This window comes from Prunus avium, chromosome 2 (assembly GCF_965620075.1).
Source record: "Prunus avium chromosome 2, drPruAviu1.hap1.1, whole genome shotgun sequence".
Classification (NCBI taxonomy): domain Eukaryota; kingdom Viridiplantae; phylum Streptophyta; class Magnoliopsida; order Rosales; family Rosaceae; genus Prunus; species Prunus avium.
The window spans coordinates 24,469,119-24,597,296 of record NC_142285.1 but is presented as its reverse complement, the minus strand read 5'-3'; the positions used below and the strand labels follow the sequence as shown (position 1 = coordinate 24,597,296).

The 128,178-nt window shown below is 35.6% G+C and overlaps 6 protein-coding genes, 1 long non-coding RNA gene, 2 other non-coding genes and 4 pseudogenes across 23 annotated transcripts; 7 read left to right on the top strand and 6 right to left on the bottom strand.

The window, feature by feature from the left end:
• Nucleotides 1-8,327: 8,327 nt before the first annotated feature.
• LOC110764977 (uncharacterized) lies at nt 8,328-26,117 on the bottom strand (annotated as a pseudogene). The gene is made up of 5 exons (XR_015833535.1): nt 23,231-26,117; nt 13,600-13,806; nt 13,393-13,485; nt 13,178-13,285; nt 8,328-8,664 (listed from the first exon to the last, which is right to left on the bottom strand). The product of XR_015833535.1 is annotated as an uncharacterized LOC110764977 (transcript).
• Nucleotides 24,861-46,408, bottom strand: LOC148296699 (uncharacterized; annotated as a pseudogene).
• A 3,359-nt stretch (nt 46,409-49,767) lies between these two features.
• LOC148296698 (uncharacterized) lies at nt 49,768-54,130 on the bottom strand. Its single transcript, XM_088248608.1, has 4 exons — nt 53,077-54,130; nt 51,402-51,537; nt 50,647-50,789; nt 49,768-49,787 (listed from the first exon to the last, which is right to left on the bottom strand). The coding sequence occupies exons 1-4, from the start codon at nt 54,128-54,130 to the stop codon at nt 49,768-49,770; spliced, it is 1,353 nt and encodes a 450-aa protein (XP_088104734.1).
• A 919-nt stretch (nt 54,131-55,049) lies between these two features.
• LOC148296697 (small nucleolar RNA R71) lies at nt 55,050-55,156 on the top strand. Its single transcript, XR_015834219.1, has one exon. It is a non-coding gene; the product is annotated as a small nucleolar RNA R71 (small nucleolar RNA).
• Nucleotides 55,157-58,448: 3,292 nt separating this feature from the next.
• Nucleotides 58,449-62,811, bottom strand: LOC148296696 (uncharacterized). The gene is made up of 4 exons (XM_088248607.1): nt 61,758-62,811; nt 60,083-60,218; nt 59,328-59,470; nt 58,449-58,468 (listed from the first exon to the last, which is right to left on the bottom strand). The coding sequence occupies exons 1-4, from the start codon at nt 62,809-62,811 to the stop codon at nt 58,449-58,451; spliced, it is 1,353 nt and encodes a 450-aa protein (XP_088104733.1).
• Nucleotides 62,812-63,730: 919 nt separating this feature from the next.
• Nucleotides 63,731-63,837, top strand: LOC148296695 (small nucleolar RNA R71). Its single transcript, XR_015834218.1, has one exon. It is a non-coding gene; the product is annotated as a small nucleolar RNA R71 (small nucleolar RNA).
• Nucleotides 63,838-66,532: 2,695 nt separating this feature from the next.
• Nucleotides 66,533-70,485, top strand: LOC110764973 (uncharacterized). 8 transcript variants are annotated; one of them, XR_015834110.1, is made up of 5 exons: nt 66,533-66,833; nt 66,946-67,002; nt 67,091-67,192; nt 67,285-69,070; nt 70,248-70,485. It is a non-coding gene; the product is annotated as an uncharacterized LOC110764973 (long non-coding RNA). The 8 variants fall into 8 exon arrangements; XR_015834111.1 differs by having other exon boundaries at nt 66,946-67,192; nt 67,285-67,339; nt 67,458-69,070; XR_015834107.1 differs by having other exon boundaries at nt 67,091-69,070.
• A 2,200-nt stretch (nt 70,486-72,685) lies between these two features.
• LOC110764988 (uncharacterized) lies at nt 72,686-88,048 on the top strand. 7 transcript variants are annotated; one of them, XR_015833680.1, is made up of 10 exons: nt 72,704-73,026; nt 73,962-74,018; nt 75,339-75,395; nt 76,527-76,575; nt 85,856-85,967; nt 86,104-86,377; nt 86,487-86,586; nt 86,676-86,799; nt 86,954-87,115; nt 87,805-88,048. XR_015833680.1 is itself a non-coding variant. In XM_088248415.1 (9 exons), exons 5-9 carry the CDS (start codon nt 85,929-85,931, stop codon nt 87,838-87,840), a joined length of 573 nt encoding a protein of 190 aa, XP_088104541.1. In that variant the 5' UTR covers nt 72,704-73,026; nt 73,962-74,018; nt 75,339-75,395; nt 76,512-76,575; nt 85,856-85,928; the 3' UTR covers nt 87,841-88,048. The 7 variants fall into 7 exon arrangements, 4 of the variants coding, with proteins under 4 accessions (XP_088104540.1, XP_088104539.1, XP_088104538.1 ...); XR_015833679.1 differs by having other exon boundaries at nt 76,512-76,575; XR_015833681.1 differs by lacking the exon at nt 75,339-75,395 and having other exon boundaries at nt 76,512-76,575.
• LOC148296694 (uncharacterized) lies at nt 83,374-83,896 on the top strand (annotated as a pseudogene).
• Nucleotides 84,132-85,849, top strand: LOC148296693 (uncharacterized; annotated as a pseudogene).
• Nucleotides 88,049-100,950: 12,902 nt separating the features above from the next.
• LOC110764993 (Galactose oxidase/kelch repeat superfamily protein) lies at nt 100,951-109,961 on the top strand. Its single transcript, XM_021968053.2, has 16 exons — nt 100,951-101,252; nt 101,348-101,445; nt 101,631-101,766; nt 101,850-101,878; nt 102,145-102,241; nt 102,329-102,384; nt 102,501-102,608; nt 103,579-103,635; nt 104,333-104,424; nt 105,490-105,574; nt 106,246-106,398; nt 106,996-107,096; nt 107,328-107,507; nt 107,610-107,713; nt 109,293-109,383; nt 109,548-109,961. The coding sequence occupies exons 1-16, from the start codon at nt 101,191-101,193 to the stop codon at nt 109,605-109,607; spliced, it is 1,509 nt and encodes a 502-aa protein (XP_021823745.2). The 5' UTR covers nt 100,951-101,190; the 3' UTR covers nt 109,608-109,961.
• Nucleotides 109,962-110,250: 289 nt separating this feature from the next.
• Nucleotides 110,251-111,867, bottom strand: LOC110764981 (uncharacterized). The gene is made up of 4 exons (XM_021968039.2): nt 111,400-111,867; nt 110,784-110,894; nt 110,611-110,691; nt 110,251-110,520 (listed from the first exon to the last, which is right to left on the bottom strand). The coding sequence occupies exons 1-4, from the start codon at nt 111,610-111,612 to the stop codon at nt 110,446-110,448; spliced, it is 480 nt and encodes a 159-aa protein (XP_021823731.1). The 5' UTR covers nt 111,613-111,867; the 3' UTR covers nt 110,251-110,445.
• Nucleotides 111,868-112,743: 876 nt separating this feature from the next.
• Nucleotides 112,744-117,135, bottom strand: CDC2 (cell division control 2). Its single transcript, XM_088247739.1, has 9 exons — nt 116,979-117,135; nt 116,775-116,817; nt 116,495-116,679; nt 115,692-115,812; nt 114,631-114,804; nt 114,103-114,266; nt 113,865-113,952; nt 113,713-113,766; nt 112,744-113,189 (listed from the first exon to the last, which is right to left on the bottom strand). Exons 2-9 carry the CDS (start codon nt 116,781-116,783, stop codon nt 113,100-113,102), a joined length of 885 nt encoding a protein of 294 aa, XP_088103865.1. The 5' UTR covers nt 116,784-116,817; nt 116,979-117,135; the 3' UTR covers nt 112,744-113,099.
• Nucleotides 117,136-128,178: the final 11,043 nt, after the last annotated feature.

Below are 128,178 nucleotides of genomic sequence, written 5' to 3'. Positions count from 1 at the left end.
CCTCTCATCTTCTATTAAATGGATATGTTAGGGGGTCGGTTGACAAAACCTTGTTTGTCAAAAGATTTAAAAAGGATGTCTTGATTGCTCAAGTGTATGTTGATGATATTGTGGTTGGTTCTACCTCTGATTTGCATGTTCAAAAGTTTATTCATGTCATGACTAGTGAATTTGAAATGAGTCTTGTGGGTGAGCTTAACTACTTCTTAGGTCTTCAAATCAAACAAAGCCATGATGGGATCTTTGTTTCTCAATCTAAATATGCAAAAAATCTTGTGAAAAAATTTGGTTTGGAGGGTGCAAAATCTACAAGAACTCCAATGAACACTAGTGCTAAAATTCATAGGGACTTGCTTGGTAAAAATGTGGATCAAACTCTCTATAGAAGCATGATAGGGAGTCTTCTCTACTTGACTGCTAGTAGACCAGACATTTCTTATAGTGTTGGTGTGTGTGCTAGATTTCAGAGTGATCCAAAAGAGTCTCACTTGTTTGCTGTTAAGTGAATCATAAAATATGTGAGTGGGACTATTGAGTTTGGGTTGTGGTATACCTATGACACTTGTGTCAATCTTGTTGGGTATAGTGATGCCGATTGGGCAGGTTGTAGTGATGATAGGAAGAGCACTTCTGGAGGGATCTTTTATGTAGGCAACAACCTTGTTGCTTGGCATAGCAAAAAACAGAACTCTGTCTCCCTATCCACTGCTGAAGCAGAGTATGTTGCAGCTGGGAGTTGCTGCACTCAACTTCTTTGGATGAGACAAATATTGGATGACTATGGTCTTGCTCAATCATGCTTTCTAATCTATTGTGACAACATGAGTGCCATAGATATCTCTAAAAATCCTGTTCAACACTCTAGAACAAAGCATATAGACATCAGGCATCATTTTATTAGAGAGCTTGTGGAAGACAAAATTTTAACATTAGAGCTTGTTCCTTCTGAGAAACAACTTGCAGATATACTCACCAAGGCCTTGGACTTTCAGAAACATGTCACACTCAGACAGTCCATTGGCCTTTGCTCAATTGATTGATTAGCATGTCTGGTTCCTTGTCTTCAGCACAATTCAATTTACCAAACAACATGTGTTTTAATGAATATGTCATGGTTTTATATCTCTCCTCTCTGTTAGTGTGAAGTTTGACTGCTTCTTGTGCTTTCCAGATTTATGCACAACCCCTTTTTCTTGTTTAGAGCTTTTAGTTGAGACTTACCTTGTGCTATCTTATCCTCTTGGTGAGCCAAGTGTCTTTGATTATCTTTTGGCCTATCATTGTTAGTGTCTCTTAGCTTGTCTCACTCTCTTAGCCAATCTATTCAGAAATTTCACATAAAAATAAATTTAAAAAAAAAAAAAAAAGTAAGTGTGACCAATGTAATCACGGCTCTAGGAAGGTATAAGGTGTTATGTTTGAAGCATCTAGAGCAAAGAGCCGTAAAATTGGGCCATTCAAGCACTTATGTCTGGGATGTGCAAGTGAATCAAAATAAATCTTACAATATTTTGTCATTAGAGAGTGATGTTACTTGCCTTTTGAGCCTACTCTGATCATGTCTTAACTTTTCATTGTATACTTGTCTCTCCAAGAGAGATATGATATCATCTTGTGTGTCCCTTAGCTCTAAACCCCCTATTCCAAAATGTGCCCTGTCTCTAAGCATTAGCTGCATTTCATACTCTCTCTCTCAGAGCAGTTTGCTTATGTTCCTTGCATATGATTTTTATGTTTCTTCTATTTGTTCTCACTCATGTGCTTGAAGACTTGGTCTAGGATATTTTGCTGATGCATCTTTGTTCACTTGAGTTATTTGCTAGTTCATACTTGTGTTTTTCGCCCAAAAACATGTCTTTCACAGGGTCAATTCTAAATATGGTGCTTGTCATGATATGCTTTCGTTGACTAGTCATCTGTGCTTCTGGTTGCCTAGTCATCCGGATGTGTTGGGTTGGACGCTTTTCCTGATATTGCATTGGTTGACTAGTCATCCTCCTTGTGGTTGACCAGTCATCAGTTTTTAATTTTCTTCCTACCCGGTACGACCCTTTCGTTTTTAGCGGTTAATTTTTTGTTTTCAGCGGTTTCTTCTTTGTTCCTTGTTTTTTGTTTTTGAGCGGTTCTTTTTTCATTTGGGTCAGTTTTTTTGTCTTTTCCTTTTTAGGTCTTTTTCCCTCTCGTTTCTTGCACTCCCTTTTCAGTTTCTCTTTCAGCCGCTAAAATCAGAAACGACACCCTGTTGAGTCCTCACGTCTTCTTCTTCTTCTTCTTTTTTCTGTCAGTTAGTCTTTTTCAGCCCCTATTCTCAGAATCCAACCTTTTAGGGTTCACGCCTCTTTCATCTGTCACCTTCTTCCCTGTCGCTTTCCTCTCTACCCTTTCTCCTTTGGTTTTTCATTTTTTTTTTGTTTTTTCAATCTCTGTTTTCGTCTTCTTTTCCAGCGCGCCATATCTTCTTCGAAACCCCTCCTCTCTTACAAGCGTCGCTCCAAATCGAAATCCACTGACAGAGTGGATTTCATTCCTTCTGTTCCTAGGGTTCCTAGGACCCGTTCTTCTTCCTCTACTCCTGTTGAGGAATCCTCTCTATTTGTGTCCCTTGAGGCTGCCTCCTTCTATGAAGATGTTGTCTCTAAGAGGAAATTTGTGCCTGAGAGGTCTTACCAGTTTGAAGCTCTCCCCTTGGTTGCTCAAGAATCTGCCACTCAGATTTTTGAGCATTATCATCTTCACTCACTCAATGCTCTCTCTGGTAAGTTTAACTCCTCTGTAGTTAGGGAATTTTACTCTAATTTTCCTGCTGATCCCAAGGGGTCCAACTTTCAGGTTGTTGTTAGGTCTGTGCCTATTATTCTGAAACCGTCTGTAATCAATTGGTTTTTAGGTTTTCGGTCTTTTCCTGATTTTAGTTCTGAAAAATTTGCTGTTGTTTCTTCTTAGTATACTATTGAATTGTTTAAAACCATGGCTTATCCTGATCAGTCTATGCCTCTGACCTCTAAGGGCCTTCCTATTAAGTCGTATATGTCCCCTTTCTACAAGTTCCTTTGGGATTTTATTAGGCATAATGTTCTTCCTAAGGGAAACAATTCGAATCCCACCCTAGCTGCCTGTCAACTCATGATATCTATGGTGAATCATGATAAAATTCCCCTTGGGGATATTCTTTATCATGCTATTCTTGGCAAGACTAGAGATCATGGTACGAAACACAAGGGAACTCTTGTCTTCCCATGTCTGATCCAGCTTATCTGTGAGCGTCATAAGGTGCCATTTCTTGATTCTGATCAGTGGACTCCTCCCATTGCTCCGTTTGGCAAGGCCTCCCTTGCCCTTAGCCAGAAGGTTTTGAAGCTCTTTTCTCACCTCTGTGTCATCCGCTTCCGCAAATGCCTCTCTCAGAGCTGAGCTTGCTGCCAAGGAGAAGCACATCCAGCATCTTATGAACCTCATTCTGTCTTCCTCGACTGCTGTTGCTGCTGCTGCTAAAGTGGATCCTCAAACGGCTCCTGCCTCTAAGGACTCTGATGCTTCTGATGCATCTGATGAGTCTGTTGATTCTCTGGTTTTTTAGCTAGAGGTTTGATTAGGTTGTGTCCTAGATAGGGGGAGTCTTTTTGGACTGTTTGGCTGGTATATTTTGTAATCACATTGTGGGGATCATGTTTTGTTTTGGGTAGTCTGTGATCTTGGATAGGGGGAGTCTATTTTGGGCAGATTGGAAGTCTATGGTTGTAATTCCATTGTGGTTTTTTCTTTGTTTCTGTTTGAACAATCTGTGCATCTTGTTAGGGGGAGTTGTTGTTGTATTGTTTTGAACAGTTGTAATGTGATTTGTAATCAATCTTTGCTTTGTGTTTAAATCAGATTTTCTGCCCTCTGTTTATTTCCTCTACTTGCTGTTTTATTTCCTTGCCTTTTTGCTCTTTCCTTATCAAGGGGGAGAACACTCTCAACCCCCTTATTGCACATATTGCATATTGTTTAAACTTTAAAATTCTGAGATATAATATGCTTGTCTTGTGCTGGAAGTTTGGTTACTGTTTTTGCAGGTACTTCATTTAATCATCTTCTTAGGTTTGGTTTTGGGTTGAGTGTTCATGAGAGAGTGTGTTGTCAAGGAAAGCCAAAAAGGGGGAGATTGTTAATGTATGAATTTTGATTAATTCTTTTGGCTTCCCTTGACAATTTTGTAATAGGACTTTTATATGTATTTATCAAGCTCAAGGTTAGATTAAGAATAACATCTCTAAGTGTTCTTAACTCTCATCCATCCTATGGAGGTTCAAGCAATTTGACAAAGGTAAATCATGCATTGCATATCATGCATTAAAACTGTTTTCATAAATGATGACTAGTCATCCTTGCTCTGTAGGATTTCCAACTGGTTAACCATCTGTTTTGTCCTATTCTTTTTTCTCTCTCTGCTGCCATGTGTCAGTCTGACCTAAGGGATTCTATTGTCTATAAAAGCAAGTGAATTCCTCATTTGGAAGCCGTCTCTTTTGTGTGGAAGTTTTGGAAAGATTGGCTTGCCATCTTTCTCTTCTTCTTCCTCAAGAGTAAACCATATATTTCATCTATGATTTTTTCTAATTGATTTCTTTTTGAAAAACTGCTTTTGAAATATGAATATGCATCTAGCTATTTAAATCATTCTCTCATTTAGATCTAGATCGGATTCACGACTGATTTCTTCAAGAGTATGGTTTCTTGAAGAAATTTGGTCATTCTCCCTTGAATCCAAAGTTTGGTTTCGGTCTGAGTTTGAGCTTGCAAGCTAGTGCCATGGGATGATCAAGCTGGAGAAGGAGCTGCCATTGCCATGAAGAACTAAGCTTCAAGCTTTGCTAAGTTGGAGAAGAAGATTGCACAAAGGAGGTAAAGCTCATCTTCCTAAATAGATCTAGGTTTTGCTTGAGCTTGCTTGTATTCCTTTGTAAGAATCTTTTTCTACTTAGTGGATTGCCTAGTTGGTTGATGACTTCCAGTTTTTCCCAATGGTGGGTTTCTGGGTAAACAAAATCTGTTTTGCATATCTATAAATTTTTCTGGGTTTGTGTTCTTGGTGGTTGACTAGTCATCTATATCTGTTGTTTGCTGTTTACTTGATAATGATGACTTCACACACACTTTCACCATAGTTGTTGCTAGCACAGGGGATGCCTAGATTGATGGGTCCTTCTGAGTGCCTAGGTTGTCACTAGTAATCTTCTAGGGCTACAGGTACTTTGTGGCATGCTCTGTGTGCTCTCTTGATTGTTGAGTTATTGTGTCTTGTTTGTTTAGTTAAATTTACCCCTCGTCACCTAAGTATCAATTTCAATTGCTATCTCATTGCCACATTAATAGTCAGTGACGAAGTCAGGATTTTATCTGCGTAGAGGCATCTCGCAAAATATAAATAATAAAAAATTCGAACTCAAGACATACCAAAATATCAAAAATAATATTGTCTATTCATTACAATCCTAATTTTGACCCCAAAAAAAAAAATTCATTACAATTCATAGTTGTCCTTAACAAGTTTTCATATTTTGAAATCAACCACGTCATCTATACTATTAAAAATGTTTTTTCTCAATTTATGCAACCAAGCAATCATTCATCTATGAATTAACCTAATTTTAAAACTTGTTAATATAATATTGAGTTTGAGAGAAAAACTCACAAACAATGAGAAAGTTTGCTCTTGCCAAGAAAATAGAAAAATGGATTAAAATCTCTTTGCTTTTTAGCTAATTTGTGTACAAAGGTAATATAATAATAATAATAGTTTTATTAAAACTTTTGGGAATGGGTTTGCAAAAGAAGGCATAGTCTTGGAGGAAACGTAGGTTTGGCTGGGTAGGGCCCCACATGGTAAAATAAATATGTTAATTAATATGGGTTATCCAATAACAGCATACTCCTTTTTTTATTTTTTATAATAAAAACTCAGTGGGGGCCTAAGACTACACTGGTCCCAACGTAGCTCCGCCCCTACTAATTACCTCCCACTCCATCTCCTGCCCACCCTCAAATAAACCTTCAACATGGCTAGCCCAAAGTTCTCTAACATCCTCCAAACCCTAAACCCAGAATTACTCGTACATGATTCTTTCGCGCCATGGGCACCGGCTCTAGCTTCGCTGCAAAATATTCCAGCCATCAACTTCGTTTGCAAGAGTGCTGCAGCAGCTTCATTTTACGTACATTCACAATCTCATGAACCCTAGTGTTAATTTTTCCCCCTCCCCCTTCCTAATTTTGACCCAAAAAAAATATTATAGACTAATTACATGCACCAGTGTAAAATAAGGATATTTGCTTAACTTCTCTTCTCACCATACCACCTCATTTAAATATTATCTAATGATTTTTTATTTATCAAAATTATCTAATGATTAAGAAAAAATGACAATGCATATTCGTTACATAACGAAGAAAAAAGAATTAAACATTTTCTCTTTTTTCATGTTTCCCTCTCTCAAATTAAAATTCTTTACTTTAAAATATAAGACCAGTCTTCACTTCTTTCATTTCTTTATATTAGTTTTTTTTTCCTAGTGTCGGGCGTTAAAAACTTTTGCTTCAAGGGTTTGGATCTCATGACTCATGCTCATTCTGCCTCTTAAAAGTGCTTCAAACTTTCTACTTCAATGGCCATCGCAGGAAGATCAGACCAAGGCCAAAGTCTAGAATCTCGTTAGTTTTGTGGGCATTTTGCATAGTTGAGACATCCGACAAAGGCCCTCAAGCAAACTATAAACCCAAAATGAAATTTGGGGAACATTTTAAACTACAATGACTTGTATGAAATCAGGCCAACAAACTCTAAGAATATATTCTCATATGGCTTGAAATTACCTGTGGGATAGCTTAAAACACTATAAGGGAGGTGAATAGTAGGTTTACAGATTTTAAGCGTAACAAAGGAATAAAAACACGCCCAGGGGATTGATAAGTGGTATCAATCCTTAAATGTACATAACATAAAAATAAAGAACACGCAAGAATTATTTTACGTGGTAAAACCCCGCCTCTGTGGAAAATCCACAGGACTCCTTAGTCCAAAACAAATCCACTATAGAATGAAGATTACAAGAAGCACTCACACACTTATCCTAGACACATTCTAGATAATGTTTACTGACTACTTCGTAATTCAACTTCTTGCGGGATTACTTCTTTCTCTCCTTATGTTGAATGAGATACTGGACACGATCAATTCAAACTTGCTGGAGGTATGAGGCACTTGTAACTTATGCAAATGAATGCAAATGTATGAAATGATAAATCACCAAGATAATCTTACTCTTGATGATCTACCTTTAAGAAAACAATGCACATCAACTTTCTTTAATTATTTGGAAATCAGAAAATTCACGTTGAAAGTTGTGTAGAGAATGAAGCATACACTAAAAGAAAAACAGGTATTAGTGGCCACACACTTGGTCACAGAAACTACCCTTTTTGGTCACTGAATGCAATCAATGTCCAAATATTGATGGTCACTGGGTGGTCACTAGAAGCTCGTCACAAATTCTATTTAGTGGCTAATGTCAACTATTGGTCACTACAACACAAAGAATTAGTGGCTATCCCTGTCTGGTCACTAATAAAAACACTATTAGGGACCACAACTTTAGTCACTAAAGGGCTTACAATTTGGTCACCAAAACATGCATTTTGGTCACTGAAACTGGGTCACATGCCCACATTAGTGACCTACTTGCTTGGTCACTAATGTATTTCAAAAAATTGGTAACTAATAGGTTTATCTCTCCATGTTCTTTATTTATTGAATTACAATATGAAATCACAATTAATTTCTTTTAAACAGTGTTGTAGATAAAATTTCTAGCATCAAATAATTCATTGCATTCAAAAGCAATCCATATATCTAACATTCTTCCAACAAATTCACGTCTCAAAAACAAAATGCTACATATTTAAGTTCAACCTAAATGTTAAGTGATTCCCAAAAACAAATAACATAAGATTCATCACTAGTAGATTGTCTTCTGCCCTTTATCCATCAAACCTTCATCAAACAAAGATTAATGTCAGTTCTTACTTGGGATGCACTAAACCGGGAATTAACTAAATGCAAGAATAATTAAACTCAGGAGCTAGCTAGTGCATCTCTAATTAATTAGTTGCTTAAAGTTTATCTGTCACTTGTCTGAAGTAACTGGAAATTAGGAACTCATTGATGATGAAGTCGAGGATAACTGGAAATTACGAAATTAGTATATTGTGCAATTTGCAAAAATTGTATTGTAGTAAGATGAGAGTTATAAGCTAACCTCATTGATGATGAAGTCGAGGATAACTGCTCTAGCAATCTTTTTACTAGTGCATCTATCTCATGTTTCCTTGTCAATAAACCTTCTAACTGATACTTTTGTGCATAAGAAGCATACATTGTTTCTCTGCATCATCAGCCCTTTTAGTTGCCTCATCTGCCCTCCTTTTAGCCTCCTCAACTGTTGCATGACTGCATTGTCCGGCTTTAAATGTTTTGGGTTTCGGACCTACTCCTAAGCCACGTATATAACCCGACCTAGGTGGACCAACAACTTTAGAAAGAATTGAGTCATGTATTTCATCATCAGACATCAATTCAGCAGATTCCTTATCTGTTTGTGGCAACTTCTTCAGCTTCTTCATCTCATCCTACATAGAACATATACATCATGTTTACATGCAATAAGCTCAAAGGATCTGAAAATGATAGAACCCGCCCCGAATTCCTCAGAATCCATGACGGATCCTGTGTTATTTCCGACATCAAACTGATGATGGGCCCACTTACTAACATTATAGCATCTTTTCCAAATTAAGGAAAAGAGGAACGAGACTTTCTGCCAAAATTTCGGCAGAGTCTCCCTTGAAAAATGGACATTTTCTAAATTTTCAACCTATTAAAACACAATTACATAATAAGCCTCACTAGTTTCTCCAAATTGCACTTAACTTAGCTTTAAACTCAAGAATCCATTCAATTCCATGAATACAACTTTAGAACAGATTTTTCCAACAATTGAACCAACTTAAACTTTACCTCAATCCTTTGAATCTTTCTACAATGCACAAAGAAGGCCCTCAATGAGTAAAACCACCAAACAACACTTGATAACAAGAGATGAGCTTGTTTCAGTTATACTACGTCTGAGTGGCCTAAACTTGTTGTAGGGCCACCATCTTTGGATATGTTGTACAGAATAGAAAACTGAGAAACATTGAAGAAGCAACCTTGGTTATCTGATCAAGGTAAATCGACATGCAAGAGTGAGTAAGGTGCTGTAGAGTTAAAACAGCATAACAGAGGACTTACTGACCTTGAACAAGGTTTCAGGTGGTTAGAGAACTCCAATTGATGTGAAATTTGGATATGTAATAGTTCTCTAATGAAGGAACAGCTCGTATGAAGAAATTATTGTCAAATGATCAATAGAAATTGACATACAAGAAAGCATTCGAGCCTACCTCGATACAGCAGACAGGAATAAGCAGGCGACACTTCAACACGCTTTGAGATGACTACACTTGTTGGATTAAGCTCCACTTTTGACTAATTATAGCCAAGACATATATGAACAACGTTGATGAAGGAAACGAAGCCATTAGATTCGAGGAAGGCCACATTCAAGAGTGAATAAGGTCACACTAGAGTGAAACCACCAAACAGAACGGAAGTGAAGACTAGTCTCACCTTGAACACGATTTGAGGTAGATAGACATCTCAAATGTCCTTGAATTTTGGATATATCATAGCTCTGGAACAGAGGAACAAGTTTGATGAAGACTACTTCACCAAAAGAACAGTGGAAAATAGACATGCAAGGCCACCGAGCCTTACGCAGAGAATCAAGCTGTGACGAACAGCTTGTATTCCAACTGCGTTTGAGGTAACGAAACTTCTTCGATTGGGGCTCAATTATTGATATGTTCTAGTAGACAAGCAGATAAACAAGTCTGAAGAAGGAAATATTTCATTTTGAGCTGAGGAGATATGGGTTTCGAAGCAGTCAATAAGACTGACGTGAAGAAGGAGAGCTGGAGCTCTCAGCTTTGAAGAGAATGATGGTGAAACTTGAGTTGTGTGAGAGTTATCAATGGTCAGACTTGGGAAGAGGAGGGAATAAGTGTGGGAGTTTAATAGAATAGCTATTTGACCCCCAAAAGAAAGAAGTTTCCTCTTCCATTTCTTAGGAGGGCTTTAGCCCACCTATGTTAACAGGACATTTCATGCAAGAACTGAGTTTGAGTTAGTGCATATCCAAGTCCATAACTTATTTTGTAACTGAGAGGTGCGTTGTATTTCTCAGTATTTTACCAAAAGTGAAAATTTTGACAATTAAGGTATTTACTCTGATTGTAACAACCTAACCCTAATTTTATTGCCTATTTAATTATTTAATTTATTTAAAATTGAAATTATAATTTTGCCCCAGGGATAGGGTTATTTTTGCGTTCTAGCTGATGGTTGGGTTGTTTATGATCAATTTTTGCGTTTTGGATGTCAATTTATCGCTTAAAGTTTTGGCCGATTTCGGCTCGTAATTCCGGCTATCTCCGACCACTTTTTGGCCATGGTCCAAGAACAAAAGTTTCTCTACTCAATGTCCTGATCATGTAGGTATAGGTCTTAACCGGCAATTTGAAGATTTTTCCGATCGCCGGAAATGCTTTGGGCACCCACGCGTTGCCGGCGCATGGGCCACCTTGTGGCTGGCCATTGAGTCCTAAAATGATCCCCATGTTGTCCTGAACACGATGGTATGCTCATATTTGAATTTGGTTATCGTTTGACTGTCGTTCGGATATCGCATATTAGGTGTTAACTGGGTTCGACATGTTTGGACCGTTGGATCAACTCCAATTTCATGTATTTTGATCTAGGCATCTCGAGGATCGTGTAGGAATTCACGGATCGTGAATAGGAGTCCTGAATGCTCCGATTCAATGACTTAAAGTTTGCGTTAAATGGTAACCGTCCGATCGTGTGATCGCGAGTTATCTGACCGTTCGATTCAGACCAAACTTTTAGGACATGCATAATAAATCTTGTTGAACCCATAGGAACTTTCGAAATCGAAAATCGGAGTTCGTGGACCCAGCGGGTCTCGTTGACCAAATTCGGGAAGTTTGACCACTCGGTTGATCGAGCTTCTTCCAAGGCTAACCCATCATTCGAAACACGTAATTGGACCTTCGGACGCCTCGTTCGTCGTATATACACTTTAATCCCGGGAAACTAGGATTTTAATTAAAGCTCTCGTTCGAAATACTTTACATTAATCATGCCTTCGTATTTTTAAATAGGTACTACAGCTATGCGTACGCATCAGGCGGGACCCTCTCAGGGTCAGGCAGTGTGGGACTACTTGTGAGTGGACATTGTTTTCAATTAATAAGCATTATTTTTAAGACGGAAAGCTATGCATGAAGATTTAACTGTTTATTGAGTTTATTATATAATTAATTGTTGAAACATGATAGTTCTATAAATATTTGAAATATATTTGGATTTTGGCATATTGCAAGTATCTTGAGTTGATATATGTTATTTTCAAGAATTTATGTCTATGCTTGGTTATGTGTGGGGTACGTGGGGTGTTGGTAATGGGATTATGGAAAGAGAGTGGATTATAGATTATGTTAGTTTGAAGTGCTATAAGCACTACCTTATGTACCTCCCCAGATTTGGAAAGTATGAATTGGAAATTGGGAACTATGGATATTTGGATATGTCGGAACCCAGGCACCCTTGACGAGGTGTTTCGTAGACCCTTAGCGGGGTTAGTCTGCCCTCGTAGGACTAAACACAAGTGTACGAGTATTGATAATTCTATTGTACGTGCTGGTGAGATTAGTCCCAGTTGGACGGCTCGTTCCCTAGCCACATGGTCAATTGAGGATTCTTCCATGTGGACTAGTCAAACAATCCCCCGGTTGGATTGTTTCCTCGGTACAAACTTTGTAGTGGTATATATATATATATATATATATATATATATATATATATATATATATATATACATATTCATTCATTCTTGTTTATCAATGAGGATACTTCCTCACTTGTCGGGCCAACTAGCATGCGTTTCGAGAGAATAGTTTGGGAAAGGTTTGTATGGGATGAGTAATAAAGCATCATGACGAGATATCGGATTTCACTATGGTTTTGACTCAACTATATATATACATATAGCTATGGCGGTTTGGAATGCATATTGTTTTCTAAACGGTGGGGGTTATATTATGTTGGTTTCAAATGTGAACTAAATATTATTTTTATCCACTCACAATTTTCTGTTTTGTGCCCCCCATACAGTAGTTGACCAAGCTGAGCAGCAGAACTGAGCCTTGAACTTCCGAATCCCGAGCTTCAGTAGGATAAGCTATGTTCGTTTCTTTCTAGTTAAACTTTATTATCGTTTGTAAACTAAATTCTATTAGACTGCTCTGATGTCGCCCCGTTAGGGTTTGATTGTGAGGCCGGAGGCCATTCATGTAAACTACATGAATTTATCTTCTGCTTCTTGCCAGTTGGTGTTATTAAATGTGTTTTTAACATGTTGAAAAATTTGGGAAATGTCCATTGTTCAGGGGAGATTCAGCCGAAATTTCAGCAGAAAGTCTCATTTCTTTAGTAAGTGGCCCCGACATCAGTATGATGTCGGTTAATTTACGGGATTCGTCCCGGATTCCGAGGAATTCGGGTCGGGTCTTGTCACTGATTGCATATTTTACTGCAAGTTTACATAAACATAGAAACTAGAAACAATAAACTGAATCAGAAGCCTTATAAAAACAAAGTGGGAAGCATCCAGAATGTAGCGAAATTCTTGGGTCATCTCAATGGGTTCAGAAACCACACGTTTCTTTGGTTGATTGGACTTATTGACTAACCAACGAGAATGCTTTGGAAAAAAAGAATCCATGATCCATCTCATAACCCCAGTGATGTTCATGTTGGGTTGGCATATTCCATTGGTTTGTATTTATTTGGGCCTTAAATAATCAGTACACCCCGCCAAAACTAATTTCAAACAAAAAGTGACTAAAGTATCCCCTACCCCTAAGGGCAAAATTGTAATTTCACAAATAGAAATAAATTGATTAAAACAATTAAATTAGGTGGGGATGTTACAGAAGAAGCTCAAAAGCAATAAAGACTTACAAAAGCATTCTTGGCATCTTCGCCAACCCATGTTGTTTTCTTTGTGCTAAATCGAGTGAGTTGAAACAAGTCAATGCTGCTAGGTTCTTCTCCAGTTTTAGAATTTCTCTATTTCATGTAGTCATAGACCACCATCATGTTATTTACAAGTTTCATAAATTATAACTTTAAAAAGTTTCAATGCAAGAAGATTGTAAGGGTCAAATGAAGCTTACATTTTCATATCTAATACGACTAAAGGCCTTTGAACTAGCACAATGTGTGATCTTCAATTTCTTTCTATTTTCCTTATTTTTTGCACTACTTTTCTGCAAAAAAATGAATCCAATTTCTTTCTAAGTTCCAAAAAAGTAGTAGAATGCAAAAAATGAACTCATGTTGTACACAGTATCGAAATGAAGAGGAACTAGATAGTGTCTCACCTTTCACTCATCTTTTTGCCATAATTGAACTAGATAGTTCCAATCATCCTCTCCCACTGTTTGAGGTCGATGCTCAAGTGCCTCCTCCTCAGATCCGTACTCTAGAAATTTCTTATGCAAACTGTAACGCCAAGAGTAGTATCTTCTCTTCATGTGATCCTCAATAGCCATATTTACATAAGTTTCATTGCTCAAATTGAATTTCTCCTAAAATTTTAAAGTATATTACTCATTACCATATCAAAGAAAGAAAAGTATGAACACTTTACTTTGTGCAAAGACAATATCTAAAATATCTAAAATAAATATAACAAGTGTTTGCAACACAGAGAGAGAGAGAGAGAGAGAGAAAGGAATGCTAAAAAGAAAGGGTAATGATTTCCCCACTCCAATTTTATCCACATACACTCCTTTTTTAGTTATAAAATGGAGTGTAAATTGATAAAATTGGAGTGGGGAAATTGATCGGTTCATAATTGTATATCATTTTGTACCCTTCTAGCTTATGATTTGGTTATGTTTTTGAGTTAAACTTGTGCTTTTAATCCTTTTTGTGTTTATCTTTCAGTTCATTGAGCTTTAGGTAATAATGAGGGCTTTGGATAGTAAATGATGCAATCCATGCATGTTATGGCCTAATTTGGATGAATGGATGAAGAGCTTAAAGACAAACTCAATTTTGGCTACAGTCCCCTGCCAGCCCAGTTTCGTAGGTCATATTGCAAGCTTTGTTTCAGCAACCTACATAGCTCGGATAAGGCCACATTCTTCATGAAAGTTGTTCCAATGGGTGTATACTATAACATATCCGAAATTCAGCCCCATTGGATAATTGTGGAGTCTGTTACCTAGCAAACACAGAGCCATGCTCAGGATGGATTTTATCAGCGCGCAAAATGAGTTAGCAATTTGTTTTGGCCTTAACTTCCTCCTCCGACCTTGGATTGGCCCAAATGATATATGGCTGGAAAGAAGACATTCTGAACTTCAAGTTTGAGTGCTTAAAGTCTTAATTTGCTTAAGGGAAGCCCAATTCGTAAGCCCTTGAAGTTGCTGGTCATGCTGACCTCAGGATGAGCTATTATTTCTGGTTGGAAGCTTGGTCATGGTGACATGAAGATGAGCTAGGGCTGCTGGTGGGATTTATTAGTGAAGTGCATCAACCATTTCAGATTTTATAATGGAAGTGTTGTATGCATTAGTGAAGTGCATCAACCATTTCAGATTTTATAAAACAAGTGTTGTATGCATTAGCCATACTTAATTCAGATTTTCAGCTTCCTTAGGCCTATATATAGTGAGGTTTCCCAAGCTTGTAAACACACCCCAAGGGGGGGGAGCTCTCAAACACTTCTCTAGAGCTCCCTTCCCTTCTCTCCCTCAAATTCTCTTAGTTTCTCTTTCTAGTTTTCAATTGTTATAATGAGATCTTTGTGCTGAAATTCTCCTTAAGTTTTTCCAAGTTCTACTTAATTTTCATTGTTATGTAAATTCTTTTCTTTAGTTTCAAGTTTGATTAGTTTCCAAGTTTCAATTATGATTTTTGTTCTTATTCATTATGCTTATAAGTTAATATGCTAGTTTGAATGATTGATCACCATTTAGGCTTGCATGTTAGCTATCTTGGTTTGAATTAAGAGTAGACACCATGCTTTAATTCGAATTGAACTATGAATAGGAAGAGTATGTATGGACATTCGACAACAGGGATTAGATACATGCTTGGTTGTTTAAATTGTTCTTCTATGCTTAATGGGTTCCTAATGCTTAATTTTAGGTTAGACAACAAATGATCAAATTAGGGAATTAGGAACACAAGATTATGACCAAACACCATGGCTTAATCATACTTTAGCTAGAATCAATCCGTTAATCTAATTGAACTTGGGAATTTATCTGCTTGAGTTAGTTATTTCTTTCTTCCTTGTTTTATTTATTTCCTTTCTTTTTCATTTCTGTTTTGTGTTGGGAAAATGAATTGAATCATTCAATCACCAATCCTCGTGGGATCGACCTCGCACTTACATACGCTATACTACCGAACGGCTCGTGCACTTGCGAGTATCACAAGTTGAGGATGCAACTGAATCCATTTTGGTGCAGCTGTATTTACGCAACAAGTTTTTGGCGCCGTTGCCGGGGATTGGCAACATAGTTTGGTTCTATTTCTTTTCCCTACTTGTTTTATTTTTATTTTTCATTTTCATGTTTTTCTAGACAATTTCAAGTTTTAAAGTTAATAACGTTAATGGACCAGTTGTGTTTGTAGTCCAACAGAAAAGGACAATTGCCCAACAAGCAAGAGAACTGGGTTTAAGTCCCAGCTTACACAACCCATTGGTGCTTGTTGCTTTGAAGCATGGAATTGGATGTGTGTTGATTTTCCTTTTCATTTTAGTTTTTATTTCCTAATCCTTTTAATTCCATTTCAAGTTTTCTATGTTTGTTTTAGCAATTTATTATAGCTCAATAATAAATGGAGAGAGATGGCAACCTCAATCATAAGAATGGGAAGTGTGGAGCAATGGGAGAAGTCGCAACCTCCAAGTGCATCCATGCTCGACCTAATCGCTTCAAGGGGGAGCATTTCAATCCTTTCTCTTCTTTGAATTATGTTTATTTCCGTCATTGTTTTTACCTTTTGGTCCGCGTTGAGTTCTTTGTTTTTCTATGCTGAATCCAACCATATAAAGAACGTAAAATTTGGACTTACGGTTGGAAAGTTATAGCCTAAAAACTGAACAGAGGTCGAAGCTGAAAAACATAGAAACGAATCTGTCCAAATGGTGATAAACGGGTGATAGAAAGTGCTGTTTGTTTGTTTTTTTTTTTTTTTTTTTTTTTTTTTTTTCTTTGGTTTCTTGGTTTCTTGGTTTGTTTCTTTTAGTACAACATTTTATGTTGTTTGTTTGAATTTGTTTACACTACTTAGTTCATTTTTGTTTATGGTTTGTTGTTTCATTTTATCTTAATTTGTTTTTATTTCTTATCTTAAAAATTTTAAAAATATATATATAAAAAAAAAAAAAAGATTTTTCATATGAGCCGACTTATGGTAACCCCAGTGAGCACTTCCGTTAATACAGTGTCTAGGAGTTCTTTAGGCGACACCTTCGGTGTCTAAGAAGTTTGGGTTTTAAGCGGGACCATTGTGACCCCTCCAACCTTCCCGGATCCCCTGGCTGTGTTTTCTGAGGCCCTTAACTGGTCATCCGTGAGTTGCTTGTATATTCGTGTGTTTTTAAATTAAGTTTTATTTATTTATTTATTTTCTTTGTTTTCTTTTCTGTATAGTCTTTGTTTTTGTTTTGTTAAGTTAGTTTATTTATTTATTTACGTGGTATGGTTAGTTAGTTTATTTCTGAGTGTTAAAACACATTTTTGTTTCAAACGCTGCATTAAAACAAAAACAAAAACAAACAAAAAACAAAAAAATAAAAAAACAAAACAAAAAACAAAAAAACTTCTTCTTCTTCTTCTTCTTCTTCATCTTCATCATCATCATGGCTTGCCTCTATTTTCTCTTACCTGCAGAATCTGCAGCAGCTCGACATGGTCCTCATTTTTCCTCTGCAGTGCTTCCACGTGCTGATTGGCACAGTAGAGCCGCTTCTGCAAGTCCGCCACCATAGCCTTCAAGGAAGCTATTTCCTCGCTCATCGCGGCACACTCCCTTGTCCTCGCCAGTAATCGCATGCCCAAATTGGTAGCGGAGACCGCGTGGAGCACAGTTAAATTGTGGGACTCCTCCACCGCTGCTTTGTCAGACCTCTGTGCCACATGCAGATGATCTGTCGGTGTGAGCTTGCTGCCGATCATGCCTCCCAGCAGCACTGCTCTGTTCGGCATTGCCTCAGAAAAGTTCGGTATTGCCTCAGCAAAGTTTGAGGCCGTGCCGTGATGATATGTGGAGTTTGGGAAGACAAGGTTTGGAGGAGCCCTTATCTGGGCATTCGGAGGTGCAAGGGACAGCTCAAGGTCGAGATCATCAAGGTGAGTGCATGAGGATGCCATTTTTTTGTTTCTGGATTTTTTGATGTTTTTCCTTGAGTTTGCAGGAAGAAATGCTGGGTATCATCCGCTTGTAGAGGCGTGCTTTAAATAGACATATGCTAATGAAGGTGCCAACACCATTTCGGATTTCCCGGGCATGCTCGACCTAATCGCTTCAAGGGGGAGCACCTTTACTTTCACTTTACTTTTCTTTTTTCCGTGTTTTCTGGTGTTTTATTGTTTTGCCCGTTACTTTCATTTTCTAGAGCTTTGTGTTTTTGCCTTTCCCTTTCGGCTATCATCTTTATTTTATTTTAGTTAGGGAACTGTGCTTCCATTTCCGTTTGTCGTCTTCGTTTGATTTAAGTTTGGAAAGTGTGCTTTCTTTTCCGTTTTCTTTTTCCTTCTGCAAATTTACTCTTTTATTTCCGAAACAAAATAACGAAAATACAAAAACAACAAAATAAAATAAAAACAACAATAATGCAGTAGGAAATCATTTCTTCTCGGTGCTTGGTGTCTCGACCATTGGAGCTTTGAGTTTGGCCCTCTGGCTGTCCTCTTCCGGGGCTTCACGCACAGCTTCTTGGGGCTCACCACTTGAGCTCCCAAAGATCGCAATCTTAGCTTGAGCGTAACTACTCTCGCGATCTGCTTGCTTGCGTTTACCCGGTCGGTCTAGGTCCTCCAACTGTTTTCGCATGTCGCGAGAGTACAACTCTACCATTTTTGATAGGTTTTTATTCTCGTCCCGCAATACTTCTAGCTGGTGTCGATTCACCTCCACTATCCTTGACCTCTCCCTTTTCAAGCTTTTTATAGCAGTCTGACACTCTTCAACCATACTTCGCTCCGCCGCCAACTGACCCTTTAGCACCTCTACCTCATGGGACTTCGCAAGTAGGCGATGACCCAAACTTGCGACTGTTGCCGTACTCTGCACGCTCAGTGCCAGGGCATCGCTCACGACCCGGTTGTCATCCCTTGTCCCCAGAACACGTATATCTTTAGGAGTCACTAAATTTCTAGCCACTCCAATGGCAACATCGTTGTCCAGGAGTATTGAGTCAGTTACTGTCACAGGCCCCCGTGCGGAAGCAAAGTAAGGCATCCATACTGGTGCCGCTGCTTGGCCTCGTGTCTGAGTCGGTGGAGCTAGGTTGAGATCCAACGAAAATGGGTAGTTAGAGGCCATTTGATTTCTCACTTCTTATCTTCTTTCTTTCTTTTCTCTTTTGTGTGTTTCTGAGTTTGTGTTTTTTTACCTTTTATAGACTTAGTTTTTGCTAACCCTAGCCATTGCGGTTCTGAGTTCTGTGCGACCCTTACCGCTTATCTCTATATGTCGCCGCACCCGTTTCCCAACCCCCTTAATTGCATTTTCACCTTTCACCACCTTCAAGTGAAAAAGTCGTCGCGCCTTCCTACGAGTCTAATAATTCTAGCTTGGGGGATGTGAAAGCGGCCTCTGCACGCCGACACGTCCCTCACCTATTTTCCCCGTGACTTCCCAGGAACCAAGGCATCAAGGACCACACTTTTTCTGTTTCGTAAATACCCGCCTTCGCACTCCCAATTCACGTTTCATTAAATTAAAATAAATAAATAAAAATAAATAAATTAATAATAACATGTGGGCTTCGGACTTCATTGTGGGCTTCGGGTTTTCACCGTTGTTAGGTTTCAAAGTGTGTTAACTTCTTTTGGGTTGGGCTTTCAATCGTTTGGGTTTTGGTTTGTGTAAGACTGTTTGTTTTCTGTTTCGAGTGTTTTACTGTTTCGTTTTTTTATTTTTTTTATTTTTATTTTTTGTTTGTAATTATTTTATTTCAATTCTTGTGTGTTTTGTGATTTTATATTTACTTTAGTACCTTTCATTTCTTGTTATGACATTGCTTGTTCCTAATTTTTAAACATTGAGGACAATGTTCATATCTAGGTTTGGGGGTATTGGAGTTTACCAAGTAAATTAAGTTTCTCTTATTAAAAAAAATATATATATATTTCTTGCTTGTTTTTTTTCTTTTTCTATATTTTGAGTCTTGTTTTGTTTTGAGTCACTTTCCGAACACATTTGATGAGATTGTGATAAATGTTTGCATGACTTAAATGAAAATTGAATTTTATTTATTTATTTATTTATTTATTTTGTTCCTTGTAAATTCTTCTTGTAACATAAATAAAATAAAATAATTCATTAATTAATTAATTTGGCATCGTTCTAGCATGATATGTTCGAAACCTTCTTTGCACTTGCCATTTGTTTCATAATTTTCCAATTAAAGGATTTGCATGACCCAAAGAATTGTATCAAGCATAAATTAGACTTATATAACCATATAAAGTGAGCTTTTGAGCCTTGTACTTCAATTCATGAGTGTTATATACATACTCTTATTTTCTTGTCATCAAAGTTGTTGTTTGATCTCATTATTCATTGATTTGGTTAAACACTTAAACGTCAGTCATTCTTATGCAATTTGATTTCATGACATTTAAGAAGTGATATTAAGGCCCTCTTTGGATCGTTTGTGCCTTTCAAGCTAACCTTATGCATGCTTAAGCATGATTTTCCATTGTTAACCATTTTGAGCCTACATGTAAACATTTTCTTTCATTTTACCAATTATATTTCCTCGCCTTAGCCCGAAAAACAAGAATTTACCTTTCTAAGGAACTCATGAGCTCTAATTCGGATGTGTTTTTCATGCTAAGTTTGGGAAGGGATATTACATAAAGAAAAAAAAAATTCACTCAATTGGTGAAAGAAAAGAAAAGAAAAGAGAAAAATTGTGATTAAGTGGTGGTTGAATGAAATTTCATTTTTGGGTTTCATTTTTTGGGCCTTCTAAATAAATTGGTGTTTGTTCAATTCAAGGAAAGGAGTATGAATAATTGTAAATGAAGGTATAAGGAGTTTTGATCGTTTAAAAGAAAAAATCTAATCGTGATGATTCGAAGTCTTGTAAACAATTGTTTTATGCTCTTATATTTTGAGTTTCTTGGACTTTGTTTTATCCATACCCTTCATTTCTTACTCACCTTACACCCTTGGCCCCATTACAACCTATGCTAAAGACCTAAATTGATCTTAAATGTCATGTGGTTGAATTGCATTTATTTTTCTACTTTTAAGTGTTTGGCCTCCTTCTTGAGATCATATTAATGCAAGTTCTTCATCTTCCTATTTTTGAGTTAAGTACCTTATGATTTAACTCTAATCCCATGTCTATAACTGAGTGTTGCATTGTAGCCCTCTTCTGAGTGATTCATTTGTGAGAGGACAACTTTGGTGAGATTTGAAGTTGCATTTGTGCTTGGTATGATTTTTGAAATTGTGTGGAAACTAAGATTGGGGAATTTGTTGCATTTGGCTATCACACTACTACACTTTGAACATGTTATGTTTTGAACTTTGCCGCCTTGTAAATAATGTCTAAAATTGAGCTTTTAAACGTTTAAGTCATGTGCATGAGTCATTTCTCTTCAGAAAATGTTCGGAAAGATTGTTTTGAGTTCTTTTTATTTTTTTAATTGTTTTTCCTTTTGTTTTATTTTTTTGTTTTTGTTAATGTATTTATGTTTGTTTTTGTTTTTGGTTTTGCTTAAGGACTAACAAATCTAATAAGTTTTCTAACCATTTTGTTTTGTAGAGTTAGAAAAACGTTTGTGGGTATCGTATCTGTTAAACCCTCAGGAGACACAACTCCTCCTACTAGGGATGCCTAGAGGTTTAAAGGCTTGTTGCATTCGCTCAATGCAATCGAGTTACCTACGAAAGTGGTCTAATTAACTTCTTGTTTTGTTTTTAACTTTGTTTTGTGTTGTTTTGCTCGAGGACTAGCAAAATCTAGGTTTGGGGGTATTTGATCGGTTCATAATTGTATACCATTTTGTACCCTTCTAGCTTATGATTTGGTTATGTTTTTGAGTTAAACTTGTGCTTTTAATCCTTTTTGTGTTTATCTTTCAGTTCATTGAGCTTTAGGTAATAATGAGGGCTTTGGATAGTAAATGATGCAATCCATGCATGTTATGGCCTAATTTGGATGAATGGATGAAGAGCTTAAAGACAAACTCAATTTTGGCTACAGTCCCCTGCCAGCCCAGTTTCGTAGGTCATATTGCAAGCTTTGTTTCAGCAACCTACATAGCTCGGATAAGGCCACATTCTTCATGAAAGTTGTTCCAATGGGTGTATACTATAACATATCCGAAATTCAGCCCCATTGGATAATTGTGGAGTCTGTTACCTAGCAAACACAGAGCCATGCTCAGGATGGATTTTATCAGCGCGCAAAATGAGTTAGCAATTTGTTTTGGCCTTAACTTCCTCCTCCGACCTTGGATTGGCCCAAATGATATATGGCTGGAAAGAAGACATTCTGAACTTCAAGTTTGAGTGCTTAAAGTCTTAATTTGCTTAAGGGAAGCCCAATTCGTAAGCCCTTGAAGTTGCTGGTCATGCTGACCTCAGGATGAGCTATTATTTCTGGTTGGAAGCTTGGTCATGGTGACATGAAGATGAGCTAGGGCTGCTGGTGGGATTTATTAGTGAAGTGCATCAACCATTTCAGATTTTATAATGGAAGTGTTGTATGCATTAGTGAAGTGCATCAACCATTTCAGATTTTATAAAACAAGTGTTGTATGCATTAGCCATACTTAATTCAGATTTTCAGCTTCCTTAGGCCTATATATAGTGAGGTTTCCCAAGCTTGTAAACACACCCCAAGGGGGGGAGCTCTCAAACACTTCTCTAGAGCTCCCTTCCCTTCTCTCCCTCAAATTCTCTTAGTTTCTCTTTCTAGTTTTCAATTGTTATAATGAGATCTTTGTGCTGAAATTCTCCTTAAGTTTTTCCAAGTTCTACTTAATTTTCATTGTTATGTAAATTCTTTTCTTTAGTTTCAAGTTTGATTAGTTTCCAAGTTTCAATTATGATTTTTGTTCTTATTCATTATGCTTATAAGTTAATATGCTAGTTTGAATGATTGATCACCATTTAGGCTTGCATGTTAGCTATCTTGGTTTGAATTAAGAGTAGACACCATGCTTTAATTCGAATTGAACTATGAATAGGAAGAGTATGTATGGACATTCGACAACAGGGATTAGATACATGCTTGGTTGTTTAAATTGTTCTTCTATGCTTAATGGGTTCCTAATGCTTAATTTTAGGTTAGACAACAAATGATCAAATTAGGGAATTAGGAACACAAGATTATGACCAAACACCATGGCTTAATCATACTTTAGGTAGAATCAATCCGTTAATCTAATTGAACTTGGGAATTTATCTGCTTGAGTTAGTTATTTCTTTCTTCCTTGTTTTATTTATTTCCTTTCTTTTTCATTTCTGTTTTGTGTAGGGAAAATGAATTGAATCATTCAATCACCAATCCTCGTGGGATCGACCTCGCACTTACATACGCTATACTACCGAACGGCTCGTGCACTTGCGAGTATCACAAGTTGAGGATGCAACTGAATCCATTTTGGTGCAGCTGTATTTACGCAACAGAAATCACCACTCTTAAGAAATTATTTGAATTCTGTTGCTTCAAGCTTCAAATAGTTGCAAAAATTTGCAAGTAAAGAATGATTTGAATTCTGAAAATGGTTTGAATGTACTTACACGGACCCAACGCAACATCAATGTAACATCTTTCCTTTCAATTTTTTTCCAACTATCAACTTGTAACGGAGCATTCCTTCGAACTATGCACCCTAAATTCGTGATGTAGCTTCGACAATTGTTTCCTACAACTCTCTTAATGTGCTCAGGAATGTCAATTTCAACTAAATCACCAGAACATCTCTTCTTTGATAGCTTAATACTTAGTGTATGTCCACGCCTTTTCTTGCTGCTTCTTGAACCTACATCAAACTCTACATACAATCACAAACAACCTTTTACTGCAGTTAATTAAAAAATAGAGAATCTATGACGTAGCAATTGCAAACTTGTAGTGTTGATGTCCTCTTCCAAAGTAGGAGAGTGAGCTACTTGAGAAGACTCTGATAGTTCAATATCTCAAGGAATCACTAATTTATCACGGTGGGAGGAAGATGATCCATACTGACTAGAAGATGGAGACATTGATCGACATTGTATTTTGGTTAGGATTGATGTTTTCAAGTCAGGGAGACTTTCGCAATTGATGCAATACCTTCGTAGCTCGTCCTCTACCAGCCATAGCAATTTAAAACTTGTATAAAAAATACCTTAGAAACTGAAAATGAAAAACTGAGAATAGGTAGCAGAATTTTCTACTTCTTCCATGTTAAAATTGCCCCTTAGCTAACTTGTGAATCCTTCAAGTAAAGTAACCCCATTTTTGTTGTTACAACTAAGTAACCTTATCCCCCCTCCTTCCTAGAACCAACTAAGTAATAACATCCACCATTCTTCCTGTTACAAAAATTCATAAATCTGATTCACAGAAGGAAATGGAAAACAAATGTAGTACAACAATTCCCTATTAATAACTAAAACCAGGTAGTAGAAAATTCTACTTTGGCATAAAGGCACAAATCATATTCTCTTTCGCAATTGAAATAGAAACTTAAACATAAACATAAACAGACATACTGTTAAACCATTTTAACAAATAGCAGAAGAAAGCACATATTGAGCAACTAGCAGCTAAATATTGAGCATCATTTTCACTATCACTAGCATAGCTTAAATCTTCCTCAATGTCCTCATTGCTATGTGCACCATCTTCTGCATCGCTTTCAACATGTTCCACAGGAATCATGTCCATGTCATCTCTACGTACAACACCTCATCATCATTACCTTCCACAAAACTAACAAACTCATGCGACTCTTGTTGATATGGATCCTCGCCCTCTTCTACAACATAATTCACTTCTTTCTCTTCTACAAAATCATAAATTCCTCTCGAGGTTGTGACCTCTCTACAACTCGCCAACTATTACCAAGCTTTGTATCCTTTAAATAAAATACTTGTTGTACTTGGCATGTGAGAACAAATGGATCGTTTGTTAGATGGGTATACTAGTGATTTGGCCCCTAAATTTGTACCTAATTTTCAATTAGCCCCCTATCCTTTTTTTTTAGAAAATTAAAGATATGAACTTCTTTTTTTCGCCAATTTCCCCCCTGCCGTTTAAATCATCAACATTTCATCCAATTTTCTGTTAAATCATTAAAAATAATTTCTTTTTGGAAAAAATTAAAAAAAAGAGAAGAAAAAAATATATGTCCCAGCTCTTCTCTCTCTCTCACTCCATCCTCTATCAAACCCCAAGCTCACCAGATCTGGAAATACAAACTCTTAAAAAGTATGAAAATTAAAAATAAAAATGGAAGAAAAACCAAAGTAGGTACCCAAAGTCCCAACCCACCCAGTGTCGATAGCAACTCTCTCTCCCAAATGAAAATTCTCATTCTGATTTCCACCAAAACCAAGTCCAGCCCCAGCCCCAGAAAACCATGCCTGACCCACAGAAAACCATGCCCAGCCCCAGCCCCAGCCCCAGAAAAGCACGCCATTGACCAGATTGAGCTTCTGCAATGCAGCTGTATATTAACAAAATCACTGGGATAGGGCAGATTGCCTTAGTGATGAAATAAGAAACTCAGCCTCACATTACTAAAGCAAATGATAGCTAGTAATACATGCGGTCAAATTAAAATGTACACATATTATCGAACACTAATTGACAATTCACATTGGGTATGTACCACGCTTACTCACTCTTTTTCATTTTCGGGTGTATCTTCCCATTCTTTTTCTGTCATATTTACCTACATGTGCTTAATCCTAATTTTTTAGGCCCGTTTTGTTCAAAGATTAGGAGTTTGAAAATTCTCTCTCCCATCCCAAAACTTATCAAGACACCCATGGAAGTTTGGGGGAAGAAGGGGAAGAAAATTGATTGATAAAGAGGACAACCTAGATAGAAATCAAGACATTATAACCTAGAAATTGACAAAATTTGGAGTGATATAGCAAGAAAAGAACCAAAGAACAGACCTCGTTGGACTTGGTGCCTGCAAACCCTAGATTCTCAATTCATGCTTTTGAGAATGAAAGGGTGTTGTATTTGTGAGAGGGATTAGGGAAGATGATGGTAGGGCTGGGTGTGGCTGCCAACCATTCCAATGCCATCACAGCAGCCAGTGACCCAACCTCTTCCCTGAACGCAACCCACCCCCACATCCAAAAAACAAAACTAAAAACCTTATCCCCACCCACAGACCCAAACCCATTCGCGTCGTCCTCCTCCTCCAACTGTTGCTTATTCGCGCGCTCAGAGGTCAAGTCCCACGTGTTGTCGGGTTGGGGCCAGAGCTGCGCTTCGCCGTGGGCGTATTGGCACCCACTCCCGTGGCTGCAGGAAGCGGACTCGAACCTGAAGTAGGAGCAGGGGCTATGTTTGTGGCTGTGGTTTTCGGTATTTTGGTTTAGGGTTTTGCGGTGTCTGTGTTTGTGGCTATGGTTGATAGAAGGGATTGCAGAGAGAGGTAGAAAGACACAGAGAGAGAGATGGCTGGGGAGGTTTTTTTTTAATTTTTTTAATTTTAATTTTTTTTTTATAACTTTATTTATATTATTATTATTTCACATTTTAAATTATTTTATTTTATTTTCACATTGAAATGACCGATTTACCCTCATATTTAACGGTAAATTGGATGAAATGTATTCGGTTTAGACGGTAGGGGGGAAATTGGCGAAAAAAAAAGTTCGTATCCTTAATTTTCTAAAAAAAAGGATAGGGGGCTAATTGAAAGCAAGCTACAAGTTCATGGGGTATTTCAGTAGTAAACCCTTTGTTAGATGTATGCCCTAGAAGCCAATATAAAATGGATAATTCTAAGGAAATAATATATAATAATCAAAGGGGCAAGAGATACATAACGTACACAAAGTAACAAGTCCATGGATTAAGATATAAATGGAAAGTGGTCTAAAGAAGTTAGATGCACGAGACCTTTCCATATATATAAATATCGTATCTTAAAATGTTCCTGGTCATAGGATCACCAATTGGACAATGGTGACCCGCAAAGACTGGTACACATTATGTATGCTCAATTGGGAGGATGACTAGTCTCAAGTCATTTTGTGTAGAGACACTGAGACATATGTGTAAGTACTCTATAGAAGATGGAGTCCACTGAACGAGATCAACTCTAAAATTCTTGTATGGAAGTCTTACTCACAAGTCTCAAACAAAGAATTCTAAGCTGTGATAATGCAAATTAATCCTTAGACCTGAGACATCACAATTGTCTTGTGTATATGTTGTTTCTCTTTGAGAGCACTATACGGTCGTATCAAAATGATGTGGCTTAAAGGTGTTTCTCAGGTTATCAGCGTGTACGTAGAGACAGGTGAATGTACAACAAGTAATCTTTGCTCTTAGTAAGAAGAGAGAATACTCTAAAGATATGATTCATGAATCTTTGGCCAAAGTATTGGATGGAAATTGAAACAAGAACGTTTGCAATTTCATCAAATTGAATCATATAATCTAGAGATGTCATCTTAGGGATTTTGACACAAGTTTACCATATCCCGAGAATATGACATAGAGTATTGAATTAGAGAATGATCGAATTGCATTGTAATCACAAACTGACTAGGTTCTCTAAATGAATTCTTTTTAGCTTGGGTAGCCATGACATACTGCTAGGTGTCACTCATGGCTTGTGAAAGCCCTGTCAGGACTAATTATAAGCCAATTGGGAGAATTGTATGGAGGGATACAATGCACACTTGATTAGAGTGAATCATTCATACCCACTGCCTCACTAACTAGAACCTATAAGATCGCACACCGAAAATGAATCAATTGGAAAATTATGAAGAGAATGAATGATTTTGTGACTTGGTCAAAGTCAATGTGAAAGTCAAAGGTCAAAGGTCAAATGGTTGACCCGACACTTGACACAATCAAATAAGGATGACCGGGACCAACACTCGTTAGACAAGTGAGTGATTGAATTAGTCAAGTCACTTCAATTAAAGTTATGAAACTTTAATTAAAGGTCCCATATGACTTGGAAATTCAAAAGGGATTTGACCATATGGACTTAGGCACATATGTGACACATTATAGGATTAATGTGTTGGAACAAGATAGCAAAAGATGACACACAAAAAACGGGTGTGGCTACACTAGGGTTTGGGGGTATTTTTGTCACTCTTGTGACATTTTTGATCCTATAAGTGTGTAGCTATAGAATTCTATCATACTAGGGTTTTCAAGTTGGTGAAATTGGAAGAGAGAAAACATCAAGCTCTCTCTCCCTAACCCCTTCAATCTATCACTTCAAGTGAGGGCGCTAGCACCACTCTTCACTTGTCGTCTACTCATTCTCTCATCCCATTCAATCCTTGGTGAAGAGCTTTGGGGAGGTGCATATCTTTGTACCTATTTGGAGAGCTACAAGGTGGAGAATCAACATCAAAGGGAGAGTCAACAGCAAAGGGACCACTTCCTCTACTTGTACACCATTCTTGGTTTCAAGATTCGCTCCAAGGGTATGAACATCTTATCTTTCTTTCAAATAGGATTTGGAGAGTCTTTGGTGCACACTTTCATAGACTTATAAAGATTGGGACCAAATGAGACTTGCATGAATACCTAGTTTATTTAATGCTTCCGCTCTTACTTTCATTTCATATTAGATATGGCTTGCTAGGTGATTTATACTCTCAAAGTTTGGTTGTAGAGTTTTTAGAAATCTCTACACAACACCATTCCCACAATATTGTTAGAAATGTGCCCTAAGAGCCAATACATTTGATGTAATCTCCTTAGAATACATTTCGTATATGATATATAAAGGGCAAACTTATTTTGTTATCTTTTACATCGTGTAAAGAAACAAATGTCCAGGGTATGCTAAATAAGAGATAAAGTAATCTAAAGAAGATTAGATTCATGAGACCTTTAATCTCTAACGGTAGTATCCCAAAATGTTCCTAATCATAGGTTATCAAATGGACATTGATAAACCGTCAAGATTAGCACATATTATGTATGCTCAATTGGGAGGATGGTTAGTCTCAAACCATTTGTGTAGTTGACACTAATACAAGTATGTGGGTGCTCATTAGTGAATGAGTACACTGAACGCGATCAACCGTAGTTCTCGTATGGAGTATTTATCTATATGTCAAACGAGAACTCATAGTTGCAATAATGCAAATTAGTCCTTAGACCTGAGGCATCATGGTTGTCTTGTGATGCGTTATTGATCTTTGATAGCTCTTAAAGGCAAGCCGTAAAAGATTTGTCTTAAGTGTTGTTGGGATCTCTTAATTCATCATAGGGGCATGTGAATGTACAATAAGGAATCTCTACTTTCGATAAAGAAGGAGAATGTTTCAAGATGTGATTCAGTAAATCTTTGGCCAAAGTATTTTGAGCTTGATTTAGAAAGTTGTTCTTAATCACGTTCTTTTGAATCACATGAGGTTATAAATCATATTAGGGGTTTGACATAATCAATCCGTACCCTAATAATATGATTTGAAACATTGTATAAGAGAAGGACCGTATTGCATTGCAATTCCAACTGAATAGGTTCTTCATCTATTCTGGTTAGCTTGGGTAGCCTTGATATATTGCTAGATGTCACTCTTGGCTTGTGGAAGTCCTAGGATTGATTGTGATCGATCCAAATAAAGGAAGAATTAAAAAGGGGTTTTAATTCCAGTTGGTTAGAAAGAGTTCTAATATTTTCCCACTGCCTTGCTAATTAGAACCTAATGGATCGCACACCTTAAATGGTTAACTTTGAGTAATACAAATGAGAATGAGGAAATCAATTTGATTGATTTGATGTGGATGATTTACTACGTGTAAAAACGTATTTGGGCTAAGTAATAGTTAACGGAAAGCCCAAATGGTTGGGTATCAAGCCCAAGGGCTTAAGACACCTAAATTATGGTTTAAGTGTCATAAGGCCCAATTTTGGAAGCCCAATGGGGTTTGGCCGAAAATGCTTAAGTGAATGTGTATGGGAATTGTTTCCATAAGCTCATTAACACAAAAAACACAATCCAACATCAACCAAATGGGTTTGGGAGATCAAAGAGAGATAAAAGAGAGTTTTCAAGAGTGAAACACTTTCATCTTTCAAAGTGGTTTAGATTGAAACCAATCTTGAGAATCTTGCACTAGCATCCAAGTATTCTCAAGATACTTATTCTCATCTCAAGGTTCCATTGGTGTGGAGACTTAGAGGCCATATACTTTTGTGGCTCACATGGAGGAGAAAGATCAAGGAGCAAAGATCAAAGATCAAAGAGGAGATCAACAAAGAGAAGATCATCAAGAGAAGACCAAACACAAATTGGTTCATATAATTGCTTCAAGGGTAATTAGATCTTATCCTTTCTCTTGAATTTTCATTTATGAAAAACATATCAATGTTCATGGCTTAAGATACTTGGAAGAAAGTTTTGTTTTTGAATTTAAACAACCACCTTTGACTTCCGCTGCGATTAATTTGATTAAATGCATGTTTAATATTCAAATGAACTTTGGAAAAATATTTTGAAATTCCTACAATTGGTATCAGAGCCATAGGTCATGAACTTGATATGTTTTTGGGTTTAGAGATGCATATATGGGTTGTGAATTCATTTAAAAGTATAATAGTTATACTTGATTTATTTTGATATGATTGAATAAAAATCAAATGGAGTGAAAGGGGTTGTTTGGGATTTTGAATTTCCGGATTTGTGTTTTGATGATTGATGCTCTCTTTGTGTTCATATATGTATATGAATATTAGAGCATAGTTGCATTAAAACTCACATGATTTTAACTTCATGAAATATATGATATTAAGAGCATGAGATAGTTAAAATGGAATATGATTTTTTCCGGAAATAGCATGAACATTCATATTAGTTCATATGCATGTTCTTGGTGTTCTTGATGTTCTTGTTATGGGATCCTTTTGATCCATAAGTTAGGTGGCTAATTTTGATGATTGTGTTTAGTGGAATTTTCCACCAAAATAGGTCAAAAGATGATGATGGTGTTTTATTATTAAATTAAAAGTTTTTCAAAATGTTTCCACTCAATAAACATTTACCCACCACACTAAAATTAATAAGATTACTTTGGTGAGTGTGTGGGGACTATCTAGATGTAAATGTTGGTGATTTGATATAAAATGCAAAAGTTGATCAAATTATTCCTATCACTAATTATTTATCTACCACACTAAAATTAATTTTGATTACTTTGGTGAGTGTGGTTGGCCTACCTAGTCACATTCATGATTATTCACTTGTTGGAAAAATCATGATCACCACTTTGTATTTTACAAATGCATGCTTTAACCCCACACCCTAGTGGATCAACTTTGGATCCATTATTAATTGTTGAATAGTTTTAGACCTAGTTGCAATATATGATAAATGTAACTATGCCTAAAAGGTTTCCACAATTACATTTACTATTGTAGTAAAATGTTTTCACTCCATGGTAAATTTATTTTATTTGAATATGGTTACCACTTGAATTAAACCCATATATATGTATGCAACCCAAGAGCATGTTTTTACATTGCTAGTTTAATTGTTTAAAGCGTTTAAATAATTAAAGGATGGTTATGGACTTAGACCAAACAATTGAGCTATGTGATTGGCCGCTTATTGGATATGTATTCGATTTTGATTGGCTATGTAATAATGAAATGGCTTTCATGCCTAATTTATTTTTATGCGCGCGTAATTAAAATGAATCACCATCCAAGACCATGATCCAACATGGTGGCTCGTGTTGGATCAACAAGAAAGTCCATAATCATCCTACAAGCCCAATGCAATTGGAATGTTCGGTAATGATGATAATTAATCAATTAGTAGTATCATGTATTTCCACTATTTCAAGCAAATGGTTTCTAAAACATTTAGTGGGAGTATTATGTGCTACTAATATATTGCACTGGGAACCATTTAATGAGATTAGATAGGTAATTTTAACAGGATTAAAATTGGATTAAAATGAGACCAATTTAACTACCCTCAAAGCAATATTAAGTTGATAAGCGAAATGGCACTTTGAATGCTATTTTGTGGCCTTCCACCGTGGTAGTCTCTTATTGGGTGGCACATTTACACCTTGTTGTACCTCAGTGAGGCAACATCCAGTACTTGTAACCATCCAAGGGAAGCCTATTACACATACTTGATGTAGTGCGGATAGATAACGAGTGTGGCCAACAAACTGTTAGGTTGAGGTCATACTTGAAACCCTATACCCACAAGCATGGTGGGAATAACTTAACTAAGACGAACGAAACCAACAAACTGTTAGGTTGAGGTCTAGTTCTCTAGAGGCCATAGTGATGGGTATTCACATTAATGATGTGATTGGATAAGAGTATCCTCTCATTAGTATCATAGCAATCCAACAAACTGTTAGGTTGAGGAAAACTATGTGAAAGTGAGACTCCCATCCCCACTAAGAGTTTCAACGGAAACTCTCGGATTTCAGGAGGGATATGAAATTTGCCAAAAATAGTGGGAGCTACCATCATGACTTAAAGACCCTAAGTCCTTGGTAGAAGATTAATCTAAATTAAAATCTATTTACGTTTTTGCAGAATTTCAAATTAACCATCACAAACCCAATCTCGAAGATACTTGACTCAAACGTCCAAGATGACACGAACTATCCGGTTTGATGCACAAACACCAACTTGTCCTATAATTGGATGAGATTAGTTGTGTATAAGAAAAACCCCACCACATACCCCTCTTGGTCCATATGCCATTGAGGAGGAGACAAAGGCTTATAAGAAGCATGTGTCAGATGACAACCGAGGTAAAAGTTGCATGTTGGCATCCATGAAAAGGTGAAGCTACTCCTAGCTTATATTACCATATGTGAACTTGTTATGACAAGAATGGTAAGTGGGTTCCCGGTTAATCAACATGATCTCAATGTAATATCGTTACATAAGATATTGGAAAATATGGATTTTTCTTTGATGTTGAAGTTCAACAAGATTCTTTCTTTCATCTCTATCATTAGTTAATCCCAATATGTTATGAACTATAATATGGGAAAGATGAATGATACCCTATATGAGCTACTCAATATAGCTATAGTAGCTTAAATGAATATCTCGAAAGATAAAGGGTTAAAGAGGATAGTTGCAAATTTTAGAAGGGTTCTTCTTTTTCCAAATCCAAACAAAAGGTAAGGATAAAGGAAATAAGAAGAAAGATTTTCTAAAAACCCAAGGAAGAAAGAATACAAAAAAAAAAAGACAAGTAACTGAAAGGTGCTTGTTTTCACTGTGGCAAGGATGGACATTGGAAGAGGAATTGCAAGAGATGTCTTGCAAGCCTCAAGAGAAAAACCTTCAGAAGGTCATTCTCTTGTTCTAAAATTAGTAATTACAGTTAAAGCTTCTAAACTGAATAGTTGATTCAGGAGCTAGTCAACATATATGCAATTGTGTGCATGGACTAGTGGGAGTAGAAGACTTGGAAAATGAGAAATGGTGCTAACCGTGGGAAATAGCACTAATGTAGTTGCCAATGCAATAGGCACCTAACATCTCAAACTACCATCCGAAGAGGACCTGAATTTGAAATAATTGGTATTTCATTTCTGGATGTGTAAAGAACTTAATATCCGTCTCTATATTTTAAGAGATGGATTTGATGTTTTGTTTGACAAAATGCTTTGTTCTATTTCACATATCAATCAAATCGTTGCTTATGCAATTTTGATTGATGGTCTCTTTTCATTTTAGAAATGAATGGTAGCATTAACTGTATATGGATAAAGATGCAACTAGACCTGAGAGGCCTAGAGATGTGGATACCGCAACTAAATTGTGACACCTTAAACTTGGAGGCATTAGCCAAGATCGAATTCACCGGATGGCAAAAGATGGAACCTTTTGGATCATTTGATCATGTTCCTATGCCTACTTGTGAATCTTGTCTACATGGCAAAATGACCAAGTCTCCTTTCACTGGTAAAGGAGAAAGAGTTACAAAATTGTTGGAATTTATCTACTTAGATGTTTGTGGACCTTTGTCTACAAACACAGAGGGCGGTTATTCGTACTTCATTACCTTTATCGATGATTATTCACGGTTCGGGTATTTATACTTAATGAAGCATAAATCTGAATTTTGAAAAAGTTTCAGGAATTCAGAAATGAAGTTGAAAACCAAATAGGCAAGAGTATTAAAATCCTTAGATTCGATCGAGGATGTGAATACTTAAGCATAGAGTTTCTTGATTACCTTAAGGAACGTGGCATCTTATCACGATGGACTCCACCAGGAATTCCAAAACATAATGGAGTTTCTAAAATGAGTTCTATGAGCTGTACTAATTTACCTATATCCTTTTAGGGATATGCACTTGAAACTGCAATTCATTTGCTAAATAGAGTGCCTTCCAAATCCATTCCACAAACTCCATTTGAAATGTGATTTGGGAAGAAACCAAGTCTTGATTAGATCAAGATTTGGGGTTGTCCAGCATATGTAAAGGCAAGATGTGGATAAACTAAATGCAAGGTTAGTGAAGTGTAGATTTATAGGGTATCTCAAGGAAACTATGGGATATTACTTCTATCACATCAACAAGCAAAAGTTGTTTGTCGCAAGGTCAGCTACCTTCCTAAAAGGAGAATACACTCTTGATGGGAAAAGGGGGACATGAGATAGAACTCAAGGAATTGTCCAATGAGCTAGAAATCAACACTGAACTAAGTGCAATCCCAGATCCACAAACCTGTTGTAACACAGACTCCACGTAGTTCAAGAAGGGTTAACTGAATGCCTAAAAGGTATTGTGGTTTCCTTCACGACAACTAAGGAGAGTTAAATCTCCTAAGTGATTGTAAGGATATCGAAGGACCTTACGAACTACAATGAGGCAATGTCAGACATTGACTCATAGAAATGGCTTGGAGCCATGAAATCCGAAATGGATTCTACGTATACCAACAAAGTCTGGACTTTAGTGATCCTCCTCCTGGTATTGTACCAATAGGGAATAAATGGATCTTTAAGAGGAAGATAGGCTCAGATGGGATAGTAGAAACCTACAAAGCAAGGCTAGTAGCAAAGTGCTACAAGCAAAGAGAAGGGATTGACTATGAAGAAACCTTCTCTCCTGTCACTACTGATCGGTGCATATTTACATATCATTTTGTACCCTTCTAGCTTATGATTTGGTTATGTTTTTGAGTTAAACTTGTGCTTTTAATCCTTTTTGTGTTTATCTTTCAGTTCATTGAGCTTTAGGTAATAATGAGGGCTTTGGATAGTAAATGATGCAATCCATGCATGTTAGGGCCTAATTTGGATGAATGGATGAAGAGCTTAAAGACAAACTCAATTTTGGCTACAGTCCCCTGCCAGCTCAGTTTCGTAGGTCATATTGAAAGCTTTGTTTCAGCAACCTACATAGCTCGGATGAGGCCACATTCTTCATGAAAGTTGTTCCAATGGGTGTGTAATATAACATATCCAAAATTCAGCCCCATTGGATAAATATGGAGTCTGTTACCTAGCAAACACAGAGCCATGCTCAGGATGGATTTTATCAGCGCGCAAAATGAGTTAGCAATTTGTTTTGGCCTTAACTTCCTCCTCCGACCTTGGATTGGCCCAAATGATATATGGCTGGAAAGAAGACATTCTTAACTTCAAGTTTGAGTGCTTAAAGTCTTAATTTGCTTAAGGGAAGCCCAATTCGTAAGCCCTTGAAGTTGCTGGTCATGCTGACCTCAGGATGAGCTATTATTTCTGGTTGGAAGCTTGGTCATGGTGACATGAAGATGAGCTAGGGCTGCTGGTGGGATTTATTAGTGAAGTGCATCAACCATTTCAGATTTTATAATGGAAGTGTTGTATGCATTAGTGAAGTGCATCAACCATTTCAGATTTTATAAAACAAGTGTTGTATGCATTAGCCATACTTAATTCAGATTTTCAGCTTCCTTAGGCCTATATATAGTGAGGTTTCCCAAGCTTGTAAACACACCCCAAGGGGGGGAGCTCTCAAACACTTCTCTAGAGCTCCCTTCCCTTCTCTCCCTCAAATTCTCTTAGTTTCTCTTTCTAGTTTTCAATTGTTGTAATGAAATCTTTTGTGCTGAAATTTTCTTTAAGTCTTTCCAAGTTCTACTTTACTTTTCATTATGTAAATTCTTTTCATTAGTTTCAAGTTTGATTAGTTTCCAAGTTTCAATTATGATTTTTGTTCTTATTCATTATGCTTATAAGTTAATATGCTAGTTTGAATGATTGATCACCATTTAGGCTTGCATGTTAGCTATCTTAGTTTGAATTAAGAGTATACACCATGCTTTAATTCGAATTGAACTATGAATAGGAAGAGTATGTATGGACATTCGACAACAGGGATTAGATACATGCTTGGTTGTTTAAATTGTTCTTCTATGCTTAATGGGTTCCTAATGCTTAATTTTAGGTTAGACAACAAATGATCAAATTAGGGAATTAGGAACACAAGGTTATGACCACACACCATGGCTTAATCATACATTAGCTAGAATCAATCCGTTAATCTAATTGAACTTGGGAACTTATCTGCTTGAGTTAGTTATTTTCTTTCTTCCTTGTTTTATTTATTTCCCTTCTTTTTCATTTCTGTTTTGTGTAGGGAAAATGAATTGAATCATTCAATCACCAATCCTCGTGGGATCGACCTCGCACTTACATATGCTATACTACCAAACGGCTCGTGCACTTGCGAGTATCACAAGTTGAGGATGCAACTGAATCCATTTTGATGCAGTTGAATCTACGCAACAAGTTTTTGGCGCCGTTGCCGGGGACCGGTAACATTGTTTGATTCTATTTGGCTTTCCTACTTTATTTTTTTTTCTTAACTAGACAATTTCAAGTTTTAAAGTTAATGACGTTAATGGACAAGTTGTGTTTGTAGTCCAACAGAAAAGGACAATTGCCCAACAAGCAAGAGAACTGGGTTTAAGTCCCAGCTTACACAACCCATTGGTGCTTGTTGCTTTGAAGCATGGAATTGGACTTGTGTTGATTTTCCCTTTCATTTTTAGTTTTTTTTTATATATATTTCGTAATCCTTTAATTCCGTTTCAAGTTTTTGTATGTGTTTGTTTTAGCAATGTAAATAGCTCAATAAAAATGGAGAGAGATGGCAACTTCAAAGATAGGAAGTGTGGAGTAGTGGGAGAAGTCGCGACCTCCAAATGCATCACGCTCGACCTAATCGCTTCAAGGGGGAGCATTTCAATCCTTTCTCTTCTTTGAATTCTGTTTATTTCCATAGTTGTTTTTGCCTTTTGGTCCGCGTTGAGTTCTTTGTTTTTCTATGCTGAATCCAACCATATAAAGAACGTAATATTTGGACTTACGGTTGGAAAGTTATAGCCTAAAAACTGAACAGAGGTCGAAGCTGAAAAACATAGAAACGAATCTGTCCAAATGGTGATAAACGGGTGATAGAAAGTGCTGTTTGTTTGTTTGTTTTTTTTTTTTCTTTGGTTTCTTGGTTTGTTTCTTTTAGTACAACAATTTATGTTGTTTGTTTGAATTTGTTTACAGTACTTAGTTCATTTACGTTTATGGTTTGTTGTTTCATTTTATCTTAATTTATTTTTGTTTCTTATCTTAAAATTTTAAAAATAAAATAAAATAAAATTTTCATATGAGCCGACTTATGGTAACCCCAGTGAGCACTTCCGTTAATACAGTGTCTAGGAGTTCTTTAGGCGACACCTTCGGTGTCTAAGAAGTTTGGGTTTTAAGCGGGACCATTGTGACCCCTCCAACCTTCCCGGATCCCCTGGCTGTGTTTTCTGAGGCCCTTAACTGGTCATCCGTGAGTTGCTTGTATATTGTGTGTTTTTAAATTAAGTTTTTATTTTATTTTATTTTATTTTCTTTGTTTTCTTTTCTGTTGAGTCTTTGTTTTTGTTTTGTTTCTGTTTGTAATTTTTATTTTGTAATTATTTTATTTCAATTCTTGTGTGTTTTGTGATTTTATATTTACTTTAGTACCTTTCATTTCTTGTTATGACATTGCTTGTTCCTAATTTTTAAACATTGAGGACAATGTTCATATCTAGGTTTGGGGGTATTGGAGTTTACCAAGTAAATTTAGTTTCTCTTATTAAAAATATATATATATATTTCTTGCTTGTTTTTTTTTTTTTTTTTTTTTTTTTTTTTTTTTTTTTTTCTGTATTTTGAGTCTTGTTTTGTTTTGAGTCACTTTCCGAACACATTTGATGAGATTGTGATAAATGTTTGCATGACTTAAATGAAAATTGAATTTTATTTATTTATTTATTTATTTATTTATTTATTTATTTGTTCCTTGTAAATTCTTCTTGTAAAATAAAAAATAATAATAATAATTCATTAATTAATTAATTTGGCATCGTTCTAGCATGGTATGTTTGAAACCTTCTTTGCACTTGCCATTTGTTTCATAATTTTCCAATTAAAGGATTTGCATGACCCAAAGAATTGTATCAAGCATAAATTAGACTTATATAACCATATAATGTGAGCTTTTGAGCCTTGTGCTTCATTTCATGAGTGTTATACACATACTCTTATTTTCTTGTCATCAAAGTTGTTGTTTGATCTCATTATTCATTGATTTGGTTGAACACTTAAAAGTCATTCATTCTTATGCAATTTGATTTCATGACATTTAAAGAAATGATATTAAGGCATTCTTTGGATCGTTTGTGCCTTTCAAGCTAACCTTATGCATGCTTAAGCATGATTTTCCATTGTTAACCATTTTGAGCCTACATGTAAACCTTTTCTTTCATTTTACCAATTATATTTCCTCGCCTTAGCCCGAAAAACAAATATTTACCTTTCTAAGGAACTCATGAGCTCTAATTCGGATGTGTTTTTCATGCTAAGTTTGGGAAGGGATATTACATAGAAGAAAAAAAGAAAAAAAAAAATTTCACTCAATTGGTGAAAGAAAAGAAAAGAAAAGAGAAAAATTGTGATTAAGTGGTGGTTGAATGAAATTTCATTTTTGGGTTTCATTTTTGGGCCTTCTAAATAAATTGGTGTTTGTTCAATTCAAGGAAAGGAGTATGAATAATTGTAAATGAAGGTATAAGGAGTTTTGATCGTGTAAAAGAAAAAATCTAATCGTGATGATTCGAAGTCTTGTAAACAATTGTTTTATGCTCTTATATTTTGAGTTTCTTGGACTTTGTTTTATCCATACCCTTCATTTCTTACTCACCTTACACCCTTGGCCCCATTACAACCTATGCTAAAGACCTAAATTGATCTTAAATGTCATGTGGTTGAATTGCATTTATTTTTCTACTTTTAAGTGTTTGGCATCCTTCTTGAGATCATATTAATGCAAGGCGCCGTCTTTCTATTGCGAGTTAAGTCTTTATGGTTTAACTCTAATCTCATGTTTATAACTGAGTGTTGCATTATAGCCCTCTTCCGAGTGATTCATTTGTGAGAGGACAACTTTGGTGAGATTTGAAGTTGAACTTGTGCTTTGTATGATTTTTGAAATTGTGTGAAAACTAAGATTGGGGAATTTGTTGCATTTGGCTATCACACTACCACACTTTGAGCATATTATGTTTTGAACTTTTCCGCTTTGTGAATAATGTTTAAAATTGAGCTTTTATTGTTAAAACTTTTGAGTCATGTGCATGAGTCATTTCTCTTCAGAAAATGTTCGGAAAGATTGTTTTGAGTTCTTTTTATTTTTGTAATTTGTTTTGTTTTGTTTTGTTTTGTTTTTGTTAATGTAATTATTTTTTTTGTTTTTGTTTTTTATTTTGCTTAAGGACTAACAATCTTTTAAGTTTTCTAATTACCTTGTTTTACAGAGTCAGTAAAACGTTTGTGGGTATCGTATCTGTTAAACCCTCAGGAGACACAACTCCTCCTACTAGGGATGCCTAGAGGTTTAAAGGCTTGTTGCATATGCTCAATGCAATCGAGTTACCTACGAAAGTGGTCTAGTTAACTTCTTGTTTGTTTTTATCTTTGTTTTCCTTTTGTTTTGCTCGAGGACTAGCAAAATCTAGGTTTGGGGGTATTTGATCGGTGCATATTTACATATCATTTTGTACCCTTCTAGCTTATGATTTGGTTATGTTTTTGAGTTAAACTTGTGCTTTTAATCCTTTTTGTGTTTATCTTTCAGTTCATTGAGCTTTAGGTAATAATGAGGGCTTTGGATAGTAAATGATGCAATCCATGCATGTTAGGGCCTAATTTGGATGAATGGATGAAGAGCTTAAAGACAAACTCAATTTTGGCTACAGTCCCCTGCCAGCTCAGTTTCGTAGGTCATATTGAAAGCTTTGTTTCAGCAACCTACATAGCTCGGATGAGGCCACATTCTTCATGAAAGTTGTTCCAATGGGTGTGTAATATAACATATCCAAAATTCAGCCCCATTGGATAAATATGGAGTCTGTTACCTAGCAAACACAGAGCCATGCTCAGGATGGATTTTATCAGCGCGCAAAATGAGTTAGCAATTTGTTTTGGCCTTAACTTCCTCCTCCGACCTTGGATTGGCCCAAATGATATATGGCTGGAAAGAAGACATTCCGAACTTCAAGTTTGAGTGCTTAAAGTCTTAATTTGCTTAAGGGAAGCCCAATTCGTAAGCCCTTGAAGTTGCTGGTCATGCTGACCTCAGGATGAGCTATTATTTCTGGTTGGAAGCTTGGTCATGGTGACATGAAGATGAGCTAGGGCTGCTGGTGGGATTTATTAGTGAAGTGCATCAACCATTTCAGATTTTATAATGGAAGTGTTGTATGCATTAGTGAAGTGCATCAACCATTTCAGATTTTATAAAACAAGTGTTGTATGCATTAGCCATACTTAATTCAGATTTTCAGCTTCCTTAGGCCTATATATAGTGAGGTTTCCCAAGCTTGTAAACACACCCCAAGGGGGGGAGCTCTCAAACACTTCTCTAGAGCTCCCTTCCCTTCTCTCCCTCAAATTCTCTTAGTTTCTCTTTCTAGTTTTCAATTGTTGTAATGAAATCTTTTGTGCTGAAATTTTCTTTAAGTCTTTCCAAGTTCTACTTTACTTTTCATTATGTAAATTCTTTTCTTTAGTTTCAAGTTTGATTAGTTTCCAAGTTTCAATTATGATTTTTGTTCTTATTCATTATGCTTATAAGTTAATATGCTAGTTTGAATGATTGATCACCATTTAGGCTTGCATGTTAGCTATCTTAGTTTGAATTAAGAGTATACACCATGCTTTAATTCGAATTGAACTATGAATAGGAAGAGTATGTATGGACATTCGACAACAGGGATTAGATACATGCTTGGTTGTTTAAATTGTTCTTCTATGCTTAATGGGTTCCTAATGCTTAATTTTAGGTTAGACAACAAATGATCAAATTAGGGAATTAGGAACACAAGGTTATGACCACACACCATGGCTTAATCATACATTAGCTAGAATCAATCCGTTAATCTAATTGAACTTGGGAACTTATCTGCTTGAGTTAGTTATTTTCTTTCTTCCTTGTTTTATTTATTTCCCTTCTTTTTCATTTCTGTTTTGTGTAGGGAAAATGAATTGAATCATTCAATCACCAATCCTCGTGGGATCGACCTCGCACTTACATATGCTATACTACCAAACGGCTCGTGCACTTGCGAGTATCACAAGTTGAGGATGCAACTGAATCCATTTTGATGCAGTTGAATCTACGCAACAACTACGACAAAGTCTATTCGGATTTGGCTTGCAATAGCTGCATACCATGATTATGGGATTTGTCAAAATGGATGTGAATGAGGCTTTTCTGAATGGCCACCTTCAGGAAGAACTATATATAGATCGACCTGAAGGCTTCATTTCTAAAGTTGATAAGCATAAGGTATGCAAGCTACATAGATCCATTTATGGGTTGATGCAAGGTTCTTGGAGTTGAAACATCCTATTTGATGAAGTTGTCAAATCGTTTGACTTCATACAAAACATGGATGACCAATGAGTGTACAAAAAGGTCAGTGGGAGTTTGGTAGTATTCCTAATAATGTATGTATATGATATACTACTTGTCGGAAACGATATAGGAATGATATCTTCAGTGAAGCTGTGACTCATTAAATCATTCTTAACGAAAGATTTTAAAGAAGCATCTTACATACTTGAGATAAAGATTTATCTTGATAGATCTAAGAGAATGATTGGATTATCTCAATCCTTGTATGCTGATAAGATGCTAAGGAGATTTCATATGGAACAGTCTAAGAAAAGTTTACTTCCAGTACGACATGGACTTCACTTTTCTAAGAGCATGTGTCCAAAAAATCATTATGAGATACAACAGTTGAGTAAAATCTCTTATGCATATGCAATAGGGATTCTCATATATGTCATATCATGTACAAGACATGATATTGGTTATACGAGTATAACTAGAAGATATAAATCAAGCCCATGATTGGATCAATTGGGAGCAGTCAAGTATGTTCTTAAATACTTAAGAAGGACTAAGGACATGTTCCTCATCTGGGAGGAACATCAGAGTAGCAAGTGGAAGCATTTATTGTTTTATGATTGAAAATCCACCTAAGGGTACGTTTTCATTTTGAATGGACATGTAGTTAGTTGGAGAACAACTGAAGTTGATTACATTGTCGCTTTCGAAGCTACAATAAAATCTGTTTGGATAAAAGGTTCATTACCGAACTAAATGTGGTTCTAACCATAATTTCACAAGTACCTTTACTGTGTGATGACAATGGGGCGATAGCTCGAGCCAAGGAACCCAGGTCTCATCAGAGATCCAAACACATAGAAAAATGTTACCATTAGATGGGGCATCTGCAAACAACGTAACAGATCCACGCACTATGCCTATGTCACAGTCACAACTGGATAGACATACAGAGATAATGGGTATGAGATACATGGCTATGTGGCTCTAGTGCAAGTGGGAGATTGTTAGAAATGTGCCCTAAGAGCCAATACATTTGATGTAATCTCCTTAGAATACATTTCGTATATGATATATAAAGGGCAAACTTATTTTGTTATCTTTTACATCGTGTAAAGAAACAAATGTCCAGGGTATGCTAAATAAGAGATAAAGTAATCTAAAGAAGATTAGATTCATGAGACCTTTAATCTCTAACGGTAGTATCCCAAAATGTTCCTAATCATAGGTTATCAAATGGACATTGATAAACCGTCAAGATTAGCACATATTATGTATGCTCAATTGGGAGGATGGTTAGTCTCAAACCATTTGTGTAGTTGACACTAATACAAGTATGTGGGTGCTCATTAGTGAATGAGTACACTGAACGCGATCAACCGTAGTTCTCGTATGGAGTATTTATCTATATGTCAAACGAGAACTCATAGTTGCAATAATGCAAATTAGTCCTTAGACCTGAGGCATCATGGTTGTCTTGTGATGCGTTATTGATCTTTGATAGCTCTTAAAGGCAAGCCGTAAAAGATTTGTCTTAAGTGTTGTTGGGATCTCTTAATTCATCATAGGGGCATGTGAATGTACAATAAGGAATCTCTACTTTCGATAAAGAAGGAGAATGTTTCAAGATGTGATTCAGTAAATCTTTGGCCAAAGTATTTTGAGCTTGATTTAGAAAGTTGTTCTTAATCACGTTCTTTTGAATCACATGAGGTTATAAATCATATTAGGGGTTTGACATAATCAATCCGTACCCTAATAATATGATTTGAAACATTGTATAAGAGAAGGACCGTATTGCATTGCAATTCCAACTGAATAGGTTCTTCATCTATTCTGGTTAGCTTGGGTAGCCTTGATATATTGCTAGATGTCACTCTTGGCTTGTGGAAGTCCTAGGATTGATTGTGATCGATCCAAATAAAGGAAGAATTAAAAAGGGGTTTTAATTCCAGTTGGTTAGAAAGAGTTCTAATATTTTCCCACTGCCTTGCTAATTAGAACCTAATGGATCGCACACCTTAAATGGTTAACTTTGAGTAATACAAATGAGAATGAGGAAATCAATTTGATTGATTTGATGTGGATGATTTACTACGTGTAAAAACGTATTTGGGCTAAGTAATAGTTAACGGAAAGCCCAAATGGTTGGGTATCAAGCCCAAGGGCTTAAGACACCTAAATTATGGTTTAAGTGTCATAAGGCCCAATTTTGGAAGCCCAATGGGGTTTGGCCGAAAATGCTTAAGTGAATGTGTATGGGAATTGTTTCCATAAGCTCATTAACACAAAAAACACAATCCAACATCAACCAAATGGGTTTGGGAGATCAAAGAGAGATAAAAGAGAGTTTTCAAGAGTGAAACACTTTCATCTTTCAAAGTGGTTTAGATTGAAACCAATCTTGAGAATCTTGCACTAGCATCCAAGTATTCTCAAGATACTTATTCTCATCTCAAGGTTCCATTGGTGTGGAGACTTAGAGGCCATATACTTTTGTGGCTCACATGGAGGAGAAAGATCAAGGAGCAAAGATCAAAGATCAAAGAGGAGATCAACAAAGAGAAGATCATCAAGAGAAGACCAAACACAAATTGGTTCATATAATTGCTTCAAGGGTAATTAGATCTTATCCTTTCTCTTGAATTTTCATTTATGAAAAACATATCAATGTTCATGGCTTAAGATACTTGGAAGAAAGTTTTGTTTTTGAATTTAAACAACCACCTTTGACTTCCGCTGCGATTAATTTGATTAAATGCATGTTTAATATTCAAATGAACTTTGGAAAAATATTTTGAAATTCCTACAAATATTCCCTTCATCGTTTTCATACCAGGTCTTAGTGATATTAACACTTTGGAATTTGTATTCATCCATACGTATTTCCTTTTTCTCATTGAGGTTGAACCAATCACACTTGAAAATGATAACCTCGTTGCTCCCAAGGTAAGATAAGGCAATGATCTCTCTCAAAACACCACAGAAGTCAACACTCTTGCCTTGATGTTCTCCTTTAACAACCACTCCACAATTTTGAGTTCTATGATTCATCTCTCGATCTTGAGTGTGAAACCTAACCCCATTCATGACACAACTGCTGTATAGAGCCACTAATTTATCATGTCCACTAGCCAAATTTAATAAGGATTTGATATCTTCTGCTTGCATAAGTTGGAGAAACCATTCTGGAAATTCTTTTTCTTGCTTTTTTTTACATGTAATATTTTGGTTTTCCATTTCAGCCTTATGTTCCCTACATAAAAAGATAGGCTAATATAAAATAAGTTGTGGACAATTATGAATAAGGAAACTCATGAACAGTAGTTTGCTTACATTATATATGGGAACGCTTCCTCACAATTGTTTAGCACATACAAGCGAATCTTTGTCCAATCAGTCAAATTAAGCTCATCATCAATGGCTCCACCTGACAACCTTACTTTTTGTCTGAACACAGATAATCCAGTTTTCTTTGTCTCTTCACTTCTATCATAATTTTGATCTCTCTTATTAAACTTTATCTCAATACCACGTAGGTACATAGAACAAAATGTTAGGCAGTCATTGTCACAATAACCCTCAACAATTGACCCTTCGGGTTTGGCTTTGTTTCTAACATAACCCTTCAAAGTATGCATCTTCCTATACATATGCAAAGATGTATTAATATAGAAAATTATTCAGTACAAACATATAGACCAAACAATGTAAATTTACTCACCTTTCAGATGGATACATCCAACGATATTGTGTTGGTCCAACAAGTATTGCCTCGATCGTGAGCTAGATGAAGTGGTAGGTGGACTGTAATGTCAAAAAATGAAGGTGGAAATAGCATTTCCAACTTGCATAGGATGAACGCAATATCTTTGTTGAGTCATTCCAAGACATCCAGTTTCAAAGTCTTGGTAGTCAACTCCTTGAAGAATAAGCATAACTCTATAATGGCCTTACGGACATCCTTAGATAAGTATGCATGTAGTGCAATAGGTAGTAGTCGTTGTAAAATAACATGACAATCATGACTCTTCATTCCTGAAATATGAGAGTCCCTCATGTTTACACAACGTGAGAACATGGTTATGTAACACGAGTCAATTTAATTGTTCCTGAGAACGCTTTCTCTTTTTTTCCCCACCAAGCTCCCTCCCAAAACATGGTTGTGTAACATGAGTCAATTGTTCAACCACATCATCTCCTGATAACAATTTAGGTTTTAACCTCTTCTCAACCATACCATCAAACTCCAAACTTTTGCATCATTTATGACTTTGTGGCAAAAACCGACGATGACCGAGGTAGATTGTTTTCTTCCCATTTGGCAACCACTTATTACATGTATCTTTATTACATGAAGGGCAAGCCAATTTTCCTTTTGTACTCCAGCCAAACAAATCTCCGTATGCAGGAAGATCACTAATTGTCCATAATAATGCTGCATATAAATGGTAAATTTGTCTAGATTCAACATCATATGTAGCAACACCAACTTCCCACAATTCTTTCAACTCTTTGGTTAAAGGTTGAAGAAATACATCAATGTCTTTTCCAGGAGCCTTTGGTCTAGGAATAAGCAAAGACATCATAAAAAAAGGATCTTTCATACATTTCCATGGGGGTAGATTGTATGGAACAAGAAAAACCGGCCACATGCTATAATTTGTACTCATGTTTCCAAATGGGTTGAATCCATCACTTGATAACCCCAGTCTAACATTGTGTGAATCCAATGCAAATGATTCATGCTCTCGACCAAAGTCTTTCCATGCTTCAGAATCAGCTGGATGTCTCAACACCCCATCATCAATTCTTCTATCCTTATGCCACCTCATATCTAGAGCAGTTTTTTTGGACATAAAAAGCCTTTGCAACCTCGGAATTAAAGGCAACTGTCTTAAGATTTTTTTGGGGAACCTTTTTCCTCTTGTCATTGCCTATAACATACCTAGGGGTGTGACATTTTGGACACTCTTGTTCATCTTCATATTCCTCCCAAAAAAGCACACAATTATTTTCACATACATGAATCTTATCATAACCAAGACCCAACTCTCGAATAATTTTTTTTGCGTCATGATAAGATCTTGGTATCGTGTTACCATCAGGAAATGCCTCTTTTAATAGTTGAAGCAAAGCTGTAAAAAATTTATTGGTGCATTGGTTAACTATCCTTATGCCACCTCATATCTGAGCTCGCTGATCTTTTTTTTTTCTTTTAGATGCTTTCACTCTTCTCGCTCAGAACATGTGCGTTTTGAAAACAAAAAATAAAGTTTTAAAAAAGTTAATTGGTCACTGATGTATTAAATAACATAAGTAAGGCTAGCTTGGCATATGTGTCGGTCACTAACTTTATTATTTAAGTTGTTTTTAGTGACTAATTTAAATATTGGTCAGAAAATTTAGTCATTAAAAAATAAAAAATATGTCTTAATCAATTTGATGACCATATGACCATGTAGTATTATTGGTTATTAAATTCACTGTATTTGTGACCATTATTAATGTGGTCACAAGGAAATTGGCCACTACTGAACTTTTTTCTTGTAGTGATAAGCTTCCTTTTTATAGTGGTTTTCAAAACAAGAAACAAAACCAATCAACAACTAAAATTGATAATCAAATATAATCAATTTACAAAGAATGGTATAATGACAAAGATGAATCCTGTTCGCACCACTTTGCAAAACCCAAGGGAGGTGTCGTAGAGTAGTGTAGCTCGGAAGTCCGAGTGTCGTATCCACAGAGAGCAGTGTAAAGATAACAGAGATGAAAAAGAACAAGTGTGATTGAGAGGTTGATTTATGCAAGATTTGATTTAAAGAAAATTTAATTGATTAAAACACTAAGGCATTGGGTTTCCACTTTTAACATAAGCATGCAACTCTTAATAATTTGATCCACAAAATATTTTCCTTTGTAGTTGTTCAAAATAATTAAAGCTCTTTTTAATTTCCTTTAGAAGTATTCTAAGCATAACTTGTACCATTGGCAACAAACTATCAAAAAATAAACTTCATCGAAATTCTATTAATCTTTAGTAATTCTCTTCTCTTTTAAAAGCATGAAAGTTTTTACTACACAATGGGAAAAACATGATTGAACCCATGAAATAGATTATCAAACATTCATCAATTAATTAAAAAGAAAACTACAAATTCCATTTGAACAAAAACTACAAATTCACATTAAAGCTTAAGTTTGGATCAAACTAATAACAATTACACACTCATATTAAAAGCTTTCCCCCTAGCCTTAGCTAGGGAGTTAGTTCCCCATAAAATAAAACTAAAAACAGAAATTAAAACTTAGAAAGATGGAGGGAAGAGAGAAAGCTCAAGAGTTGTGGAGCTTGGTGTGTTTTTACAATGCCATAGCTCCTCCTATTTATAGGAAAATGGGAGCAATTCTAAATTCATTAAATCCCTCCATTCATGAATTCAATATATATTCCACTTGCATCAAACCAATTGCCAATTTGCTTCCATTACTTATTCCATAGTGTTGATGACTCCATTCTCCAAATTCTTCATCTTTCAATGCACAACCGTAACCCATCTCTTCATTGTTTCTTCTTTTCTTCAATTGTTGCTCCACTTCTACTTGCTTTTATTATTCAATCTTTTCTTTTGGTTAAGTGTTGCACCTCTTCTCATCATCCTTCATTTCATTTGCTTAACTCACAATTTTAATAGTTCATGATTCCACATCTTCAAGCCACCATCATGTTTGTTGCTTCATCCACTCCATGCATGAATTGAATATGTCTTCCACTTGAACACTTGATCATGCACTTACATGCATTTCTCTTCTCTTTGGCAAGGTGGTGCATCTTGCAATCTTTTTAATAAATCTTGCCACCATTTGCCTACTAGCATCCAATAATCTTCTTCAACCTTAAGATAAAATAATGAAATCATCATCAATTATGTAATGGGTATGTAAGCAAGTGCAAAAGTGAAAAACAAACCTAATTAACTAAAATTGTAAGAAAATCAATTACTAACAAATATATTTAGGGATAATAAATGTGATAGTTTATGTGCTCATCAAATACCCCCAAACCTATAATTTGCTAGTCCTCGAGCAAACTAAAATTTAAAAACTAAGCATAAATGAAAACTAACTAAGCCACTTTCGTAGGGATCTCGATTGCATTTAGCATATGCAATAAGCCTTTAAACCTCTAGGTTGCCCTAGTGGACGAGTTGTAGTCTCGTGAGGGTTTTCAGGGATGATACCCACAAACATCTGAAATTTTAAGTAACTCTCCTGCCAAATCATCATCAAGAATGTTAAAGCTCAAAAACCAAAATTCTCAATTCATGAACAAATTTAAAAGAGCGAACACAAATCCAAAACTTTAAGTTCTCCCAGTCTAAAGTCAAAGTCATTTATCACCATTAATAAACTTTTCATTTGCTTTCTTTGGTGTAAAGTGAACTAACACAGTTGAGAAGACAAAAATTCAATCATAATCACACCATCCTTGCTATCTTAGATTTTTTTATTTTTTATTTTTTTAATAATAAATATATACATGCAATTATGTGGACTGTGCAATGTTTAGCTCCCTTAAGCTTTCTAATTAACCCATGTAGCGAGTGTTAGGCCAATGACTCTCAAACACAAAGGCTTTAAGGCATTAGGTGTTGATACACCCCGATGAGCTTAATAACTCGAGTTAAAAAGGCTACAAAGCTAAACAAGTCACACATGCATTATTATTATTATTATTTTTATTATTATTTTTTTTTTTTAAGAACTTCACGGTTTGACGCGAACACTCACTACTGATTAGGCAAGAGGCCCGGTTACTAAGTGAAAGTTCTCTTTTTTTTTTCTTTTTTTTCTTTTTTTTTTTTTTAGACAAGGATAAATACAATAAATCTCAAACTCTATCTTCTCAAGCGCATTAGTGTGAGTGTGAATTTTTCAAAGCTTAGCTCATAAATCATTCATTAAGTAGAAATAAATGAAAAAGACTAAAGACTGGATTAGTTATCGTATCGCTCAAGTGTTCTCAATTTTAAACTCATGCATGAATATCAAATCTCAATTTAATGCAAATATATTTCGATGACAACAAGCATAGAGGTTTTTTTTTTTTTTTTTTTTTTTTTTTTTTAATTTTTTTTTTTAATTTTTTTTTTTTTTTTAAGGAGAAAATTTTAGAAACAAATTGTGATAACTAATTCCACTCCCCCCCAACTTGAATGAAACATTGTCCTCAATGTGTAAAACTTAGAAATAAGCAATGTTATAACAACAAATGAAGGGTATTAAAGTAAATAAAAAAAGAATTAAAATACAAAATAAATAGAAAATACAATTACAAAATAAATAACAAACAAACAAAAGAAACAGGAACCCTTAATCACACAAGTATACAAGCAACTCATGGATGACCAGTTAAGGGCCTCAGAAAAGACAGCCAGGGGTTCCGGGAAGGTTGGAGGGGTCACAATGGTCCCGCTTAAAACCCAAACTTCTTAGACACCGAAAGTGTCGCCTAAAGAACTCCTAGACACTGTATTGACAGAGACGCTCACTGGAGTTACCAAAAGTCAACTCATATTATTTTAATTATTAAACAAAAACAACTTAAAATAATAACAAAATAAGTAAAGAGAAAGGATTGGAATGCTCCCCCTTGAAGCGATTAGGTCGAGCATGATACCAAGTAAAGATAGTCTGAAAATTCAATCCTGATAAACAGGATTCTCCAAGTGAATCGTGTCATCCTGCAAAACAAAATTCTCCAAAAATGGTTTAAGACGTTGACCATTAACTTTAAAAACATTACCATTCTTTGGATCCTCAATCTCTACTGCTCCAAAAGGAAAAACTTTTGTGACCACAAATGGACCTGTCCATCTGGAACGCAGTTTACCAGGAAAAATATGCAATCTTGAATTATATAAGAGAACTTTCTGTGATGGTTCAAAGTTTTTCCTCAAAATATTTCTATCATGAAAAACCTTCATTTTCTCTTTGTAAATTCGAGAGTTTTCATAAGCATCATTCCTTAATTCTGCCAACTCATTCAACTGAAGTTTCCTATTCGAACTTGCATCATTTAAACCAAAATTAAACATTTTAATTGCCCAATATGCCTTATGTTCAAGTTCAACTGGTAAATGACAAGCCTTACCGTAGACAAGTCTGTACGGTGACATCCCTATGGGGGATTTGTATGCTGTACGGTATGCCCATAAAGCATCAGTTAATCTCAAAGACCAATCTTTACGGTTAGGACTCACAGTTTTTTCCAAAATTTGTTTTATCTCCCGATTAGCAAGTTCAACTTGACCGCTTGTTTGTGGGTGATATGGGGTAGCGACTTTATGAGTGACACCATACTTTTTCATTAAAGCCTCAAAAGGTTTATTGCAAAAGTGTTTCCCCCCATCACTTATTATAGCTCGAGGTGTTCCAAATCTTGAGAAAATGTTTTCTTTTAAAAACCGCAAAACAGTTTTATGATCATTATGTCGACAAGGAACAGCCTCAACCCATTTGGAAACATAATCAATACCAACCAAGATATAAAGATATCCAAAAGAAATAGGAAATGGACCCATAAAATCAATGCCCCAACAATCAAATATTTCAATTACCAAAATTGGGTTCAAAGGCATCATATTTCTACGGGTAATTGCCCCTAACTTTTGACAACGGTCACAAGTTCGACAAAAAGAATTAGTGTCTTTAAAAAGCGTAGGCCAATAAAATCCACACTGCAAAATCTTTGCAGCGGTTTTCTTTACAGAAAAATGACCACCACATGCTTCATTATGACAAAAAGAAATTACTGCATGGATTTCATTATCAGGTACACACCTCCTAATGATTTGATCAGGGCAGTATTTAAACAGATAGGGGTCATCCCAAAAGAAATTTTTAACCTCTGTAAGAAATTTCCTCTTGTCTTGAGCAGTCCAATCAGATGGAATTTTACCTGTAGCAAGAAAATTAACAATGTTAGCAAACCAAGGTAATTCCGAAATAGTAAATAATTGCTCATCTGGAAAAGAATCATTAATTGGCAATGTTTCAATGGAATCCTCAAAACTCAATCTAGACAAATGATCAGCCACTACATTTTCTACTCCCTTTTTGTCTTTGATTGTGATGTCAAATTCTTGAAGTAGTAGGATCCACCTAATCAGTCGAGCTTTAGCATCTTTCTTTTCAAAAAGGTATTTTAAAGCTGCATGGTCAGTGAAAATAACAATAGGTGATCCAACTATATAAGAACGAAACTTATCCAAAGCAAATACCACAGCAAGGAGTTCTTTTTCAGTTGTAGAATAATTCATCTGAGCACTGTTCAAGGTTCTGCTTGCATAATGGATGACATGTGGCTTCTTATCCTTTCTTTGCCCTAAAACAGCTCCAACCGCAAAATCACTGGCATCACACATAATTTCAAAAGGTAAAGTCCAGTTAGGTGGTTGCATAATTGGAGCAGATGTGAGCATTTCAATTAATTTATCAAAAGCCTTTTGACATGAATCAGACCACTCAAATTTACTGTCTTTTAATAGGAGATTACACAAGGGTCTAGATATTGCACTAAAATTCTGAATAAATCTCCTGTAAAAACCAGCATGACCTAAAAATGATCTGACATCTTTAACAGTTTTTGGAACTGGCAATTTTGAAATTAATTCAATTTTAGCTTTATCCACTTCAATTCCTTTATTAGAAACAATATGACCAAGAACAATTCCAGAAGAAACCATAAAATGACATTTCTCCCAATTTAAAACAAAGTTTTTCTCTTGGCATCGAACCAACACTTTTTCCAAATTACTCAAGCAATTATCAAAAGAATCACCGAAAATAGATATATCATCCATGAAAACTTCAAGAAATTGCTCAACCATATCACTGAAAATACTGATCATGCATCTTTGAAAAGTAGCAGGAGCATTACATAATCCGAAAGGCATTCTACGAAAAGCAAAAGTACCAAAAGGACATGTAAAAGTAGTTTTTTCTTGATCTTCAATGGCAATTTCAATTTGATAATAACCTGAGTATCCATCTAAGAAGCAATAAAATTCATGACCGGCTACCCTTTCTAAGATTTGATCAATAAAAGGTAAAGGGAAATGGTCTTTTCTAGTTGCAGAATTTAGCTTTCTGTAATCAATGCACATGCGCCAACTTGAAACAACTCTAGTAGGTATCAATTCATTTTTATCATTTTCAACCACAGTTATGCCAGATTTCTTAGGTACAACTTGAGTAGGACTTACCCATTTACTATCAGAGATGGAATAAATAATACCTGCATCTATTAATTTCAACACCTCAGTTTTAACAACATCTTTCATGACTGGGTTTAACCTACGCTGTGCCTCCCTGGAAGACTTGGCTTCATCCTCTAAAAATATTTTATGAGTACAAACAAGAGGACTAATTCCCTTAATGTCAGCAAGAGTCCAACCAATGGCAGATCTATGAGAATTCAACACATTAAGTAACTTACCTTCTTGCAAAGAGTCAAGTTCAGAAGATATTACCACTGGAAAAGTGTTGTTTGCCCCCAAGAATGCATGTTTAAGTCCCATGGGTAAAGGCTTCAATTCTAGATTAGGAACTTCCACATTTGATGGCAATGTCTTTTCCTTCCAAGGTGGAAGCTTCTCAAACCTTGGCGTCCATTTATCAACCTGCAAGGAATTAAATAATGAATTAAGATAAGCAATTTCCGGATCCTCAAGTAATTCAGATTCTTTAGAATTCAATAAAAGATCCTCTAAAGGTTCAGAAATACTGGTCTTCTCAAATTGATCTTGCACAAGAGCTTCAATCAAGTTCACCACTGCACAATCATCATCTTCATAAGGTCGCCTGAAAACATTAAAAATGTTAATTTCCAATGTCATGTTACCAAAACTGAGTTTCATTACCCCACTTCTGCAACTAATGTGTGCGTCACATGTAGCAAGGAAGGGACGCCCTAAAATGACAGGAATTTCATTTTCAGAATGCAAAACAGGTTGTGTATCTAAAACAACAAAGTCAACAGGGTAGTAAAATTTGTCCACTTGGACCAACACATCCTCAATTACCCCTCTCGGCACTCGTACAGAACGATCAGCAAGTTGCAACTTCATTGTTGTGGGCTTCAATTCACCAAGACCTAACTGCAAATATACTGAATATGGCAATAAATTTACACTAGCCCCCAAATCAAGCAAAGCACAATTGATGTAATTTTTTCCAATTACACATGAAAGAGTAGGACTTCCTGGATCTTTGTATTTAGGAGGGACCTTATGTTGCAATAATGCACTCACATGTTCAGTCAAAAATGCAGTTTTCTTCACCTGATGCTTTCTTTTAAATGTGCACAGATCTTTTAAAAATTTAGCATATGAAGGGATCTGTTTAATAGCATCTAACAAAGGAATATTAACTTTGACTTCTTTAAAGACATCCAAAATTTCAGAATTTTGATTCAATTTCTTTGGAGGATTTAAAGCTTGAGGAAAAGGAGCAGGAAAATGATATTCATTTGATTCATTCAAGTTGGACATGTTAAGTTTATCATTATTCTTAGATTTTTCAACTTCCTTCGGTGAAGGTGTGTTATCAATTATTTTACCACTTCTAAGAGCAATGACAGACTTAGCATGTTCAATTGAGGTTTCACACGAATTAACATTCTTTGGATTTGGTTGAGTTTGAGAAGGAAATTTTCCTTTTTCATTTATTGCAAAAGAATTTGTCAATTTAGAAATTTGGCTTTTAATTTCTTTATTTTCTTCAACCATTTGACCAAACAAGGTATCATACCTTTGATTTTGCTTCTGTTGTTCCTGCATAAATGCTTGAAGAGTATCGCTCAAAGAAGGTCTAGCATTAAATGTATTAGTTGCAGGAAACTGATGATTGAAAGAATTTCTATCACTTACCTGAGGTTGTGAATCATTGCTCCAACGAAAGTTTGGATGATTCCTTGTTGCTGGATTGTAAGTGTTGGAAAAAGGAGAATACTGTTGTTTGAAGTTTCCAACAGTAGCACAACGCTCCTCATAAGCTCCTGTCATTTCCTGAAAAATTGGGCAGTTTTTAACAGTATGACCAATCTCATAACAAGAATCACATACTTGATTAACATCAGCTTGAAAAACAGGTTGAGGCAAATTTGATTTTTCCGTTTTCAAAGCAGTTATCTCTTTAGTCAAAACCTCAAATTTTAATTTCCAATCATCTTCTTCTTTTAATTGGTAAATTCCTTTATTAGTAGAAGATGTGACAATTCTTGAACGATCAGTGGTTTCAACTAGACTGGGGACAGTCCATTGATGAGCTTTTTCAGCAATTTCATCCAAAAATTATAGGGCATCATCAGGGTCTTTTTGCATAAAATTTCCATTACACATAGACTCAACAAATTGGCGATCATGGGGGAGAAGTCCCTCATAGATATAACTAGCAAGACGCCAGTTTTCAAAGCCATGGTGTGGGCACAAATTCAAAAGCTCTTTAAATTTTTCCCAAGTTTGGTACAAAGTTTCATTTTCTTTTTTAGAGAAATTTGAGATTCTTTTCTTAAGAGCAATTGTCTTGTGATTTGGAAAATATTTGTTAAAAAATGCTTGAGTCATTTCCCCCCAAGAACCTATGGATCTAGCCCTTAATGAATACAACCAACTTTTAGCCTTTTCTTTTAAGGAAAAAGGAAAAAATTTCAACCTTATGAAATTAATCCTATCAAGTTGAACATTGTAAAAAGTGCCAATAGCCTCTTCAAATTCCCTAACATGCACATAAGGATTTTCACTTTCCATGCCATGAAAAATGGGAAGCAGTTGAATCATTCCAGGTTTGAAATCATAATTTGGCATGTTAGGTGGAAACATGATGCATGAAGGATTTGGTGCACGAATAGGATGCAAAAATGTCTCTAAAGTTCTAGGTGCAACTACTTCTCTTATTTCATCATTCACAATCTGAGCATTAACCATTTGTTCATTATTCGCAATTTCTTGTTCATTATTCGCAATTTCTTGTTCATCATTCACAATTGCTGCCATGCTTTCAGATTTGTTGGATATTTCAGTTGAAGAAGTTGAAGCAGAATGTTCTAAATTAACAGTTTCAGACTTTTTGACAAACCTTCCTAGATGATCTCTAGGTCGCATAAAGTAAATAAATAAATATAAAAAAATAAAAATAAAAATAAAACAAAAAAAAAAAAATTATTAACAATAAGATGAAAGTTGGAAAGAGTGTACCATATGTGAAGAATTTCACATAACCAGCAAACCTCTGACCAAGGGGATCTCTGTACTCTTTGACCAGCCGCTCCCCGGCAACGGCGCCAATTTGTTCGCACCACTTTGCAAAACCCAAGGGAGGTGTCGTATAGTAGTGTAGCTCGGAAGTCCGAGTGTCGTATCCACAGAGAGCAGTGTAAAGATAACAGAGATGAAAAAGAACAAGTGTGATTGAGAGGTTGATTTATGCAAGATTTGATTTAAAGAAAATTTAATTGATTAAAACACTAAGGCATTGGGTTTCCACTTTTAACATAAGCATGCAACTCTTAATAATTTGATCCACAAAATATTTTCCTTTGTAGTTGTTCAAAATAATTAAAGCTCTTTTTAATTTCCTTTAGAAGTATTCTAAGCATAACTTGTACCATTGGCAACAAACTATCAAAAAATAAACTTCATCGAAATTCTATTAATCTTTAGTAATTCTCTTCTCTTTTAAAAGCATGAAAGTTTTTACTACACAATGGGAAAAACATGATTGAACCCATGAAATAGATTATCAAACATTCATCAATTAATTAAAAAGAAAACTACAAATTCCATTTGAACAAAAACTACAAATTCACATTAAAGCTTAAGTTTGGATCAAACTAATAACAATTACACACTCATATTAAAAGCTTTCCCCCTAGCCTTAGCTAGGGAGTTAGTTCCCCATAAAATAAAACTAAAAACAGAAATTAAAACTTAGAAAGATGGAGGGAAGAGAGAAAGCTCAAGAGTTGTGGAGCTTGGTGTGTTTTTACAATGCCATAGCTCCTCCTATTTATAGGAAAATGGGAGCAATTCTAAATTCATTAAATCCCTCCATTCATGAATTCAATATATATTCCACTTGCATCAAACCAATTGCCAATTTGCTTCCATTACTTATTCCATAGTGTTGATGACTCCATTCTCCAAATTCTTCATCTTTCAATGCACAACCGTAACCCATCTCTTCATTGTTTCTTCTTTTCTTCAATTGTTGCTCCACTTCTACTTGCTTTTATTATTCAATCTTTTCTTTTGGTTAAGTGTTGCACCTCTTCTCATCATCCTTCATTTCATTTGCTTAACTCACAATTTTAATAGTTCATGATTCCACATCTTCAAGCCACCATCATGTTTGTTGCTTCATCCACTCCATGCATGAATTGAATATGTCTTCCACTTGAACACTTGATCATGCACTTACATGCATTTCTCTTCTCTTTGGCAAGGTGGTGCATCTTGCAATCTTTTTAATAAATCTTGCCACCATTTGCCTACTAGCATCCAATAATCTTCTTCAACCTTAAGATAAAATAATGAAATCATCATCAATTATGTAATGGGTATGTAAGCAAGTGCAAAAGTGAAAAACAAACCTAATTAACTAAAATTGTAAGAAAATCAATTACTAACAAATATATTTAGGGATAATAAATGTGATAGTTTATGTGCTCATCAAATACCCCCAAACCTATAATTTGCTAGTCCTCGAGCAAACTAAAATTTAAAAACTAAGCATAAATGAAAACTAACTAAGCCACTTTCGTAGGGATCTCGATTGCATTTAGCATATGCAATAAGCCTTTAAACCTCTAGGTTGCCCTAGTGGACGAGTTGTAGTCTCGTGAGGGTTTTCAGGGATGATACCCACAAACATCTGAAATTTTAAGTAACTCTCCTGCCAAATCATCATCAAGAATGTTAAAGCTCAAAAACCAAAATTCTCAATTCATGAACAAATTTAAAAGAGCGAACACAAATCCAAAACTTTAAGTTCTCCCAGTCTAAAGTCAAAGTCATTTATCACCATTAATAAACTTTTCATTTGCTTTCTTTGGTGTAAAGTGAACTAACACAGTTGAGAAGACAAAAATTCAATCATAATCACACCATCCTTGCTATCTTAGATTTTTTTATTTTTTATTTTTTTAATAATAAATATATACATGCAATTATGTGGACTGTGCAATGTTTAGCTCCCTTAAGCTTTCTAATTAACCCATGTAGCGAGTGTTAGGCCAATGACTCTCAAACACAAAGGCTTTAAGGCATTAGGTGTTGATACACCCCGATGAGCTTAATAACTCGAGTTAAAAAGGCTACAAAGCTAAACAAGTCACACATGCATTATTATTATTATTATTTTTATTATTATTTTTTTTTTTTAAGAACTTCACGGTTTGACGCGAACACTCACTACTGATTAGGCAAGAGGCCCGGTTACTAAGTGAAAGTTCTCTTTTTTTTTTCTTTTTTTTCTTTTTTTTTTTTTTAGACAAGGATAAATACAATAAATCTCAAACTCTATCTTCTCAAGCGCATTAGTGTGAGTGTGAATTTTTCAAAGCTTAGCTCATAAATCATTCATTAAGTAGAAATAAATGAAAAAGACTAAAGACTGGATTAGTTATCGTATCGCTCAAGTGTTCTCAATTTTAAACTCATGCATGAATATCAAATCTCAATTTAATGCAAATATATTTCGATGACAACAAGCATAGAGGTTTTTTTTTTTTTTTTTTTTTTTTTTTTTAATTTTTTTTTTTAATTTTTTTTTTTTTTTTAAGGAGAAAATTTTAGAAACAAATTGTGATAACTAATTCCACTCCCCCCCAACTTGAATGAAACATTGTCCTCAATGTGTAAAACTTAGAAATAAGCAATGTTATAACAACAAATGAAGGGTATTAAAGTAAATAAAAAAAGAATTAAAATACAAAATAAATAGAAAATACAATTACAAAATAAATAACAAACAAACAAAAGAAACAGGAACCCTTAATCACACAAGTATACAAGCAACTCATGGATGACCAGTTAAGGGCCTCAGAAAAGACAGCCATGGGTTCCGGGAAGGTTGGAGGGGTCACAATGGTCCCGCTTAAAACCCAAACTTCTTAGACACCGAAAGTGTCGCCTAAAGAACTCCTAGACACTGTATTGACAGAGACGCTCACTGGAGTTACCAAAAGTCAACTCATATTATTTTAATTATTAAACAAAAACAACTTAAAATAATAACAAAATAAGTAAAGAGAAAGGATTGGAATGCTCCCCCTTGAAGCGATTAGGTCGAGCATGATACCAAGTAAAGATAGTCTGAAAATTCAATCCTGATAAACAGGATTCTCCAAGTGAATCGTGTCATCCTGCAAAACAAAATTCTCCAAAAATGGTTTAAGACGTTGACCATTAACTTTAAAAACATTACCATTCTTTGGATCCTCAATCTCTACTGCTCCAAAAGGAAAAACTTTTGTGACCACAAATGGACCTGTCCATCTGGAACGCAGTTTACCAGGAAAAATATGCAATCTTGAATTATATAAGAGAACTTTCTGTGATGGTTCAAAGTTTTTCCTCAAAATATTTCTATCATGAAAAACCTTCATTTTCTCTTTGTAAATTCGAGAGTTTTCATAAGCATCATTCCTTAATTCTGCCAACTCATTCAACTGAAGTTTCCTATTCGAACTTGCATCATTTAAACCAAAATTAAACATTTTAATTGCCCAATATGCCTTATGTTCAAGTTCAACTGGTAAATGACAAGCCTTACCGTAGACAAGTCTGTACGGTGACATCCCTATGGGGGATTTGTATGCTGTACGGTATGCCCATAAAGCATCAGTTAATCTCAAAGACCAATCTTTACGGTTAGGACTCACAGTTTTTTCCAAAATTTGTTTTATCTCCCGATTAGCAAGTTCAACTTGACCGCTTGTTTGTGGGTGATATGGGGTAGCGACTTTATGAGTGACACCATACTTTTTCATTAAAGCCTCAAAAGGTTTATTGCAAAAGTGTTTCCCCCCATCACTTATTATAGCTCGAGGTGTTCCAAATCTTGAGAAAATGTTTTCTTTTAAAAACCGCAAAACAGTTTTATGATCATTATGTCGACAAGGAACAGCCTCAACCCATTTGGAAACATAATCAATACCAACCAAGATATAAAGATATCCAAAAGAAATAGGAAATGGACCCATAAAATCAATGCCCCAACAATCAAATATTTCAATTACCAAAATTGGGTTCAAAGGCATCATATTTCTACGGGTAATTGCCCCTAACTTTTGACAACGGTCACAAGTTCGACAAAAAGAATTAGTGTCTTTAAAAAGCGTAGGCCAATAAAATCCACACTGCAAAATCTTTGCAGCGGTTTTCTTTACAGAAAAATGACCACCACATGCTTCATTATGACAAAAAGAAATTACTGCATGGATTTCATTATCAGGTACACACCTCCTAATGATTTGATCAGGGCAGTATTTAAACAGATAGGGGTCATCCCAAAAGAAATTTTTAACCTCTGTAAGAAATTTCCTCTTGTCTTGAGCAGTCCAATCAGATGGAATTTTACCTGTAGCAAGAAAATTAACAATGTTAGCAAACCAAGGTAATTCCGAAATAGTAAATAATTGCTCATCTGGAAAAGAATCATTAATTGGCAATGTTTCAATGGAATCCTCAAAACTCAATCTAGACAAATGATCAGCCACTACATTTTCTACTCCCTTTTTGTCTTTGATTGTGATGTCAAATTCTTGAAGTAGTAGGATCCACCTAATCAGTCGAGCTTTAGCATCTTTCTTTTCAAAAAGGTATTTTAAAGCTGCATGGTCAGTGAAAATAACAATAGGTGATCCAACTATATAAGAACGAAACTTATCCAAAGCAAATACCACAGCAAGGAGTTCTTTTTCAGTTGTAGAATAATTCATCTGAGCACTGTTCAAGGTTCTGCTTGCATAATGGATGACATGTGGCTTCTTATCCTTTCTTTGCCCTAAAACAGCTCCAACCGCAAAATCACTGGCATCACACATAATTTCAAAAGGTAAAGTCCAGTTAGGTGGTTGCATAATTGGAGCAGATGTGAGCATTTCAATTAATTTATCAAAAGCCTTTTGACATGAATCAGACCACTCAAATTTACTGTCTTTTAATAGGAGATTACACAAGGGTCTAGATATTGCACTAAAATTCTGAATAAATCTCCTGTAAAAACCAGCATGACCTAAAAATGATCTGACATCTTTAACAGTTTTTGGAACTGGCAATTTTGAAATTAATTCAATTTTAGCTTTATCCACTTCAATTCCTTTATTAGAAACAATATGACCAAGAACAATTCCAGAAGAAACCATAAAATGACATTTCTCCCAATTTAAAACAAAGTTTTTCTCTTGGCATCGAACCAACACTTTTTCCAAATTACTCAAGCAATTATCAAAAGAATCACCGAAAATAGATATATCATCCATGAAAACTTCAAGAAATTGCTCAACCATATCACTGAAAATACTGATCATGCATCTTTGAAAAGTAGCAGGAGCATTACATAATCCGAAAGGCATTCTACGAAAAGCAAAAGTACCAAAAGGACATGTAAAAGTAGTTTTTTCTTGATCTTCAATGGCAATTTCAATTTGATAATAACCTGAGTATCCATCTAAGAAGCAATAAAATTCATGACCGGCTACCCTTTCTAAGATTTGATCAATAAAAGGTAAAGGGAAATGGTCTTTTCTAGTTGCAGAATTTAGCTTTCTGTAATCAATGCACATGCGCCAACTTGAAACAACTCTAGTAGGTATCAATTCATTTTTATCATTTTCAACCACAGTTATGCCAGATTTCTTAGGTACAACTTGAGTAGGACTTACCCATTTACTATCAGAGATGGAATAAATAATACCTGCATCTATTAATTTCAACACCTCAGTTTTAACAACATCTTTCATGACTGGGTTTAACCTACGCTGTGCCTCCCTGGAAGACTTGGCTTCATCCTCTAAAAATATTTTATGAGTACAAACAAGAGGACTAATTCCCTTAATGTCAGCAAGAGTCCAACCAATGGCAGATCTATGAGAATTCAACACATTAAGTAACTTACCTTCTTGCAAAGAGTCAAGTTCAGAAGATATTACCACTGGAAAAGTGTTGTTTGCCCCCAAGAATGCATGTTTAAGTCCCATGGGTAAAGGCTTCAATTCTAGATTAGGAACTTCCACATTTGATGGCAATGTCTTTTCCTTCCAAGGTGGAAGCTTCTCAAACCTTGGCGTCCATTTATCAACCTGCAAGGAATTAAATAATGAATTAAGATAAGCAATTTCCGGATCCTCAAGTAATTCAGATTCTTTAGAATTCAATAAAAGATCCTCTAAAGGTTCAGAAATACTGGTCTTCTCAAATTGATCTTGCACAAGAGCTTCAATCAAGTTCACCACTGCACAATCATCATCTTCATAAGGTCGCCTGAAAACATTAAAAATGTTAATTTCCAATGTCATGTTACCAAAACTGAGTTTCATTACCCCACTTCTGCAACTAATGTGTGCGTCACATGTAGCAAGGAAGGGACGCCCTAAAATGACAGGAATTTCATTTTCAGAATGCAAAACAGGTTGTGTATCTAAAACAACAAAGTCAACAGGGTAGTAAAATTTGTCCACTTGGACCAACACATCCTCAATTACCCCTCTCGGCACTCGTACAGAACGATCAGCAAGTTGCAACTTCATTGTTGTGGGCTTCAATTCACCAAGACCTAACTGCAAATATACTGAATATGGCAATAAATTTACACTAGCCCCCAAATCAAGCAAAGCACAATTGATGTAATTTTTTCCAATTACACATGAAAGAGTAGGACTTCCTGGATCTTTGTATTTAGGAGGGACCTTATGTTGCAATAATGCACTCACATGTTCAGTCAAAAATGCAGTTTTCTTCACCTGATGCTTTCTTTTAAATGTGCACAGATCTTTTAAAAATTTAGCATATGAAGGGATCTGTTTAATAGCATCTAACAAAGGAATATTAACTTTGACTTCTTTAAAGACATCCAAAATTTCAGAATTTTGATTCAATTTCTTTGGAGGATTTAAAGCTTGAGGAAAAGGAGCAGGAAAATGATATTCATTTGATTCATTCAAGTTGGACATGTTAAGTTTATCATTATTCTTAGATTTTTCAACTTCCTTCGGTGAAGGTGTGTTATCAATTATTTTACCACTTCTAAGAGCAATGACAGACTTAGCATGTTCAATTGAGGTTTCACACGAATTAACATTCTTTGGATTTGGTTGAGTTTGAGAAGGAAATTTTCCTTTTTCATTTATTGCAAAAGAATTTGTCAATTTAGAAATTTGGCTTTTAATTTCTTTATTTTCTTCAACCATTTGACCAAACAAGGTATCATACCTTTGATTTTGCTTCTGTTGTTCCTGCATAAATGCTTGAAGAGTATCGCTCAAAGAAGGTCTAGCATTAAATGTATTAGTTGCAGGAAACTGATGATTGAAAGAATTTCTATCACTTACCTGAGGTTGTGAATCATTGCTCCAACGAAAGTTTGGATGATTCCTTGTTGCTGGATTGTAAGTGTTGGAAAAAGGAGAATACTGTTGTTTGAAGTTTCCAACAGTAGCACAACGCTCCTCATAAGCTCCTGTCATTTCCTGAAAAATTGGGCAGTTTTTAACAGTATGACCAATCTCATAACAAGAATCACATACTTGATTAACATCAGCTTGAAAAACAGGTTGAGGCAAATTTGATTTTTCCGTTTTCAAAGCAGTTATCTCTTTAGTCAAAACCTCAAATTTTAATTTCCAATCATCTTCTTCTTTTAATTGGTAAATTCCTTTATTAGTAGAAGATGTGACAATTCTTGAACGATCAGTGGTTTCAACTAGACTGGGGACAGTCCATTGATGAGCTTTTTCAGCAATTTCATCCAAAAATTATAGGGCATCATCAGGGTCTTTTTGCATAAAATTTCCATTACACATAGACTCAACAAATTGGCGATCATGAGGGAGAAGTCCCTCATAGATATAACTAGCAAGACGCCAGTTTTCAAAGCCATGGTGTGGGCACAAATTCAAAAGCTCTTTAAATTTTTCCCAAGTTTGGTACAAAGTTTCATTTTCTTTTTTAGAGAAATTTGAGATTCTTTTCTTAAGAGCAATTGTCTTGTGATTTGGAAAATATTTGTTAAAAAATGCTTGAGTCATTTCCCCCCAAGAACCTATGGATCTAGCCCTTAATGAATACAACCAACTTTTAGCCTTTTCTTTTAAGGAAAAAGGAAAAAATTTCAACCTTATGAAATTAATCCTATCAAGTTGAACATTGTAAAAAGTGCCAATAGCCTCTTCAAATTCCCTAACATGCACATAAGGATTTTCACTTTCCATGCCATGAAAAATGGGAAGCAGTTGAATCATTCCAGGTTTGAAATCATAATTTGGCATGTTAGGTGGAAACATGATGCATGAAGGATTTGGTGCACGAATAGGATGCAAAAATGTCTCTAAAGTTCTAGGTGCAACTACTTCTCTTATTTCATCATTCACAATCTGAGCATTAACCATTTGTTCATTATTCGCAATTTCTTGTTCATTATTCGCAATTTCTTGTTCATCATTCACAATTGCTGCCATGCTTTCAGATTTGTTGGATATTTCAGTTGAAGAAGTTGAAGCAGAATGTTCTAAATTAACAGTTTCAGACTTTTTGACAAACCTTCCTAGATGATCTCTAGGTCGCATAAAGTAAATAAATAAATATAAAAAAATAAAAATAAAAATAAAACAAAAAAAAAAAAATTATTAACAATAAGATGAAAGTTGGAAAGAGTGTACCATATGTGAAGAATTTCACATAACCAGCAAACCTCTGACCAAGGGGATCTCTGTACTCTTTGACCAGCCGCTCCCCGGCAACGGCGCCAATTTGTTCGCACCACTTTGCAAAACCCAAGGGAGGTGTCGTATAGTAGTGTAGCTCGGAAGTCCGAGTGTCGTATCCACAGAGAGCAGTGTAAAGATAACAGAGATGAAAAAGAACAAGTGTGATTGAGAGGTTGATTTATGCAAGATTTGATTTAAAGAAAATTTAATTGATTAAAACACTAAGGCATTGGGTTTCCACTTTTAACATAAGCATGCAACTCTTAATAATTTGATCCACAAAATATTTTCCTTTGTAGTTGTTCAAAATAATTAAAGCTCTTTTTAATTTCCTTTAGAAGTATTCTAAGCATAACTTGTACCATTGGCAACAAACTATCAAAAAATAAACTTCATCGAAATTCTATTAATCTTTAGTAATTCTCTTCTCTTTTAAAAGCATGAAAGTTTTTACTACACAATGGGAAAAACATGATTGAACCCATGAAATAGATTATCAAACATTCATCAATTAATTAAAAAGAAAACTACAAATTCCATTTGAACAAAAACTACAAATTCACATTAAAGCTTAAGTTTGGATCAAACTAATAACAATTACACACTCATATTAAAAGCTTTCCCCCTAGCCTTAGCTAGGGAGTTAGTTCCCCATAAAATAAAACTAAAAACAGAAATTAAAACTTAGAAAGATGGAGGGAAGAGAGAAAGCTCAAGAGTTGTGGAGCTTGGTGTGTTTTTACAATGCCATAGCTCCTCCTATTTATAGGAAAATGGGAGCAATTCTAAATTCATTAAATCCCTCCATTCATGAATTCAATATATATTCCACTTGCATCAAACCAATTGCCAATTTGCTTCCATTACTTATTCCATAGTGTTGATGACTCCATTCTCCAAATTCTTCATCTTTCAATGCACAACCGTAACCCATCTCTTCATTGTTTCTTCTTTTCTTCAATTGTTGCTCCACTTCTACTTGCTTTTATTATTCAATCTTTTCTTTTGGTTAAGTGTTGCACCTCTTCTCATCATCCTTCATTTCATTTGCTTAACTCACAATTTTAATAGTTCATGATTCCACATCTTCAAGCCACCATCATGTTTGTTGCTTCATCCACTCCATGCATGAATTGAATATGTCTTCCACTTGAACACTTGATCATGCACTTACATGCATTTCTCTTCTCTTTGGCAAGGTGGTGCATCTTGCAATCTTTTTAATAAATCTTGCCACCATTTGCCTACTAGCATCCAATAATCTTCTTCAACCTTAAGATAAAATAATGAAATCATCATCAATTATGTAATGGGTATGTAAGCAAGTGCAAAAGTGAAAAACAAACCTAATTAACTAAAATTGTAAGAAAATCAATTACTAACAAATATATTTAGGGATAATAAATGTGATAGTTTATGTGCTCATCAAATCCCAATCAAATAAGAAAAAGAGAAGAATTTTGAGGTGAAAAACTGGAAAGTAGTTTTTTGAATTGAAACAAACTTCCTTTAAACAAAAAGTCTTCCCAATCAAACTTTAATTGTTTTAAAATTAGAGTTCCAAACAAATCCTTGATTTGAAAACAATTATAAATTCCGCACAATCAAGATGCATGATTGAATGATGATATTACCTTAGAAATTGTTATTGAACCATGTGCAGAGCTTGGGATGGAGACATTTGCCATTGCTAGTCTGTCATAATAAGTTTACCATCTATGTTAATCTGTCTAAGGTCTAGGGAATGCCAATCACATAATCATATACTAACAATCTCCCTCTTTGGAATTTCCTAGACAAAACAATCATTACAACTCAAAGAAATTACAAGAGATTTAACAAAAGAAATTATATATATACTAAAACTGAATAAAAGATATTGTTCCTAGACTATTCATTCGCAATAGTGAAGTGGCGGTTTTGCCCTTTACTAAAAAATTTCCTTTTTGTTCCCTTTTTGCTCCTTCCCATTTGCATCTCTTTCAATTCGAACGTTTCGTTCGCTCTCAGCTTTCCAGTCCGTTTCGAACCAATTGGTTGGGCTAGTTGGGGGCAGCCATGGAAGATCAGACTTCACTGTTCTGCATGCGTTGGGGGTTGTCGATTTTCGTATGGGGAGGCACGCTGCTAATCCAGCCACCCTTTTGGTCTTTATCTCATCAGTTTTCCTCTCACATGTTGCGTTTGTGTGTTGCCGTTCCAGCTGCGCTTCATCCTTCTTCTCACTGTACAGGTTTAGCTCAAAGGATTTCTGGGTTTTGTGAAAAAAGGTTGGTTGACCCCAAAGTGTCACTCTTTTATCAAATTTTATTTCGCTTTTTTCTAATTTTGTTTTGATCATTTGAATCGTATTTTGTATTTGATGTTTGGCTTTGGTGGCAGATATGAAGGAGGCTGCGTCGGAGGCAGCCCCTCGAAATGACCGGTCGAATTGGAGACGTATGTTTTCTTTTCTTGTTTTCTGTTTTTTCTTTCCTTCAAAATTGAAGCCTCCACTTTGCTGAATAAAGGCTCCTCTTGGCTTTAGTGTTTCGTTTCGATGAATTTTGGGCTCTCACATGTGTCTGCGAAATTGCAAACCTTTCTTTTGTATTGGGGTTCCAATTTTCTAAAATAAGTTCTCCCTAAGGTGATAAGTTTTTCCTCTCTTTTTTAATTTTTACTCTGATGTCTGTGTCCAAAACAATATTTTTTTCATAGTACGTTTTGTGCAATGTACAGATATATTATAGGAATGAATCTGTCTTTTCAACAAACCGCAAGAGTTACATATTCTGTGAGTACTTTACTCCACCAGTTTTAGAATGAATTTATTTATTTTATAACATATATCCTTTTAAGCTCAACATTTAATTTTGAATTTTCCAATAAAAATGACACAATTTTTGGTACAGTTTTCTTCCAATAATTGGAGTAGGCAAGTAGCAAAGGATAAACTATCAAAATTGAAGGTAGGTTACGAGAACCCAAATTATTGTAAAATTTGATTTGTAAAGATTTAAAAGTATGTTAGATTGACAATGAAAAAGTGAAAGATCAATTACAGAGAAACGGGTGGCGCAAGTGGTCTTGATTGTTGCATGTCTTCCTTATGTGTGCGTATTCTGTCCGCAATTCTCTATTTCATGATTGATTTGATTATCAGTTTTTATCCTTTGGGTTTGTTGGGATGTTAATAAAGTTTTGTGCTTTTGCAAAATATTGGTTCATCCTTTCAATTTATATGATATGAATGTGTCCTATAGTATGCATATTTTAGATTTCTTATTTGATGAGTCATGAGCTGAAATGGGATGTGCCACAATTTGGTACATACATGCTGCCACTAAGCTATGGTTTGATTTGATATTTGTGGAAATTTTGCAACACATTTATAGATTCGTACATACTGACCTTTAAGAATGAAAATTTCCTTTTATGGCAACCCATAACAAATACCAGTGTAGCTTGCAAGGCTTGGATTGTGCATCAAGTATTGAAGAGCTTGGATTGTGCAGCAAGTACTGAAGTTGTTGTGCCACTGGAACACCAAGGAGTTTGTAAGTGAAAGAAGCTACCAACAAAGGGCTAATCTTTTGCAAGTGGTGACTCAGATTTTTGTTTTTTGTATGCTAAATGATTCTTTGGCACTTCTTACTTTGGCATTTAATTAACTACCATACATTTGGTTTGTGGTGATATTTGGTTGATTCTGTTTATTTGCTTTCTTGGGAAACAGAGGAAGAAGAAGGAAAAGTAAAAATGGTATCTAACATTCAAAAACTTTTATGCTCTTGTTCTCTGTTTTGGAAACACTTGCTTTGGTCTCCAACAAAAGCAATCAATTCCTTAATTGTTGTTAGGGTCACCCTAAATTGTGTAATGATCTATTGTTTTTAATATTTGCTTTTTTATTATTTTTTTCCTTTTATGTTCATGTGTTTTTATACAAATTTTGTGTAATATTTACTGATTTGGTGATGTCATGTTAGAGATGTTCAAAGTTTGAACACTACCTCCATTATCTGAATTCTAATTCTGAATTTTAATTCTTCTCTCTGTCTAAGAACACTACGTACCTCTATTATCTGGAATTGATTAAGATTCTTTTTTGCGTTTGTATTTTGGCTAATTTTTTCTTTGGGAGTATTATGAAAATCTATCAACATATCCACACCTTCTTCTACACCCTATTTCTATGCACATTCCTCTCAAAAACTTAAATGCTTTATGCTCCACCGTAGCCTTCGGTAGTTTTCTCTGCTTTCACTTGGTTCCATTTTAAGTTTTAACTTTTTTTTAAAAATCTTTATTGTAAATTTGTTACTTTAAATCCTTAATTTTAGGATTAGTTATGGTTTATTTTTATACCTTATAATGAATTGAGATGTGGACAATGAATGTGTTTCTTCCTTCATAGTTGTGCTTAAAATGATATTTCTCTTGATATCTTTTCTTTGGTATATAGGTGACATGAAGTAGAAACAGGGAAGGAAATCTCATATGAAATGGGTATTTTATGTTGGAGGTTAGGTTTATTTTATGATTTTTTATGTTAGATTTCATACTGTATCAATTTGAAAGGTTTCCCTGAAGACTATATGAATTTCGTTTAAGTTTTTATGGTTATGAGTTATAACACATTAAATTTATTCTTTCTTATCAGTTCTTTCAACTTTAATTTGCTAATTTAGTGAGAGTAGTTGTCAAAGATGGCATCAAAGCTTAGCAAATCTATGCTTGATGGGGTTGGTATTACGATTTGATTAGTGATAGGACTTTTGGTTAAATCCCAAGCAGGGAATGCATTCTTTGCCATAGTTCCCTGACAGTAAGTTGATTAGGGTTCTATAACCTATAGGTGTCTATAGGTTGATATATTAAAGCTAATGAACTAATGAACCAAAAACTGATGCATAAAAGCATGCTCAGGGACCAATGCTGCTTTTCATATTTGATTTTCAAGTCTATTGGTGTGTCAAAATAGCTAGGTTTAATGTATCTTAGGAATGTTTCATTGGTCAAGTGTCAATAAAGTCTTTGTTTTTTGTTCTCAATTACTGTTTACACCATGCTTGAACCCGAAGTATAAGATGTGATGATAATTGAAATGCCTAGAGACCAATCCTGCTTCTAATATTTTATTTTCAACTGATTTGCTTAGGAAAAAAGGCATAATTTCATTGCTCACTATTTACACCATACTTGAACCTGAAGTATAAGATGTGATGATAATTGAAATGCCTAGAGACCAATCCTGCTTCTGATATTTTATTTTCAACTGATTTGCTTAGGAAAAAAGACATTTTATTTTCAACTGATATTTTATCTTAAAGGTTCCGTCTAATTTCTCAAAGTATTTTTGTCCCAATTCTAAATTGTGCTAGAAGTGCAGCCTGTGACCATGAAAACCATTGTAACAATCGACAAATTATTAAATTCCCCTTTTGATTTTTCTGATATTATGAAATTGCTTCCATCCTTTTTGAAGGCTAAATGATTTTGTTATAATATTTGCGTATGCTTTTGGAAGAGAGACTTTTGTCGACTGCAATCTCCTGATTCCTAGATTTTGCCAAACCTTTAGTAAAACTTAATTATTGCAGTTAATTATATCTCTTATTTAATGTGTTTCATCCATTTTGTTATGTTTCTATTTTGAAAGATGCTTAGCCTATATTTTTGTTGTTGTTGTGGATTTTCAGTTTTTGCAAGATGTTAACCGTGTACGAGAGAGTCGAGAAGAGGCTGTGAGTAGAATGAGGTTCTTTGCAGGCTAGACAAGGTTGAAAATGGTTTTTTTTTTGTTCTTTTTCCTGTTTTCGTTCGAAACTTTTATTCACTTATTCTCCCTGAATTTTATGTTCGAAGTAGTTAAATTTTCGTCTTGAATAGTTTATTTGTATTTCTTGATTTGAATGAAAGTTTGGTATTTCATCCTTCTTTTTGGGTTTCTTTAATTTCATATTGTCTTCGTATTTTCCTTTTCGTAGTAAACTCTTATATCACAATTCCTGCATATATCATGATTTCAGTTTTGATTGCTGAGGTTTATTAAAATATTGATCATATTTTAATAAACATGACAAGCAACATATAAAACATGTTATTAGTCATTATTTTGTAACTTAAACTTGCTACATATTTTCACAACTTTGTAGACATTTTAGACGGATTTAAAATCCGCAGCATTGCGCGGGCATCTTTGCTAGTCCTACTCTGAAGCTCTTAATCATGCACAACAGGAACAACAAAACCATAGAAGCATGTGGGAGAAGAAAAGTAATTTGAAAGCAAAATTACAATATGACTCCCCTTTAATTCCACAACACAATATCTCCTCCCTTTTATCACAATTTCACACAATCATTTATCCCCCTTTTTGTCAAGAAATCCAAAAACCAATGAAGATACACAAGGGAGAAAATAAAAGATGAAATATGTCAAAAGCGAAAACGAAAGGGATGATGACATCAAGCAAGGATAGGGAAATGTAAGAAAATGATTATCAACAAAAATCAGAGAGATTAACCAGGATGCCCTCGAGAGTATTTGTCATGTCTTGACTAAGAAAGAGAATAAGATTGAGAAGCTCTATGAATCTTGCAGATAGGTCAACATATACTCTTTTTCATGTGAAATTCCATTGAGGAATGTAGTTTTTACCCCTATTTGGTGAAACTTGAATCATGGAGCGTGGGACCATATGTCATAGGCAAGATGCATTCAACATCTGCAAGAACAATATACCTCACTTGGCTTTTAGTCTTCATTTTTGTCATTCACATTCAAATAATATCATAAAGGATGGTCTTGTGGAATTTGCTTCAGTGAGGATACAAGGACTTGAAGGAGGAAGAAAGTATATGTGAGGTCCAAGAAGAAACAAAACCTAGTTGCACACTTAAAAACAAGGGACATCAAACAACATTGTGTTAAAAACAAATAGTTTTTCAATTATTTATTTATTATTTTATTTTAAAACCAATGACTAAAAAAAACTAGAACTGAAGGATAACACAGCAAGGAAACACACAATATCAAGAACAACACGAGAACATCACCTTGTGCAATTGAAAAATAACTTTCCCCCTGAAGATATGTCAATGATGAACACAATGATAGCACCCAAGAAAAAGAAGATGAAAAATAAGTGGTATAAACTAAAAGAAGAAAATAAAAGAAACATAATTAAACACCAATAACTATGCCAACAATATATTAAGACTCCCCTTTCAAACATGCCAAAAATATTGTTCATGCCAAACACGATGTGTGAGGATAGCCAAGGAGAGCCAATACCAATAACTAGCTGGAAGCATTTGAACCAAAGCCTTTCAGGATCTAAGGCACAACAAAGATTTAGTCAAACACAAGGATTATAAAATGAAAAATCAAATGTATTTGTGAGAAATAAAGTCCATCAAATGAGCAAATATCAAAGCCCAATCTCGTATTATGTGAATAAGCTTGCTTAATAACAAAGAAAAAGTCCAATCAAGAACAAGCCAAGACATAGGATAAACACACATACATAGTGCATACGAAGCTCACCAATTTCACTCTTTTTTAAATAAATAAAAATGCTAACTTTATCAAGCTTTCTACAAGACCCGTGTAACGGGTGTTAAATCAATGTGCTCAAGCTAGTTAACTTTAAGACAATGAGTGTAAAAGCACCCATAGGATGTACTAACCCAAGTCAAGTATGCTACAAAGAAGAGCAATGTGTACAAGATCAAAGCTTTTTGACGTGAACGATGTGGGTTAGACATGAGGCCCAATTACTTGGCAAGGATCAAGCACGTATTTTACTTTACTTTTTAATTAAAGAGATATTATGAATTTATAATGAGCTCAATAGCAAAAAGTACAATGCAATCTAGTATCCATACAACGGCAAAGTGAGGATTCAAGATTATAGTATATATACACCATATGCGAGACATGGGATTTGATACAAAGAGCATTTAGTTGACATTATAAATTCTATATATACTAAAACCCAATGCAACTAAACACTGTAGCTAAGCACAGTGAAATGACGTAAGTGCCCTCTCTTTTTACGGTTTTGCAAACTTATTTTTTCCACCAGCACATTGAAATCACGGTTGTACCCCTGATTAATTAGTTTCAACCTTTCCCGTTTTGCCCCCCTCTCCTTCAGATCGAACTATGCTTCTGTTTCTTCCTCAGAGGCGCCTGGTTCAATCTCAACCAGCTGGTTCGTCAGATTCAAGGGCAGAGATGGAAGAGATGGGTTGGTTTTTTGGATGTCTGCATCTGGAGGCTTCGATATTTTTATAGAGCGTCATTGTTTTCTTCGTCAATCACCGACTTCCTTGCCTTCTTCTCCATCAGCTTCAGTGTTCACCGACTTCCTTGCCTTCTTCTTCTCCATCAGTTTCGGTTTCCATTCGTTATCCCCGTCTGCTACTCGCCTGGCCTTAGCCTCTGTTCTTTCATCCGTGCCCCTGTTCTGTGGTTAGTTCTTCAATCTTAACTTCTATTGAATTTGGTTTTCATTCATTGTGTTTTTTCTTTTTTATTGTTGTAGTTTTTGTCAATTTATGAGTTAATAATCATGGTATTTGGGTTTATCAATTATGTTGTTTGATAATTTTTTTTTATTTTTAAAAAGAAGAGTTGTCTAACCCTAAACCCTCTAATATCTGAGTATGTTGTTAAATCTTTTGGGTGTTTTGTTGAGGTTATTTTAGGCTAGAGTAGTGGATTGAAATTTGGAATCAGTTTTTTAGGCTAGAGCAATGGATTGAATTTGTCAGTTTTTTTGTTTTGTCTGATCTCTTTGCACAATGTGATTGTTAGTTATAGTGTTAGATATGGAATTGATTTTTAGGTTCTGACTTCTGATAGCATTACAGTATTACTATAGGCATCTATAGTATGACATTGATATCTTCTTGGTTGAATTACTTGGTATTTACTGATGAGAAGCTGATGTGGTCTGCGGCAGGGGGTTCAGATTCTTCTTTTCCCTATTTGCCCAGCCATTCGTACTCTTCTGTTGCAAACGTTTCATCGTTTCTACAGCAAAACACCACCAATTCAATAATTGGAAATTTTGAATTAGAGATTTGTAAGCAGGGATATCAAGAGAGAGAGAGAGAGAGAGAGAGAGAAAGTAAAGGTAGGAAACCACTATAAAGTAGAGATTAAATCAAGTTTGTAGTAGTTTCTGGTTAGAAACCTCCCAGTTGTATAGAAAAAGAACGAAAACTAATACTTCAGAGGTGCCAGTGAAGTTTAATAATTACACAAATTAAAACAGATTAGCCAATTGTTGTGTTTTACAAAGATAAGACCGAAGTCTTTTACAATTGTTAAGTTTTCGTTTAACTGAACAATAAATTGGACATTCGATTCAAATATAATTCAATCGTTTCTTTATTTCGCAGCTTGAATACACCAAAAAGCAAGGGACTAGACATTTGGATTCTGCTGTCATTTTCGAGGTATAAAAACTCCTCTGATTCATTGTTTTTTTAAATTAAGCATTATTAGTCATGTTAGTCAATTGTTTTTAATCATTTTGTAAGATTTTATATTTTACTTTCATCGATTGTACTTGCATACAAATTATTTAGAAGTAATCTTTATTCTGTTGATTGATACAAATTGAATATGCTTTGATGCTAAATTTTTTCCCCTCTTTTAAATATTTTCCCCTTGATGTTCTCATTGAATATTATATCTAAATTATTAATCTGATGAGCTTGGTTGATTATAAATTTTGAATTAGATGTCTCAATTATACATATCGATTTAATAAGGTTTGATATTAGTATATGTATACTGTTTATAATCATGATACATATCGTTGCTTTGTAATCATGATACAGTGATATAAAACAATTTCTAAGTGTGTACTTTCTTTATAATATGTATGCATGTATGTAGATACACACACATATACAGGGGGCTTCTCCAATGTGAACTCTAAGATGCGAACTCGTTGCGAACTTTTGTTTTTAACCGTTGGAAGAAGAGCGAAAAGAAAGAAAATAAATCCACACAAGCCATCCAACGGTTAAAAATAAAAGTTCGCAACGAGTTCGCATCTTAGAGTTCGCATTGGAGAAGGCCCCCACATATACATATGTATGTATTATTTTATGTTTTTGTTTCTCCCCATTATACCAATTTATATACAAGTTCTTTACCTATTCAATTTATATACAATTTACTAAATTCCTAATGTTTCAAATTACTTAAATTTTATCTATAGATTTTAATTGATGTATAAAGTTAAATACTTTTGCTTTATCAATTTGATTATTTGGATTGAAAACTATTAACAAAAATTGTTTTGTTTTAAATAATATATTTTCAAGTTTTTATATTCCATATTTTAATAAATTATCTATGAATTATATTGTTTTCATGGATTCGATCATATTGAAAATAGTATTAAAGAATTTTATTTCAATTAAGATGTACATGTATATGTGTTAAATGAGTGAATTAGTTTTTTGCAACTTTTAATTTATATTTGAGTTCTTTTTGGTAATAATTAAAAAATCCCTTTTTGAAGACCTAAACTCTAAACTTTAATAATTGCCCAGTTGTATAAAAAACAAAGAAAATGAATGTAAACTAATACCTTACAGGTAGCAGTCAAGTTTAATAATTATACAAATTAAAACAAATTAGCCATCCATAGTATTTTAGAAAGATAAGACTAAAATCTTTTACAATTGTTAAGTTTTTGTTGAACTGGACAATAAACTGGACATCCGATCCAAATATAATTCAATCATTTCTTTATTTCACAGCTTGGATACACTAAAAAGCAAGGGACTAGACATTTGGATTCTGCTGTCATTTTTGAGGTATAAAAACTCCTCCAATTCATTTTTTTTTAAAATTAACCATTATTAATCATCTTAGTCACTTGATTTTAATCATTTTGAAAGATTTTATATTTTATTTTCATCGATTGTGCTTGCATACAAGTTATTTAGAAGTAATCTTTATTCTGTTGATTGATACACGTTGAATATGCTTTGATGCTAAAATTTTTCCCCTCTTTAAAATATTTTCCCCTTGATGTTCTCATTAAACATTTTATCTAAATCATTAATCTGGTAAGCTTGGTTGATTATAAATTTTGAGTTGAATGTCTCAATTATATATATCGATTTGAGTTCTTTTTACTAATTCTTCTTAAAGACCTAGAGCCTAAACCTTAACAATTGCTTTTGACTAAACTTTTCTATTAACAGACAAAACCAAATTTGTATTCTTATTTTACATACTTTGTAGACCCATTTTTCTACTGTGTATAAAAGAAAAAGAGATTATTGTGTATAAAAGAGAGAGAAAGAGAAGACCACAACATAGATATTAGTTAGAAATTTGAAAACGTTTCATACAATTTGAAACAATTTATTCATTTATAAAAAATATAAAACAAATTTATTTTTTGGAAATCTTTATGGGCAAATTACTAATTTTTGATAACCATTTTTTTGGGATTTTTTCCCCCTTTTACTCAACATATATGAATTACACAATGATATACCTCTTTGTTAACAAATATTAATTCTAGAATAATACACGTTTAACATCAAGTTTGCATATATGCGTATAAAATTGTTTATTTTTAAGAAAACCCTTTTTCTTAATCTTCCACATTTTAATAGATTTATTATTTGCTTATGTTAGTTTGTTATTACAAATGTCAATCATTTTTCTCATAGTTTTTCTAAACATAGATACTTTTGTATATCTACAACAACAATCATTCATTCTAATCTATATAATGTCTTTATATAATATTCCGATTTATCATCTTTTTTTTTCTTAATGCTTATTTATTTAATTCATGCTATTCTCCTTTTTGTTCAAATACAAAACCAAAATCATTTTTATCAAACAATTATCAAAAGTTTCTATTTTTCTTTATTGTTTTAACTTAATTATGTGTTTCTACTTATGTATTTTAGGTTGTTATCATTCAGCTTTTGCATACGTGTTGCTACAAGTGGTTAATAATTTCTCTTATTACAGGTCAGTATTTTCTAACTTTTTAAAAAACCTGTGCATAACATTTATAACTAATTGATTAGCAAATATTATATAATTTGAAGATTCTCATTTATATATAATTCTATAATCATATTTCTACATTTATTTTGCATTCTTAGAATTTAAATGTTATTAATAATGTGAAATATTACTTATATATACATTTTTTTTTTCCTAGACATCAATCTGTTTTCGGGAAATTGAAATCTTCGTTGATGATGTCGAAGAGAACTAGAAATACGACGAGAAAACAAATCATGCAACAACCTCATAATCTCATCATTTCAAATGATATACAAGTCCCAAATAAAAATGTTTATCATATTGATGATAAACATCCAAGCGAGAATTCCTATCAACAACCATCAAAACATTTCTCAAGTTGATAACAAAAAACAAAAATGTGTTGGAAATACATTATCTATCAATGTGAATACAGTTGAAACAACAACAGATGAAATTGAGTTTCATCATTTTCATCAAATGCGTCAAGGTCAAGCGATCTTTCAAAGAAACAGGCAAGGTGGGTGTTTCCCTTTGCTCTAAATTTTTCTGCTAAACTCGAACTACATTGTTCTATTACTAATAACCTACATTTATGTTTTCGATTCTCTCCATTCTACATTTTTCTCCTCTATAGGAATAATCCAAGAATATGCGGATTTTGGAGAGAAGAATCATAAGTGCATTTATTGTGGTGCACTTTTTTGGTTGAAAGAATCCATTAAACAAAAATCAAAAAACAATGAGCCTCTCTTTACTCTTTGTTGCCAACAAGGAAAAATTAAACTTCAAAGTCCAAAACCAACACCCCATTTTTTAGAAAATTTGCTTGATCCTAATAAAGGGCAAAAAAGTGTATTATTTAGAGAAAATATCAGGGTTTACAATTCTATGTTTGCATTTACTTCAATGGGAGCCAAAATTGATAAATCAATAAACAATGGATCAAGCCCTTATATTTTCAAAATCAGTGGTCAAGTTCATCATTTAATGGGTTCTTTACTACCTCCTGAAGGTCAATGTCCTAAATTTGCCCAGCTATATGTTGCGTAGATACAGCTGCACCAAAATGGATTCAGTTGCATCCTCAACTTGTGATACTCGCAAGTGCACGAGCCGTTTGGTAGTATAGCATATGTAAGTGCGAGGTCGATCCCACGAGGATTGGTGATTGAATGATCCAATTCATTTTCCCTATACAAAACAGAAACAAAAATAAAGACCATGAAGGAAGGAAAAAAGAAAATAAGAAAGTAACTCAAGCAAATAAGTTCCCAAGTTCAATTAGATTAATGGATTGATTCTAGCTAAAGTATGGTTAAGCCATGGTGTGTGGTCATAACCTTGTGTTCCTAATTCCCTAATTTGATCATTTGTTGTCTAACCTAAAATTAAGCATTAGGAACCCATTAAGCATAGAAGAACATTTTAAACAACCGAGTATGTATCTAATCCCTGTTGTCGAATGTCCATACATACTCTTCCTATTCATAGTTCAATTCGAATTAAAGCATGGTGTATACTCTTAATTCAAACCAAGATAGCTAACATGCAAGCCTAAATGGTGATCAATCATTCAAACTAGCATATTAACTTATAAGCATAATGAATAAGAACAAAAACCATAATTGAAACTTGGAAACTAATTCAACTTGAAAACTTAAGAAAAGAATTTACATTACAAAGAAAAATAAACTACAACTAAGAAGCAAAAAGGAAAGCTAGAATTGAGAACTATAAAGCAAAATGAAGAGAATTTGAGGGAGAGAAGGAAAGGGAGCTCTAGAGAAGTGTTTGAGAGCTCCCCCCCTTGGGGTGTGTTTACAAGCTTAGAGAACCTTCCTATTTATAGGCCTAAGGAAGTGAAAAATCTGAATTCAATATGGCTAATGCATGCAACACTTGTTTTATAAAATCTGAAATGGTTGATGCACTTGTATTAGAAAATTTGAATTGGTTGATGCACTTCACCAATAAATCCCACCAGCAGCCCTAGCTCATCTTCATGTCACCATGACCAAGCTTCCAACCAGCTCAATAGCTCATCCTGAGGTCAGCATGACCAGCAACTTCAAGGGCTTACGAATTGGGCTTCCCTTAAGCAAATTAAGACTTTAAGCACTCAAACTTGAAGTTCAGAATGTCTTCTTTCCAGCCGTATATCATTTGGGCCAATCCAAGGTCGGAGGAGGAAGTTAAGGCCAAAACAAATTGCTAACTCATTTTGCGCGCTGATAAAATCCATCCTGAGCATGGCTCTGTGTTTGCTAGGTAACAGACTCCATATTTATCCAATGGGGCTGAATTTTGGATATGGTATAGTACACACCCATTGGAACAACTTTCATGAAGAATGCTGCCTCATCCGAGCTGTGTAGGTTGCTGAAACAAAGCTTGCAATATGACCTACGGAACTGGACTGGCAGGGGGCTGTAGCCAAAATGAGTTTGTCTTTTAAGCTCTTCATCCATTCATCCAAATTAGGCCTTAACATGCTTGAATTGCATGAATTATGCTCTCTTGCTCTATTTGCCTACAAAACACACAAAGGAAGGCAAATAACTTAGAAATCTAAGAAACTAAGCAAAAGAAGTAAGTAAATAGGGCATGTATATGTATGAAATTATGAGCTTAACACTATATATATATGACACCCATAATGAGGTTATGAATCGCCTTGATGCAGTTAATTGTATTCAAAAAAATGAAAAGCTTGATCAAAACATTGTACAAGGTTTGATTCAAATGTTTGATCAAACAAATGATTTGGTTAAACTTTTTCGAACAATTAGAGATAAATTTGAAGAAGGTTCTCTTCCTCCTTTAAAAATCACATTGTTAGGCAGGCAATCCAATGATAGCAAACAATATGAACAACCAACATGTGACGAAATTGGTGGTTTAATAGTGGGAGATATAGGCCTTTTTTATTCGAATAGAGATATTGTAATAGAATTTAAAAATGGAGAGTTAAAAAGAGTGACAAAATTAAATCCAAAATTTATGTCTTTACAATATCCTCTTCTTTTTCCTTTTGGTGAAGATGGGTATTGTAACATCCCGACCCAAAAATATTATTAAGATTGGTTTTAATTTAATTAAAATTTGGAATTTCCAATTTTGCCTTTGAAGTGGGGGCAAAAAGGTCAATTCTTATCCGGAGAGAGTTTGGGGCAGCAAGTGGTGTTTTTAGATAGGTGGTACTGAGCCGAGTCCGTAGACACGGAGTAGGCTCGATTCGGACTTGGAACGAGAAAGATATGGTTGAAAAACCATTAACGGCCTAATTGGAAATTTTCAGAAATGAATTTTGTTAAAATCAGAAAATCTGATTATTTCTCTCATTTCCCTCTCTCTCTCTCTCTCTCTCCCGTGCGTTCTCTCCTCTCTCTCTCCCCGACTCCATCGCTCTCCCTTCCTCCCTTTGTAACTCAGGCCACCGGCCACGGCAGCGCACGAGACCGGAGCCAAAAGGACCGGCCGGATCTCGCCTTCGAACCCCAGCCCATCTTCAGCCGGAAGCCGCCGTCGAGACCGCCGGAAAACGCAGCAAAGCTGCTGCAAATTTTCTGAAATTTTCAGAAACTTCAACACCTCCGTTCTCCTTCGTTTCTCCACCGAATTGGACGAGTGAGGTATGAAAATTCATCTATTTTTCGTGCTCTAGCTGCCTGTTGGTTGGGTTTCCAGAAATTTTGAGAGTTTACAAGTCAAATTTCGAAATTTAGCTTCAGCCGGTTTTTAGTTGGGATTTCCGGCTACTTCCGGCCATTTTTTGGCCATTACCCAAGAATAAAAGTGACTCCAAATTAGGTGTATTACCTAGTATAGGAGTTTGGAGCCAAAATTTTAAGTTTTTCCGGTCACCTGAAAAGTGATCAAGCCACCCACGCGCGGCAGCGCGTGGGGCGGCGCGTGGGCAGTCCGGCAGAGGCCACATTTTATCCTAGAATGATCCTTGTGTTGTCACGAGCGCATAGGAGTTTACGGATCTCAATTTGGATATCGTTTGGGTCTCGAACCAATTTGACATATTACGTGAAATTGGGTTTGATGTGTTTGGACCAGGACCCGCCCCGGATTTTCATGGAACCCGGGTCGGATCCCGCCTAAATATCCGGCATACCGCAGATGCCGGGCCCACTTACTAAAAACCGAGACTTTCCACCAAAAATTTTGGCGGAGTCTCCCCTGTAAACAGGACAAATCCCAAAAATTCAACCTGTCAAAACACAGTTAAAAACAACCCAACAGCCATCATAAAATATACACAAAGCTTAGTGTTACAAACCATGGCCTCCGGCCTAAAAAAAAACCAAATTCTAACTGGGCAATAACAGAGCATCTAACAGAATTCAAAGAAAGTTACAAGTAGGAAAGAAGTTTAACGATTTTACATAGCACAGAGGCCCTGAGAAGGCTCAAGTGCTGAAGCTCGTGAAAACCGGAGCACAAAATACGGCACTGCGGCTCGTTCCAGTCACTACTGGCTGTGGGGCGCAAAACAGAAAATTGTGAGTGGACAAAACAAAGTTTAGTTCCATTTAAACCAAAGTAATATAACCCCACCGTTAGAAAATCATGCATGAAACCAATGCATTAAATCCAACATAAACATACATATATGTATTTTGCTCCAACCCGAGCTAAATCCGAAATCCAGTGAAACTATCAAATCAACCCATCCAGTCCTTTCCATATAAAAATCTCAAGACAAACTCTCGAAACACGTGCCCACCGGCACGACGAGCGGGGAAGTATCCTCGCTCAAAAGCAAGAACAAATGTATAGTTATATATAAATATATAAGTATATAATAGAGATATAGTATAGGTATATGACACACCTAATTGTACCGGGGAAACAATCCAATAGGGGATTGTTTGACTAGCTCACACTTATCCGGCCCTCAAACGTCCATGTGGCTAGGGATGAGTCGTCTAACTGGAGGACTGATACTCTAACCCAGCACGTACGGACGAAGAATCAAGACCCGTACGCCTGGAACCGTCCTACGCGCGCAGACTACCCAATCAAGGGTCTACGGTCAACATCCCGTCAAGGATGCCCCGGCTACTTACATTTCCAAATATTTCACATTTCCATAATCACATTCCGAGTCCAGGGGAGGTACACAGGGTAGTGCTTATAGCACTCCAAACTGACTTTCTACTCTCGCATCTTTCCATGCCTCATAACCATATCTCAAGTACCCCCCACAAATACTCAACAAAATAAAATACTTTCCCAAAATAGCATATACATAAAATTCAAGATACTTGAATATATCCAAAACCCAAATATATCCCAAATACTGTAACAAAATAATCGTTCCACTTTAAGTATTAGGTAAACTTCCATAAACCTTTAAATCCTTATGCATAGAACTTTCATTATAAAAATCATGCAATTTATTGAAAACAAAGTCCACTCACAAGTAGTCCCAAGCTGCGTGACCCTGAGAGGGTCCTGCCTGCTGTGAAGGCGGAGTCGGATTACCTATTTCAGAATAGGAACACGATAATAAAAATCCAACTCTTCAAAATAAGACTTTAAAGAAAAATCCTAATTTCCCGGGTTTCCCTTAAGTACTAGGAACGAGACGTCCCTAAGGTCCAATCTAAGGGTTTCAAGCGCTGGAAAAGTCTCGGAAGACACCCGGTCAACCGGACGGTCAAAACTTTAAATTAATAAATCGGAACATCCGGGGCTCCGATTCGTGATCCGCAAATTCCTATACGATCCTAGGAATACCAGGAACAACATACGTGAAATTGGGTTTGATCCAACGGTCCAAACACATTAAACCCGAAAATCACATAATATGTCAAATTGGTTCGAGGCCCAAACGATATCCAAATTGAGATCCGTAAACTCCTACGCGCTCGTGACAACACAAGGATCATTCTAGGATAAAATGTGGCCTCTGCCGGACTGCCCACGCGCCGTCCCACGCGCCGTCCCACGCGCTGCCGCGCGTGGGTGGCTTGATCACTTTTCAGGTGACCGGAAAAACTTAAAATTTTGGCTCCAAACTCCTGTCCTAGGTAATACACCTAATTTGGAGTCACTTTTGTTCTTGGGTAATGGCCAAAAAATGGCCGGAAGTAGCCGGAAATCCCAACTAAAAACCGGCTGAAGCTAAATTTCGAAATTTGACTTGTAAACTCTCAAAATTTCTGGAAACCCAACCAACAGGCAGCTAGAGCACGAAAAATAGATGAATTTTCATACCTCACTCGTCCAATTCGGTGGAGAAACGAAGGAGAACGGAGGTGTTGAAGTTTCTGAAAATTTCAGAAAATTTGCAGCAGCTTTGCTGCGTTTTCCGGCGGTCTCGACGGCGGCTTCCGGCTGAAGATGGGCTGGGGTTCGAAGGCGAGGTCCGGCCGGTCCTTTTGGCTCCGGTCTCGTGCGCTGCCGTGGCCGGTGGCCTGAGTTACAAAGGGAGGAAGGGAGAGCGATGGAGTCGGGGAGAGAGAGAGGAGAGAACACACGGGAGAGACAGAGAGAGAGGGAAATGAGAGAAATAATCAGATTTTCTGATTTTAACAAAATTCATTTCTGAAAATTTCCAATTAGGCCCTTAATGGTTTTTCAACCATATCTTTCTCGTTCCAAGTCCGAATCGAGCCTACTCCGTGTCTACGGACTCGGCTCAGTACCACCTATCTAAAAACACCACTTGCTGCCCCAAACTCTCTCCGGATAAGAATTGACCTTTTTGCCCCCACTTCAAAGGCAAAATTGGAAATTCCAAATTTTAATTAAATTAAAACCAATCTTAATAATATTTTTGGGTCGGGATGTTACAGGTATACACCTGATTTAAAATGGTATTGTACAAAACATGAATCTAAACGAAAAAGAATTCCTATGAGAGCTTTTATAGCTTATCAAATACAAGAAAGAATGTTTCAATTAGATACATTATTAAAAGGTGGAAGATTGTTCCAACAATTTTTAGTAGACGCTTATGCAACACTTGAAGAGGATCGATTAGATTATATTAGGAAAAATCAAAAAAATTTAAGAAGTGAGGTTTATAAAGGCATTTATGATGCAATTTCAAAGGGTGACAATGATGCTAATAACATAGGTCAAAGAGTAATATTGCCTAGCTCATATACTGGAAGTGCTAGATACATGCTTAACAATTATCAAGATGCTATGGCAATTTGTAGACAATATGGAAATCCTGATTTATTTATAACTTTCACATGCAATGTCAAATGGCCTGAAATTGTAAGAGAGTTTGATAAAAAACCTGGATACAAACCAGAAGATCGGCCTGATATAGTTTCAAGATTATTTAAAATAAAACTTGATGATATGATCAATTATATCAAATCAGGAGAACCTTTTGGAGAAATTGAAGCAGGTAAATTTTAAAAACACACCATTTATACTACTTTCCATTTTTATCATTTTATTAAATAATAAAACTAACTAAGAATTTTTTCCCTTTTCTCACCCAATCAACAACAGATGTTTGTACTGTTGAATTCCAAAAAAGAGGATTGCCACATGCTCACATGTTGATCTGGTTGAAACAAAATTATAAATGTTATTCAGCGGTTGATATAGATTCTATCATTTCTACTGAATTGCCAGACAAAACTATAAATTATGCTCTTTATGATATTGTTGCTCAATTTATGATCCATGGTCCATGCGGACAAATAAATCCGAATTCTCCATGTATGCGAGAAGGCAAATGTTCTAAATCTTTTCCCAAACAATATAAAAGTGAAACAATTTTTGAAACAAATGGTTACCCTGTATATAGACGTCGTGACGACCCAACAAAATTTGTGATGAAAAATGGAATGCAAATTGATAACAGTTTTGTAGTACCTTACAATTCTAAATTACTGCTTAGATACAACGCTCATATAAATGTTGAATCCTGTTGTCAATCAATGCTTATAAAATATCTTTTCAAATATATAAACAAAGGTTCAGATAGAGCTAGAGTAGTTTTCCAAGAGAAACAACAAGATGAAATACTAGCCTATCTAAATTGTAGATACATATCTCCATATGAAGCTGTTTGGAGGTTGTTTCAATATCCTATACATTTTAGAAAACCCTCAGTTGAACGATTACCAATACATTTACCTTTAGAACAAAATATTATTTTCAATGGTGATCAGTCGCTTCAATCAATTGTTAACCAAAAAAATATTGAATATACAATGTTAACAAGTTGGTTTGAAGCTAATAAAACTTTTCCTGAAGCACGAACATTAACTTATGCAGAATTCCCTTCAAAATTTGTGTGGGATTCTCACACTAAGATGTGGAAGCCTAGAAAGAAAAAAAAGGATCCCTTGGTAGAATAGCTTATGTACATCCTGCATCTGGTGAATTATATTATTTAAGAATGCTTTTGAATTTGCAAAAAGGGGCCTTTCACTTTAATGACCTAAAAACTGTTAATGGTATCATAGAACCATCATACCAAGCTGCATGTAAATCCCTAGGTTTGTTAGGAGATGATAAAGAGTGGATTGAAGCCTTAGCAAATGCTGCAAACACAGCCACATGCCCTCAATTAAGGCAATTATTTGTCACAATCATTTTATTTTGTGATGTAGGAAATCCCCAAATTCTTTTTGACACTTATTGGCAAAATATGTCTGACAACATTTTACACAAATTACGACAAACTTTCGCAATGCCAAATCTAATTGTATCAGAATCTGAATTAAAAAATTCTCTTTTATTTGAATTAGAACAGCTTTTTAATGTATCTTCCAGCTCTTTAAAAGAGCATCACCTTCCTAAGCCTGATGAATATAGAATGTTAGAACTTAGAAATAAATTGCTTAGAGAAGAATTAAATTATGATTATAATAATTTAGAAAAAGAACACTCAATTTTAGTTACACAGCTCAACAAAGGTCAAAAAGATGTATATGATTGTGTTATAAAAACTGTTGAAGAAAAAATGCCAGGCCTCTTTTTTGTCCACGGTCATGGAGGAACAGGAAAAACTTTTTTGTGGCATACTATAATAAGTAAAATTCGATCCCAAGGAAATATTGTTTTAGCTGTTGCTTCATCAGGAATAGCATCGTTATTATTACCTGGTGGTAGAACAGCTCACTCTAGATTTAAAATTTTGAAAACCTTACCATTTTATATCCTAGAGAATTTTTAAACAAACTTGAATTCAATGGTTTACCTTGGTATTATTTAGCTTTAAAAATAGGAATGCCCATCATGCTATTGAGAAACTTAAATCAATCTTCAGGTTTGTGTAATGGAACACGATTAGTTATCACACAATTGTATGATAAAATTATCGAAGCAAAAATACTTGCTTTATGTTCAGCGGCCTTCAGTGTATCCTGGTTGACCAAATGGTAAGAAAAGCTCTTTTTTATGTTATTTCAATTTAACTATAATAACATATCTATTATCATATATTTGTATTTCCTTGCCTTTAAATATAATTTCCCCCTTATTAAGTTTTCTTTTCCTCTTTTTTTAATTATGTAGATAGATGCAATACAAGCTAGCATCAAAGATATCGACTATGATTTCATAGCTCCAAAAATAAAAGCTGGTAGCATTTATGAAATAACACATTTCCACACTGGTCGCAACAAACCATCACACAAAGTTGTACCACATGTTGCACAGTTATTCTTCAAAGCGAGAACAATTTTCAAAGAACTACCAACCATTCACGCACACATTCCAAGGCATCGGTTTTATCTGGTCGATTATACTCAATTATCCACTCGCATAGGCAAAATTGACATCCTAACAGGTAATATTCTATATATTATTAAAAACTATACATCTATATATAATAAGTATTTATCCAAAATATTTACACATTTTAATATCCTTATAACATATTTTTATCAAATTGCAAGATGTTTTTGGACACATTACTGGAATACAGCCATTGGAACAAAAAATGGTCGGCCATGAGAGGCTTGAGAATAAATATGAACTTTGCATTGAAAATATCAGGTACAAATATCAGAAAATGTTTACCATTACAATTTTAAACTATAATGTCTCTTTCTAAAATATTTTTTTCTCCACATCTAATCATTCAGGAAAGAAGATGTTAGAATTACCCTGTGGGGAGATACTACAAAGACTTCTGATTCTCAAGCTTTACAACAATTGACATCGCCAATATTTGCAGCTTTTACAAGACTGAAAGTAAACAATTTCAAGGTATCCAATTTATTTTCACTTTTTCCTATTATTTACACTTCATGAAATAAAAACAAATCTAATTTATGATTTATCAACATGTAGGGAAAATTGTTCTCAACATATTTACGCATTTTCTAACATTTACCAATATTTTTTTTTCTGTTCCATTTAGCATTTCTCTAAGTCATGCTCAAACCAAAAACAAATCTGAAAGAACTGTTACTACAAAAAGCATGGAGAAAATTGCATCAGATTCTAATTTACCAATCATTGGCTTAAAGAAGAAAACAAGCGAAGGCAGTTTGTCTACCAATTCTCCTGCCCCAAGATTAGAGTTTGTATTCTCTCTTTTAGGATTCACTCATCTCATTCAAATACATATTACATGCATAACATTCAATTATTCATACATTCATTTTTCACTCAATCTTTATATATTAAATTGTAACAAATTGTGTTGAATTTGACAAAATCATCATTTTTGTGATATTCTGATTGATGCTTTGTTTTAATATTAGGTTCCTTTCAATTAATGTATTATAAAATTATCTCTATTTATTATATAGGTCTAAAAACCATTTAAACCACTATTGAATTACATATAAATGAAATTTTTGCATGCTGAACATTTGGGAATACTATTAAATTGTCATATTTACAGGTGAATTTTTTTAGAAAATATCCGTTTTTCAGGGGAAACTCTGTCCGTTTTCCGGCAAAAATGTCAAACCCTTAAGTAATTTTAACTTGAAATAAGGGCAAAAGACATTTTAGTCATGTGTACCTAACACATAAAAAAAATTAAAAACTTAAACATTATATCTACATCCTTTTCTTCAATTGGAAAACCATTCATTACTTTGTGTTTCTTCGATTGGAAAACCATTTATAACTTTCTTATTAAATTGTTAAATTATATTATTCCTGTTTATACATAATTAGATGTTTATGATTATTGTCCTAACTCGATTTTCCCCATTCATCAACATTAACACTTGCTATTTTCCCACTTTTTTATAACAGGGTCAAAACATCCATCAAAGAGAAGACAAATCATGAAAAAATTGCAAAACAAAACCCACCTAATTAAACAGCATGCTGCTCAGAACTATCCAAGTTTTGCTATGTTAATAGCTGCTTCCCACTATTAACATCTCAATGTATATACAGACATGTCTACTATTTTAACATAACAGGTAGCCTGTAAAATATGTTATTACTTCTTTTTTTCCCACTTATATTACTTTAGTTAAGCACAATACTATAAGTTAAATCTCATATATATATATATATATATATATATATATATATATATATATCAATCTTATTTTGTCTGCAAAATTTCAAAACCCGCAGCATCTCGCGGGCTTTTTTGCTAGTAACAACGACAGTTGAACCATTCATTTAAACCAAATATTGATTTGCCCAAAGTGATCCAACGCCAGAAATCCAATCTAAGATCAGCAAAAGCTCCCAGACATTAATAGGATTGATATTCATTAACAATTCCTGCACGTGCTGGACAAAATACTCATTAAAAAAAAATCCAAAACACAAACAAAATCAATCATAATAAGGACCTTTTGGCATGTAGTATAACAAAATTAAAACAATTATTTAGTGGAGTAGATACTTAAAGACTATAAGAATGTCAAATCGAAGATTGTCTGAAGGTTTTCTGAGCATGTCCATTTTAGGATTAGAAATAACAGTGGATGCATGAAGACATTTAAGATTCAAATTTTCTGAAGCAACAGGTTCACACACAACATTAGCTTAGGCACATATACATTTATGATTTTCCTTTTTCCTCCAAACTAACTTTGTCTTTGTTAATGTGAGGAACGAAAAGAAGATAGTTTGGATAAGTGTTTTACCTCTTTCATAAGATTTGAAATCTTATGTTGGATACTTACCTTACCTCCCATGACATGAGAATTCGACCTTACAGTTCCATTGTGGAGCAAGTTGCACCTTGGTCAAATATGGCCACGAGTGCCACAAAAATGACAAATTGGAACGAATCTGACAAGACCAGACCCAAATTCCACTTTGGAATCTGCGCCGAACTCTTTGTGCGTCCGACACCTGGCAGGTGCCGGGCACACTTGACCAAATTGCCCTTTTAACTAAGACTCAACAATTCTTCTAAGGTTTGACTTCTGCAGAAAAATCGGCAAAGTCTCCCCTCTAAAACGGACATTTCCCAAACACTTTCCACCTATAAAAATATACAGTTAAAATTGAAATTCAAATCCCAATTGTTTAGCATGCATTAGACAAATAACTTTAAATAGTTTCAAACCTCCTTATACTAAATAAATCATTCTGCCATCTGAAACTGGTTTCAACTCTTAGAATCAACATAAATACGTTAACAAGTTCCAATATAACTTAACTGAACAAATTTTCAACACTTGATCTTGTAGCTGCACCTAGTAACTCTAGGTTGCCTACGTATCTTTACTAAGGGATCAAGCCATACGTAGTTCTTTCTACATTAATTGTAAGTAAACAAAGGTAACTTAATCAAATAAAATCGAGAAACCTTCATAAATAATTTAGATCAATCCACTGAAACTCAATCAAGGGATATTGAGGTTAGAACAATCTTCTACTCATCCCACATGTGTATAAATAAATAAATTTATATATATATATATATAAATTTAACTTATTACTTATAAGTAGGAAAACGAGAAAATTATTAAAATAGTATTGACCACGTGAAACCTTAAAGTCAATATCAACAATTTAAAGAAAATATGTTTCCCTCTTTCACATGTAAAAACAAATTCATCACTTAAGAAAATAATTGTGAATTATATAAAAGCCTTAAAACTTAGAAAACTCTCAATCCTTGTCTCATAAGTTGGAAAACATATATTAAAACCTTCACGAATAAGTACCAAGATAAAATCATCAATTTTAGTTTAAAACATTTCAAAACTCAAATACTCTCCACCTAGGCGTACCCCAATTCATGATCCGTCAATTTCAAGTGTCACATAAGCGACACATCCTCGCAAGCCTTGGAAACATAAAGTCAACCAGAGCCGAATTCCTCGCAGAACTCGGGGGACACGTAGTCAGCTCGAGAACGTACATCCTCGCAGAACTTGGGGGACATGTAGTCAGCCCGAGAACGCATATCCTCGCACCACACGGTTCAAGCGTCCCCGAAACTCGTGGGGCATTGTCATAAATGACAAAACTATTTCAAAGGCAATTGGGGGGTACTCTTGTGGTGGGTTTGAAAACCATATTCCAAAACTTAGCATAAAATTTCTACTTTCCAACAAATCCCCTTTTTCAAATCCATTTTCCAATCTTTTCTCAACTTCCTAAAAATAAATCCTTAAAAAGCTAAACAAAAATTCCTTCTTAAAACAGGAGCAATTCCAACATTTCTTAAATGACTTGACCATGCATAATCTATCAAAACAATTTTCGTCAACATTTAAATATGTAAGACATACTATCCAGTAAACTGGTATTCCTGATTTATTAGTTCAAGCCACTGAGCATATATTTAAATATAGACATATAATTAGGCATTTAATTAATTCCTTATTCATGCCAAAACTCGGTTAACCAAGCCATTCCCAACTCCACACAATTAAATATAATATAATATACTTGGAAACTGAAAGCGACTGCAATAATTCATAAACATTTAATAAAACTCTTTAAGCATAACACCATTTTAAAACAAACCTCTAATTGCTATTACAAATACTAAATGGCATCAACCGAGCCGACATAGCCCACAATTTAAGTCAACTGGGCTCGTAGGGCCTACTACCTCATGAGTAAACCCATCGGTTTGACCCCAATGTCGGAATTTGACTAATTGGGCCTGCAGAGCCCACAACCTTCGATTTCATATCCGAACATTCCTACAAGTCCAACAAGGTCTACTTAACATGTCCCGAGAGTTTGGTCTTGATTGAGAGGTCGGATCACTCCCAATCGCACGATCGGACGGTTACCGTTTTACGTAAATTTTGACTCATTGTTTCGGAGTATCTGGGACTCCGATTCTCAATTCGTGAGTTCCTTCACGATCCTAGAGGTTCCTAAATCAACATATTTGAAAATGAAGTCGATCCAACGGTTCAAACATATTGAACCCGGATAACACCCAATATGCGATATCCGATCGACAGTCAAACGATAACCAAATTCAAATCCGAGCATACTGTCGTGCTCAGGACGACATGGGGATCATTTTAGGACCCATTGGCCTTCCACAAAGTGGTCCACGCATCGGCAGCAGGTAGGTGCACAGAGTAAATTTCGACTATCGAAAAATCTCTAAATCGCCGGTCAAGACCTATACCAAAAGATCAAGCACATCAAGAAGAGTAAGTTTCACACCTAAGTTGAAGACTAATTTGGGCATTAAAGCCCTTGAATGGATGGTTTTCTCTTCTGAAAACCTAGAAATTTCTAAGTTTGGATTCAATGATTTCGAGATAAAATCACGTCAGGTCTTCGAGGGAAATTACAAAAGGGAGGTAGGTGAGTGGTTTAGGTGTGATAGCACGGCCGTTGGTGGCAGGAGTTGGCCGGAAAAACCCTCAAAAGTTCCAGTTTCGAAACATCCCATTTTGGGCTTCACTTTGGCTCGAATTTCTAGTTTAATCACTTGGAACCAATGCTAGATATGGGTATGTATGGAAAAAAGAGAGAGCGATGAAGAGTTTGTAAGTTGTGGCACCAGTTTTGGTGGACAGACGGCAGAGATATCTCTGTCTGAAGTTTGCTACTCGTGAGAGCCTACTATGTGTCTACGGACTCATCTTGACATGCTCTCCGCAACGGTACTACCAAAAAAACAATCCCCAAATTCTTTCTCAAATTAAAAGTCAACTTTTAAACCCATTAAAATATTCTCGGGATAAAATCATCTTTTTCTTGAATAATTTAATCATTAAATATTAATTTAGGATCGGGTTATTACATAATCTCTTGACTTCTTAAGTTGATACAAGTTCAACAGGGGAGAGGATTTGACAAACTTCGTTTTCGACACAACGGAAGACTTATTACTTGGTTCAAATCCCAAGCCTCATTTGTCACTATCTCTTCTTCCCATGCTAATCATCTTGTCAATTTTTTATGCACCAATGATTAAAGAAACAATGTTTTCCTTTGAATTTTTAAGTTCAACTTCAAGGGCTTTGTTGTCATAGGTTAGAGAAATAATTAACTTATTCTGGTCAGTCAACCTTTTCTGCAAAAACATCAACTTTTCATTCATACCAGCACTTACCTTTTAAGAATTTGTGTCAGGGGATTGAAACCCGTTTGCAATCCTGCTATTTTCCAACTTCAGCGTGGCAACGGATTTGACAATCTCATCATTTCGTTTATTGAGTTTCTGAGAAGCATCCAACAAATCATTATATTTCTTCATGATAAACTTCATATTCATATCTTCACAATCACAATCCTTCTTTGTTGGTTTATCCAAGTGTACAGTTGTGATAAGTGCAATGGCCTTTAGATCATTTTCAGAGTCAGAATCAATGTCACTCCATGTAGTATGTAGTGCTTTATTTTTGCCATCCTTTTGTTTCTTTCAGGTGTTGGTAAATTCCGAAGATATGTGACCGTAGCCTTCACATTCGAAGCATTTGACTCTTTTTTTTTGTGTTCTTTTGTTCATTTGACCTCCAAGATTTAGACACACCATCAATATAGTCAAAAATCCTTATTTTTAGAATATATACCTGAATTATTCTTTGACTCTCGACTTCTTGAATCTTGATTCTTGAGAAAGTTCATGAATTGTCTTGTGAGAAGCGTCAATTCCTAATCATTGCAATCCTCATTTGAATGCCCATCATCTTTTTCGTTCACAACTTTGAAAGCAACATTTTTGCTCTTTTTAGGAGGTAAGTGTTTCATCTCATAGGTTTGGAGAGAACCTATGAGTTCACTGTTCGGTTCATTTTTACACATGATTTTTCATGTTATTCACCCACTATTTTGAGTTAGTTCTTGACATTTTATAGCTTTTTACTTCCTTTTTGTGTTTTCTTAGATTTTGCCTTGGTTGGGATGAAAATGAGCTAAAAGTGCATTATTAGTTATAAATTCTGTTTTTGTTCATTTTCGTAGGTCAACTTCTTGGCCTGGGATCAACATGCTCTGGTGCTCGGATGAGGTCATGATCTTCATGAGACTTGTTCCAATGGATGTTAACTACAACATATCCAAATTTGAGCTCCATTGGACAAGTATTGCCTATCCAACCAATCCATCATGTTACCACAGTTCTGGAAATCCGGATTTGGCCAGCTTTTACCTCCCTTGTGTCATCTTAACTTCTTGTTACCATAACTCTTGGTAACAAGGAATTACATTTGTAAAATAGATATTTTCTGAGCTTTTGGCATCTTTGTGAAGTCAAAGCTCCATCATGGCAAGGGGACAATGGGCTAAGGCTTTATCAAAGGTGGTAGTTTTATATTAAAAGGTAAAAGCTGGAAAGGAGGAGAGAGGGAGGAGAAGTCAAAATTGCAATCTGATATTGGGAGCCTTTTGATCGTGGGAAATCAGGCTATTCCATCATTCTACACAACTTGAGAGCAGCTTTTGGGGAGCTAAGAGCAAGGAAGGAGAAGGAGGTGCAGCCAAGGAAGAAAGGAGAAGACTTCCACCATTGAAGACTTCAAGCTTTCATCATTTCCAAATCTGTAAACTCCTTCTAGTTATATTTCGAGTTTGTATTTGGAATAAGTATGAGCAACTAAACTCCATAGCTAGGGCTTAGGTTGAAGCCCTAAACATGATTACCTTATTGTTTTGATGCTTGAGTGTATGAATTTCTAGATGTTGTTGATGAACCCCATTCACTAATTGAATTTTATGATATGTGTTTGCTTCCTTTGCTTAATCACCTTAGGTTGTATGCATGTAGCTAAAGTTGAGAAGTTGTGTAAGATAACCAAGAACACAATTTCTAATTAGCAACAAATGATTGAACTTGTTTAAGTGAGCATCATGTGAATTGGTTTCTTGACAACAATTGATGAATTCCAATTCACCAAATTAATCTATCCTTGATGTGTGTTTTCCTTGATTGATTACCTTTGAAAGCATGCTTCTTGAGGTTGTTGGGATTATGTGTATCTTCATGTTTTCCTAAGCAATAGATGGATGGAGTAAGAACCATCCATGTGAATTGGTTTCTTGAATACCTAATGTAAACACCATGCTATTAGGGTTCTTGTGATGTTCATATTCTCTTTGAACTTAATGGGTTTTCCTTGCAATCGAATCGAAGTACGAACCATACCTAGGTTCGGTTATGAGGAGGGCACAAGTATTGTAGCACGAACCATGCACTTTACGTATATTAGAGAGAATCAATGCGTCTTGAGCCACGACCCATGGTCTTGATTGCGAACATCTTCATCAATACATTTAGAGTTCATCACTTGAGTATCCATGAACATGGGTAGAATTGTTTAGGATGGATTCCGAAACCCTAGTGTTTGTTACATTTTAATTTCACATTTTGATAATTCATCTCTGCCATTCACATTTAAATTCAAAGTCCATTTACTTTCATGCAATAGAAATAGGTCACTTGAACCAAATCAAAAAACCCCCCCAATGTGTGTGTGAGTTGCGTGTTTGACACGTTTTGTGTCTTTGTCACTGAATTTTGTTTGTTTCCGTAATTGTTTTGGACTTTTGGTCCGCGTTGTGTTCTTGCATTTTCTGTGCTGATTCCAACCGTATAAAGAACGTGAATTTTGGATAAACGGTTGGAAAGTTATAGGTCAAAAACTGGACAGAGGTCGAAACTGAAAAACAGAGAAACGAATCTGTCCAAATGGTGATAAACGGGTGATAGAAAGTGCTGTTTGTGTTTTTCTTTGTTTTCTTGTGTTGTTTCATTTCTTTTATCTTCCTTACTTCATTTTTAGTTTCCAATTTGTATTGTGTTTGTGTGTTGTGTAAAATTAGTGTTCTTTACGTACTCAAATTAGAACTTATAGGAAACCGACAAGTTCTTCGTGGGATCGACCCCGTACTTACATAATCTATACTTCATTAGATTCGTGCACTTGCGGGTATTTTTAATTGGTTGTTTGCACATTAATTTGTGTCCTTTTAGGAATGCAACATTCACCCACTTTCTTAGTATTCAAGTCTCGAATCTCTTCAATGGTTGTGACCTTCGGTTGAAACCTTTTAGGCACTAATCTCAAAATCTTTTTCACAACCCTATCTTCTGAAATCTTTCAGGTGTTAGCATAAAATTCAGAAAAAATTTCATTCTCATCCATCACAAGTGTCTCAAACTGTAGGTTGTGCATTTGGAGTTTAGTGCCTCTTACTGTATCGGTTCCTTCATAAGTTAACTGCAAAATGTCTCAAGCTTCCTTAGAAGTATCATAACTAGAGATATATTCAAATTGATTATAAGAGATAGCAGTAAATAAAGCATTTAACCCCTTTTGGTTATGAGTTCAATTTTCCTGTTTCCAATTTCCATGTTTTCTATCTAATTTTTTGACACCTGTCACTCCATTAACTTCTAACCTAACATTGTTAACTTTTAATAAAATTAGAAAAATAAACTAATTATTGTTAGAAAATATAAAGGGAAAAACCAACAACTACCACAACACCACACCCACCACCCACCCAACCCGTCGTCGGCAACCCAAGATCTCACTCATATAAGGCAAGCTCTTTTTCAACATGCCTTAATATGAACAACAATATAATAATTATGGGTAATGTGATAGGACCCGCCCCAAATTCCTCGACATTCGTGATGAATCCTGTAGTATTTCCGACATCAAGCTGATGCCGGGCCCACTTACTAACGATATAGCCTTTTTTCCAAATCAAGGAAAGGAGGGACAAGACTTTCTGCCGAAATTTCGGCAGAGTTTCCTCTGAAAAACGGACATTTACCAAATTTGTTTTACCTATAAATATCACGGTTGAAGTAACCAACTGCCAGCACACACAATGCAATATCACACAGTTACAGAATAGACTTCTATCCTTCAAATAATTCAAAGCAAAACCATTAGTAATGCTCTTAAGTCAAATAATACATTAACAATGCAATTAATGGACCCTAACAATTTTACGAATAACCATTGTAATCAACATAAATTAACTTCCCAATTTTCACCGTGTGATGCTTACCATCCATACACAATCGTAAGTAGCTTAAAGACTCGGGCCCAAATCGTACATCAATCCAAAATGGGTATCATACCTATCTTAACCACAAACACCTTTCAACAACACCTACTTAGTCAAACGGAAATATGAATAATCATTCAATCACGCCTCGGTTTCAATCAAGCTTTAGGACCACCGACAAAGTCAAAACCAAACTCATCAAAAACAAAATAAGTAAGACTAGATCCAAATGACCAAATTAAAGTTCCAGAAATAAACTTTAGTTCACAACTGCACCTAGGTGAGACCCCAGACTACCTACGTACCCTTACTGAGGGATAAAGCCACACGTAGTTCTTCAATTAACAATCACAATTAAGATAATATATGATTATTTAAAGTAATACCAAGGATTAAGGTAATACCAACGTCAAGGGTGCCTAGGTTCCGACATACCCAAACCATATCCACAATTTTCCAAGTATCCATCATTTCCAGAATCAGTGACCAAGGAAGCCCGCATGCCGGAAAGTCCAACGCCACGTGTGGGTATAGTGACCGGGGAAGGTACATATGATGGTGAGGTTTATAACCCTTATATAATATTCCCTTCCTTAATTCAATTTTCCCAAATATTTATTCATAGTATAGAAAATAAACTCTCAAACATATATTCTATCAAGACCCAAAAATAATTCAAATAGTAATCAACACTTGTTTACACATAGTTTCCATAAAATATTGTATCCCACAATTAAAACAATAGACTTTCATAAATAACCTGATCTTACCCAATCCATATACTTTATTAATAATCATAATAATATTAATTAATGATAAATAATAACATTTAGAGATCCCATATCCTCATTAACCCATATTGAATCAATTTTCAATCAAAACTCATTAGGTAAGAAATTACATATTAGAATAACGAAATACACTTAAAAACAAACGTCCACTTATTTACTAATAATCATAGCCGATACCCAAGACTCACTTTCACAACTCATCAATCAAGTATCTCATACTCATCCATTCCATAACTTCAATTATCAAACTAATATCCAAGAATTTCAAACGATACTATAAAGCAATCTCATAATTCCAACATAATCAACATAACTCAAATAACAGCCAAGGCATGTTAATAAAGTCGTTCTAATACTCCTCGAAGGGTGAAACTACCTCGGAAGACTCACAGTCAACCAAGGGGTCAAACTGCCCTAACTTGGTCAACGAGGCCCACGACTTCCGATTTCTGATCCGAAAGTTCCTACGGGTTCGTCATGGTTTGTTATACATGTCCTGCAAGTTTGGTCTGAATCGAACAGTCGGATCGCTCGCGATCGTACGATTGTACGGTTATCGTTTAACGCAAAATTTAAGTCATTGAATCGGGGTGTCTGGAACTCCGATTCATGATTTACGAATTCCTACATGATCCTAGAGATGCCTAGATCAACATATTTGAAAATGGAGTCGATCCAAAGGTCCGAACATATCAAATTCAGATAACGCCTCACATGCGTAATTCGATCGACAGTCAAAAGGTAACCAAATTCAAATTCGAGCATACCGTCGTGCTCGAGACGACATGGGGATCATTTTAGGACCCAATGGCCCACCACAAAGTGGCCAACACACCGCCACAAGCACTGGCAGCGTGTGGGTGTGCATAGTAATTTCGGCAATCGAAAAATCTCCAAACCGCCGATCAAGACCTATACCTACATGATCAAAACAATGAGTGGAGTAACTTTTGTTCTTGAACAATGGCCAAAAAGTGACCTGAACTTGCCAGAAACACGAGCTGAAACCCGCTAAAACTTTAAGTGATAATTTGAGTTTCAAAACGCAGAAATTGATCCTATTCAACCCAACCATTTGCTAGAACACATTGAGATGATGAAAAAGCATACATAGATCGAAGAAATTTGTGGCGAGCTCCAGGAAATTTGAGTCAAAACTGGCCTGATTTTCGCTTTTTCCGGCGACCAGGCGGCGGTTCCATTGAAGGTAGGGTGGGGTAGAAAGAGGAGGTTGAGCTGGTTCTTTTGGGACCGGTATCACCCAATTTGGTTGTTGGATGAAGAGGTGGCCACCAAAAATATGATCAGTGGCTATTTTTGAAGGGGTGGTTGTTTCGCATGGAGAGAGAGAGAGAGAGAGAGAGAGAGAGAGAGAGAGAGAGAGAGAGAGAGAGAGAGAGAGAGAAGAGAATTTCAGGTTTTTAAAAACCCATTTCGAAATATTTACGATTTTACCACTATGCTTCCTTTTATTGTAACTTTTTCGTTACAACTCCGATTTGAGCCCACTACGTGTCTACGGACTCATCTCGACGCGATCTACGTCATGGTGCCATTCATTTCCCCAAAATCCTTCTGAATTTAAAAGTGACCAAAATGACCCTATCCCCCGGGGCAAAATCGTAATTTCATAATTTATTAACTTAATTAAATTAAACGAATACTTAAATTTTGGGTTAGGATGTTACATAATGGGTCTAAGACCCAAACTCTTCTTGACCGAAATTGACAAAACTAAGGGCTGAGGAGTAATTAGATTGAAATCTAAGCATAATCCTCGAACTATCTTGAATACACATACGAGGAAGAAGCCCTTTTAATGTCTTTTTGACGAAGCGTATGTCATCTTGTTCAAGCCTTGAGGGAAGGAGGTTTTGCCTGCCGCAAGGATGATATGGGAGAAGAGAGGGCTGCAGCCGAAGGGGTGGGGTGGCTGACCACAATGGATGGGTGAGGGGCTGTGGTGGCTATTGGGTTTTTATTTTCTCTTAATAATAATTTTTTCTTCTTCTAATTTTAATAAAAGTTAACAGTGTTAAGGTAGAGGTTAGTGGAGTGATAGGTGTCCAAATATCAAAGAGGAAACGCGGAGGTCACAAGTAAATTGGAAACATGAAAATTGGACTCTTTGGTTAATAATACTGTGTGTGACTTCTCCACTGGTCCATTCCTCTCTAGTTTTGAGGACTGTGCTTTCTTCATCTCCTTTTCCAATTGTCTTTGTAGGTTTAGGAAATCCATGAACCACTATATTCATCCAAAGAGCAAAGGAATAACTTCATTTTAGCCTTCCAAACACCATAGTTGTTGCCATCGAAATATGGTGGAAGTACAACTGATCCTGTGGTACATTCCATCCTAAGGTATGTTGGATCTTGCTTAGTGTGTTTAGCAACTTGCTCTGATACCAATTGAAATTACCTGTAGGATAGCTTAAAACACTAGAAGTGAGGTGAATAGTACATTTATAGATTTTAAGCGTAACAAAGGAATAAAAACACGCCCAGAGGATTGATAAGTGGTATCAATTCTTGAATGTATATAACGTAAAAATAAAGAACACACAGGAATTATTTATGTGGTAAAACCCCACCTCTGGGGAAAATCCACGGGACTCCTTAGTCCAAAACAAATCCACTATAGAATGATGATTACACAAAGTACTCACACACTTATCCTAATACACATTCTAGATAATGTTTATTGACTTCTTCGTAATTCAACTTCTCACGGGATTACTTCTTTCTCTCCTTATGTTGAATGAGATATTGGACACGATCAATTCAAACTCGCCGAAGGTATGAGGCACTTGTAACTTATGCAGATGAATGCAAATGTATGAAATGACAAATCACCAAGATAATCTTACTCTTAATGATCTACCCTTAAGAAAACAACATCAACTTTCTTTAATTGGTTGAAAATCAGAAAATTCACGTTGAAAGTTGTGTAGAGAATGAAGCATAGGCTTCCTTTTTATAGTGGTTTTTAAAAAAAGAAAGAAAACTAATCAGCAACTAAAATTGATAATCAAATATATTGATTTACAAAGAAGACTAATTGATCTCCAATCATTATGTCACAAAGAAATCAATTTAGAAAGAATGGTATAATGAAAAAGATGAATCCCAATCAAATAAGAAAACAAAGAAGACTTTTGAGGTGAAAAACTGGAAAGTAGTTTTTTGAATTGAAACAAACTTAAGTCTTCCCAATCAAACTTTAATTATTTTAAAATCAAAGCTGCAAACAAATCCTTGATTTGAAAACAATTCTAAATTCAGCACAATCAAGATGCATGATTGAATGATGATATTACCTTAGAAATCGTTGATTGAACTATGTGGCTTCAAATCAGAGCTTGGGATTGAGACATTTGTCATTCCTAATCTATCACAACAAGTTTACCATTTATATTGATCTATCTAAGGTCTAGGGAATGCCAATCACATAATCATACACTAACATGACTCACATTGGTCGATTGGGAATATGGAGAAAGAAAGGCCGAAACACAATTTAAAATTAGTGAGTTATCTTGAATGGTTGAATTGTTTAACAGTCTTCATTTTTAATCCTAAAATGTTCAAAAATCAATCCATTTGGTCCTTAACCTTTTGATGCACACATCAATTTGATCTCTCTTGTTTGGATTTTATTTATAAAAATAAAAAAAATAAAAAAAAAGGTCACTTAATGGTATGTGACCAACTTTAAAATGATGCTTTCATAAAAAAGAAATAAACCTCACATCCTATGCTCAATAAGTTCATATGTTCTCCTCAATGTAACTTCAATGTGAAACTTTGAATGAAGAGCATATGACCTTATCCAGCAAATAACATGAACTTTATTTTGTTTAATTTGTGGATGAGATATATTTTGATGAAAGTCATGTGACTAATTTAATGAAGTTTGATGGATCAAATTAGTATGTATACATTCACATGTTTTTTTTAATATAAGTTTCTCACACACACTACTACAGTGTTATGGAAATTCAAACTTGAGATTGAGACCATAATCTATAAGTCAATGCAGTTTTCCACTAAACTAGACCATGTTGGCAATAATAGGTAATGTAGACTATCAACAACAAATTAGTGTGTATGCGACAATATGGTCAATTCAAGAGGCTTGTGATAAAAAGTTTAAAAACGCTTCAAATTTGTACAAACCTCACTTTCAAAAACCCAAACCCAAAAAAAATTCAAAAACAACCCATTATTGAGAACAAAAGACCGGTAGGTCCGCAAGTAAAGATCCGTGTATCGGAAGCATAACTGGAATTGCTGAGAGCTTAGAACACAGTTTGGTGATTTGACCAAAACAGAACAAAAACGAAAAAAACGAACAGAACGGAGCTTGGTGGTGAACAGTATTTGGTGACAAGTAACAGTGATTAGCACAGCGAATTGCGAAAGAAGAGAGAATGCATTACTGGGTTCGAGCTTCTTCCTCTGATTTTGCTGGAACTCTACCCCAACCTCGCAGGCAAAAACTCTGTCTCTGTATCTCTCTTTCTCTCATATGGGTATATAGCTTTGAAGATTTTCCATTTGAATTTAGTTTATGCTTTGAATTCTCAGTGGTCACACTGCCGTCATTATCGGTGGATCGAAGGTGGTCGTGTTCGGAGGCCTTCTAGAGAAGAAGTTTCTCAGCGATATCGTCGTCTATGACATTGGTACTTTGTTTCTCACTCTCTATACATTTCATTGTGCTTTAGTCCGAATTTGATTGATATTTTCCTCTGGCTTCTCATGAATTCATTCAAATTTTGTAAATTTTACTCTCTGGAATTTCTGGGTATACTTGGTGTTACCGTTTTCACTATAGAATCTCATTTTAGGATTTGTTTTTTCTTCGCAGATAACAAATTGTGGTTTCAGCCAGAGTGCACTGGTGGCTCTGATGGACAAGTCGGTCCAAGCCCGCGAGCCTTTCACGTTGCTGTTGTGATTGATTGTCATATGTTCATCTTTGGTGGGCGTTCCGGTGGCAAGAGGTATCTTCACATCCATTACACGCTCTGCTCTATTACTCTGTTACTTTAATGCAAATGGTAGTAACAATGAAGTTCGGTTTCAGGTTAGGTGACTTCTGGGTCCTGGATACTGGTAAGAATCTATTTATTATATGCTTCTGACAATGCATGAGAACGATAAGTATGTGCTTATCAAAGTTGATCTATTTGGTTTGTTGCTTTTTCTTTTGCCTCCCTTTTAATTGATGAGTATTGAATATGTGTTATATAAATTTAAGTTTGTTCTTGCTTCAGTTTGGAGAATTAATGTTAAGTTGGATAGAATGTTGTGGTAATCATTCTTTAGATTAAATAATACGGTATTTTTCTCTGCCTCAAAAACATTTATGTTTGTTCCAGATATATGGCAATGGTCAGAGTTAACAAGTTTTGGCGACTTACCTTCCGCACGAGATTTTGCTGCAGCTTCAGCAATTGGAAATCGGAAAATTGTTATGTGAGTATATTTGTTGCACCTTTTATTGATTAGGTGATGTTATGTTTCTCTATTAACTGTTGTTACGTAAAATGCAAACAAATGCAGGTATGGTGGCTGGGATGGTAAAAAGTGGTTGTCAGATGTGTATGTCATGGATACAAGTAATTTTTTCTCTATGATTTTTGAATTACACGTTATTTTATGCTTCATGTTTGGTTGAGAACATTTGTTGAAATGGTTGTAAATCAGTTATCTCTTGATCTTCTTCCTTAAACAGTATCACTAGAGTGGATGGAGCTGTCAGTTACTGGATCATTGCCACCAGCAAGATGTGGCCATACAGCTACCATGGTTGAGAAAAGGTTGCTTGTCTATGGTGGCAGAGGTGAAGTAGCATGCTTTGACTATGTTAATACTTGGATGTCATTAACCGACTCTTTATTCTAGTTTCACTTTTCTTTGCTCTCTCTCTCTCTCTAATTTATTTTATTCTATTTGACTTTTTTTTAGTTTGCTATGAGCAATACCCTCCATTATGGTAAAAGGATGTAATTTGTTATCATTTACTGTTCCTTCTAGATAATATATGGCACAATGTAACTAGAGTTGCATTACTCGTTTTCTTCCCTTCTATGTTCCAATAGTGGCAACTAATTTGCAGAAAGAAAACAGAAAAAAAATATAAAAATAAATAGTGATTTAGGGAATGCTTATTTGTAAAAGTTTCTTTCATTATTTTGTCAATGTTGAGATAATGTTTTTTATGATTTTGTAATTCCAAGGTAAATCTCATCACCCCTAGAAGAAATTTTCATTTTCCACATGGGGTCTTCCCATGAAATTTACTTGTGAAGATAGCCCATTCTTTCCACGGGAAATCCCTTATTGCAGATCATTTTAGGGTCTATGTTTTCGCACTAGTCATTTGGGGCGTTCCTTATTAAGTGATAATACTACTACATTGTATCCGTAAGCTTTTTGAATGCTTGAATAATTTGGTATAACAAACTTCTACAGTTTGACTGTCCATATGATTACCTTGAACTGTTTGATTTAAAGTAACAGGATATATGAATTTATGTTTGTTTGTTGATATTTGAATTTATTTTTTGTTTGTTAATATATGAATTTATTTTTGTTTGTTGATATATGAATAGTAATCTAATCAATCTCAAATTCACTGCTGGTGCTGCTTTTGTTTTTCTTCCTCTTCTCCTTTTCACTCTTTGTATAGCTCATATGTATGTATGCCAATTTTTGCTTTTCTGTGTAAGAACAAGCATTAGATGCTTGGGTTCATTTTAGTGGATTTAGCGGCTTTTAGCTGACATGAGTACTCGTCTTGCCTTTCATAGGAGGTGGAGGTCCAATCATGGGTGATTTATGGGCTCTGAAAGGTCTAATCGAAGAAGGTTAGCAGTTAGTCCCGTTTTTATGATAGTCTACTACTTCCCTTAAGTTTATTCAACATGAGTTTTGTCATGGCTCTGGCTTTTGGTTTTACTTTGTTCTCATGTTTCTGAAAATTGCTCTATTTCTTGAGATTATTTTATTGCATATTATGTTTCCTCTCAAGATAACTGTAACTTGTGCTCCTATTACAGCACTAGTCTAGATGATGGATTTTCACCTTCTAATTACTGCCATGGAAATTAAAATAGTATAATTACTCATCCTTTTGACATTCAACCATGGTATTAGCTTTTTGTTGCACCCTCTTTGAACCTTCCCAAACTGAGGTCTAGCCACCAAAAGATACGTAAGAGTTTTTCCTGAAAGATGGATGCATCATTTTAGTTTTGCTTCTGTCTTCCAAATGGTACTATAAGGATTAAGGAACCCCTTCCCCGCAATTTCTTCACTTGGAAGTGCACATGTATTTGATATGGAGGAGATTGTTCTGCACATATTTAGGGCTATTATTTTTCTTCTCTTTTGTTTCTTTTAGCTTTACTTTTCTTCTTATTCATTTTTTAAAGTACTCAAATCCAAGAGCTCTAGCTTCATATATGTCAATTCAAGATACTCATTGTATGTGTATATATTACTACTTGGTTTTTAGTTGTTCAACTGAATTTAGTATTTTGTCTTCTTTGTTGTGGAAGCAAGAGAATGAAACACCTGGATGGACCCAATTGAAGCTTCCTGGTCAAGCTCCTTCTCCACGTTGCGGCCATACCATCACATCAGGAGGGCACTATGTAAGTGACATTTGCTTTAAGTTTTTTTATGTTTGATACACTTTCTTCATGGACGACATTTACGTCATTACACTTCAGTTTACTTTTGTACTGTTGTGTTATTACGGAGAAACTGGTTAGGATAGGTTAATTTTAGTAAAGGAAGAAGGATCACCATTCAAAGCTTTAAGTTTACATACATATTCTCAGATGCCATGTTCACCATTTAAGAGCTTTCTTCCTTGGTGATAGACATCACTACTTGAACTAGTAGCTTCAGAATTTTTCTTTAGTGGAAAATTTCATTTGTTTGTTACTTTTACAATTGCCTTACTTTTGCATAAGTTGTCTGCATTCAGCTCTCATGGCAAGTAGTGTAGATTTGTCTAGAAACACTTGGATTCTGACCTACAGGAACCTTAACCTTAAAAAGTTGCTTCAGATTTTCTTTACAGAAAGTTGTAGATTAATTTTTTGTAACATTCAGATCTGCCCTCATAAAGGTTGTTTCAGTGATCAGTTCCATATATGGTGATAATTTGGGAAAGCATGGTTATTGTAGGCCGAGCCTTAAATTAGGAGAGGAGGGATGAAAAGGAAAGAAAATGCATATAAAATAAATAAGTTAATATGTTTAATTGTGAATGGTCAAACCAATTCTAAAAATCTGTCACACTCACACACAATAAGATAAAGAAGATACACTTCAATTCTGAATCTTAGACTAACGAGAAGAGGTTTACCCTAGTATCTATCTTTTTGTAGCACTTTGGCCAAAGCAAGTAAACTTCAGTTCTGTATTCTATGGTTGTTGATTACAAGAATCATATTTATATTGATGATGACAATGGCAGATATGGGCTTAGCCAAGTTGGCTAGAGCAGATGTGCTCCCCACTCTGCACCTCAGTTCGAGTCCCCCTCCCCATAGTTTTGATTAGTTTAAAGTAGATTATCGCTTGTATAAAAAAATAAAAATAAAAATTATTGATGATGACAATGGATATTATCATATCATCTTATTCCTTTTTGTTTTCAATATTTTATTGTTGTCTTTTGTACCTGATTATAGAAACTGTATTTGCAGCTGTTGCTATTTGGTGGCCATGGAACGGGTGGCTGGTTGAGTCGTTATGACATTTATTACAATGACTGCATTGTTTTAGACAGGGGTGACTACTTCTTGCCTTTATGTTTGTCTTTTAGCTGATTTGTGCGGAATGTGCCATCATAATATTGATGACCCATTTTAATTTTACTGTGCTACTACTGTTTTGACAAGCAATAGGCCTACCATTCAACTAACACAAGTGCTCCAGTTAAAATTTCAGTATTCAACAACCCATGTGCTTTATTGGTCCACTTTTCTTATGTTAGAGAAGAAAAAAGAAGTAAAATGTATTTCATTGCCCGCCAATATACTGCAGTCTTGAATAATCCTATAATTGAGAACCTACAGAAACTTTTAGGTTGTCGTACACAGATGTCTTGACTAATGCCATTAACAACCACTGCTTAACATGGAAACCTGAAATAGAAAAGTGTGTTGCACTATTAAGATCAGTTTATAAAAATTAGCAAAATGGGGATTACTTTAAATGCCGAAGAAATATTTTCTTAATTATATCTTATATACTTAGTAGACAACTGTATAGTGTGAGACATTTCTAAGTTTTTGATATAGTTGTTTTGATTTCCGTCATTCTTTGGCAGAACTTGATTTACAAAATTGTGAATCATTCCCTACCGACCATACCCAACACATTTTTGTTTATTGACATGGTTTGAATTCTTTCCTTATTTCGTGCATTTATTTATAATTTTTCTTTCCTCTGGAATCAAGTTTCTGCGCAGTGGAAGCGCTTGCCTACTGGCAATGAACCCCCTCCTGCTCGAGCGTATCATTCTCTAACATGCATGGGTTCGCGTTATCTGTTATTTGGTGGCTTTGATGGAAAATCAACATTTGGTGATCTATGGTGGTTGGTTCCCGAAGGTACTAATATGTCTTCTTATTGTTCTCATCTAATCATTTGCTTGTTGTCTCACCAACCACTTTTGAAGATGAACTGGGTTATGTTGTGAACAATCTTCTATGTAACTTTGTTGCCTTTGAGCTTTAAATTGAGTGCCTTAGGTCATAACCTCAAATCTTGTGAACCATAAAATTTTCCTTAAACTTGGAATATTGCCAAACTTTCTAAAAAAACGAAATTTGTAGTTGGTCTTCAATCTATTTTATACCCTTTTTTTTCCTGCTGGAACGGTTACAAAATGTTCAATGTGATGGTGAAAAGTCAAGGTTAGATTTTGATATTACGATTTAACAATTCCAATTTATATCACAATTTGGACGGTAATTTTGGTCATGATGTGCAGGCTCTAAAATCATCATAAGGCTTAAAAGTGGGTTTATTGGAGAAGAGAAAATGCTAGAAGCATGTATTATTAGCTAAGAAAAATATTTCATGATCCTGCTATATATTTGTCCAAGCAGAAGGGGAACTTTGTTTATTTCTTTAATGCCTCATGAAGTTTGAATTAGAACCTAATTCTAACATGTTCTAATTGTCACGTTTTGCTTGTTCTGTAGAGGACTCTATTGCAAAGAGATTACTTGCGGCTTCACCAACCAATCTTCCTCAAAATAAGGATGTGGTGATGGGAAATAACAATGTCCAATCTGAAGGCAAGGTATAGCAAATGCCTCTAATTACATCCAACTTTCTATATGGAGTTATCAAGTAGTAAACTGCCTTTCATAAACTTTTTGTTGCCTTTAATCATGTCTGCTAGAATCATGTTGAACTTGGTTGGTTGTTATTCAAACTTTTTGGCTAAAAGTCGGGAATGCATGCATATTTTGACTTGTTCCAAAAATTACTTGCTTACTGCTAGATTTTAACTTCCTCCTAATTTTAACAGGAGAGCCAAATGGAAGAATCTGTTGTTTCAGAGTTACAAAAAAGATTAGGAATATCAGTTTATCTCCTTGGTAATGGTGTTCCAGTTGTGGATGAGTTGGAAGACAAAGAATTTGTTCAACTAGCATCGAGTTTGGTTGGAGAAAGAGTTTCTAGTAATCAACAGGTTTCAGATATTCAGGTAGGGTACTTTTATGATGCTGATACTAGGCACTTTGAGTTTTAAATGATAAGTGCTATCTGTGGTGTGAAAAAGTACAAAACTAACAAAAATACAACTCAGGCACTTCGTGACCACTGGAGGAAATCTACACCAAGACATATACCACTTAAAGAGCTTGGACCCTTGCTTCGGGACTACCAACGGTTGATTACTCGTCGTCTTCAGTAAGAACAATAAGCTGAACTTTTTGAGAATTATGTGGTTGTTTTTAAAGATATTACCAGCTTAACTACAAATGGCTAGCTCAAAGTCCTCAAATTATCTTTGGCTGTGCATACAAGATGCTCAAATTTTTTTTTTATACACAAATTTTCAGTCTTGCGTTTTATGTATATAGTTGTGGTACACACAGTAATCACATCATATCCTATTCTAGCTCGTGATACTCACATAGCATGGGTTGTTGAGTTGAGTCCATGACCTATGTTCTGGTACAGTATAATGATTATAGAAATTGTATCACAGCTCGGGAAGTGTTATTGGAAATTTTGCCTGCTCACTTCATTTTTACTTAGTTTATCTAATAGATTTTTCCTAAATTGAAATAACAATTTGATGATATACTTCTAATAAATATTTACCATGCATGCTGTACATGAAGTTAGAATAGGATAAAAAGGGGTTATTTTAGAAAAGCAAGTACAGTGATAGTCAAAATGATGCTGCTAGGAGTCCTCCAATGGTAGGAGCAAGATAAACCCCTCCTAAGGTCAAGGTTTTCGTTTGGCAAGCTGCCATTGGAAGAGTTAATACGTGCGATCTGATGCAGCGACATCGCCCCTTTACGTGTTTATCCCCCCATTGGTGTGTGCTTTGCAATTCTGCTGGGGAGTGTGTGGATCACCTGTTCATTCATTGCCCTTATTCTATTCAGATTTGGTGGTCACTGCTGAAGGAAGTTGGAGCTGTCTGGGTCACCCCTAAAGGTTGTTTTGAGTTATTTTCCTCCAATTTTGTTGCTCTGGGTAAAGGGAAAAAGGCTAAAGTCCTTTGGGGGTGCTTAGTTCAGGCTCTTTTTTGGAATTTATGGATTGAACGGAATAGAAGGATTTTCGAGGACTACAAGGGGGTGGGGGTGGACGAGCTTTGGGATAGAGTGAAGTTTTGGGCGGCTTTATGGGCTTCTGTCACCAATATCTTTAAGGATTTGTCTGCTTCCGCTATTTGTCGTGATTTGTGTGCGGCAGTGAAATGATGGCCTCCTAGTTCTCTTTTGCTCTAGATCTGGTTGTTTGATTTTTCTTGGCTGTTTTTTTTCCTTTTAGGCGTGTTCTCTAGTGGGTGCTGTTGCTCCCTGCTTTTGCTTTGCTCTGTGGATTCCTTATCCACTTGTTCCTGTTCTGTGTTCTTGTTTCTAATTTGAATATATAAGTTTCTATTCAAAAAAAAAAAAAAAAATGGTAGGAGCAAGATGATAGTGTGAAGCTGGAGACTCCAATGGTAGGAGTACGATGATACTCTGGACCAGATTGGTTTTGTTGCTTAAATTTGAAATTGGTGTTGTTTTCTGAAACAGATGTTCAAGACATTCAATTAATGAAATTTTATTAATTGGGGTAATCATTATATGTGATTTTTTTTTTTTTTTATACATTGTTGCAGGATCTATTGAAATAATTAATCGTTTGTTTTGGATTTATATGTGTTCTTAGCCATTGTTTGTGGATTTTTTATTTCTAAACTTTGCTCATTAGTTTTTTTGTTCCTTTTTCTCGTGTGGAATTTGCATTGTGGCTATAATAGGGCGAATGATGGATCTCATATGCAGTTCATTGAGTCTAGTTTTCCTGGAAAAGTGGCTTATGGTTTTTATCATATCAGAAATGTTAACCAGGTATTAAATTATGTTTAGTTATGCAATACAATCAAATTAATCATTATCTTTACCACATGCTTATATTTTTCTCTTTCGGTACTTGTCATTCTAGTTTCTGTTTATATATACTTTCCTTTATTTCCCATCTTCTCATAGGTTGTTAATTACGTAATGATTTTCAGTTGCGTATGGATGACATCCCAAAGCTGCTGGCAGAGTACAAACAACTACTGCCAAATTAAGTGGAGGTGAAAAAACTAAAACAAAAAAAAATCTGTCCTCTAAAAGATATATTGTGACCAATCTCCATTTTCATTGAAGTTAAGGTATTGTGCTCTCATGTTTCGTTGGCACAAACCTCCACTTGTGAACTCATTGCTAGACTGATTTAAAGATCTTGTACATGTCTACCATAGACTTGTTGAAAGATGCCAATATTACTGTCTTTCTGACATCCTTAGAATCCACTGCTGTTTTAGATGATATAGTATGCTTGGTAGACCTTTTTAAGGTATACAGGTATATGTATGTATATATAAATGAATGAACTTCTTAGTACCACTATGTGGAAATTTAAGATTATTTATTGAAACTTCTTTGCATATGTTATAAATGAACTCGATCTCCAAAATCGACTGCATAAACTATCTTGTAAGCGATCTTGAGGTCTGTGTACTGGTTATGATGAATTTCTTCTGGTCGCATCACCCTTCCATAAAGTTTGACAAACATAAAGTGTATGCTTGCTTAACAAGTATTTTGCCTGGAAATCATATTAATTGCATAATGTTTCAACTATAGATAATTATAATAATAGGTCCTCAAAATTCCAAAAATTGTTACCAGCTTTGCTATTGGTGTGAAGAAAATAAAATGTAAGATTCCTTTGGAAAAATTGCATTGCTGTTTTACCATAGAACTTTGAATTTCTCTTATCTGGATTGATACAATGAAACGAGACATCTGCCAAGAATGCAGATTCCTCTAGTCTTTAATCTCCATACATCCAAAAAATTTATTTCCAGAGGTACCAATTGAATATATTAGACAATGGAATCTTCTGATCAGCATTAGGAAATTTCAATGTGTGGGTTCTATGTTCTTGCTCAGCTCCTCTAGCTTCTGCATCCTCAATCTCTCGCTCTCGGTCAGCATCTGGTAAGCAGATTACAAATTGGAAGGATTACCAAGTGCAGAATGGGATGTAACAATAAATTTGTAGAGCAAATGAGAATTAGTACTTACCTCCATCAGTGTGGTTACAAGTTGAGCCTTCTCTTTGTTCTTTTCATTGAAGCTTTCCAGCGCTTCTTTATATTCTTTTTCCTGTTGTCAATGAGATGTGAGTAGATGCATGCTCTATTAGTGCAGTAACTAGGTGAAAGTATAATTAAGCATGATTAGCAATTGTTAAGCACCTTCTTCTGGTAGCTCAGTCCCAGTGGCTTCAGCTCTCGGTTAACCATGTCGATTTTCTTCCTTACATTTGCAAGTTCCTTCCTCATGGGATCTCCCATCACTTCAAGCTCCTACTAGATTGTAAATGTATGATATAATTTCATTATGAAGTAATTTATGTGGCCATCTAAGAAGAATAGGTCCTATAGGCAAGTCATTTGGGTTCAAATTACTAGTGAACCATGTTACCAAGCCCTCCTAATCAAGAACAAAAAAAGTATCCAACAAGGTCGAAATAAATTCAGAATAGGATCCTTATATTTTGTGTCCACAATGCATGTCTAAAATCACATCGTTTTAGGCTTCCAATTTTATTTTTTAGTGGATATCCATAGTGGGTAGGGTACCCTTCTAACCTTCAAGTCATGAGGCCTAGCTTTGCCTCTATCGCGTATTCAATCAATTAAATGTCCCGCTTAGTAACACTACAACACTCAACATTTTGCCCTTGATTACCGAAGTAATGTTTTTTGGACACATGCTTGATCCTATTTCAATAGCTTGAGAGTCTTAACATAAATTGATAAGCGAATTGTGAAAAGGAAAAATATTCCAACAAAAGTTTGTTGAACTTACTTCCCAAATCTGTGCCAAACGCCTAGTTTCTTCCTCAGCACGACCCAATTGAAGTTCAACTTTCTCCTTAACTTCCATCTTCTTCCTCTCAATCTCTTCCTCTCTAGCTTCCCATGCTGATATTGCCAATCTTGAAACTTCCTCATCCTCGCTCTCCTCTGTTGATAGCCTCCCACTATTAGAAATGCTCCCAAGGCTCTTCATTTTCTGCATTTGTCACAGCTCCAAATTCAATTTGGCCTCTATCTGCATCCACAAAACCCACCTCCTATAAGTATTCTTCTTATTACTTCTATATACTCTCTCCTATTGCTTTTGCTTCAAACTTCTCTCTCCCCTTTCCTTTTCTGGTAGGTCTTCTCTCCTCTTCTCTTGCTTTCTTTTGAGTACCTCTGTCAGAAAGGAAGAGAAGACAAATTCTAAGTGCTCAAAAGAAGACAACATGGCCTAATTGACTTTTGTGGTGCATTTTGATCTAGGTCTTTATCCCATCATTATCAAAACCCCTACAATTAGAGCAATTAGTGCATCTCCTATTGCAATCTCATTTTATAAAGAAAAATTTTGTGGAATGTTCTCGTCACGTGATAGCGACAAGTCGTGGAATAGTCCAGTTAAAATGACATGTACTTGAAAAATAAAAGTCAGTCGTCAAATTTAGATACTTATCATCTTCTCCATATTTGAAGCTTGGAGATAATATTTCCTTCAATTTTATCCAAAAGTAGTTGAAATGTCAAATTTCGACACAGAAACTTTTTCTCAAATGTAGGTAACTGACTACGCAAGGAAAGTACGGCAACCATGGCTCAACATTGCTTGAAGCAAGAGGAACTGTGTCAAGCAACAATACCCTATATATAAATAATGCTTGGTTAATATAAGCTTATTTGCTTTCCTTTTCATTTTTATTGTGCCTGTCATTATAAAGGAAAACCAGTTACAAAAGTCCACTTTTCAGGTCATTACGTCAGAATCAAATCACTTGCAACAAATACTTAATTGCACAAATAATTCATTCCATAAAGACATAAGAAAACATAGACATTAAAAATAAAAATAAAACCATAATTAGCAAATGTAATGATCCCAAGTTTGCGAGAAGATACAGCAACATAATTAGCCTTACCATAACATAATTAGCCTTACCATAACGCATGTGAGAGAACTTTGTAAGCAAGTAATTCTAGAATCTAAACATTTCCACTACAGTTGACAACATAACATTGCACATATTTGCCAATCAATCATAACAATTTTTTAACAATTCTGAATTTTCGGAGGAACCAAACAACATACTGGATTAATTTCTAGCAAAATCCGCCTTTGGTAGGAAGACGAAAATGAGATAATGTCATTTTCATTGAACAAGTGAAATGACCACATATCAGAAGCAAACCTATCCTTTACATTCCTCGAGGGAAAATTGTTTCTCACAGGATATGTATCGTCAATTACAAGCAACTCAGAAAATGTTACTACTGTATATCTTAAGCGTAAATGGGAAACGAAAGAAACCAAGGGCAGACTGTAATTGATGATAACGTCTGCTGAAAGCCAAATCAACATAATCGGAACTATGTCTGAGGAATGAGGGGGAAAAATCACAAGAGCAACACACATTTCTCATTCAAGCAAAGTTCACAGGATGCTACACTATAGTATAAACACTCTCTGCCACGAAGTGAAGATAGGAGGAATCAGGGTACAAAGGCAATATCTTTGAAGTACTCGTGCTCAAGAGCAGTCCTGGCCGTAATCCTTTTGCTGGGATCCAAGAAGAGCATTTTCTGGAAGATAAAAAAGCAAATACTTAAATGATAGAAAACCAAACTGCAGTAGATGCTTTCCTGTCGTGTTTAACAATTATTTTCTGCTCATCTATCAAGCCCACTTAAATTTGCTACATGTCATGTGGGCTGACAACAGAGAGAGTGTCAAGAATGAACATATTAAAATTTGCAATCAACAAACCCACTGAACTCCTCAAGTTGTGGCTGAAATAAATTCATAAAAGGAAACTAAGAAAAAAAAATGGACAACATGAATCACCAATAGGACTTGCTTCCAGGGGATCGAAGCGCAGGAAACTTCTTTTTTTATTTTCCAAATTCGATTATCGAATTTTACCAATGAAAATTAAGGTCCTTCTCTTTTGGCAATAGGGGAAACTACAGTACTCCCCGTATACCATACTAACATCTTTGTGGGACTGGCTAGGAACTCGTGTAGGACGCACAATTAAATCAGTGTAGATGTACATATATGAACAATTTTTTCCCAATGGATTGCATAAAGTGAATATGAACTTACAGAGAGAAGATCAACGCCAGCAGATTCAAGATTTGGAACTGCAGTTGCCAAGTCCTGCAAAGTCAAGGATGCTTCTCTCAATATTATGAGTAACACATAGGTTGATGATTTTATAATGGGACTAGATAGCAACACGCATAAAGTCCAATTACCTTAGCAAGCCACTTAGGAAAGGAAGACTTAAAATCAGGCAAAGAATTCACTCCAGGCCATGTATCCTCAGTTGGAGTACCCATGATTCTTCATATGAAAAGCAACAGTGTGAGTACGACAGGATACATTGAGGATGATGGGATGCATAACATGGTCTACAGCCATCTGGCTGCATGTCTTCCACGAAAAGGAAAAAAGAAGGAAAGAAAAGCATAGATTTGGTTGGGAATCTTTCACCTAAATATCTTGAACAATTCATCAATCTCAGAGTCCCCAGGAAATAAAGGTCGTTGGTTTACCATCTCAGCAAATATACAACCCACGGACCACACATCTACTGGAGTAGAGTAATGGCGGGAACCAAGCAATATCTCCGGCGCTCTATACCAGAGAGTCACCACCTACGCAGAACCACCAACAGTTAAATCACTTAATTGTTTTTTTTTTTTTTTGGTTAAGACTTTATTGTTAATATTAAAACACAAACACAGGCACACTAAATAGCGCTCAAATGTGAACATATCAAACTACCTAAATATTGCTTTCAGAAATATTAATTTTTAATTAAAATACATGTGATTTTTCTGGGAGCAAAGCAGTTCAATTTTGCATCATATTGCAACAGACGCACTAAATTGTGCTCAAGTGGTACTAATTGCCACATTTTTTCTTTGCCTTCTATTGCCATTAATTACAGTGTGAGAGGAAAGAAAACTGATCTGAATTATTGCAACAGCTAAATGTCATGATATGAATCACTCATACCTCATGAGTAAATGTCCTAACAGGAATACCAAATGCTCTAGCCAGTCCAAAATCTGCAAGCTTTAGTGAATTGGTACGACGATCTATCAGCAGATTCTGGGGTTTCAGATCTCGATGAAGAACTCTATGTGAATGACAATAAGCAATGCCTCTGAGAATCTGATAAAGGAACATCTGCAGAAACGGGACATGGCCAAACAAGATTTCATTGTAAGATTATTATTGCAGTGGTCTAGTGTCAAAATCAGGATGGATTACATAACAATATAACAATTTCAAGCATGATATACGGTAACCTCAGTAGAAACCAGAAGTAAACATCATAAGCATCACACAACATTGGGCCATAAAGTATTTGAAATCTGCTTTACAAACTAAGAGAAGAAGTACACAAATAAATAGATGACAAATGTAAAAGCAGGAAGCTAAATAAAAAGCCTACAAATGATAGCCTCTTATACTTATTCACGAAAGCTAAATTTCTTAAATAAAATTAAAATTAAAAATTAACACCCTACACCTCTCTAAGATTACTTAGGCCCGTCAGTCAATTGGGCTAGGTTCTATTTACTTTAAATTATTAGTTACTTCTTTTGTTTTCCTATTCTTACTAGGATTTGGTTTAATTTCCTGTTTAGGTTTTTACTTTCCCATGTCAATTAGGTTTTCTGTCTTCTAGTATAAATAGGCTAGTTAGAGACTCTTGTATGGAGTTTTTGTTGATGAATATAACTTCAGACATTAGTCTATACAGTTTCTGTTGGGATTTTGCCCTAGAACTCAATTATCTTCGTTCCAACTTCAATTCTATTGCTTTATCCTTCTATTATCTCTATTTTGGGTATGTTTGGGTCACTGGACAGCAGCTTATAGCCGCTGCCCTGCATCACACATGCATCTCCATTCCAGCCCTCTCTAACCTTGCCAAAATTTCCAAACCATGACAGTCAAGGGATGGACTGCACCTGAGATGAAATACTATAATTGGGTGATCAAATAACTACTAAATGTAGCAACTAGGTCAATTAAAGGTTTGTAAAGACAAGAAAGCAATCGCTCACTTTTATTTGGCGAGGATCCTTTGCAAACTCAGGAGTAGAATCCATATGCTTCTTCAGATCCAAGTCGAGGTACTCAAAAACCAGATACAAACGCTTCTCACTGTGCACTACATCCTGCAGCCTGTTAAGCAAATACCAATTAGAAGAATTTGTTAAATATATCTTCCCTGATAGACAATAAAAGTGTAAGTACCAAATATGAACAATCTTGCAATGTAAACAAGCCATAAGGAAATATGGTGGATGCCTAAGAAAGCAGATTAAAAAGTTTTCAATATACTGAATTTGTCTTCTATTTAAAATACATTCTAGAAGCACTGAGTTTAGGACACACCCCAATGACTTTGTTTAAACATCTCTATGAGGATCCCTGTTCCACTAATTTATTTTTTGGGGTGCTCATGCTTACACACCAAAAGAAACGCCACTTTCCTGGTCAAGCTCAGATAAGCCAGGCAAAGCAACATGATCAGAGTGAAGTAAATAAACAGTGACTAACTAGCTCAGTCATGTTATATTTTGGATTCTTTGATACGTTAAATTTCCATTTAAAAGGGAATGAATATAGGAAGAAGAACATGCTATAACTTGAAGCTACGATGCGGTCAAAAATGAAATATTAACTCAAGAGAAAAGTCTGAAATTCATAGGTCTACTTTTCCTCGACAACAGGTAATACCTTCAGCATTTTTATGATTCACAGAAACTGAATGCCCAAACATGAAGTTGAAGCTGTCAATACATGAATAATTTTCTCATAAAACCCCTTAATGAAGAAATTAGTCACAATGAATTCAATATACCTGACAATGTTGCCATGCTGCATTTCTTTCAAGAGTGAAATTTCGCGTATGGCAGTGCTTGGCACCCCCTCATCTTCCTGCTCTAAACGAATCTTCTTCAAAGCTATAGTCTCATTAGTGACACGATCACGAGCCTTGTAAACCACGCCATACGTTCCTTCACCAATCTTCTCAACTTTCTCGTACTGCACAACGACAAACATCAGAGTCATAGAAAATAAACATAAACAAAGTAAAATCAAAGACCCAAATTCACAAAAATGGCACGTCCATCACTAACCTGGTCCATCCGGTCTTTCTGCTCAAACCCAGGCCTTCAAAGCCTATAGGAAACGGAGAAAATACCCTTATCAGCTGTAAACATAGTTGCCTAATTCGCTCACCCCCTACGAATTTCGATCTGGATCGACCGTAACCAATCGCGGTACGGTATCGATCTGGAACGAAAGATTTAACGACTCAGTTCCAGAGGAGAGAACAGTACCTGGTAGACGACGTCGCTGCTACACAACAGTACCTGACCGCCGACAGCAGACGAGCAATCGAGGGCACATGAGGGAGAGTGCTATAGCTGATGAGCCCACGTTTGATTCTTGCTCTCTTCGAATAAGGGGAAGGAAGATATTGGGTTCGTAGAGGATTTGTTTGGACGAATGGATTCCAAGAGAACAGCCCAGCCCAGGCAAGGCCCAAGGCAAGGTAGGCGCTGACGTCAGCAAAGGAAAAAAAAATTTAATCGAAAATAATTCTGAAAAATTACCAAAAAAATTCAAAAAAAAATATATGCATACCTAACAAATTTTTATTTATTAATCTCATATATATAAATAAAATTAATCACATGTGAATAGTAATTGTCATTGGATTGCCATGGCAATGGGTGGAAAAGCACACAAAAAATTGCTAAGGCATATATTATTCATGTGAACAGTAACCATCCTTACTTGCTCTTACCCCTTATCATGGCAAATGGATGGAAGTGCTCTAAAGGAAAACGTACTAAAGGTTGGGTGGGTGGGCGTGTCAATATAATAAAAGTATTGCTTCTGGTTTCAAGAATTCAATCCCATTTTCTTGGACCCTATGGTTCAAGGAAGTTGTGATTACCTACCCTTGAATTTAATCTAAAGGTTGAGAAAAAACTGGTTTAAATATCAATATGTCATCTTTTATTTTACTTTTGTTGCAGTAAAATACTATTTTGGTTATTAAAACTTTTTATTTATTTAAAGAAAAGCTTAATATCATAGATAAAAAACATGAACAAAAAACTAAGACCGTCGTCATGGGGAATATTCGCAAGTTGATTCTTCACCCTCCAAGCATTCTTCTATGTCTTCCTCCTCAATCCTTGCTAAATAGACTAGAGTAAATAGACCACACTCGAGGGGTATTGGTCAAAGGCCCTCCGATGACAAAGTCAGTTAGATGATCTTGAGAAAGATACGAAAATAGCAGAGAAGGTTGGAGTTCTCTCTACGGTACGAGAGAATCAGGTAGCCAGAACCGTATGTGTGGTTGGAGCTGTGTGAGAGAGAGAGAGGGAGTGAGGGGGCGATAAGAGAGAAAGAGAGAGTTTGTAGGGTTTTTGGAATTACCTCATGTATTTGGTGTAGCCATGTATTTATAGTGCTCTTGCTTTTTATGGTTTTTTAGAGAATTATTCTCTCCCTTAAATGGAGAGATTGAATCAATTAGAGATTTAATGAAGATCAAATCCCTAATTTATGTCTAAAACAATTGACCTATTAAAAGGAAACACAATTGTTGACCTAAGGAATATTCCTATTGTCCACGTCGCGTCTCATGATTGGTTGCCGAAATATTAGATCCCACAATGCTCACGGCCCTCTCCGGAAGAGCCAATTCACGACGACAAGCCATAGGAAATCCCTCGAATACTCAGTCCACCAATACGTCTTGCAGGCAGGACAACCGAGGAAATCAACCTCCGAGAGTCAATGAGGAAGTCGATTAGTGACGCCCGCGTCATGGGAGACACCAACGTGAGCCGCAAGCCTTTCAAGTAGAAGAAGTCGAGAGGCTCGTGAATGACCGACTTCGAAACTTGAAGATTGGAGGAGACTTGGACGATACCTACGCAATGAGGTAGACCAAGTAAACTACTCTCCTTTCACCAATGAGATCGAGTAGGTGGCCCTTCCAAGGCGATTCACAACGCCATCTTTCACGTCATACAAATGGGATTCTGATCTCAAGAGCCATCTGAAGCATTTCAAATGTCATGATTCTCTACAAGTCCAAAGTTATGCTAGCACTCGTCTTGATATGCCGCACAATGACTCCTTTGTCATCAGCATCCAGATTGTGCAGGTCGTGATCGACCGACTTCATGTGGACAAGGGCAATACAACCAACATCTTGCAACTTTCAGTTGTCCAGCAGATGGGCATGGAGACCAAGTTAGCCAAGTCACTGACCGACTTCATCGGGGTGACCACGGTCACCGTAGGAATAATAGAGCTCTTTGTATATTCCCCACCGATGATCAGCTCACAAACATTCATGATCATAGACGAAGTCTCTCTATACAATGGTATCATGGGCAGGCCATGGATTGGCAAGATTAACGCCATCACTTCTACCATGCACCAGAAGATTCGCTACCCAATCCTTGGGGGAGGTGCCGAGTAAATCAATAGTGACCAGGCGATGGTGAGAAGATGCTCAGTCCAAGGGCTGAAGAAGGGCAAGCAGACTCGGTTCATCTGTGTAAATCAAACAGATCAAAAGGGAGGAGAACAAGTAGGGGAGGAAGCAGATCTCATTCATGGTAATCGAGCAGACAAGAAGGAAAAGGGGATACCTATTTCGCAATAGTAATCACGGTGGAAGGACCAAGACGAGGGAATCTGTCCAAAGGTCTCTCCTAAAGAAGGATGGAGGCCCGAGGAGGATGTTGAGCTAGTACCCATTGATCCTAACAAGGCAGAGAGAAAAGCGTGGATCGGCTCGAGCCTAAGCCCATAAGGGACGCAACTTTACTCCCGAGCTCTTTTTTATCATTTTGTATCCCTGTCACAACCACTTGGTCATGATAGTCGAGCTCTTTTGCATACTCATATATCTCTAACAAATTTATGTAGTCTAGGAGACACCAATCCAAATAATCAACAGACCCCTCACATAAAACCACCACTCATTGAGGTTCGAAGACTTTACCATTCTACCTCCATGGTGTACTTCAAAGGTGGCTATTCCTTTGTCATATGCACAACAAAACATTAAAATATATATATATATATATGCTTTAACCACTACCTAGTCATATGTACAATTTAAAAAGGACAACACAACCACCAAACTACCGATAAACAGACATGGAGCAAGATTCACATACAACTAACATTTTTAAAGCACTAAAAGAACCTTTAAGAGCACTTCCAGTAGTGCCCCCCAGCCTGGGCAACAAGGGGCCCAAGCCCCCATTCTACGTTCCAAAGGGCTTCTACAGCTTGGCCAGCACGTGGGTCCCAGAAAACCGGGCCAGCCCAAAGGCAAAACGAGCTCGTGCTTTAGCCTGAGGGCTGCTGACTTCAAGGCTGACACCAGCCTGATGCCAACGGTAAAAAAAATTTAAACTTTCGTGCACTGATGCCAGGCTGGCGCTAGCCCTGATTTTCGCCAACGGCTAGAAGCCACGTGGTGTGTTCTGGGTTGTCCGATCCTTTTTTGTCTAATAGGATCCGACCTAAATTCTCCCTCGGAACTCGTGTCGAATCCTGTTACAAATTCCGGCACCCGAACAATGCCAGACTCACCACTAACTTTACACCTCTCACCCGTACTTTTAAGAAAAATGGGTCGAGACTTCTTCCGAAATTTCAGCAGAGTCTTCCCTGTAAAATGGACTTTTCCCAAATTAACACCCACAAATAACGGCAATCTAATAATCCCAACTGGCAGCACACACAAGATAAGGCACACACAAAATTCACATGGCCTCCGGCCTCAAATTCAGTCATAAGTGGGAAATATCATAGCAACTATTGGAGTTAAATTTACAAAGTTAGTTTCCAAATAAACAATGAAAACAGAAAATGAAGTTTCCTACTAGGTAGAACTACGAGGACTTCATCGACGCCATAGTAGCTTGCATGCTCGTCCGAACTCTAATCTATCTACTTCATGGGTGCGCAAACAGTAAAAGCATGAGTGGACAAAAAGAAAGTTTTTCTTGAAAGTAATTATACATAACATACTAACCCCTTTGTTTTCACAAACCTTTGAAAACTTACTAAAACTCAAGCAAATATATTTACAGGAACAAAATATAACAAATACACATGTAGGTAAAACACCCTCGGAATTAATTGGAAAGTAAAGTTTCAATTAATACAATCTGGCATTTCAAACAACATTTAAATCCAAAATATCGAGTAACTCAAGAATATAATTCAACAAAACTCAAGTTTCAAACCATTCTTTAAATTCAATAAATCAAGCAAGTTCAAAAATACAATTCATCCAAAATCCAATCTCAATCCAATTCATACAAAAACTCTCCACCTAAGTACACCTATGGGGAAAAAACTGGCCAACCCAGTGTAGTATATCGGCAGGGTGGTAGAGGAGAATCTTGGGGAAAAATCATTGGCCGGACACTCGCATTTGTGACACGAGTACAGTCAATACACTGACGGCAACTGGGGAATGGGGAAACTAGTAAACCACCTATGTAGACAATCGGGCAAGTGGTGGGGGAAAATCCTAGCTGGACACCCACATAAGTAGGTACATGCAATACACTGGTTGGACACCTACAGAGTAATCTCTATGTAGGTATAGGCAATTCATTGGTCGGACACCTGCGCAGCGTAGCCAACATAGGTACAGGCGATATTGTCACACCCCAATTTTTTTTTCTTATATATATTTTTATTTTTATTTATTGGAAGTGTGAGGTAAAAGAAAAACTAAAACTAAAAATTTAAATAGCAAGAAACCTGAGAACTGAACATAGACTTCTATTTAAACCAAAGTAATTTACATTGTAATTTTACAAGCAAAATAACAAGAAAGTAACGAACTTAATACAGTCAAAACTATCCACAACTCGTTCTTCTTGTTCCCTCATCACCTAAACTTCAAATTCAAAACCTGCAATAGATTCAATAAGGGGTGAGCACTACAAGCTCAGTAGGGGTCCTATGTCTTATGTGATTAGTGAGATTTATAATGTACAATTTATGCAATGCATGAATGAACTTCAATTCTTACCCAACCCGTTAATCCATATAATAGGGCAAGCAAATCTGCATGTCCCATACCATGCATTTTACCATTGTGATTCCAAATGCCCCATTATATAAACTAACACCCATCTCAATTATCCCATAATTCCCTTTTTGCTAGTCATCTTGTCCACACCATTGATCTCCAAGCCCAAATCACCCAATCGACAATTATACCGCCGATTTCCTAGTCTACTGTGCACACGGGCTCACCTGAACTTGGTCCCTACAATGGTCAGACTCAACTACACAAAAGATCCTTCCCATTACCCTCTTTTCCATAATTTCTTTATTAACCCAAGAATTCCAACCACCACCGACAACATATGAACATGTCAATATTAATCAAATTATAATGATAATTGACAACATGTAAACACCCAATATCAAGGATAATAATCAAATAATATTACCAAGCATAATATATTGTTCACAATATTTAATTAAATCAAGTTATGTAAAGCCTCCCCAAGAAAAACCCCTACCTCAAATCCAAAGCTATTGTATAACTCCCAGTTGTAAGTCCAAACACTTTGAGCTTCTCCAAAATCTCACCACACTTAGTTCTCACTCTCTTTTTTCCTTTTGTCTACGATGTTTAGGAAACTAACACAACTTGAAGAACCTATGATTCAAGAACTATTGGTAGGGCTATTTATAGTAAGCTAGAGTCAGCAAAGATATATAGATGAAGCTTAATATTGTGCCACATAACTAGCCTATAGGTTGCTAGACTACTTGGGTGGCTTGAAGGTAAACTGCCACCCCAAATAGCCTTATGTGTAGGCTTTGTAGAGTGCTTAGTGAGCACTCTCCAGTTAAGTTTTTATATATAAGAATACCTATTGTTCTTACACCTCATGCTATACACCACCTCGTGCTTTAATTGGTTTTTGAGGACTCCATAATGCAACATGTCAATCTATAAGAGAAAGCTTAGTAAGCAACAAAAAAAACTTTCTAAATGCTTTTGTAAAGTGTGTGTGTGTGTGTATATAATGAATATTAAATAAGGTTGAAATGAATTGATATAGTTAAAGCCATATAATAAGATTTGATAGGCTATAGCTAGATTCATTTGGCTTGCCATACAACTAATATATATATAGCATTGAAAACTAATAATTATAATTATTTAATTTTTATGAAATATTAATATACATATTTAAAAATATGGGGTTTCATAGATATACTCTGGCCGAACACCTACAGAGTAGTCTCTATGTAGGTACATGCAATCCTAGTCATGTGCATAAACTCTACCGAAGGCAACCGATTCACTTTTCCGAAGCCAACCACGTCTAGGTACCTAAGGTGAGTTTGAAATTCACTTCTCGACACTTAAACATAAAAACTCCCTTTTTCACAAATCCCTTTTCCAAAACCCTTTCCCAAATCCTTTCTCGGTTTTCTCAAACAATACCCCAATCTTTCAAAACCAAACTAATTACCAAGTATGCATAACGGTTAATTAAATAAACAAAACCCCCTTTTTAAACCGTTAATAGATCCCAAATTTCACTATCTTGATTCAAACCATTTATAATCATTTCCAAATCTTTCTCAAACTGAATATGAAACATTAAACCACAATTAAACCATATATGAAACTTTTTCAAACAAAACCGAAAGCTCATAAAATAAATACCATAAATAATTTATTAACTTAACTCAAGCCATGTATAATCCTTCAAAACCGTTCTCAAACCAAATTCGAATATGCATAATATACTATTTAGAAAACTGGTAACCATAAATCATCAATTCCCTAAAATAACACAAATAACAATCACAATCCAAGAGTTTCATAAAACTATTCAGGAAACAAATGTCCACTCACACACGGTCCAAAGCACACTCAACCCTCTCCGATTTCGTCTAGAGTAATTTGTAGCGCCAAAGAACTTATTTGAGAGAATACCAAGATTAACTGAATAATCAAACCTAACACTAAACTTTAAATCAAAACCCTAGCTCTCGAGACTCACAGTGGGTGCACGTCCTTTAAGAAAATCCCTACGACCATTTTAGTACTTAACAAGAGACGAGACTGTCTCAAAAGACCCTTGGTCAACTGTCATGTCAAACTAGTCATATTGGTCAATTGGGCCCACGGGGCCCAGGACCTCCGATCTACAATCTGAAAGTTCCGAAAGGTCCAATAGAGTTTCCTAAACATGTCCCGAGAGTTTGGTCTTGATCAAGCGATCGGATCGCTCTCGACCGCACGATTAGACGGTCACCAGTTTACTTAACCCTAAACTCAAAGATTCGGAGTATCCGGAACTCCGATTCTCGATCCACAAGTTCCTACACGATCCTAGAGGTACAGAGAACAACATACTTGGAAATGGAGTCGATCCAATGGTCCAAACGTATCCAACTCGGATATTGCCTAATATGCGTAAATACGTTCGACTATCAAACGATAACCAAATTTGAATTCGAGCATACCGTCGTGCTCGGGATGACATAGGAAGAATTTTAGGACACAATGGCCCCTTATAGAGTGGCCGACACGTCGACACACGCTCCGGCAGCGCGTGGGTGGCTTGAGTAAATTCTGACGATCGAGAATCTCCAAACTGCCGGTCAAGACCTATACCAAGCAATCAAGCACATCAAGAGGAGTAAGTTTCATACCTACGTCGAAGACTAATTTGGCTGATAAGAGCCTTGAATGACTGGTTTTCTTGCTGGAAAACCTAGGAAGTTTTGGCGTCAGATTTGACGATTTCTACTTGGAATTGGGTCGGGTCTTTGAGGAAAAATACAGAAGAGAGGTAGGGGAGTGGTTTGGGTGTGATAAACGGCCGGTGATGGCCAGAACTGGCCAGCGCAACATTTGGAACAGACGGCAGTCCCGGGTCCAAAACAGGGCTCGGGTTTTGCTTGAAATCGAGCCCTAAATCGATGGTTTCGATCTCCAAAAGGTAGTGGGTTTTGAAGAGGGAAGAGAGACGAAAATTTTGGTGGTGGTGGCGTCGGATTTGGTGGTCGGACGGCGATGATATCGCCGGTTGAAAATCTGGTTGTGCGCGGAGGAGAAAGAAAGGTTGTCAGGGAGAGAGAGAGAGCGCAGAAAAAAAAGAGAAGAAAAAAAAAAGGAATTCTAATCTATACTTAAATTTGAACTTCGCGATATTTATGGTTGTGCCACTGCACTTCCATACATCATAACTTCTTCATTAAAACTCCGATTTGAGCCCACTACGTGTCTACAAACTCGTATTGACGAGCTCTATGCAACAATGTCATTCAATTCCCCAAAATCCTACCAGATTAAAAAGTGACCAAAATGACCCTACCTCCTAATAGGGCTGGCAATGGGTCGTGTTCGTGTCGACCCATTTATTTCCCGTGTCAATTTCGGGCCAACCTGCTATGACCCATTTAATAATCGTGCGAATTTCGGGTCGACCCATATATTTCCCGTGCGGGTTTCGGGTTAACCTATTAACCCGCTAATGGCGCTAAGTAATAGCAAATTTAAAAAAATAAAAAATTCTAAATGTTGATAATTTAATCAAGTAATTATATTTTTTATATATATAAAATAGTTATTTCATTTTGCCTCTCTCTCTTTAAAACATTAAAACCTAAACCCTAGATACATAATTAACTCAAATTATAAGGAACAATTACTAACAAATATAAGTAACGGGTTCATAAATAATAACATGCATGTTACAAAACTCACAACTGAAAAAATTTAAATTAAAAAAAACAGAGAGAGTAGAGAAAATATAAGGAAAAGAAAGAAAAAAAAGATAGAGAGAGGAGAGAAGAGATAAGGAAAAGAAAGAAAAAAAATAGAGAGAGAGAGAGAGAGAGGAGAGAAGATTGAAGGAAAGAAAGAAAGAAAAAAGAGAGATGAGAGAAAACTAAAGAGAAGGAAAAGAAAGAAAAAAAAAGGGAGAGAAGAGGAAAGGAAAAGAGAGAAAAAAAAAAAGAGGAGAAAGAAGAAAGAAGGAGAAGAAAGAAAAAAAAAAAAAAAAGGAGAAGAGAGACGGGAAAAGAAAGGAAAACACAAAAGAAAAAGAAACATTATAAATATCAAAAGGCATACCATAAAATCACAAAGTTGTATGTAGCATGGTGGATAAGACGTTTGAGAGAAATGAGGGTGGTAGGGGTTCGAAACCCCTTGTGTGTTGTTGCGTAGATACAGCTTCACCAAAATGGATTAAGCTGCATCCTCAACTTGTGATACTCGCAAGTGCACGAGCCGTTCGGTAGTATAACGTATGTAAGTGCGAGGTCGATCCCACGAGGATTGGTGATTGAATGATCCAATTCATTTCTCCTACACAAAACAGAAATGAAAAAGAAAGGAAATAAATAAAACAAGGAAGAAAGGAAATAACTAACTCAAGTAGATAAGTTCCCAAGTTCAATTAGATTAATGGATTGATTCTAGCTAAAGTATGATTAAGCCATGGTGTGTGGTCATAACCTTGTGTTCCTAATTCCCTAATTTGATCATTTGTTGTCTAACCTAAAATTAAGCATTAGGAACCCATTAAGCATAGAAGAACAATTTAAACAACCAAGCATGTATCTAATCCCTGTTGTCGAATGTCCATACATACTCTTCCTATTCATAGTTCAATTCGAATTAAAGCATGGTGTCTACTCTTAATTCAAACCAAGATAGCTAACATGCAAGCCTAAATGGTGATCAATCATTCAAACTAGCATATTAACTTATAAGCATAATGAATAAGAACAAAAATCAAAATTGAAACTTGGAAACTAATCAAACTTGAAACTAAAGAAAAGAATTTACATAACAATGAAAATTAAGTAGAACTTGGAAAAACTTAAGGAGAATTTCAGCACAAAGATCTCATTATAACAATTGAAAACTAGAAAGAGAAACTAAGAGAATTTGAGGGAGAGAAGGGAAGGGAGCTCTAGAGAAGTGTTTGAGAGCTCCCCCCCTTGGGGTGTGATTACAAGCTTGGGAAACCTCACTATATATAGGCCTAAGGAAGCTGAAAATCTGAATTAAGTATGACTAATGCATACAACACTTGTTTTATAAAATCTGAAATGGTTGATGCACTTCACTAATGCATACAACACTTCCATTATAAAATCTGAAATGGTTGATGCACTTCACTAATAAATCCCACCAGCAGCCCTAGCTCATCTTCATGTCACCATGACCAAGCTTCCAACCAGAAATAATAGCTCATCCTGAGGTCAGCATGACCAGCAACTTCAAGGGCTTACGAATTGGGCTTCCCTTAAGCAAATTAAGACTTTAAGCACTCAAACTTGAATTTCAGAATGTCTTCTTTCCAGCCATATATCATTTGGGCCAATCCAAGGTCGGAGGAGGAAGTTAAGGCCAAAACAAATTGCTAACTCATTTTGCGCGCTGATAAAATCCATCCTGAGCATGGCTCTGTGTTTGCTAGGTAACAGACTCCATATTTATCCAATGGGGCTGAATTTTGGATATGTTATATTACACACCCATTGGAACAACTTTCATGAATAATGTGGCCTCATCCGAGCTATGTAGGTTGCTGAAACAAAGCTTGCAATATGACCTACGAAACTGGGCTGGCAGGGGACTGTAGCCAAAATTGAGTTTGTCTTTAAGCTCTTCATCCATTCATCCAAATTAGGCCATAACATGCATGGATTGCATCATTTACTATCCAAAGCCCTCATTATTACCTAAAGCTCAATGAACTGAAAGATAAACACAAAAAAGATTAAAAGCACAAGTTTAACTCAAAAACATAACCAAATCATAAGCTAGAAGGGTACAAAATGATATGTAAATATGCACCGATCAAATACCCCCAAACCTAGATTTTGCTAGTCCTCGAGCAAAACAAAAGGAAAACAAAGATAAAAACAAACAAGAAGTTAACTAGACCACTTTCGTAGGTAACTCGATTGCATTGAGCATATGCAACAAGCCTTTAAACCTATAGGCATCCCTAGTAGGAGGAGTTGTGTCTCCTGAGGGTTTAACAGATACGATACCCACAAACGTTTTACTGACTCTGTAAAACAAGGTAATTAGAAAACTTAAAAGATTGTTAGTCCTTAAGCAAAATAAAAAACAAAAACAAAAAAAAAAAAAAATTACATTAACAAAAACAGAACAAAACAAAACAAAAAAATTACAAAAATAAAAAGAACTCAAAACAATCTTTCCGAACATTTTCTGAAGAGAAATGACTCATGCACATGACTCAAAAGTTTTAACAATAAAAGCTCAATTTTAAACATTATTCACAAAGCGGCAAAGTTCAAAACATAATATGCTCAAAGTGTGGTAGTGTGATAGCCAAATGCAACAGATTCCCCAATCTTAGTTTTCACACAATTTCAAAAATCATACAAAGCACAAGTTCAACTTCAAATCTCACCAAAGTTGTCCTCTCACAAATGAATCACTCGGAA

What these genes read in the sequence shown, in the direction of transcription:
- LOC148296698 (XM_088248608.1), bottom strand. Translation starts at nt 54,130, where the DNA reads ATGTCCAACTTGAATGAATCAAATGAATATCATTTTCCTGCTCCTTTT. An exon ending in ACTTGACTCTTTGCAAGAAG is followed by an intron (nt 51,538 to 53,076) that starts GTAAGTTACTTA and finishes TTCTTGCTACAG; the next exon opens with GTAAAATTCCATCTGATTGG. An exon ending in TTTTGGTTTAAATGATGCAA is followed by an intron (nt 49,788 to 50,646) that starts GTTCGAATAGGA and finishes GTTTCATTCAAG; the next exon opens with TTGGGGGGGAGTGGAATTAG.
- LOC148296696 (XM_088248607.1), bottom strand. Translation starts at nt 62,811, where the DNA reads ATGTCCAACTTGAATGAATCAAATGAATATCATTTTCCTGCTCCTTTT. An exon ending in AGGTGTGTACCTGATAATGA is followed by an intron (nt 59,471 to 60,082) that starts AATCCATGCAGT and finishes TGATGCTTTATG; the next exon opens with GGCATACCGTACAGCATACA. An exon ending in TTTTGGTTTAAATGATGCAA is followed by an intron (nt 58,469 to 59,327) that starts GTTCGAATAGGA and finishes GTTTCATTCAAG; the next exon opens with TTGGGGGGGAGTGGAATTAG.
- LOC110764988 (XM_088248414.1), top strand. Translation starts at nt 76,882, where the DNA reads ATGATATACAAGTCCCAAATAAAAATGTTTATCATATTGATGATAAAC. An exon ending in CTTTCAAAGAAACAGGCAAG is followed by an intron (nt 77,117 to 77,233) that starts GTGGGTGTTTCC and finishes TCTCCTCTATAG; the next exon opens with GAATAATCCAAGAATATGCG.
- LOC110764993 (XM_021968053.2), top strand. Translation starts at nt 101,191, where the DNA reads ATGCATTACTGGGTTCGAGCTTCTTCCTCTGATTTTGCTGGAACTCTA. An exon ending in TCACATCAGGAGGGCACTAT is followed by an intron (nt 104,425 to 105,489) that starts GTAAGTGACATT and finishes CTGTATTTGCAG; the next exon opens with CTGTTGCTATTTGGTGGCCA. An exon ending in ATATCAGAAATGTTAACCAG is followed by an intron (nt 109,384 to 109,547) that starts GTATTAAATTAT and finishes AATGATTTTCAG; the next exon opens with TTGCGTATGGATGACATCCC.
- LOC110764981 (XM_021968039.2), bottom strand. Translation starts at nt 111,612, where the DNA reads ATGCAGAAAATGAAGAGCCTTGGGAGCATTTCTAATAGTGGGAGGCTA. An exon ending in GTTTGGCACAGATTTGGGAA is followed by an intron (nt 110,895 to 111,399) that starts GTAAGTTCAACA and finishes ACAATCTAGTAG; the next exon opens with GAGCTTGAAGTGATGGGAGA. An exon ending in TTGTAACCACACTGATGGAG is followed by an intron (nt 110,521 to 110,610) that starts GTAAGTACTAAT and finishes TCTGCTTACCAG; the next exon opens with ATGCTGACCGAGAGCGAGAG.
- CDC2 (XM_088247739.1), bottom strand. An exon ending in GAATTGTTCAAGATATTTAG is followed by an intron (nt 113,953 to 114,102) that starts GTGAAAGATTCC and finishes TTTCATATGAAG; the next exon opens with AATCATGGGTACTCCAACTG. An exon ending in CTGGCGTTGATCTTCTCTCT is followed by an intron (nt 113,190 to 113,712) that starts GTAAGTTCATAT and finishes TTTATCTTCCAG; the next exon opens with AAAATGCTCTTCTTGGATCC.